This window comes from Liolophura sinensis, chromosome 8 (assembly GCF_032854445.1).
Source record: "Liolophura sinensis isolate JHLJ2023 chromosome 8, CUHK_Ljap_v2, whole genome shotgun sequence".
NCBI lineage: Eukaryota > Metazoa > Mollusca > Polyplacophora > Chitonida > Chitonidae > Liolophura > Liolophura sinensis.
The window spans coordinates 43932467-44050405 of record NC_088302.1 but is presented as its reverse complement, the minus strand read 5'-3'; the positions used below and the strand labels follow the sequence as shown (position 1 = coordinate 44050405).

Genomic DNA, 117939 nt, shown 5'->3' with positions numbered 1-117939 from the left:
CCGTTATCTTTTAGATCGATCACGGTCACGTGAATCCAATTCCTGGTTAAATAACCACTATCGATGTCGTCACTTCCTTTATCTCTTGGCTCGGGTATTTAACGATGCGCCATTTGTTCCTTGCATAAAATGCGGCCACCCAATCTAACCGGAGGTTAAATGGGATAAAGAACGTAAGGTGTCCTGTATCAAGTATGCTAATATTAGTACTAGAACGTATGGAAGCTATAGAGATAAATTCCTGACACATCATTGAAAACTATAACCCAGAAAGCACATGTAAGGGGGCGTTAATTTTGGAATCTGCCGTATTTGGTGGTTAACTTCTCAGGCGATAAACTCAACGCCCTTACTATGTATCTTTTTAACAAGCAAAAGAAGTAATACACAATTCGATCATATTTCCATGCACTGGTCACATACTTTGTTCTGAATTACCCATAATGTTTCCCTATTTTTTTCTGGAGATATGAATTCTAATTATTTGATGTTTACGTGTTAATGTGATAATTTATGGTATGGTGTATACCATTTATCATATATATATGGTGTATAAAATGTTCCACATAGTATTTCGTTGAGTTCAATATGGCTTCCATGCTTAGATTCTGTACAACTTATTTCTTATCACAACCGACAACAAAGCCGTAAACACCTTTTCTACCATATATATACTGATAGTGGACTTTATCTTCAGGCGATAAAATGGGGCAATGTGACGGATGAGAGAGATAAAACCGTTGAGATCATGAAGGCTATTCGACTCTTCCCTAGTCTTCAGATCATAGTAATGACATGCAACCTTTTCCGTTTATCCTGTCGACAGTTCCAAACCCCCCGTTGTTTTATTCCAAATAACAAAGAAAACTAATGCATTCGTCGGTGCAGTACTGTTTATAAGTCTTGCTGTATTAGTTCTTTTGCATTGTGTCTTCAGTCAAATTCATTGAGGACCGTTGAAAAAAAAGGGTATGCCTGTGAGACTATTTAACATTTGTGTCGCCTTTCTGCTGACAGACCAGTAATCCAACAGTATCCTCAGTGACGATTCCATTCGCATTAACTGGGGTTGAGTCGATTAACTGGCCCAAACGTTGCATGTTTTGGATACAAAATCTTCCTGAAGATTGAAAACTATAAAATTGCCAAAAATATATCCTAAGCTGAGCTAACGTCAGAAACGTTCTAACGTTTAGGCCTATTTCTATTTGCTGAAGGATAGATAAGAGCTGTAAATAACCTCACCACTCTGCAGTCTCGCTTTCGTGTGTCAAATATGAATATTCCGCACATTTAAGCCATCACTGTCAATGGATTATTTAATCTTCCCTAGTCTTTTTCGTTCTCACTGTCTTTTAAGTTATAATGCAGTACCTAAAGGCATCTATGAAACTGCAATGCGTAACAAATGTTGATGAAAATCGTTCATATTGGATTGGCGATGGTCATCGTGGAGTGGTGGAAGTGGCTGTGATGTTGATGGCGCTGATGTTAGAGGGTGGAGATTTCACAGAGGGCGATTTCAAATAGAACTTTAGCATAACGGAAGGTAACTCAGGCTGTAATGAAGGCAGTCCACCTCAACCTCTCGGACGCCTTCTGTAACAATAATTTTCGTGTCACCTTCGCCAAGACGACGGAAGAATCTGGCTTGTTTGGCGTGAAAAACGGTCAATCATTCTGTCCAATTACTGAAACAATTACACCAATTGATGACAATTACAGAAACAAAATCCTCTTCCACTGTGATCAATATATGCATGTGTGCGATAATGCATAACGCCGCTAGAGTGCGCCCTACACAGCAACAAACCCATGATACACTGGCTTCAACCGCCCGTGCATTTATAAGAGAAGTTATCACCGATGCGTTCATATGGTTGTTTCGTTGCCTATATTGCAAGCGGTACACTAAGTTGTTCCTCCCATGTAGGGTAAAACTTTAATTAAACCACCTCTATTGTCTTTAAATTTACTTACATCCGTGGAATTTAAATCTGAAGGAACAGTTTTTGATTACAAAAATCTTGATTCCAATCCTATTAGCAAGAGTTTAGATACTGACTTATGTTAAAAAAACGGATTAGGTCCAATGATTAGAAACCTTTGTGGAAAAGCATATCTTCCGATATTAAATCTAGAGGTGCACAGAAAACTAGCCATGCTACGCAAATAAATTCTGTCTACAGCTGGCTCTTGTTTCGCCTTATCGGTGAATCACTAGCAAGAATGAGGAGACACGAAGAGAAAGAGACAGAGAGAAGCCAAGCGAGGTGGTGTCAGAAGGTGATGTATCGCGTCACTGATGAGGCGTCCATCGCCATCTTACCATCGAGTGGGATCAAAGCCGGTGAGCCCCTAACGAGGGAGGGATAAATTGTTGTTCCGGGGATCAATCTGTCAAGTAAACCAGCTCTGATTGGTACATCCAAAGGCTTCTCGGCCTAAGCCGTTCATAATACCTTGTGTAACACGCGGCCAGGGACCATCCTGTTCGTCTTTATTGATCTGAGGTGTAGCGCCATCACGTGAACACAAACCCACTCTAGTGGAGAAAATGTGAATCTGATGTTTTATTATAGAAGTCTCTTTTAATATGAGGGGTTACAATATAACCAGAAAAGTCTTTTGATTAATTTGAGACGACGTTCCTGCGTTCCTTGTCTCTTGAAGAATCTTACTGGAGACCAAAGAAAGACGGACAAACATTCGATGTTTGAAACAAAATTGCCCTACTCCGTCAGGTGTGAGGAACATTAAACTGAGTATTACGGTTTTGTTTGGATACAATATGCACACAAAACCACTTGTGTTGTATGAACACAAACTTGTGTTCTTTCCACACAAACTCTTGTGTCATATTTGAACAACTCTATCTTGTGTTGAATTAACACAAGGTCTTGTTTATGTTTTATTATTTTGTAATACTCCACATTTATTTAACATTTGTTTGTCCAGGGATAACACATTTCTGTATTGAATGAAACAACACAAGTTGTTGTGTTAGATTTAAACACAAGTGTTTTTTGTGTGTGTGTGTGGCGATTTGCTTTACATAGAAGGATAGCGATCTGAACTTACAACATGTAAAAATATCCCTACATGAATATCTATTGAACAACATAGCAAATGCAAATCCCACGAGTATCGATTCTGTTGGATATTCACATAATGCAATATACGAAGAATCTGTGAATACGGCTCTGGCCAAAGGTGACTCAGGCTTAAGAAAATGGTTAAGAAGGTCTTGTCCTGGTTAAGTCACCCAGTATAACCTTAATCCCGCGTGAACAATAAAGATTGTCTTCTTTGTGAGAAGATTACCAGGAATCGATCTCTTCGGTCAGCAGGTCAGTCTTTCTGACCTAATTAACGCGCACAATACCTGTAATTAGACAAACAGGTGATTTTATACTTTCGCGCTGAGCAGTACAATGCGGTTTAAAACAGGTTGGCCAAGACAGAGAAAACATGGATATTTAACAGTTTCAGTACATTCTTTTGGCTTTAAAATACTGAGATTGAAAATTCCAGTATATCTGTGCTACCTACACAATGGATACAAACGTTTCATTTTTAGATTTTCCTAGTTACTGTGTTTGTAACCTTGCCTTGGAGCTAGCTTGTACATGTAGGTTTCGCTAATTTGTTTATTTGACTGATGTTAACGCCATACTCCTTCGTGAAAAACATAGATATAAAGGTCGTCAGCTATAACGGACATTGCAGATCAATAACCTCAAGACCAATACCTAAAACAACTTTCAGCACAAACCACCAAAGAACTGAAGAAGTAGCAATGACAACATTGATTATGCTACAGAGGTCGATTTTATCCGCTGAATGTCTCAGTTACACGGTTGTCAGATGCCATCCCACTCAAGGTCCGGGTTTCATAGTTCTCAGTAATAGATATCAAATCTCGACGTAGTTAGCCCCTAGTTTCCAACTGGTCCAACACAAGACGGTACCGCATGCATTTCCTTTGCCATGCATTTGCAAGATTTGCCGATCATTAATAGTGTCATTTTATTCGCAGCTTGTCATAGCTTGTCATGAATCGTGTGAGAGTGTGAGATTTGTAATCGGTATACTATGAGTGTGAGATGCCTGTGGAGATGAAATGCAGTGTGAGATAGTTGTCGATTTAACAAGCATTGTGATATAGTCGCCGATCGGACAAGGACTGTGAGATAGTTGACCATAAGAGTGAGACAGTCTTCGATTTGATCTTAGTTTTCGAGGAAATTTCTAAAAACCTGGTACATAGACGTCAATCGGCTTCATTTGTCCCAAATGACCTCACTAGAATCTTTCTAATCAAACAAGGTATTTTTGTGAATCACGTCCCCGCAGAACCTATTTGTGTTATTACATTGCATGAAACATTCAATTAAGGGACCATTCAGCACGAGCACGCGTAAGAACTATCTGTATTTCGGTTATATAATTGGGACGTGGACAAAAATCTCAGATCTGGGTGTAACTTTTGTTTGAACTGAAATTTAACCATGGTGTGGAACTCTTCTGTGTTCTCCCAGGCTGAATTCTTCGGGTTTCCAAAGGAGACTGTATCTATGACTCGTCGTGTAAAAAGCTTGTCCAGAGAGAAATGCCCTTACAAATGGTTGTCTCTGGACCACAAAAACACGATACTTTGGGCCACCGAGGGACACATTCCAGATCCATCGATTCCTGACTTGATTACAGGCTGTCCTCTAACACCATGGCCCCAGCAAAGATCCTGACATTGACGGCTTCTCCAGCCATTGAGACTTACGGCTCCGCGAAATTCGTTACCAGACCACTCTGGTGAACGCCTCTAAAACACGCCGTTGCAAAACTGCACGGTGTCGTCGGTTCTTTGTACTCAGGAATTACCGATGTTTTTTTTTGGCTAAAAAAGTACCACTATTGTGTAAAGTCGACAGAGTGCAAATCACTTCTGCAAATCACAGCTTATATACTCTTATATGCAAAATCATAATTAGTTTGTTGCTTTTATGGACTTTAAAGTTCCAAAGTGGATCAAACGGCTGATATAATAAATTCATAATAATGTAGTGACCATTCTTTGTCGCTTTCAACCGGAATGTCCAAAAAGTAATAATTCGGATGAAGCTTGCAAGCTTGCAAGGTTTGTGTATAGTACTCTACACTGTGGTCACAAAACTGCCCACATTGATTGTTAGAAGAGTGTTATTGTTACATATTATACTGTCCAAGTTCCCTTCCACCATAATGCTGGCCGCCGTCGTGTAAGTGAAATATTCCAGACTACGGCTTAAACACCAATCAAACAAATAAATAAACATACCGTCCAAAGTATCATTGCGTCAAGGTTTGCGTGGGCACGAGGAAAAGGTCGGCCCTTCGTATGCGATCGCATCAACTACAGATTCTGTCACGAACTGTAAACAATCCCTACCTGGGTGTAGTTATAAAATCCAATATCAGGTAACCAATCAATGAGGAAAACCTTTTGCCAGATAAAGAGACAATAAGCTTGTTTCACTAGAGATCTGGCACGTCCTTCATTTCCCCTGAATCGTTTGTCATTGGTTGATTGATTTACATAATCTTAAATACAGAAGTTTATCTCATTAGAAATTTGGTATTCACATGCATGCAAAGATCGTCCACGTTTCCAGGCTGAGGCTCCTACACGTAATAAATTTTGATTCGCAGAAATTTTCAACTTTTTCAAATGTTTATTTGTCTGGATTGTTCCTCTGGTTAAATTTTAAGTAACTTATAGCATTGCATGTAGGGACATCTGGTTGATGTTCTGTGCTTTCCATAACGTAATCTGCATAATTAGATCTGAATAGTTGTTAAAATGTTCTAATAGTGGGATTTATTTCTCACATGTACTATATTCTGGTATTTCAATGTGTAAAATCCCTTATTACAGCAGGCAGAAGTTTGTTCACTTGTTTTCTAAGTAATCAATTCCAGTGTTACTTTTTCTCGCACAAACAGCTTCGGTTAATTTCTGTCGGTATCAGATGAAATGTTGATGGATACATTTCGGCTTTTATCAGAAAAATGGCTCCATGTTTCTGTGAAGCTGAGGTTTGTCCAGGAAACCATAATTCTGAGCGCCATTCTGGACAGACGATGGCGACTGCGCGAAATGTGATCAGCATTAGCTCAGTAGGTTTATTCCAGCGACGGTCTGTGCACGATGCCTCGTCACATTAAATCCAGCTCTGATCTGGTGTAGCTATGAAAGGATTTTCTGGTTGCCCAAAGAACATTTGTCTTCACTGGAACACACCTGTCAAATCATGGGTGTTAGTGAGAGAATGAAAGGTTTTGCAGAGAAAACGCGAGCCATATTTTCGTCCAGTTTTATGACAGAGTTTTGGTTAATCAATCAACAGTTGTAAAAATATCGTCTGATTGATGACTTGTGAAATCATTAATCGATGAGAGTTATTCATTAAAACATTACATATGTAATTACATGTGATAATAAGGAGTGGTTTTTAATTTAATTGTAAGCTTGATAAAGAATAGTAGAAAAATGACCACCATCGTAGAACTGAAACATTCCTAAAAAAACAAAAACAAACAAAAATTAAAAAAAAATGATAATTAATAAAATGAATAAGAAATAAATAAACAATACATCCAAATGAACAAATGATGTGATTTATTGAATGTCTGGTACATGGTTCTTGGTTTTCTCACTTTTTTCTTGTAGCCAACCAATAAATTTTAATTACACTTTAGTATATATTTAGATCACCATTTAACCAACATTCCAACCAAGCAGCTAAACCGACTATAACCATCGAACAAGTCCTTTGGTTTGGATTCGATAATAGAAAATCAGACATTCTCATACAAGCACTCTAGCTTTGTTATCTTATATACCTTGATATATATTACAGGCTTCATTCGGTGTGTAGACGCACGCCAACAAACAGTCTATCAGTGCCTTTGTCATTTATCCGTATCACGAACCGAAAACGTCACTCTAGTCCTGTGTACCTAACTCTTCAAGCCTTGCTAACTTTCCTGTGGTTACCTTCAAATCGTCACGTTACCTGTCATACTCCCAGGTTTGATAACACTCAATCTTCACAGGTGTGAAAAAGTCAGTGTCAAAATAAGGAGGATGAGCAGGTGTTAAATGTGTTATCTCCAACTCCTTATGTTAGAATGTCAGCTTAAACAATGAGTATTTGGTTATTTTAGTTCGTCTTTTACGTCGTTCTCAAGAATATTTCAATAATACTTTTCAGGGCAAAGAAAACTCTATAATGAAATATATGTCAAACAAAAGACCTTTCAACAATATCGAGGAAAACTGAGATGATTATCATTAGAATTTTCACAGAGTAAAATACTATTAAAACATCAGATTCTACTGTGGCCTGTTGGGGCCCAGTAGGTATCAGTGACGTCACATTCGGTATTTTATTGCTTGAAATAGTTCCATAAGCCGTGATGTTTCTGCCTGGGTGGGTTAAGACGCAAGATTCTGACATGAAGTCACTGCTCACAATATTAGGTAAAAATACATTTATTTTGATTGCAATTTATTACGCGTCATTGATCTAGAATTACTCTAAAATAACACCTTTGACGAAAACATTACCTGACACACTGTGCTCACTTAAACTTGGCCAGCTTTAGGACCAAGAAAAGAGGAAAGCACCTGAAGTGGTGAAAGTATTTACAGACGTCAAGATTAGCCAATCCGATGTCGTGGCAAAAACCTGATGTGGTCACGATATGGTAAGGAAAGGCCATCGTAGAATTCAGTATTTCAGATATGTTTCACTCGGTTGAATAAAAAAAACTAATGCAAACTAATTTCTTAGATGTTATACGTACATGTCTTTCTTCTGACATATACTTCATGTAAGTGTTTTCTTCGCCTTCAAAACCTGTTTTTGAGCTAAAATGGGATGCATCTATCTTTGAACAAAATTGTTTAAAGAACAATGCAATAAAACATTTAGTGACAATGTTACGTGACAGTTTGCGTTTGCTTTAACATGGCCATCTGTTAGGAGGACCAATGAAAGGTGAAAACAAAAAACACCTGAAGTGGTGAAACTGATTGCACACGGCGAGACAAGTCAAACCCCTGCTGTGTCTGTGACAAAGCAAGTATCTATGGAGAGACTATTTATTTCCCTGTCTAATTAACAGGTTAACACATCTGTCTTTATAATTTTGTAAAACATTCCTTTGTTTCTTCAAGATAAAATTAAATATATATCATACAAAGTTCCATGGATTCCTGGCTTGATTAGAGGTTGTCCTCTAATATCGTAGCCTCAGCAAAAAACCTGACATTGACAGCCTCTCCCGCCATGCAGGCAAACATCCCTTCGCGAAAGTCGTTAACAGACAACACTCGTCAACGGCAGTAATACACGCCGCAGCATAATTGCACGGTGTCGACACTTTCTTTGTACTCAGCTAATCTGAGTAAATGTAAATGTTTTTTTTTTTTTAAATAAAACCACAGAATCCCGTGTAGATTAAAGCTACTATCACTGTCTATACTCTCTTTATATCTGCTAAGTAATAATAAATGTAGTTGTAATTTCACATTTGTTTTCACATGTGTTTAGCCTAAGACCCATCTCGACTGGGTCCTAAGAGAGCATGTATGTTGATTTGTACACCATAGTTGTTATGTGGATGAGGGTCTTAAAGTCGTATGGACATCATGGACTGGGACCAACTGAATCACATCTTAGGCTCTGTTGTATGCCGAGCCTAAATGAGATGAAAACATAAAAATGTTGACAAAATCAGATAAGATTGCATGAAATTTTATTTGCGAATAGGGTCTTCAATATATAATGTTTATAATTTATTATTTCAATATATCGAAGAAATATTGAAGACCACATTTACAACTAACTTTTTGCCCCCTTTCATCTGAGCTTTATGTCATTTTTATGTTTTCTCCACCTTTTATTTAGTGAAATGATAATACATCCGATGATTAACCTTAGTCACATTTAACATGAATGTTTATAAAGTAATAATTTTAATCAAGTTTCCAACACAGAGATTTGGAATTTGGCTAGGTCTTGAACTAACTCGAAGGAAATTTGGCTACAAAACTCCTGCATAAATGGCTACAAAACCGTCTTATGCTTTGTTATCTAAAGTATCATAAATGAGGAGTCCTCTGTACGTCGACACATCAACAGTAAATCTGCTCAACAGTAAAATCACGATCAGTATACAAGGCTTAGCTGGGTGTGGTTATAAAATCCAGTATAAGAGCTAATCAATCAATGAGAACCCTTGGCTACAGATAAAGAGACAATAACCTCATCTTACTCGAATGTCGTATGCCCCACATTTTCCGAGATCGATTGTTATTTGTTGATCAATTTTCATGATTTTAAATACCAACGTTCAACTCATTATCAATTTGGTGTTCGAATGCAAAAAACTGTCCATGGTTTTTAGACTTGGACGAATAGCTATTATAACCTTTGCTCCAACTTACCGTGCTGCTTGCTTATTTATTTGTCTAATCTATCGCGAAGATGTATTTAAATTTCTCCTGGGAATTCAATGAGTAAAATCCTTTATTACTGCAAGCAGAATCTTGTTAAGTTTTTTCTATTTAATCAATTGCAATGTTAATTTTTATGGCACAAACAGCTAATAGCTGTCAGTATAAGAGGAAACGTTCAAGGATACATTTCGGTTTGTATCAGAAAAGTGGCTCCATGTTTCTGTCTGGCTGACATTTATTCACGAAACCATAATTCTGAACACCATTTTGGACTGACAATGGCGACTGTGCGCAATCCTATCGGTATTAACTCAGCAGGTTTATGCCAGCGATGGTCTGTGCACGATATCTCGTTACTTTAAATTCAGCTCTGGATCGGTGTCGCTATTAAAGAATCTTCCAGCTGCCTGGAGAAAATAATTTGTGTTCTCTGGTACACATTTGTCAAGTCATGGGTGTTGGTGGGAGAATCAAAGGTTTTGCAGAGAAAACGCGCGCCATATTTTCGCCCAATTTTATGACGGAGTTCTGATGAATCAATCAACAGCTGTATATAATGACAGAATGTTGCCTTGTCTCCACCAATATGACGCTGGATCGTGACGTCATTGACTTATGTGAGTGATAAATTACAAGAGTTTTACTGATTAACTAAGATTTAGTCGAAGAACAATAATGCACGCTCTTGGCAATGGGGTTCCTTCCGCGCATGAAACCGACCGCCATCGTATAATTAACATACTCTTGAGTATTAATAAATAATTACATAATGCGTCCCCGTAAATAGCTGTTTTTGTTATTATCCTCTTATTTTCATAGGAAAATAATCAAGATCTTAGACCTTTTTACCAACAATCCAACTAACCAAGCAATCAATCACCTAACCAACCAACTAACCAACTAACCAACCAACCAACCAACCAACTAACCTACCAACAAACTAACCAACTAACCAACTAACTAACCAACCAACCAACCAACTAACCAATTAAACAACCAACCAGCCAACTAACCAGCCAGCTAAGCAACCAACCAATCAACCAACTAGCTAACCAACCAACCAACCAACCAACTAACCATCGAAACAACTAACCAACCAGCCAACGCGTTTTTCTTTCTGACTCAAAAACACGACTGTCCGGCCGTACGTGGAATGATCTCCCACCATAATGCTAGCCGCCGTCGTATAAGTGAAATATTCTTCAGTGCGGCCTAAAACACGAATCGAATTAATAAATAAATCCCAATGCGAAATCAGACATTCAGTTCAGACCAGTCTAGATCCGTTATGACAGATCGATATTACAGCATTCACTTTCTTGAGCATTCTTTGTCATTTTACCATATCACTAACCGAAAACGCCCCTCTAGTCCTGTGTACCTAACTCTTCAAGTCTTGCTAACTTTCCTGTGGTTAGCTTCAAATCGTCAGGCTGTCGCTCATATTCCCAGTGATAACACTCGATCTGCAGACGTCTGTTAAAGTCAGTGCAAAGTTTTCACAGTGAGGTTGGACAGGTGTTAAACGCCTGCATATGCTATCGCCAAGTCCTCCTGTTAGACTGTAAAGTGGAAAAGTAAGTCATCTATTTAAATATGTTATGAAGAAAAATTTGTACTCAAATACCAGAAAACTCTGCTTATGTGTTTTAAAAATCCATTAAGCTGGGTGCTGGAAAGAAATCGCATTCATACACATGCCCCCTTCTGAGCTCCCTTATGCCCGTCTGACATGCACCGTACTTGTGCCAAATGTGGACACACAGGCAAGCAGATTTATCTAATTAACGTTATGAAACATTCATTTTTCACCAAGATATGAAAATACAGAACATCAGTTTATATGACTTGGGATAAGAAGTAACAAACTTGAAGTAGGCAGAAGGGATCATCAAAAGAACATGAGAATGGCAACGCTGTCCTTCTGGGAAAATGTTGATGTCATGTTTTATATTTGATTATCAGTTTTCCAAGCTCGTCGAACCAAATGAGAGGTTGACACTTTCTGCTTTCCTGCCTACAGCCCAGGCCACCCTACCACCTGATGGAGGCGTTAGACGTCTCACCTGTAGCCGCTAAATGATATTTCATCTGACTAATGACAGATAAGTGTCAACAACTGCTGAATGATCGAAGCTATTTATCATTTTAAGACAGCCGATATTGTTCTCATTTGTCATTGAATGTTGCCCAGGTTATCAGACTGTCTTCTGTCATCAGCAAATACAAAGGCAGTTTATCGGTGACAGTTACAGGTATGCGCTAACCAGGTAACTAGCTCACCTGAGTCATCAACTGTTACCACGGATATGAACCAATTTGAATTTCTTTGAGGTGTTCATAATACACCTTCATATCAGGCTAGTTTTTCTTGGCTTAGCCTGAAAGCTTATTAACGCTTATAAGTAACACCATGCAGGATGACATCAGAAAATCCGTAATTCAGTTCGAATTAGTTTGTTTCCACAAATTATATCTCAGTCAGTGAAAAGTAAATATATAGTCTCGCAATGACGAGTGATAGGGAAATCCGATACCTGATGAAATAATAAACCTTTCAAGCCAAAATTGGAATACTCACTGGCATGGTGTATGGATGAAAATGAGTTATTAATGTATAGTTGCCCTGTTGCCCTTTTGCGCAGGGGTTTTCCGTTTCAGATCTTGCTGGCAAGAACGAGAAGTAGTAAAACTGAGGACATTTGGGTACTTGACAAGGGGCATAGATGAGTTTTCTCAGCCTTAGATACGTCTATTTAAACCAGGATAGTAGTACAGCACAGTTCATAACTATTTATTTCTTATATATTTGATTTTGGTTTAAATCCATATTCAGGATTATTTAACATGCATGCAACGGCTGTCAGATGTATGGATGGAGGAAACCGACCAGGGCAAGAAGAAAACCACCGCCTTTTCACAAATGAAATACATATTTTTATTCAAATTTCCAGGCCTCTGCAGGCGTTTTGCATTCAGTACGGTGCATGGACGTCTAATACATTGCAGTTAACATCACTGAATATATTTGAAGAAAAATAATTCTACTTTGAACGTTTGGAATAAGGTAAGTTGACAAGACGCCGAATGTCACCCGTTACGTGTGACCATTTGCCAACTATCTCACCTTCGTGGCTGCTCTGGTTTTACTCTGAATGCATAAGTCAGTACCTGTTTAGTTGTACAGTTGATAATACTTTCATATGTATGTATACGGCTGGTTGACTGGGGTTTACTGGTCATATGACGAGGAATTATTAGGTGTGTGTACATATTCTGTGCCTTGTTGTGGCCGGGCGAGTCTATGCCGCCAAAGTGTTGCATGAAGACATGCTGAAGACACCACATATGACACCCCACCAAGTTACATTATACTGACACCAGGCCAACCTCTAACCTCACAGTGCTGAACACGAAGGAAAGAAGCAGTAACTACCATTTTTAAAGTCTTTGGTGTGACCCGACCCGGGTTTGATCCCAGGTCACCCAAATTCAAGGCGGACGCTCTAACCATCAGGCCATCGAAGCGGTTCCGTTTCGTGTGATCATGCTGTTGAACTACCAATGACCAATAGACAAAAATTATAGCTCCAGTCTGTGTCGAAACTAAGTGACTCCGCTGTGTTATTCGCAAATTTGTTACGGTATTTGTTAGCCAAGTGCAGCCTTTGGGTATATTTACGTGCGTAAATATTTCTTTCATGTACGGCTTTGTTACCAACTGGAGCCAGGCTGATAAGTCTGATAAATTGCCGAATTCAATTCTGCTCTAGAGAATTGGCTGGCTGACAGGGTGGGCTGATTCTTCACAAGTTCAATCCGTGCTCGAAAGAAGATAGGAAAAAGACTACTGCGTGGAAACGACTCGCCTTTATCAGACACATCCACATGTTGCTCGCTCGACTTCCATTGGACGCCGGGGAAATATGGACTATCCGATAATCCGAACAAATCGTTAAGGGGTTCCGGATTGAAGCTCGAGGGGGTTCGACTTGTCCAATCATAAATGGATCGCAGGTATTTATTTTAGCCTTTGATTTTACGATGTTTACCAACTATCGGGATGAATTACTAAAAAGCCAGTAATGTTGTTATTTGTGTGAGCTGCACTATACTTATTTTCAGACAATTCATAGACACATTCTAATAATGGCTAACTCAGAAAGCTAATTACTGTGCTAAAAGCACACTCACTTCGCCCATTCCAAATGAACAGGAAATCAATATCATCGTTGTACGTGCATTTAGTAAAGGCCCACTGTTGTCAACATTTGCTCCGTTGAATGAATAGTGGATCGCAAAGCCAAAATATCCCATAATTCCTAGTTTTGTCCGCAAACTGAATTATTCATTGTCCCCATTATACCACCATACGACCACAGTTTGGCTAATTAGACAAGCATTAAATGTTAACGGTAAAATCCTACAATCCTACTTTCTGTATAAGAAGCTCGATTGCTGATTTCAATCCTCTTTATAGATTCGCACATATTCAATGGGCCTGCGGCCAAGTTTAGCACAGCTTTGCAGTCAGGGATTTATAGAATGTTCCAGTATTGGTCATGAGCCATTTCTGAATAGTCAGTGAGCAGAACGCGATGAGACAGCAATCTATTCTTATTAGGCCATCAATATCACAATATTTGACAGCCGCACCCATTTTACACTTAAAAGAAGAGTCTACGGGTGCTATGTTGTTTTTGCGACCACGGCTGTCGAAGAGAAACAGTTTACTGTATTTTAATTACAGTGGAAATAACTTTTAAAATTTTAACAGTATAAAATTTTAATGTTTATATCAAGTGATATGTCAATGAGATTGCGATATTACATAGTATAATATCATAAACGAACTTTTATTTTTTCATTATTTCATTAAGTCATATAACTTTTTAATCTTAGGAAAGCTTAAACCTGAATAAAGTTTTGGTTTTTGTATGGCTCTTAGTTGTTAGAATATACCCCCCAAAGTACTATAGTTATCATTTTCATTAGGGAATTGTGGACACAATCTCAATCTCATGGGGTTCATTTGGGTAGATTTTACACTTATACAAGACAATATTTTATGATACAACATGTCTGCAACCAGTAGAAACTAAGACGGAATAGCCGAATTAATATTTTTATTTAAGGCTCTCTTCCCGCCAGCGCATAATAATTGTATTTATACAGGCATCAAGGGCTATACGTGTGTTTCATCATTTAACAAAATATGGGTATTACCCGCGATCATACTAAATTGCTACGATCAGATTTACACACCAGGTGGCGCTACTGCTGGAAATCTTCAGCAATTCATACCGTCTCCACAGTTAGCCGCTCAGATTACAACTAAAGGCCTGAGGGGTAACACATAAAGCAGTTTCAATCAATATTCCGGGGATTGCTGTGGGTTAAGTATCGAACACCTGGGCACTGGCTCCGACCATTTGACGAGGATTTATTGGATTACGCTGGTTTTATTACTCATGTTAAGGGGCTCGCTTACTCAATGCGAGCCTCGGTCAATAGACAGGGTCATTAAAACAAAACATCCACTTAGTAGGATTCTGTTCCTGAAAGTGTTAGCTTTTATGCCATGTTTTTTTATACCCGGAATTTTCGCTATACTCCTGTTGTGGATTTTCTTCAATTATGTGCAAGATAGCCTTTCACAGTTTATGTAACTCGCCGCAACAATAACACTGTATACTAATCAGTATGTGACTTCCTCTGTTCGTGCTTTGTAAAGTTTTACTGATAAAACCCCACAGCACTCCATATATTTAAAAACTTATCACCTGCCATGGTTCATTCATTGGTACAACTCAGAGTTGAAAATTAACTACCAGTAAAATGAATGAAAATTATTTTTTTTTAGGTTTTTTTTGCAAAATATTTCTCATACATCTCCGTTTGCCTCATATCGATATGTTATCAAAGATGAAACATTTACATTCATCTCCACGCTGTACACAGTAACAGTGTATTTAACAGCTAATTATTTAGTACTTCCTATATCCAAAACAAATTAGCATAGGCACGCAGACGTTTACACTTAGCAACTCACTAAGAAAGTAAACACTACAAATAAAACAAATGACACTAATCGACACCCTCAAAATCAGCACCAAATTCAAAAAAATTGTTAAATTTAACAGAAATTCTGTTGTTTGGGTGATGCTAGAATGTATTCTGTTGTTATAACACAATATTCATTCACAGTTAACATAATTTATTTATTTACTTTAAGAATATTTCACTTATACGACGGCAACCAGCATTACGGTGGGAGGAAACCGGACAGAGCCCTGAGGAAATCCACGAACATCAGCAGCAGTTAACATAATATCATGCTAGTCTAATAGAATCGTTATGTGGAATTAATAGAATATATGTGTCATATTCAACAGAATAATCTGCTGCAATAACAGAATACATTCTACTAGACTTTTTGTTAAATTCAAAAGATTAATTTTTGAGTGTTTGCTCACACGTATTCCATACCCATAAAATCGGCCAGCTTTGTTTGTACGTGTTTCATATCTTCACAATCAGAACCAGGTTGGTTTATACGCTTTTTACACTCACGAAATCAGCACCAGCTTTGTTTATACGTGCTTCATACCCAAGAAATCAGCGCCAGGTTTGTTTATACGTATTTCATACCCACGAAATCAGAAACAGGTTGGTTTATACGTGTTTCATTTCCTCGAAATCAGCACCAGCTTTGTTTATACGTGTTTCATACCCACAAAATCAGCACCAGGTTTGTTTATACGTGATTCATACCCTAGAAATTTATTTATTTATTTATTTGATTGGTGTTTTACGCCGTTCTCAAAAATATTTCACTTATACTACAGCGGCCAGCATTATGGTGGGAGGAGACCGGACAGAGCCCGGAGGAAACCCACCATCACCCGCAGGTTGCTGGTTGACCCTCTCGAAATCAGCACCAGGTTTGTTTATAAATGTACGTGTTTCATACCCTCGAAATCAGCACCAGGTTTGTTTATACGTGTTTCATACCCACGAAATCAGCACCAGGTTTGTTTATACGTGTTTCATACCCACGAAATCAGAACCAGGTTTGTTTATACGTGTTTCATACCCACGAAATCAGCACCAGGTTTGTTTATACGTGTTTCATACCCACGAAATCAGCACCAGCTTTGTGCACACGTGTTTTATACCCACGAAATCAGCACCAGGTTTGTTTATACGTATTTCATACCCTCGAAATTTATTTATTTATTTGATTGGAATTTTATGCCACATTCAAGAATATTTCACTTATTCGACGACGGCCAGCTTTATCGTGGACGTAGTTGTCAACAATATTTATCTCATTTGTTGAACGTGTCTTCTTTTTAGCAGCCATGGAGTCCCAATGGTGGCATATTTGTACTGCACTCGAAACACGTCCGTGATTTTTCACACACTCCCTCGTAGAGGTTGAAGATGAAGATTAAACTGACCACAAAAGTGGTTAAAAGTGTTCCATTCCGAAAAATTTTGATAATACTGTAATAAATTATTAAAAAATTTTACTTGTCTGTTAACTAAGTTTAAGCTCCAAAAACTGTAAATAATAATACCTATCACAAATGCTTTAATGTTCAGCCTAAAATATCACAAAACGTGATATTTTCGACCCAGTTATATAGCCTCTACGAGGTTAGTTGTTGGCCGACCGGATCCCAGCGAAGAGTTCCGAGTGATTTGCGTCATCATCCCTCAGACGGTTTCTCTGCCATCTGCTTGGTCCCTTACCTCCGATACAGCAAATCCTCGTTTTCACGCGCCCAATGTACGTGTTTTCACACATACAATTCCATAGTTACCATGGGAGAGCGCGAACTTTGTCGTATGCCTCGTTTTGGAGCAGTACAAACAGTGGCAATCACTGGGTAAAAACTATTGTCCCCCGAATTACTATAGCGACAGCTTCAGGTTACCACCTAGTCAACGTAACTCGCCAATGCCTTGAACTAAGCTGTCCTAGCCTATTGCCTGCCCTGTACCAACTTCAAGTGCTTTTCTTGGGCCTGACTTTCACGTGTAATACTTGCTTAATGATTTGACTCGTTATCAACATGTAATTTCTTTGCTACGTCGTAGTTGTAAAATAGGTCCTGTCATCCTCATCATATTAGAAATGTGACAACTGGCGTTTCCATCGATGTAGTGATCAAACCCGTTAAACTCGGAGTTTTTTTCCTTGTAAATACTTGACACTTGTTTTGTACCATACTAACTACATGTGCTATTCATCTTTACTAACAAGTTTTCTGCTCTGCGTTTCTTAACCTCTCTCCCGTTTGGAGTGAACGATGTATATGCAAATGAGGATGCGTGTCATAGGCGGTCTCGTGGTCTTATGTCGCCCAGCAGGAAAGTTTCACAAACCTTCTCAACTCGAGTCCACACCAGTGATCTATATACACTGCGTCCACAACTTGCACCCGCCAAACATTTAAATCGAAAAGTCAAATTGACGTGCGCTGAGTTACTTGATCAAATCTCAGGTAAGAAAACTACTGTTGGCAAAGAAATCCTAAGAATTACTAAGAGCATCCTTATTTTTGAAGAAAAAAAAAGAATAAAACAGTCCTGTTGGAAGAAATTTTCAATCAGTCCGATTTGGCCACCTGTCATGGCGTGGTGTTGTGGCTCACTGGAGCTCAAGATAGATGCGATTAGTCATCGGAGAGGTATAGGAACGCCTAAAAAACTTTCGTTTCTTCATCAAGTCCACTAAACTTTAGAAGTCTTCGGGTTAATAAATTTGTCATAATGGTTAGTTGAGAGGCGATACGGTGGAAGAAGTTTCATATTGTTAGTGTGGAACTATTACTTTCCGCAATGTCAATTCTTAGAACCGCTCCTCAACCAATGACTGAGATGAACGCTATGGCGAAGACACCACGCATGCCCCATATAGTACGTATATAATGGCCCCTGACCAGTCCGCAGGTTGCCTCTATACTCTTTTGTTAAGTCTCATGCTAGTGAAGTACTACATTTGTCGATTTTACAGTCTTAAACATGGTCCTTTTCACTATTTGACCCCATCGGTGACAATCGCATTAAAATTTCATCTAATCACCAATAAAACTCGGCTGCGTTATTGTGTTAGACCATTCAGCCATTGTCGTAGCCTTCCTCACGCTAAATCGGCTTTTCAACTCAGCTAATGGTTCATAACGTCCAGGAATGTACACTAATTAGCAGGGCACACGACGCAATAATACAGGTATTAGGTTTTGATGCAGATGAGATAATGAGCTCTATTTTTCATTAACCAGGAAGACGAATTCAGGTGAAATCTTCAAAGTGTTAAATTATACTCTCAGATTATATGCGTATAAATTCCATGGTTAGCTATGAACTGTTAGTAGTTCTAAAATCCAAAACAACCCCGTAGATATTGCCTTTTGTAATTAGATTTTAAGTGAGACAAAGTAGGGAACGAAGCTACAGTCAACAAATTGGCCTTTTCAGTTCTCCTTTCTATTTTACTCGACCAGCAATACGAAAAGACGGATTAAACAAAAGGGCAAAGTCACTGGAAAACACGAATACCTTAGTGTATTAAGATTTTTAAAATAACTTTAAAATTACTTAGTGGGCAAAACAATCGCTCTAGTGATGCTATTCTCGACCTGCGCGTTCTATGAAGTGACCCTCGAGTCGCGCGGGACAAAATAATAATTTTGCTGTTCCCGAGTTCTAGCCATTTTTCGAGCGATGTTGTAAAATGGGGCTCCGAGAATGCAGGTGCGAAGCTGTCGATTAGGTTTATTTGTAAACTGTCGTGAACTAATCAAGGTGGCATGACATTTAATGTGGCATTTAGACCATACAGACCTTCAGCACAATGCAGACAAAGCTGTACTAGGCTGTAGACAGTTTGGAATGGGCGTTAAATATGCACGAGTTATCATTGGCTCGTATTCAATAGATCTACAATAAGTGGTGCGATTTTGGTTATGGCATTTTTTCGCTCTGTCCGTTGGATCAGTTATTCATGTGGTCAAGGATTAGCTTAGACATACAATTCTGTGGTTTACGGATATGAACAGTACAATTTTGTACAACAAGTTTTATGTACAATCAAAAACTTGGTTTGGAAGAAAGTTTCTTGAGGTTTGATTCTGGACACCCACCATATATATACATGACAATCGGTAAAACTCGAATTTCTTGGTAGCGTCATCATATCTGTCCATAGACGTGTAATTCTGAGGATCGCTTAAAAAATGGTCATCTTTTATATTCTGTTGTGCTCTACATTTTTCCGCAAAACACAGCCACAGGAGATCAACGTAGCCAAAGGGGCTATATGCTGTGCGTCAACAGAGTATTCTGGTGCGTTTAGATGTGAGAGAGCTGTGGATGGAATTCCCAGCACAGATTATGCGAGCAGGTATGAAGGTGTGGGCATGTGGTTATCGCTTCAATTTGATCAACTCTTTCTCATCAGAAGAATACGGGTGATGGACCGTGAAAACTATTTGGAAAAAAACAAAGAACTGCAGCTCTCATTTAATGAAGGTTCTTCTCGAACGGTAACCCTGAATAATGTTGGTTCTGGTCACCAATGGGCTGGTGATTTCACTTTCGATCCTGTCGTCGCAAACGGTGTGAAGATAACGGTTGTGTCTGTTTACACACGTAACAATAACGGGTTTTCTGAAATTGAGATATTTGGAATTCCTGTTTCCAAGCTTCTTCTACCGAGACAGAAGTGTCCTGCATGGCAGGCGACATCGAATCACGAAGGAGGTGATTGGTCGAGTTTGGTCACGGGACTTGTAGAGCCTGCCAATCGGATGACGTGGGACTTTTATTACATAAAGCGGAAGTGCTTTACTGAGTGTTTGCAAACCCCAGGATGCATTGGCGTGGCAATCCATGTAAATACACTGAAGTGTCTGAGCGTGTCAGCCAGTTGTATTCTAAACAAATTGTTGGAAGGTGATCATGTCATTTGGAGATTACCTCTGCCATGATGGATACTATTAGCTAAAAAATGGGGAATTCTGCGTTTTTCTTTTATTTCAAAATCTGAGTGAGTAATTTCAATTTTACTACTTCGTGTATTACATATACTAGTGTGAAAATGACTCAAAAACTGTCTTACTGAAGCATAATAAAATGAAAAGTAAAAGTGATCAGTGCCTGTGTGATCAGTTAGTGCTCTCAGAGTATTGAGATATACATCTGCAAAAGTGTGGACTTGGAATTTTCATCACTGACATACCTGTACCGCAGACTGATTGATCACGTGTTCTGTGTGCCCTACACACTGTGTTTCTGTTTAGCGATATCTGATAAATAATATTTTATACTGTATCACTTTTGTGCTGTCGTGGCATTAATCAAAAGTTGTTATCAGCCAAGTTTGGTCCAATGCTTTCAGAAGAATGAGTTTTTTTGTACTTATATGTATTTCGTTCCAGTGTGCTGTACAATACAAAGTTGTTGTAAGCTGTAGACAGCAAAGAGCTGGAGAAAGGACATTAAATATGCACGAGTTGTCACTAGCTTGTATTCAGTAGATATGGAAAAACTGATGTTTTGGTTGTGAAATTATTTCGCTCTGTCTGTGCTTAGCGAAAGTGATTCGGTTATTCATGTAGTTGAACTGAATATTATAAGTCTGTAAAACAAGCTTTTAGTACAAGCTTTTAAAACTTGGTTTGAATGAACGATTGTCGACAGAGAACTACGTGCGACACAAGTAAACAGCCGCTGTTATATGACTTCTGCCCTACATGTATGCGCAGCGAACTCTTTGAAAAGAACGAGAGTATCAGAGCATCGGATCAGTATATTTGGAATTAAAACTTAGTTCAGATGTCAGGCAACCCACCTGTGATTTTTGAAAGTATGATTTGTTATATTATTAAACAGCTAACGAAATGTAACCGACATAAATCGTTAAGTTTGGATGATTAATTTGGCACTGCTATTGTCAGAAATTTTCAAAAATGTGGATAAAGTGCCCTAGAGGGATGTACAAGGCTTGTTTTGTGCGATAATCTGCGTCATTAAGAGTAAAAGTTTTGCATGTTCTTGCCCATTTCATTGTCCTGCGAAAAAATGCCATTTAATTACAAATTGTTTTATCAGTGCATTGAAAGGATACCAATATCGGAGAGTAAAGATGAGAAACAAGTGGGTTGTTTAAGTCTCAGATCAGCGATAGGCCTAACACAAGATCAAAGAAAGAAACATGAAGACACTTGAATAAGTTTAATACACATATTTGAACAAAATTCACAAATAATACACAAAATAATATAATTTCGGGTTGACAGTAGCGTCTGTAATGCCGACGTCTCAAAACAACGTCTCAAAAAATAGCAAATGGCGAAACACGAGCTCAAAGAGTGCTCTGTACAGATAATAGAGTACAAATTACGAATTTCGAATGGCGTGAAATGCTGCTATCAAGTGGACTTGAGTAAAGGACACAACTCCGTCACTCATATTTAGAGACTACAGTAAAGAAAATTCTGGATGGTTTGATCGTAAACATCTTTACAACCTCGATACTTATTTCCAGAATGTATACCCTATGTACAATGACACTAACCTCATAAACCACCGAAGTCTTGGGAACGTTCGACTGAATTACAGTGCAAGCTATAACGTACGCAGAGGGAAAAATGTAGGTCAGACACTGACTCCATAAACTCAAGAGGAATAAAAAAAAATATATAACAATATTTCAATTTATTTATTTATTTGATTGGTGTTTTACGCCGTACTGAAGAATATTCCACTTATACGACGGCTTCCAGCATTATGGTGGGAGGATACCGGGCAGGGCCCGGCGGAAACCCACGACCATCCGCAGTTTACTAGCAGATCTTGGCTCTTACGGTACAATATTTAAAGACGGGGTTCTAACAAGATAGTCTGCATACTATGATATGATCTGCATACTCTATGTTCTGAGAATGGTTTTGATGTCTGGTTTGTTGTGCTGTGTGAAATAGGGACAAATATACAGTCAAATACACTATACAGACATTTGTGCACATTTCTGACAAATTCCACATTAGGAAACCCTTAAAAGAGAACCCCAACGACTTTATTTTCACACTAAATGTCCCCTAAACACAATATTTATGCTATGTTAGTCTGTAAACCGCATTTTAAAAACTACTGTGTTAACTAGTTCCATTTAATAAAAACTTAAAGTTGGACCTTCTGCTTATCTTGTCGACTGCTGAACCTTGGCCAGGTGACGTCATGCCGTGAACACCTGCACGGATTAGGAACTGAAAACCCTGCAAAGCATAGCCGAATCCATGCATTAGGCCACCGAATGTGTGCTTTTCCAGAAGCTAACGTGTGACTTAATCTATAACTACCCTAACATGTACACCTCCTTATTAGCACCATGAAAAATGATATGTTTAAAACAGTTTTACAACAAACGTTTTGAAAGATAGGCCACCGGAGTTGTATTAGTTTGGGGAATACGGGCAATACGATGACCGTTTTTTTTTTTTGCTCACATATCGGCCACTTAGATGACACAAAAGTGTTCCCGTCTGCTTTGTGTGACACAAATTGGACATCCACAGAATTATGGTAGTACCTGTGGAGAATTTGACGCGGTTTGGCAGTTAGCAGATTATAAATTTTTGTAGCCAACTTGAGCGATACCGGCTGTGACACGAGGATCCATGCAGTTGGGCCAGTCGATTGTGAGTTACACTGACTACAACAGTCTGTCGATAACTCAACGCCGGTAAAACTAACAATCGAGCTAATCTTTTATGTTTTAAAAAGGCATCACTGGAAAAAATAAATAAGACTTGAATTATATTGAATGGAAACGGCGATTGGTAACACATAGAAATGCCATTTTAAATTTTGTAAATCATTTGCTGCCTAAATTGCCTTTCCGCCACACTATAAGCAGGTTTTAGTAAGTTTTACCAGGATCTAAACAATGGTTGCACTGGCTATATAGACCTCTGTAAACCAGATTATTATGGGCCTTTAGGGGTCAATAATTCGCCAGTGCCTTGAACTAAGCTGTCCCAGCCTATTGCCTGCCCTGTACCAACTTCAAGTCGTTTTCTTGAACCTGACTTTCACGTGTAACAGTTGCTTGATGATTTGACGCGTTATCCACATGTAATTTCTTCGCGACGTAGTAGTTGTAAAATAAGCCCCGTCATTATCAACATCACCTAAGAAATGTTACAACTGGCGTTTCCATCGATGTAGTGATCAAACCCGTTAAACTCGGAGTTTTGTCCTTGTAAATAATTCATCTTGACTGTTAAATGACACTTGCTTTACACCATACTAACTACATGTACTATTCGTCTTTACTAACAAGTTTTCTGCTCTGCGTCTCTTAACTTCGATCCCGCTTGAAGTGAATGGTGCGTATGCAAATGAGGATGCATGTCATACAGCCGGTGTCGCCCAGCAGGAAAGTTTCACAAACCTTCACAGCTCCAGTCCATCCATCTATATACACTGCCTCTACGACTTGCACCGGTCAAAACATTTAAATCGCAAATTGATTTTCTTGATCAAATATCAGGTAAGAAAAGTACTGGATGTATGAAAGGTAATCTGTAGGCAAAGAAATCCATTTACTAAGAGCACCCTTATTTTTGAAGAAAAAAAAAAGAATAAAACAGTCCTGTTGGAAGAAATTTTCAAACAGTCCGATTTGGCCACCTGTCCATGGCGTGATGTTGTGGCTCACTGGAACTCAAAATAGATGCGATTAGTCATCGGAGAGGTATAGGAACACCCCCCAAAAAAACTCTCGTTTCTTCATCAAGTCATCGGGATAATAAATTTGTCATAATGGTTAGTTGAGAGGCGATACTATGGAAGAAGTTTCATATGGTGAGTGTGGAGCTATCACTTTCCACTCTCCTCATGTCAATTCTTAGAACCGCTCCTCAACTAACGACTATATGAACGCCATGGCGAAGACACACGCATGCCCCATACAGTCCCTGTAAAATATCCCTGCCTGACCAATCCACATGTTGACTCTATACCCTTTTATTAAGTCTCAGGCTGCTGAAGTACTAAATGTGTCGATTTTACAGTCTTAAACATGGTCCTATTCACTATTTGTCGCCCAAAGGCCTTGGTGACAATCGCATTATAATTTCATCTAATCATCCAATAAAACTCGGCTGCGTTATTGTGTTAGGACCATTCAGCCATTGTCGTAGCCTTCCTCAGGCTAAATAAGCTTTTCAACTTAGCTAATGGTTTATAAGGTCTAGGAATATACACTAATTAGCAGGGCACACGACGCAATAATACAGGTATTAGGTTTTGATGCAGATGAGATAATGAGCTCTATTTTTCATTAACCAGGAAAACAAATTCAGGTGAAATCTTCAAAGTGTTAAATTAAACACTCAGATAATATGCACATAAATTCCATGGTTAGCTATGAACTGTTAATAGTTTTAAATTCCAAAACAACGCCGTGGATATTGCCTTTTGTAATTAGACTTCAAGGGGGACAAAGTAGGGAACAAAGCTAAAGTCAACAAATTGTTCATTTTGGTTCTCCTTTCTATTTTATTCCATCCGCGATACGAAAAGATGGATTTCTATTCAAACCAAAGGGCAAAGTCACTTGGAAATTTAGAGTACATTTAAAATTACTTAGTGGGCAAACCAATCGCTCTAGTGATGCTATTCTCGACCCCCGCGGTTTATGAAGTGACCCTCGAGTCGCCGGACTAAACAATAATTTTGCTGTTCCCGAGTTCTAGCCATTTTTCGAGCGATGTTGTAAATGGGGCATCGAGAATGCAGGTGCGAAGCTGTCGATTAGGCTTATTTGTAAACTGTCGTAAACTAATCAAGCTGGCATGCCATTTAATGTGGTATTTAGACCATACAGACCTTCAGCATAATGCAGACAAAGCTGTACTAGGCTGTAGACAGTTTGGAATGGGCGTTAAATATGCACAGAGTTATTCAGTAGAGCTACAATAAGTGGTGCGATTTTTGTTATGGCATTTTTTATGTGGTCAAGGATTAGCTTAGATATACAATTCTGTGGTTTACGGATATGAACAGTACAATTTTGTACAACAAGTTTTATGTACAATCAAAAACTTGGTTTGGAAGAACGTTTCTTGAGGTTTGATTCTGGACACCCACCATATACATGTATGTACATGACAATCCGTCGGTAAAGTTGGAACTTCTTGGTAGAATCATCATATCTGTCCACAGATAGTGTAATTCTGAGGATCGCTGACAAAATGGCCATCTTTTATATTCTGTTGTGACTTATTTTTCCCCCCTGCAAAACAGAGACAGAAACGATCAACGTAGCCAAAGGAGCTTTATGCTGTACATCAACAGAGCATTCTGGCACATTTAAATGTGAGAGAGTTGTGGATGGAATCACTACCGCAGATTATGCGAGCCGGAATGAAGGTGTGGGCATGTGGTTATCGCCTCAGTTTGATCAACTCTTTCTCATCAGAAGAGTAGAGTTAATGGACCGTGAATATAGTGAGGATAAGAACAAAGAACTGCAGCTCTCATTTAGTGACAGTTCCACTCGAATGGTAACCCTGAATAATGTTGGTACTGCCCTCCATTTGGCTGGTGATTTCACTTTCGATCCTGTCGTTGCAAACGGTGTGAAGATAACGGTTGTGTCTGTTTACACACGTAACAATAACGGGTTTTCTGAAATTGAGATATTTGGAATTCCTGTTTCCAAGCTTCTTCTACCGAGACAGAAGTGTCCTGCATGGCGGGCGACATCGATTCACGAAGGAGGTGATTGGTCGAGTTTGGTCACGGGACTTGTAGAGTCAGCCAATCGGATGACGTGGGGACTTTTACTACATAAACCGAAAGTGTTTTACGGAGTGTATGCAGACGGCAGGATGCATTGGCGTGGCCATCTATGTCAATATACTGAAGTGTCTGAGCGTGTCAGCCAATTGTATTCTAAACAAGTTGTCGGATGGTGACCATGTCATTTGGAGATTACCTTTGCATTGAGCTACAGCATTAGCTGGAAACTATGGACTCTGCGTTTTTCTTTTATTTCAAAAATAATCTGAGCAAAACAGCCGCTCTAGTCATGTTATTCTCAACCCGCGCGTTCTATGAAGTGACCCTCGAGTCGCGCAAGACTAACAGTACTTTCGCGGTTCTAGCCATTTTTCGAGCGATGTTGTAAAATGGGGCTGCGAGAATGCAGGTGCGAAGCTGTCGATTAGGCTTATTTGTAAACTGTCGTGAACTAATCAAGGTGACATGACCTTTAATGTGCCATTTAGACCATACAGATCTTCAGCACAATGCAGACAAAGCTGTACTAGGCTGTAGACAGTTTGGAATGGGCGTTAAATATGCACGAGTTATCACTGGCTCGTATTCAGTAGATCTACAATGAGTGGTGCGATTTTGGTTATGGCATTATTTCGCTCTGGATTAGTTATTCATGCGGTCCAGGATTAACTTAGATATACAATTCTACGGTTTATGGATATGAACAGTACAATTTTGTACAACAAGTTTTATGTACAATCAAAAACTTGGTTTGGAAGAAAGTTTCTTGACACAGGAGAACCACACGCGACACATTTCTGCAGTCCCCCAGGTTTGATTCTGGACACCCACCATATATGTACATGACAATCCGTCGGTAAAACTCGAATTTCTTGGTAGCGTCTTCATATCTGTCCATAGAGGTGTAATTCTGAGGATCGCTGAAAAAATGGCCATCTTTTATATTCTGTTGAACTATACATTTTCCCGCAAAACACAGCCACAGGAGATCAACGTAGCCAAAGGAGCTATATGCTGTGCGTCAACAGGACATTCTGGTGCGTTTAGATGTGAGAGAGCTGTGGATGGAATTCTCAGCACAGATTATGCGAGCAGGTATGAAGGTGTGGGCATGTGGCTATCGCTTCAGTTTGATCAACTCTTTCTCATCAGAAGAATACGGGTGATGGACCGTGAAAACTATTGGGAAAAAAACAAAGAACTGCAGCTGCAGTGAAGGTTCGACTATAACGGTAACCCTGAATAATGTTGGTTCTGGTCACCAATGGGCTGGTGATTTCACTTTCGATCCTGTCGTCGCAAACTGTGTGAAGATAACGGTTGTGTCTGTTTACACACGTAAAAATAACGGGTTTTCTGAAATTGAAATATTTGGAATTCCTGTTGCGAAGTCTCTTCTGCCAGGACGGATGTGTTCTGCATGGCCGGCGACATCGATTCGCGAAGAAGGCGATTGGCTGAGTGTGGTCACGGGACTTGTAGAGCCAACAAATCGGATGACGTGGGACTTTTACTACATAAAGCGGAAGTGCTTTACTGAGTGTCTGCAAACCCCAAGATGCATTGGCGTGGCAATCCAAGTAAATACACTGAAGTGTCTGAGCGTGTCAGCCAGTTGTATTCTGAACAAATTGTTGGAAGGTGATTATGTCATTTGGAGATTACCTCTGCCATGAGGGATACTATTAGCTAAAAAATGGGGAATTCTGCGTTTTTCTTTTATTTCAAAATCTGAGTGAGTAATTTCAATTTTACTACTTCGTGTATTACATATACTAGTGTAAAAATAACTCAAAAACTGTCTTACTGAAGCATAATAAAATGAAAAGTAAAAGTGATCAGTGCCTGTGTTTAAAGCAGACACATGCAAATATTAAGCAGTATAATGTGGTGTTGGAAATTCTCGCAATATGAATTATTCTTGAGTAAGGCGTAAAACACCTGAAATAAATGGAATATGAAAATATGCAGAATTTGGAATTTTGGGGTCTACCATAAAACTGTCACATCTCTTGTACCGGGCCCCGCTAGTACAGTTGGTAGAGCATCCGCTTCGGGAGCGGTAGGTCTGGGTTAATTCTGAGACACCTAAGACTTTAAAAGAGAGAATTGCAGCTGCCTGGCTTGGCGTTCAGCGTAAGGGGATAGTGCAACTACTGGTTGACCCGTATCAGTATAATGCCTCGGGCGGGGCAGTTTACTTGCCTTCGGTAAGGCGTCTCAGTGAACCAGCACTGGATAAAAGAACAGTGGAAATCCGTCCTGCAACAAGGAGGCACATTGAATGCATTCTAAGGATTCCTTGTTAAGTACGACGTTAATCCCAAGCACTCACTCACTCACTCACTCTTATAAACGGTAGGGAATTGCACTAATCGGTTTTGATTTAAATCAGAAGGGATAAAAAATAAACTATCCGATACCTGTACATCAAAAGTGAAAAGTTTGATGAAAATGACAATTAACCAGTGATCAGGATACTTGATAGATGTACGACAAACAAATATTGTCATAAAATAACAGAACAGGTCGTGCATGCAGTTGCATTTCACACCAAATAACGAACTCTCTCTGATTTGTTTCATGAGTATTTGCGATATGATCAAGTATTCTCCCGAATACATGTAAATGCTGGAAGTCAGATTTATAGACAGAGAAAACCACAAAGATCGTGTTTCTGAATGGTGGAAACCACCGGGTACATACATTGTCAGCCGCCTTTCTTAGATCCACAATGAAAGTAGGGAGGCTTTTAATTCTAGAGCTAACATCTGAACTGACATAACGATATTATCGTTACTTGTAATGTACATTTTCTGATTAAATTAGAGACTGTCTCGTGCCTGACACCAATCCGGGTTTCAAACTAATGATGTCAGGCACCGAGCAGCAATTAATGTCAACCATTCGGCCAATAGGCCTCTCACGAAAACAAGTACATTTATGAGCACCTACCCCCCCTCCCAACCCTCAACGAACTTGGTCTAAATAACCATTTACCGCTTCGGTGGCTGATGGTAAGAGCGTCCACACCGAAATCAGGAGATCCCGTGATCAAATCCGGGTCAGGTCATACCAAAGACTTTAAAACTGCTATTTCTTTGCGGCTTCGCTTGACGCTTCATACTGACAAGGGAAAGCAAGGAAACCGGATTGGTTGGCCCGGTGTCCGTATAATGTGATTAGTTGGTGTCATGTCTAGTGTCTGATACACAGCCTGATACCTCAATGACGGCTTCACCTTGGCAGCATGGACTCCCCCTATCAAAAGAAGACACAGTATACATGCACACACACATATTCACTCCTTTGTGTTGTATGACTGAAAAATTGTTAATTAAAAAATTTCTAAGCACGACGAAAAAAGCAAAGCATACATACATGCAGACGTAAGGAACGAACGTAATCTTATTTAAACCGCTTCATAAAAGTTTTATATGCATGTTATAAATATACAAATTTTCTCAGTTAATTTTTGATGTGTTTCGGTCAACATTTATTGAAACTGGTATCAAAGAAACCCAAATGATTTATTTATTTCAAATTATGTTTTTACGTTGTACTCAAGAATATTTCACTTATACGACAGTGTAATACGATTATCGTCGGAGGAAACGAAACCCTAATAGATCGGGATCACGGATAAAGCATGCGACTGTCACAAAGCTCAGGCACTGATTCATATCAAAAGTTATTCACGTATTTTTACTTTTTTCATGTACAACAACAATAAAATTAATGCACTGTTTAACAGATAATGTGAATTGGAAAGACAAAGCTGACTAGCTGCGTAATTTTTGGCCAGTGAAAGGTGATTAGCATGGACGAAAGTCTCGAATGACACGGGTATATGTTGTAAAGAGTGTGGCATACTCATTACAGCGTGTACGCCGCTCTCGACGTTTCCTTTACATCATTAATAGCACTAGGCAAACTGACCTTTGGAGCCAGTGCGACTGAGTTGGCAAATTTAGACTTGGCCTCATCACTGACATTCTTTCGCGGACCTACATTTAGTATTCATCAATAAAATTGTATCAGGTGTTCATTGGAACCATTATGGGCACATTTCAAATAAAGATAATGCATCTATATTTAGTATTAATAGAAACAAAGGATGAAAGGTTTGTGTTTTCTGAGATCACTTTCTGCTCCATCACCTTAACCCCAGAGGTCGTTGTTCACGATTTCTGTATAAAATTTGCCAGTGGTGGTAGTGACGTAAAGCGATCGTCGCGAGCGACACATGCGCTGTAAGGAGTATGAAAGGATGGATAATTCCAGGAGAGGGTGTCAGGAGTAGACATGTGACCACTTTACGAATTCCCTGCTCAGCATGGTGGAAGTCTTTTGCCGCTTAGACCGAGGCAGTTTGGTGAACGGGTAACAAAACAAGTTATATTCCTTACACGAGGGCACAGTTTTCATTACTGTTTATGTAATAGATTTGTCAATTTAAATAAATAAATATATATCTCCAAACTTTCGCGCAGTGCCATTGAGATATAAGAATTTTTTCAACAGTACAGGCCTTAATTACAGTATCTATGGCGAGATGACGTTGTCCGTGCGAGGTATGTAGAACCAATTTAAGCACTCGTCGACATCAATGTCAAAGGGAGATCACTGAAGTCTTTCAGTGTTAAGCAATATCAAAGACTGTGCCTCCTTGGCCGAGGGCTTAGCACGCCAGCGCGGCGCAATGACCTGTGAGTTTGAGTCCAACTTCCTCGCCGGTAGTAAATGGGAAGATCTCTTAGCAGCCTGCGGTTGGTCGTGGGTTTCCCCCGGGCTCTGTTCGTTTTCCCCCCACCACAGTGCTGGGGGTGGTGGAATAAGTGAAATAGTCTTGAGTAAGGCGTGAATGCCCATCAAATAAACAAATAAAGAAATATCAAAGATGCCTTTTACACATATAATTCATTCCTTTACACTTCAACCACTCAGAGTGAAGGTACAATATCATATAACGGTATGTAAACAATGTGCTGAGACGCACAGCACAGAGAATAAAACGATATCAGCGATGACAGTGTGATGGGTGGAAAACGGTCATACGTAACCGGTGAAATGCGGCATCTTGTCAAATTACCTCAGTCAACGTTTTATTCTAACTCTTCATGTTAACGCATAAATAGCAGCAAATTACACGCCTCCTAGCACTATGACTTTAACGGAGTTAGATTAAAATGAAAATATAATGCAGTTATGTTAATTGCAATTTATTAGATGTCACTGGTCTAGAATCACTCAATTTATATATATATATATATATATATATATATATATATATATATATATATATATATATATATACTGCATATATGACATATATACTTGCTCTATATGACAGTCCTGCTGTGAAAACGCAATGTAGCACACACACCTTTCTGCAAAGAATGAACGCAACCCAATGAACTTGCATCGTGTGAAATTCTGCACTGGTATCCCGACATAGAGACTGACAGTCGTTAATTCAACCCTAGCCCCTAATCAGTTGGACTTTATGAGATTTATTGGAATAAAAAGGCTGTTTTTGAAGGACAAGGCAATCATGTTGTCAATGTGAACAAATGCTTGGCGCCAGGGTGACCAGAATTCGCCATGAATCTGGGCAGCGGTGAGACGCCCGTTTTCAATGATCACTGGAGATTTAGATGTTTACCCCTGCGACAAGGCCATCAAATGCTAGATTCTATCATGGTTTGATTTGTATCTTGCTCGATATAACAGCTGTCTTGAAACCTTCCGGTACTAAAAGTGAAAGCGTTTCCTGGAAACTCTCGGTATTCGCTTCACAGTGGATACCTGTCGGTGGAGAAGATTGATTGGAATCATGAATATACGGCTGTTATTACACCTCGCATAATAACCTTCTGTTTCAGGGGAAGAAGTAATTCAACAATTCCAGATACCAGCGTATAAGCGATGACTTGGTTTGTAGTCATAGGGTGGCGCCATATTGGGAACAGCGACGTGGGCTTTTTCCAGTGCCAAAGGGAAAATACTTGACGGGGGTTTCCCAAGCGCGTTATTCTCCAGTCAAACAAGAGTTGGTCTCATGATTAATAAGATGTTTGGAAATTGACAATATTTATATTTAAAGATTTCATGCTTAATACATCAAAGGTCTCTTTCCCTCTTCCTGAAATAGTTTTGGATGCTCCTCTTCCGCCTGACTACTGATTAATTTGATCGTACATAACACTGAGAAATGATGCAAGCTAATCACAGCATTCTATCATCCTGATGCCTTTCACTGAGATAACATTTTACATGGTCATCTTGTTCCCCAAATAATTAATCTGTGAACATTCACGTCATGTGCCCTATCATTTGAGATTTGAATGATCTTTTATTGGCCAGGGTTGGGTGATAGGACAACTGATCTAATGACATGGACATTCTACGTTTGTCTGGCTGCGTGCTGGCTTTGTCTCTGATTGTAAGTGGGAAGGTCACAACGCAACCTCGTATGATATTGGGCTTCGCCGAGCGCTCCCGCTTTCCTCCAACCATAATGCAGGCCGCCCTCGTATAGGTCAAATATTCTTGAGTAAGGCTTGAAAACGCACCTGTTCTAGAGTGATTTTCCCTAAGACGATGAGAGTACAAAAATGGTACGTTCCTAGGTGTCCATGCCATGTGAAGGAAAGCGGTGTGTTCAGATATCTGCTCAAATTGATGAGAGATTTGTACAGACTTGCGGTACCTGATCTGTTTGTCCTACCGCTCTCTGTCGAAGTGTGAAGGGCCTCCGTCCTCTCAATGCCGATTGGACATTATGAATTATTCATGTCCTTTTTATAAACGATGATATCGAACGTCATTTACCAAGGCACTATCAACCGTTCTCAAAGACACAAGAGGTACCGACTTCTCATAATTGGCGATATGAGTCAAACAATGGTTGATGGATGGCACGGAATAAGCATGAAGTGTTGTTCCCTGATAAAGGTCAACTCTACAAGGCAATAAGGCGCTATCATGGGAAATTGGAGAGAAATTAGTTTGCAGAGATAAGTTTCTAAGAGTATGGTAGGTATTTTAAAATATTCGTGAACAGGTTACAGACGTAAAACATAAGTCCTTTTTACATTTGGTTTTGTGTTATTTTGACGACCATTTTTCAAGATGCCATCCTATCATTTGCGAAGCATCAAGCATCCAAGGCTTCAGCCTGTTTAGTTGTCCGCTTATATGAATGTAGTTACCAAGGTCAAAAGGAAATATTACCACTACTTTCTATACCAAAGTTATTCACATTGGAAACTGCTCAAAAGAACGTTGTTACGATGTGGCATGTATTATAGCAATTAGAGTACACTGACTCTAAACTGAATTCATTGCCTGTAATTTGAAACCTGAATAATCGATACGTCAACCAGCAATCAACTTAAAAGCCTCGACTACATTCTCTGCTGTTTGACTTTATATTCCGGAAGCACGTAGCAGAAGGAATTGTAGAAGCCCTCTTTTGTTGTATGGCAGCCCGCACAAGAACTTCAGAAAGAAAGCATCCATATGGCTCACGTTCAGTTCGATATTATATTGTAAGGCGTAGAACAGAGCAACTCGGAATATATCATTTCTTATAGCTGTCACTTGTCCTCCAATGACACATAAACGACCGACTTATGTGATAAAACTTGCCACATATTTTGTACAGGTTAACATTATCAAAGGCCAACAGGGATATGTACAGCTAAGAACTGTGTTTAAATCAGGTCAAATCTGTTTACTTTGAATTCAAGTATCGGCTTCTGTTAAAGGTTATCGGGGGTTTTATAGCAAAAGTCCGATGCAAAGTTAATATATTGCATGTCCAATCATAGTGTATTGGGTACTTTAGAAGCGTTGGTGAGTATGGGATTTCTAGCAGCATACCAAAGTGCCTTTGGCGTATATATATATATATATATATATATATATATATATATATATATATATATATATATATATATAGTGTGCCAAGGGCACTCCGTCTAACGCCCTCAACCTAAGTTTTTTTGTAAAATTCTAACGTTTAGCTATCTGGTATGCAAATACGAACAAAGCATTCATGATCTGTCGCAATCTGTTTCATTATTGTCATATACATGTACCTGAATCTGTTTTCGCTTAACCCGGGGCTGTATAAGTATTCATGTTTATTCCATGAACAGGATGCTTTTATGAACAGCCACAATCAAAGCGTGAGCAAGAGGCCTGTATTTTTGTTCGACCTGGACAAATATTCACAAACGTTTGAAATTTGAGTTGGATGTCAATGTTTATTAGACCCTCATACCTGCATCAGTGATAACTGGCGACTGCTTCTTTGCAATGTTATCAGCTTTATGTAGTGTTTATATATTATTTCTAACATACAATCCTTTGGGCACTGGTGTTTTAGGTAGCTTTGGAAATGATCCGTGTGATTATCGACTCGGAACGTATCCTTATGGTTTTGCGAATGGTAAATGAATGATTACAAAAGAAGTAGAAAAAGCAACCTATCACATCGATCCTATATGCTTACTGGTATAAACCCATCAAAAAACCATTCCCGGTTTAGCCGTTTTTAGTTGCATGTCATCTGTGTTGTATAAAACTACCTGATAAACTGTGCTAGCATGAGCTATAACAACAGAACACATTTCTTTGGGCTGCCATCTTGGACACGAACTGCTTTATTGTATCACTGCGCGCATATACAGTGGTGTGTCAGCAGGGATTTAACCCAGAACATCACATCTCCTCACGCTTGGATTAGAACCACAATACAATGTGTTACATAACAATGTTGCCCAACGAACTCTCAACATAAAATAAACAAGGGATCGAAACTGTAGATCAACGAATCCGACTTGAAAGTCAAATGTTCATCAACTTTATTAGTAGTCAAGAAACAGTTCAACAAGTCATCATTACAGATGTACTGAAAAGCACAGGGGTGAAACCTACCCTGGCTTGGTGTTCACAGGGGATTATTCTGCCCCTAACACAGTGATCATAAATCTAACCTGTCTGGTGGTTTTCTCTGTCTCAATGGGTAGTGTCTCTCAGTTTCATGGCGAAACACATTAACTGGTATGGGATCAGAGATAGATTTATCTACATGGTTCGGTGCAGCCAGTTCGGATGGTATTGGTTTAGGAACACTGTCCTGCAACGAATCGCGATAGGTTGGCACAATTACTGGATCATGCGCTGGCAAACGCAGAGTAACAGGTAACTTGGTACTGCGTATCTGATCTACATTGCGTTTTCAAGTCATGTTATCTACTATAAAGGAATAGTTCACTGGCCCAAGTCTATCCTGAATCACACCAGTGACCCATTTCTGGTTTCCATGGTAATCACTAACAAGCACTGTCTCTCCCACAAGGACTGCTGGTACGCTTTATCATTCACACGTTTCCTTATGTCAGATTTTAATGCGTCCAGCCTACTACGGAGTTGTCTCCCCATGAAAATTCGCGCTGGACTCTCCGTAGTCCTAGTATGAGGCGTATTTCCATACGAAAGAAGGTTTTTTGACAACTTGACATTGGGATGGGATGGCCACTCCCATGAATGCAGTGGGACTGTCTGGGAAATTTCCTGATGGAATTGACATCCCGAACACTGCTTAACAGTTTTCTCAATGTCACAGTCAATACCAGGCCACCAAACATAACTACGGGCCAAGGCATTCATCTTAACTACACCCGGGTGACCAACACCCAGTTCCTGAAGAACACGGGAACGTACCGGCAACAGCACAATCACCCGGATACCCCATAACAAGCAGCCGTTATACACCGACAGTTCATCTCGCCGACTGTAGTAAGTTGAAATGTAAGCTACTACATCGTAACTGTGGCACGTCATGTGGGCGTGGCGCTTCTACCATGGCCCTTACTTTCTGGGTTGTCTTCCCTATACCGTCAGCAGAGATTTCGTGACCACAATAGGTTATTGTAGATTTCAAGAATTCACACTTACCTGAGTTAATGCGAAGGTTATTGTCTTTCAAACGTTGAAAAACCATTTCTACAATGGCCAAGTTCTGATGTTCAGATTCACCTGCCATGATAATGTCGTTCAAAATACAATGGGCATCATCCAAAGCGCTGGGGCAGATGATATGCCAAACACCAGTCTGTACTGGTATAAGCCTAAGTGTGCGTTAATAAGGTATTTCTTACACTCATTATCAATCTCCATATAGCGATATGCTTGGTGTAAGACTATCTTTGAAAAGACTTTTGACAGTTTAGTGAGAGTTTCTTCTGTTGTTGGAAGTGGATACTTATCAACTTTCAGTTGTGGATTGACTGACACCATCACCACAAATTCTTACAGAGCCATTGCGTTTAACAACAGGCACTATAGGAGAAACCTATTCACTCCACTGAACTTTACTAAGAATTCCAGAGTCTTCAAGACGTTTAAGTTCAGTCTCAGTTTCAGGTTTCAAATCAAATGGGGTTTGCCCAGCCTGAAAAAAACTGGTTTACTATTGTCCTTTAACACAATTTTAGTGTTAGGCAGACAAAATCTCATCAGTGAACAAATCTGAGATTGCTCTCAGCAGTCTCGGCCAAATAATGCTGGTCCACTAGTGTTTACCACATACAAGCCTAAGTTACGTGTTTCACCACCGCACTCTACAGATACACATAATTTCCCATCTAGCTGAATCTCTTCACCAGTGTATGTTCCGGAGATTGCTGAAGACGATTTTAGTTTCAGATGCTCATACAGTCTTTTGTAGTCAGCCAAAGATATAACTGAAACTGCAGTACCAGTATCTATCTCCATGTCCAGTTTAATTCCGGACACCTTTGGATACACCCAGATGACCTGATCAGCTTTGCCAAATATACTGAAACACAAACTGGCAATTTCACCTAGGTCACTGTCAGAATCTTTGTTAACAACTTCAACAGATCCCTTTGATTTTTTTTGTTCTTGCGCTTATTCGGACAGTATTTTGCCATGTGCCCATTTCTGTGGCACGCATGACATTCCTAATCTCGAAAGTAACACTTATCAGGGTCATGTTTTCGTCTACATGCGAAGCAATTTTCGCTGATCTGGCTGTTGAGGTAGCTGAACTTTTATCATGTTTCCTTTCTGACATCTCACGTTTAGGCTTGCGATTAAACTTGTCTACTTCACTGGCCTCATTTCGCATCTCTGAAACATCCTGGGCAGCGGCCTCCATAGTAATTACTATGTCGACAGCTTTTTGAAATGTTAGCTCACGTTCAGAAAATAGGCGTTTCTGAATGTTCTCAATACGGATTCTTGATACTAGCCTATCACGTAGCATCTCGCTTAGGCTATCACCGAACTCACAGTGTTGTTAAAGTTTACGTACTTCAGCAACATAATCAGAAATTGACACACGATCGAGCTGTTTGGCTTCTGAAGTCTGCAACGCTGCGAAATAGCACTAGGCTTTGGATTGAGATGGTTCCCTAAAAGTTACACCAGTTGTTGGAAGGATTTCGTGGCTGGTTTGTATGTTTTGCACACAAACTACTACAAACGTATATGTCTTGCTTTCAATCAAGCTTAGAAGAGCTGGGACTTTATTTCGTTAGAAATTTCATTTACAATGAAATACTGCTCCAGGCTCTCATTGTAGGATTCCCAGTCATCATCACTTTCATTAAACGGTCCAATGTGACCGATAAGACCTGCTATTCGGCAAAATATTACGATGAAAGTTCACAACTTACAGTAAGTTCGCAGAGCTCCGGTGTTGTTGTTGCGTGTAACGCACGTGGTTGCGCTGTCAAACACCGTTTCAGGCTGTTCCCAGTCGTGTCGCCCTGTCTGGTCTAGCGGAGCTCGAGTCCGTCCATTTCCTAGGCAGATCTCGTCCTCGTCGCCAATTTGCTGTATATAACTACTTCATAAACTGTGATAGCATAAGCTATAACATCAGAACACATTTTGTTGGGCTGGCATCTTGGACGCGAACTGCTATATTGTATCACTGCGCGCTTATACAGTGGTGTAAAGGGGTGATTTAACACAGAACATCACATTTTGGACAAAATCCGCAGGAGCACAAGCTTGGATCGACTAACAAGACCTTGTGCTCGTGTTTTGTTTGTTCTTTTTAACAATGCATTATTCTATTACAAAATGCGCAACTCCATCCTTCTACGATAGCATGGGCACATGAAGAAAAACGTTTGGACAGGGGAAAACCATCTACATTGACAATCTTTTCTGTGATTAGATTTTCAAGCTATATTGGTGGAAATCAAGTGCTGTTTATCAAGAGTTAGACTGCATAAAGATCCTATAGCTTATAGATCCTATAGCTGAGATACTTGTTTAATTGTTATTTGACCTGGAACTCATTCACGGACTACGAATTTGAACTTTGATATGGAATTCATGCCTGGAATATTCATTGTCTGCCCGGCATCATTGAAAACTGATGACGGCTTCTCTCTTGTGTCTTACCGGCTTTATTTCCTATTTGTATAATTTCTTACATATCTTTGTCTTTGGGGGCTACAGTTAAACGTTATTTTGGAAATGGATCTTGCGATTATCGACTTGGAACGCCTTTTGCGGACTACGAATGGTATATGAATGTCGGACATGACGCTTATATTTATAATCACAAAGGCCCAATGAACGATAGCACGTGAAAAACAATGAACGTAGTAAACAGGCAAGCTCAACGGCGCACACGCCAGATTTATTCAATTGGGGTGAGAGAAGCTCATGCAAATACCAATATTTCCAAGGTGCTAATCTTATCACTCGACGACTCCTTGTTGCTGTCATTTCAAACTGTCACAGTCAGATATTTAACTGGTTGATAACTGATGCCACTGGGCGAAAAGGACACATCTTTTCTCTTGCGAGATTTTAATTTTGTGTTTTGGGTAAAAAGTTTCATGTGACCCATTCCTATCAGGCCGAACGATGTTTCGACTGTCAGAAAAAACGAACTGATCCACGGGCTACATGACCAGTATGAGATAGGGAATTTAGAAATTCCTTGTCCCAGGACCTGCACCTCATGTGAAAGACTTTTATCATAACCTCTTGACGACGACTCCCTCTTCAAAAACATTGACAAGCGCTGAAATGCAACTTCTTGTCACATAACCTCAGTTCTCGGAATAACTTTGCTATGTTATACACTGAAAAAATTAATCTGTTAGTTTCAAAAGGCTGTCTCTCGTCTGAGCGACATAGAATGTATTCTGCTAATGCAGCAGAATATTCTGTTAGATGTAACACATATTCTGTTAATTCAACATAAAGATTCTGTTAGAATATCAGGATATTAGGTTGACTGTGATAGAACATTATGTTAAAATGACAGAATATATTCTAGCATCACTTAGAGAACAGACTTCTTTTAAAATTAACAGAATGATTTTTTGAATGTGTTAATCAGCGGATCTAATCGATTCTGGCACCATGGCTTAAGTAGAATTAGATAAAAACATGCAGAGATGTTACTTACAATTTATGAGACGTCACAAGTCACTTGAACACTCATGTAATGAATCCAGAAAGCCTTGTGGAATAAGGACGCTAGAAGCTAGATTCTGACACCATGGTGTCTGACATGGTGTCAGAGAGAATACATGTGAGCTCAATTTTATCCGCTTGATCAGCGGGGATCCGTCTTTTATTGGAAAACCCAAACGTCTTCTGAATGGAGACAACAAGGAACTGTCGTTCTACTTTTGGTCTTATATGCAATCGACCATATGCTAAGAATTCCATTTTATTTCCTCAAATCCTCTGATGTGCACTTAATATCTGGCATTTGCTTTCGTAAAGTAAGTCCTTCATGTGAAGTCACGACGACGACAGGGAATTTCCCAGCTAAAGGCCCGGATGATAATTAATGGCGAGTTCTATCCGGTCACGTGCGGGTCAGGCTAGCTGTACCACGATCTGATTCCACAACACGTGAGCTCGTCATTGACATTCCTCGACATCACACTTGAAACATCGAAGCAGCCAGGTCGAAATTACCTTTATGATTATGTTATTGGTTAGGGCAAATAAAAATCGTGGACATGTATGCTCGGCCACGAAACACAACGGCTTCGATATTGAGACATTATCGTCTCTGGTCACGCGGCCGCGCGGCGAGAGGCACATCAGGAAACGACGTGTGAAAGTGAGCAAGAATCCCTGCAGTAAATTGCTTATAATTTTAAACACTAGAGTGATTTTGTATAATTGAAAGTCTTTGAAAACAGAAGTGGTGCTGTTTTCAAGAGAGACAATGATTAACGTTTTGTCGATTACAATAGCCTGTGGATTCAACAGACTCATGCCAAACATGCCAAATGCATTTGTTTGAAGAAAAGGAAAAGCATACACTGTGTATACCGCAGTTTATCAGAGATCTGAACGATGGCGTGGGTTGGGGAACTGAGGAACAGACTAACACAACTAATATCGCTAGTTATTCCAAACATATATACCTCCGTTTGGAAATAATGACAAATAACAACAGTCTGTTAGCACGACAATTCATTAAAATTCTGCTCAGGCTCAGCTAGCACCAAATAGGTTGCAGATTAGAACCCAGTTCGCACTGGTTCGGTTGCGGGAAGTTTGTCATCCACAAGGGCAAGGTGTCGATGTTTCAACCCACTTTTCTTCACTCACAAATCTGACTATGGTCAAAATATCTTTTAATATTGGGGGAAACTCCAGTTTAATAAGTATGTAAATATATGATAACCATTGAATGCAGAAATTCGTGGCAATATTGTATATCTATCTATGAAAGATGAATCTAATGATACATTGTTGCAATGATTTGTTTCAACCAACGGTTAATATTTATTTATTTATTTATTTATTTATCTATTTATTTATTTAGTAGAATGAAGTGGTTCTATGCGGATAAGGTTTAAAACCCATCCAGCCCAATGTTCGCAACCACATCTTAACTCTTATTACGGTATCACATGGGTTTGAGACCATGGTCAAGCAATCTTTTCCACCTTATGTCTCTGCTTACAGGACCGGTGATCTTCCTTGCTTATGAACCGGCCCGGATAGCACAGTTGGTAGAGCGTCCGATTCGGGACCGGTAGATCCAGGATCAATCCTTGGTCGAGTCACACCTAAGACTTTAAAAGAGGAAGTTGTAACTTCCTCGCTTGGCGTTCAGCATAAAGGGGACAGTGCAACGACTGGTTGACCCGTATCAGTATAATGGCTCGGGCGGGGCGGCTTACTTGCCTTCGGTAAGTCGTCTCAGTGATGCAGCACTAAATAAAAGAGCGGTGGAAATCCGTCCTGCAACAAGGAGGCACATTATACGTGCATGCACCCTAATGATTCCTTCGTCGTCATATGACTGAAAAATTGTTGAGTACGACGTTAAACCCCAAGCACTCACTCACTCACTCCTTGCTTATGAGAGCCAACTTTGCTGAAAATGAAATTACTACAGAATGTTGGTCAAGGGGAAATAACTCCAAAGTTTCGATTTGTCCACGTGGTAAACCTCACGTGGATCTTACCGATAAAAACAAATAAATTAAACAAGTTACCCGCACCTCTTTTTCAATTAAAAAAAAGGTTTCAGTTGCCTGTAAGCAGCGCAGTGGATTCAGCTCAGTCGTTTAATACGGAAACTTGTTTATCACGGATAATCTATTGTAAGCTGTTTAAATTTTATTATGAGTAAAACGCGATGAGTAGATATGGACATACATTTGCAAGGCCTTTTATTACTAGTTGTACCTAATTCCCCTCAGTCTGGTGTCAGGATCTGTACACCCAACACAGCTTGTAGTGCTATATATAGTGTTGATAGGACTCATGGAGATAAGATAAACAGTGTTGGCATAACGGTAACTCCAGTCTGTTTTTATTTTTTTTTTTTTTTTTTTTTGATTGGTGTTTTACGCCGTACTCAAGAATATTTCACTTATACGACGGCGGCCAGCATTATGGTGGGTGGAAACCGGGCGAAGCCCGGGGGAAACCCACGACCATCCGCAGGTTGCTGGCAGACCTTCCCACGTACGGCCGGAGAGGAAGCCAGCATAAGCTGGTCTTGAACTCACAGCGACCGCATTGGTGAGAGGCTTCTGGGTCACTACGCTGCGCTAGCGCGCTAACCGACTGAGCCACGGAGGCCCCCAGTCTGTTTTTATGATCTAAATGTTGAAGAGAGTTGTCCCTTGGTCTAAAACGATCCCCTAAAGTAAAATGTTCTAAGCTAATTTAAATTACTCCAAAAAGTAAAATATAGTTTATTTGACATTTACCATTGAAAATTTCCACCTGCGGGCTGAAGGTTGAGGTGGGGGGTGGTGGAAATTTTGCATTGAAACTGTCACTTTCAGAGAGGGTTACATCCTTAGATGTTATATAATCAACATAGTGCGCTCCTGTGCTACTGTACTGTCAATGATGGCTCGTGACTTTGAGCGATTCTTCACGCAATATAACGTGGAAGTCATAGCAATAGGCTGTGCTTTCAGCAGTTGGCGAAGGGGGGGGGGGATAACTCCCGAGGCACAAGTTGGCATGCGAGATTGTCCTTGATAGCATCAGTTCAAACCAACCCATTTGCGTACGCTTTCTTCACACGTACAAATGTGACATGAACACATTATCAGCCAAGTGGGCCAAATTTAGGGCTTATTTTTTAAAAGCGATATTTTTTCCAGTTTCGCAAACAACTGTAATCTATTTTAAGAAGAGGTATTTATTCATTAGATTCTTGTTTAACGTGTAGCGAATTTTTCAGCTACACGATGGCGGTATGGTTATTGGGTGAAGGAAGCCGTAGTGTCCCGAGTGAACCACCGCCCTTCATCAACCGGACCGGACAACCCTCCTGACTTAAAGGTGCAGACCAACTAGCGAGCTGGCTTCGAACACACGACCTCATTAGTTAAAGGTCAAACGGCTGTAGTAAGACCAAAGCTTTTAAGGCAGGTCTGGGGCCAGGGGCCACTTTCACTTAGCCGCGTACGACATTTTCTTTATCGTGCATTTGTCGTACGATATTTTGTACGTCACTATTAAAGTACCATTGTCCTATGTGTGCGATATCGTACAAGTAAGACATCTTCGTGAAAGAGGAACTTTGCGAAACTAGAATAAATCCCGGTCCCTTCTTTGGAGAGCGGAAAAGACCTATTGATAACTGAGATGTTTTGTTGTCCCAACTAACACAGACGAGAACAGGCATATTGTAAAAGAACTCTTTATTGCCTTGTTCGAGCGGCTCGTTAAGACGTAGCTGGAATTATTGCTAGTTCCTGTGGAGACAAACACCGTGCCTTCATGTGCACAGAGGGAAGATCAATAATTGCCAATGAATGAATGAGTATGGCTTTACGCATATCGGCAATTTTGCAGCCATATCGCGGCGACAAAAACTGCCCATGCACACAAGACACAAAAATGGTGTCAGCGTTATACGTGGAGACAAACATCTTGCACATATGGTTACAAATTGATTTTTACATTCAGATGTCTTAACCGCACAACCCCATAGACACAAATACGGTTTTCAAGCGTGTACTTTACCACATGACGTTAACATCATTTATGTCTTCTCGCATATCCATGGGTATACAAACTAATGCCCATGCAGGCATATCAATGAGGATACAAACATAGTGCCCATGCAGGCATTTACAGCCTAATGTTAACATTACACGTTGTTATACGCCCATGTGGATATGAGCATATTGTTCAGGTGTTTAGAGCCTGATGTTAACATTACAAGTTGCTATATATCCATGTGGATACAAACATAGTGCCCATGCAGGCGTTTACAGTCTGATGTTAACATTACATGTTGTTATACATCCATGTGGATACGAACACCTTGTTTAGAGCCTGATGTCAAAATTACGTGTTGTTGTATATTTAACATCGTTCTCGGGCGTTTATAGCCTGATATTACACAATGCTGTGTACTCATTCGGATATTCAGGTGTTTACAACCTTATGTCAACACAGCATATAACCATGTTATAAAACTAAACGAACCTTGTGGATGTGGATAATACTCGTGCAGCGTATTGACATTTGGATGAAATTCCACGCACTGATATATCAGAATTCTATGTCTTTGAACCTGGCGGCACGCGCTTTGATATACGACTGATTACAGGTGTTGCTCGTTAATGAGGTACCATGAGGATCACCAGTTAAGAGCACCATCTTAACCGTGGCAGCATGTGCAGTGAGTTCAGTAAAAAAAAAGGAGTCGAAATATACGAAGACAGTGGCATATACATATAAAAAAAAACACAGCCAGTGAATGTAAATTATTACCAAGGCTGCAGAGTGCAGTATAAAACGTTCGATCACAGTACGAGTATACTCCGATGTAAAACGTAATGAAGAAAAATAAATAAGACAGCCTGATGTACGAGAGTGAATTCCCGCTACCTGCTCGGATGATCCGAGTCAATCTTGTTCGTTACCGGATCGTTGACAACATCCGGTCGCTGTGAGCAGTTTGTTTTGTTCCTCACTACATGTTCCAGATGTTCTAAACGTGTTAAGACATCCTCAAGCACAACAGCGATCGTCCGGCTAAGGTCGTGTTGTGTGAACTGACCCCCTGAATGAGGCCCACCGCCGACAGAACTTCCAGGGGTACCGTCCGACTCTTCTTGGATCAAGGCCAGCACATACTTCTCACTCAGCTCCAAGATCTCTCGCCTCAAATGCTGACTGGCCGTCTGTGATCGGAATCTGAGCAAAGAGAAGGTGCTGATCACGGTGAATATCACAGTCAAGATAAACACCCCTGCCCCGAACTCCCGAGGCCGGCTCAGTTTAAACATCACGTTACACTACTCCAACACTTAAATTCATTTCCCCACCCCCCGTAGGTTGATGTAGTCCGGGGCAAGTATCCCAGCTAGGCCAGCTGACATTCACAATCACGGAGTCCGTGTTGAATTCTGGGGGTGTTAATTACAGAAGGCCTTGGTGTAAGACGTCCTTTGTTTGCAGATCGTTGACTAGTTTAATTGAACCGTATTTGAGTAATCAACCCTGTTAAGCTATTGACTCCAGTTAAAATAATTCCGGAACTATCTTTGGCGGTGCTCTCACTAAATTTGCATATCAATTACAGGTCAGGTCAATACGGTGCCGTTCCCACAGGTGATATCGTACACAGCTATTTTCCTGCAAATGACAAAGAGAGAAAAAATGTTGTTAAGTAATCAGCTAATGAGCTTCATACATTATACTGTGTGTTATTCATGGGCGTGTATTGACTTCAAAGCGGTCCATCGAGAGTAAAACCAGAAAGACACGACAGTGTGATAGTTGCCGAACGGGTAACTGGCTTATTCTAACTGTTCCATCATGTAAATTGTTACAACATACACGACTCCTACAGCAAAATGGTTAATATACTAAGTATGAATAAGTTGTGTTATACATTATATTGTCTACTAGATAAGCTGCATGTGTATCAATACATATCGTAGAAAATGTCTTTGATCGACTTTACAATGACATCATGTTTAGTTGAGAACATCAGTTCACACCAAATAGGCCATGTGATTCATGCAATCTGAAAAACAAATAACCTTGCAAGACGTTTAGCTCTACAACAAATCAGATGAAATAAAGATATTATCAGGGCCCTTTTTAAAAACATTTTGTAATGCTACGTCAAGCGCATTTACCTCGGTGAAATATGTATCTGTTCAACATACAGTGCATATGTCGTAAAGGAAGTCACGCTAGGCGAACGTTGCGACAGCTTCAGCACTAAAGCGGGTCATAGAGACAGATGCGTGTTAATGCTTTACCAACATAGCCTTCATCCGGAAAAAGTCTCACCCGTGTACACCTTTCACCTTTCGAAAACTTCTCAAAGTATTTTGCAGTTTTCTCTCTAGGCCTGTGCATATACAGGTGTGGCTCTCTTTCTATATAAAGATCTCCATACGCTCCACACTAACACATTCATATCGTTTACAATAACACAGTACAAATACCCCTATTAATTCCTACCGTCGTCGTGATTTCTTTGTGACCTGTCTATGTTCTCTATTCATGTTAACTATAATAGCGACCCTACTTTTACGAAACGACTGCGTTTCACATTCAGCTGCTGGCTTTTACTGCGCTTGACGCAGGCAAGAGAGTTCTCATTTCTCTGTCGTACATAAATTTCACAAGTGCATCTGCTTTCTTCAAGCAAATTATTATACAAGGAAATATGAGCTGGTGAATACAGAAAATGAGATTCTCTGTTCGTATAAACAATCCGTTCGTACATGACACAATGATCTCAGCGTGTGACATATTTCGCTGTATAGCTCGACCTCTATGTAATCAAGAGACAATACCGGTAACTAAAATATACCTTTTACCAGATGAATAAATTCTAGGTATTTAAACTAAACACACATCTTAAAGATATTCTCAAGTGAATACAGAAATCATGTTACTTGCACAAATGTATATGGAACGATATGGCCCATTCATTTTATTTAGTTCACATGCAATTTGATCTGGAAAAAGACTTTCTCAATAGAGAGATACGCTCTTTCAATCGCAGTCAGGCTTTGTATAAACATCCGATTCGGATTCTGTGGAGAGTTGCTATCTTCGGCACTGGCCACTTTGGTCTAAAAACATTTGATAACTTCGGCACGGGGCACTTTAGTCTACACACAGTTACAAACTTCGGCACTGGGCACTTTGGTCTAAAAACATTTGATAACTTCGGCACTGGCCACTTTGGTCTAAAAACATTTGATAACTTCGGCACGGGGCACTTTAGTCTACACCCAGTTACAAACTTCGGCACTGCGCACTTTGGTTTAAAGAGGGTTGATAACTTCGGCACTGGGCACTTTAGTCTACAGACAGTTTCTAAATAAGGCAATGCAGACTTTGTTTCCTTTCAACTGCGAACTACAGTCATGTAAATTTTGGTCAACAGACAGTCTCTTCAAGGTCAGGCAAGTCGCACTTTAGTCTACAGCCAGTCGATAACCAAGACAATGTACACTGGCCTACAGCCAGTCGATAACCCAGACAATGTATACTGGTCTACAGCTAGTCGATAATCCAGACAATGCATACTTCCCTACAGCCAGTCGATAACCCAGACAATGTATACTGGTCTACAGATAGTCGATAATCCAGACAATCCAGACAATGCATACTTGCCTACAACCAGTCGATAATCCAAACAATGTATACTGGCCTACAGCCAGTCGATAACCCAGACAATGCATACTGGTCTACAGCCAGTCGATAATCCAGACAATGTATACTGGCCTACAGCCAGTCAAAAATCCAGACAATGCATACTGGTCTACAGCCAGTCGATAATCCAGACAATGCATACTGGCCTACAGCCAGTCAAGAATCCAGACAATGTATACTGGCCTACAGCCAGTCAAGAATCCAGACAATGTATACTGGCCTACAGCCAGTCGATAACCCCAGACAATGTATATTGGCCTACAGCCAGTCGATAACCCAGACAATGTATACTGGCCTACAGCCAGTCGATAACCCAGACAATGCGTACTGGCCTACAGCCAGTCGATAACCCAGACAATGTATACTGGCCTACAGCCTGTCGATAATCCAGACAATGTATACTGGCCTACAGCCAGTCGATAAGCCAGACAATGTGTACTGGTCTACAGCCAGTCGATAACCCACACAATGTATACTGGTCTACAGCCGGTCGATAATCCAATATGTACTGGCCTACAACGACTGGATAACCCAGACAATGTATACTGGCCTGCAGCCAGTCGCTAACCCAGACAATGTATACTGGCCTACAGCCAGTCAATAATCCAGACAATGTATGCTGGTCTACAGCCAGTCGATAACACCACACAATGTATACTGGCTTGCAGCCAGTCGCTAACCCAGACAATGTATACTGGGCTACAACCAGTCAATAATCCAGACAATGTATGCTGGTCTACAGCCAGTCGATAACACCACACAATGTATACTAGCCTACAGCCAGTCGATAATCCAGACAATGTACACTGGCCTACAGCCAGTCGATAACCCAGACAATGTATACTGGCCTACTGCCAGTCGATAATCCAATGTGCACTGCACTACAACCACTCGACAACCCAGACAATGTGTACTGGTCTGCAGCCAGTCTATAACCCAGACAATGTATACTGGTCTACAGCCAGTCGATAATCCAATGTGTACTGGACTACAGCCACTCGATAACCCAGACAATGTATACTGGCCTGCAGCCAGTCGATAACCCAGACAATGTATACTGGCCTGCAGCCAGTCGCTAACCCAGACAATGTATACTGGCCTACAGCCAGTCAATAATCCAGACAATGTATGCTGGTCTACAGCCAGTCGATAACACCACACAATGTATACTGGCCTGCAGCCAGTCGCTAACCCAGACAATGTATACTGGCTTACAGCCAGTCAATAATCCAGACAATGTATGCTGGTCTACAGCCAGTCGATAACACCACACAATGTATACTGGCCTACAGCCAGTCAATAATCCCGGCAATGTACACTGGCCTACAGCCGGTCGATAAGCCAGACAATGTATACTGGCCTACTGCCAGTCGATAATCCAATGTGTACTGGACTACAACCACTCGACAACCCAGACAATGTGTACTGGTCTGCAGCCAGTCGATAACCCAGACAATGTATACTGGTCTACAGCCAGTCGATAATCCAATGTGTACTGGACTACAGCCACTTGATAACCCAGACAATGTATACTGGCCTGCAGCCAGTCGATAACCCAGACAATGTATACTAGCCTACAGCCAGTCGATAACGCCAGACAATGTATACTGGCCTACAGCCAGTCAATAAACCAGACAATGTGTACTTATCTACAGCCAGTCGATAACCCAAAGAATGTGTACTGGTCTACAGCCAGTCAATAATCCAGACAATGTATACTGGCCCACAGCCAGTCGATAACCCATACTGGCCTACAGCCAGTTGATAACCCAGACAATGTATACTGGCCTACAGCAAGTCAATAATCCAATGTGTACTGGACTACAGCCACTCGATAACCCACACAATGTATACTGGCCTACAGCCAGTCGACAACCCAGACAATGTATACTGCCCTACAGCCAGTCGATAATCCAATGTGTACTGTACTATAACCACTCAATAACTCAGAAAATGTAAACTGGTCTACAGCCAGTCGATAATCCAGACAATGTATACTGGGCTACAGCCAGTCGATAACCCCAGACAATGTATACTGGCCTGCAGCCAGTTGATAATGCAGACAATATGCACTGGTCTACAGGCAGTCGATAATTCAGACAATGTATACTGGCCTACAGCCGGTCGATAACCCAGACAATATATACTAGCCTACAGCCAGTCAATAATCCAATGTGTACTGGACTACAACCACTCGATAACCCAGACAATGTATACTGGCCTACAGCCAGTCGATAACACCACACAATGTATACTGGCCTACAGCCAGTCAATAATCCAATGTGTACTGGCCTACAGCCAGTCGATAACCCCAGACAATGTATACTGGCCTACAGCCAGTCAATAACCCAGACAATGTATACTGGTCTACAGCCAGTCGATAATCCAATGTGTACTGGACTACAGCCACACAATGTCCCAGACAATATGTACTGGCCTGCAGCCAGTCGATAACCCAGACAATGCGTACTGGCCTACAACCGGTCGATAACCCAGACAATGTATACTGGCCTACGGCCAGTCGATAATCCAATGAGTACTGGACTACAACCACTTGATAACCCAGACAATGTGTACTGGTCTACAGCCAGTTGATAATCCAGACAATGTATACTGGCCTACAGCCAGTCGATAACCCAGACAATGTATACTGGCCTACAGCCAGTCGATAATCCAATGTGTACTGGACTACAAACACTCGATAACCCAGACAATGTGTACTGGTCTACAGCCAGTCGATATCCCAGACAATGTATACTGGTCTACAGCCAGTCGATAATTCAATGTGTACTGGACTACAGCCACTCGATAACCCAGACAATGTATACTGGCCTACAGCCAGTCGATAACCCAGACAATGTATACTGGTCTACAGCCAGTCGATAACCCAGACAATGTGTACTGGTCTACAGCCAGTCGATAATCCAGACAATGTATACTGGTCTACAGCCAGTCGATAATCCAATGTGTACTGGTCTACTGCCAGTCGATAATCCAGACAATGTGTACTGGTCTACAGCCAATCGATAACCCAGACAATGTATACTAGCCTACAGCCAGTCGATAATCCAATGTGTACTGGCTGTAGACCAGTACACATTGTCTGGATTATCGACTGGCAGTAGACCAGTACACATTGGATTATCGACTGGCTGTAGATAACTTAGACAAAGTGTACTGGTCTACAGCCAGTCGATAACCAAAACAATGTATACTGGTCTACAGCCAGTTGATAATCTAATGTGTACTGGACTACAGCCAGTAGATAACCCAGACAATGTATACTGGCCTACATTCAGTCGATAATCCAAATAATGTATACTGGCCTACAGCCAGTCGATAATCCAATGTGTACTGGACTACAACCACTCGATAACCCAGACAATGTGTACTGGCCTACAGCCAGTCGATAATCCAGACAATGTATACTGGCCCACAGCCAGTCGATAATCCAATGTGTACTGGACTACAACCACTCGATAACCCAGACAATGTGTACTGGTCTACAGCCAGTCGATAACCCAGACAATGTATACTAGTCTACAGCCAGTCGATAATCCAGAGAATGTATATTGGCCTACAGCCAGTCGATAATCCAATGTGTACTGGACTACAACCACTTGATAACCCAGACAATGTATACTGGTTTACAGCCAGTCGATAACCCAGACAATGTGTACTGATCTACAGCCAGTCGATAATCCAGACAATGTATACTGGCCCACAGCCAGTCGATAATCCTGACAATGTATACTGGTCTGCAACCAGTCGGTAATCCAGACATTGTATACTGGTCTACAGCGAGTCGATAATCCAGACAATGTATACTGGCCTACAGCCAGTCAATAACCCAGACAATGTATACTAGCCTACAGCCAGTCGATAATCCAATGTGTACTGGATTACAACCTCGATAACTTAGACAATGTGTACTGGTCTACAGCCAGTCGATAACCCAGACAATGTGTTCTGGTCTACAGCCAGTTGAATCCAATGTGTACTGGACTACAGCCAGTTGATAACCCAGACAATGTATACTGGCCTACATCCAGTCGATAATCCAGACAATGTATACTGGCCTACAGCCAGTCGATAACAACAGACAATGTATACTGGCCTACAGCCAGTCGATAACCCAAACAATGTGTACGAGTCTACAGCCAGTCGATAACCCAGACAATGTGTACTGGTCTACAGCCAGTCGATAATCCAGACAATGAATACTGGACTACAACCACTCTATAACCTAGACAATGTGTACAGGTCTACAGCCAGTCGGTAACTCAGACAATGTATACTGGTCTACAGCCAGTCGATAATCCAGACAATGTATGCTGGTCTACAGCCAGTCGATAACACCACACAATGTATACTGGCTTGCAGCCAGTCGCTAACCCAGACAATGTATACTGGGCTACAGCCAGTCGATAATCCAGAGAATGTATATTGGCCTACAGCCAGTCGATAATCCAATGTGTACTGGAATACAACCACTCGATAACCCAAACAATGTATACTGGTCTACAACCAGTCCATAACCCAAACAATATATACTGGTCTTCAGCTAGTCGATAATCCAGACAATGTATACTGGCCTACAGCCAGTCGATAATCCAGAGAATGTATACTGGTCTGCAACCAGTCGCTAATACAGACAATGTATACTGGCCTACAGCCAGTCGATAATCCAGAGAATGTATACTGGCCTACAGTCAGTGGATAATCCGGACAATGTATACTGGTCTACAGCCAGTCGATAACCCAGACAATGTATACTGGCCTACAGCCAGTCGATAATCCATTGTGTACTGAACTACAACCACTTGATAACCCATACAACATATACTGGACTACAGCCACTCGATAAACCAGACAATGTATACTGGTCTACAGCCAGTCGATAAACCAGACAATGTATACTGGTCTACAGCCAGTCGATAACCCAGGCAATGTATACTGGTCTACAGCCAGTCGATAACCCAGACAATGTATACTGGTCTACAGCCAGTCGATAACCCAGGCAATGTATACTGGTCTACAGCCAGTCGATAACCCAGACAATGTATACTGGTCTACAGCCAGTCGATAACCCAGGCAATGTATACTGGTCTACAGCCAGTCGATAACCCAGACAATGTATACTGGTCTACAGCCAGTCGATAACCCAGGCAATGTATACTGGTCTACAGCCAGTCGATAACCCAGACAATGTATACTGGTCTACTGCCAGTCGATAACCCAGGCAATGTATACTGGCCTACAGTAAGTTCTTGCACAAGCGATGCACTTTTTCTTCTGTGAGCGGACTTAGTCAACCTCGTAAACAATTGTCAGCAGACAATCTTGGTCATACAGGAATGTATAAACTTGTATACCTCATGGTCACTGCAGGTATATATTTACCTGTTAGTTGTTTGAACCAATACAATCTGCCTCACAGCCTAGGCCGATAATCAGCTTATGGTTGCTTCACTTGTACATAACGACATACCATGTTATTTTCAACACCTTCCTCCTTTTAGATGTCTCACATGTCTGAACCACACGTAAAGGCCTTCGCCAATATATCTGAATCTCCCCTTCCTTCTGCCCGTCAGCGCACAACAACATTCACACCTTCGGCTATAGTTCCATGAACACAAATGAGTGACATTTCGTTGGAATAACCGACATACTTATGGAACTCCCAAACCTAACAATTGTCTGTCTCATTCCTTCTCCAGGTAGAGGTGTTTAATGTGGTGAACACTCCGGTGAGAAGCGAAAGAACTAACCTGGATGATCAGTGGAAAATAAGACAAGAAGATCAGTGCTCCGCGCCACATGAATGACCGAGTACAATGAACATTAATGGGTTTGTCAGTTTACAGCGAGTTCATTTGGTATTCTCTGCTTAATATAACATACAAAATAAATAGCAAAAACAGAATAATGACAACATTGTGATATTTGGCAAATGGCCAAACATGGCGTATTGTCGATGCCGTTGCCTGGGTGTGGGTCTGATGTATTACACGGCGGTCAGCCAATGGCTACACAGCATTGTACACTCCAGCGTAATGTCGATGTCGTTGCCTGGGCGTGGGTCTGGTGTATTACACGGTGCTCAGCCAATGGCTACACAACATTGTACACTCCAGCGTAATGTCGATGTCGTTATATACGCGCAGGTCTAATGGCTTTGGTAGTACTTACAGTTATTTATGAGGACAATAAATGTTCCGTTTGCTGTCAACTTAATATGTTGGTGCCTTTTCTGGTCTAGAGCGTAGTGTCAAGGTAGGACAACAGAAGCAGATAGTGCACCAAACTGATACACCGGGGACTATCAACACTTTCGTGGGCTTACAGACTCAATCTACATGCCTCCAAAATGAGAGCAATAAACTCATCGTGCATGGGCAATTAATCTGTGCTTACTATTAAAGACAAAGTCTACACTCTACACTTTCTATATGCATACAAATGTACGTAAGCCTAGATCTCACCCGGATATATCTGCGCCCATACCATGATCCCGCTTACATTGGGTCTGAGTACAGCCTATACCGCCAGTAAGCTATCTGTAATCTGTGCTTTTACAGGCGGAAATCCATTAACTCTTGCTTAACCCTTGCATTGTTACAGACTTGCAGGTCATGTCTGGGGCACACCATGCATGTAAGAAAAAGTGCGTAACTGTCTGTCAGAACGCTGCTTTGTACATGGTAGTATTCCATGTATACCATCTTAAGGATACATGAAATGCTCGGTTTCTAATTTTAATTTTTTAATTTTAAGCACATGATGTGGTCTAACATTTAAACCTACAAAAAAGTTTATCAGCTCTCTCTTGGGGCGTAAAATGACTTTAAAGTACAGTGTTTGTATGGCCCCCAGAAGTCAGTCCGCAAATTAAGCAGATTGCTGTGGTGACGTCAACGGTGATAGCTAAAGATAAAGATAGATAAAGTGCGTGTGTGAGTTTGTGAGCGGGGATTTGGGGGGTGGGGGTGGGGGTGGGGTGAGTCCAAATAGGGGGGGAGGGGCTCCAATAAGCTGAGTCCAAATTGAGGGGGGCTCCAATAAGCTGGTCCCGCTATCCCAGTATGTACATCGATGACGTCATTTCCGACAACTGACGGAAAAAATGCATAAATATTTTCTATTTTTCATTTTTTTATCTTTCTTCATGTTCATTAAACCATTCTCTTCGTCCTTTTTTATGTCTCCTTTAACTTCACACAATTTAAACATCTTTAAAGCTTAAACCTGCAAACCTTATATTGCGCTATCCTCAGAATTAGAACAAATATATTTTTGAGAGAATAATGAGTGGTTCCTGCAAGTATCACTTTCACCAGCAGAATTCCTTTCCCTATTTCATAGTCCACAGTATAGAGTCGATGTCATGTCAATTTACAGTTATTTAATTATGATTGATTGATTGCTTTTTAACGCTATGTTCAACAATTTTACACACATACGATGATGGTCACTTAGATGTGAAACCGCGGAATGCTCGAGATAAATAATCGACCTTTTCGGCAAATTACTGACGCACTTTCTCACGTTTAGCGCATAGACAGGAAAACCGTCTTGGTGGAAGACAACTGGACAACGAACGCTGGACTGCACATGCTAATGGCACCACCAGCATCATCGACCGTTTATTTATTGTCACCAAGGCCCCTCAAACATCGAGAGCGCGGAAACCCATACAAATTTCCTGTACACGTTAAATGGATTTGAACCCTTCACTCGTATATGTCTCAGCGATTGAAGGTACCTAAAACACTTGACCACAACCCGATCCACAGCCATATTTTGGATAAACCTGAATAACCCCAGCAATATGATATCCGACAATGACTGTACTAAATTTGATGTATAAATATGCAATTTACTGTACGTAAATCACTATAGAAGTACGGTGCCAAGCTTCACTTCACATTATCTTCAAAACGCAGTCGAAGCAATACAAGTATCAACACGCACAGGTTTAACATACGCACACACAGCGCAGATTTTAATCTACAGTCCGATGCAAAACTTCTACTATAATCCCCTCCGCTAGCTCATTTAACTAAGGAGATGTCCTCGCCTCATATTTCAGGTCGGATCGAACTGCCTGTGAATAAATCAGTGAATAAAGACGTACTGCAGGGCATTAACAGTGATGTGGGATTATAAACCTTCTATGTACAAATATTATATGTGGTTACGGAATAATGGTCGATTTTCTTTAAGTGGAATAAGTCTGGTATTTAGCAACACAGTGCTTAGTAAATTACAGCTTTATGGCTGTGACTATTCACTGTTTTACGTATGTGACTATAAATGTATACTTGACTGTAATACGCGGAAAAACCATAAAACATAAAGTAAGTTGAAAATCTCCTACGAAATAGTTGTTAAAACAGCAGAAGTTACACGTTATAATGATAATCACGCAATGTTTACAGAAATCTACTTGTATGTACAGAAACTCCGATAACATGTAAGACTATTTAAAACAGCAGGCAATGACAGTAACAAAAACGCCGTATCAGGTTTGTCGTAACTGCATAATATCGATAACAAGTTGTGTACAGATATGTTTTATTTCTTCCTTTCGTCCTTTCTTTCACCTGCATTTAACACTCGTTTGTTTTCCAAATTACCTAAATTTTGCATTCTTGAGATAATGAAATCAATGAAGAGTCCCTGGCAGCAGGGTTAGAACTTATGACTCGCTGGTATGAGGATACGTAATACCTGTATGCATAATGGCCCAAAAATATACAATTTAATACCAATCGGTACTTCAAACAAGAATATTACCCAAACCGTTACTAAACAGAGTATCTCCCCTTGACCATGCACCAGTTTTCCTGCTATATATAAATGCTGCTATTTGTCCTGGTAGAAAGTTAGGTTTCGAACAGTAACCAAGAAAGTGTCTCACTTTGCAGCTTCTGTTTCAGTGTAAGACTACCACTGCACCTTAACATTTTCGTAATAGCAAATACTAAGCAAGGCGGTGTTTTATACCTTTACTATACAGCATACCGAAGTTAACCAAAGTTCAACCTTTTAGTATTTTCAATTTTATTAACGCAAATAGCACATCAGTATCCCTTTCAGCTCACTAGTTTTCAGCTTTACGGCTGCCACAGTAACTGTTTTCCGTCACGTGACTCAAAACTTCATTTTTCTCGCACTTCGAACGCATTTTTCAGCAAAACTGCGCAAGGCAGGCCAGATTCATTACAAAGAGCTCTAACTAAACAAGATAGTTCTCTTTCAATGTTAACTAACAAAAGTTTTTAGCTATGTGAATTTCATGTACATCGTGAAATTTCTCTAGTTTCAAGATATGAATATAGATTCTTAAAACTATTTTTCGCCTCCCCATTTTCTGTCTGCTATAAAAAATCCAGTTCAGAATGACTGAAGAAAAACGTTTTTAAATTGATTGGCTCCGACCAAAATTTGAGTCCTAATAGCGCCGGCCGTATTAGTGTCTCGTCAATTTAAAAACAGCTTCTTAACAGATAATATGGAACTTTCACTCTACTTAAATTTTAGTTTCTTCAACGCCAGAAGTATTCGTGAACAAATATTTACATTATTTCGGATTTTCGCTTAATCACAAATTGTCTCAAAACAATAAAAGGTAGTAAAGTATTAACATATTCGTGAGCAGACGCTCAAAGTAAACCATGCAGCCAGTAGCCAGCTTCTACAGATTTATGCACCATTTTCTGAAACTTTATTCGTCGTTGCGCCTTCTATCTGCAAATTAAATTTCAGCGTAATCAAATTAGCCGTTCTTGAGAAGGCGTTTTTAACGATTTCTGGATGACAAAATGGCGGCAAAGAATAGGTCATGCTGAAAAATAAATCTTCTGCATAAAATGTTTCCCACACATTTTGTCTATAGACCACGATTCGCTAGTTCTATAGCATTCACGCTTTTCATAGTTGCAAAAAAGAATATTGAAAGCAGAGTGTCCTGGTACGTGCATGACTGTGGTAAGTCGGTAATTCATCCATTCTTTTCCAAGCTACCAGAGATTTTCCATGCGATGAGATACAATGGCTAGAACGTGGCAAGAAACATCTAATAAGAATATATAGCTTAGCCATTCGCAGCTCTGAGTATAATGTAGACAAAGTACAGAGTAGGCGATAGTTTTTCATCTAGACGCCTAACCCGTCATATGAATGTAAACACACGAGTATATTGGCGTCGTTCTTTAGCACAGGACAAAGTATGTAAGTGAATAAATATGTACCTGTAACAAATATGGAAGAGATTCAGAAATATGAACTATAACCTAACAAAGCTTTGGTTCAGAGATGTTGCCAAACGTAAAGTAAATAATGGTCTATACGCCCAGGGTCAACGGGCACGTCGTACATGTTTACATCGAACATATAATCCCCAGCAGATAAAACATAAAGCTACAGCAAGCGGATTAATAACTGAAATATAAAGGTACCTAATACAACAGAGACTACAACACAATAAAGTGCGTTAATACGCACGTTGAGACCGGACCGTGAGTTGAACGCAAACATTACTCACGTGTCTGTCAGTCGTCTGTATAATGAATATTGTGAGCCAAAGATAAGAGCTTGTGTGTTCAACGTCCGGATGATGAGATAATGTTACATAGTGGTTATTCGTAGCCACCTAATGTTACCGCTATGAGAAGGCAGTTCCACTATGGAGGGAATCAACAGAAAACAATTCATGATAAACCTGACCCAAACAAAAAATGATGTCAATATGTAACAGTGCATGCTATCGGCAGAAAACCGGTTAGTCCACAGGCTGATTACCATACTTTTTCAGTTTTCAATCCATGTGTCAGGGATGAATGGGAGTATTATCTCAACCATAGCGTAGCACATAAGTTCCACGCAAGAACTCAGCTTCACATAGGAGTCCCACGCACATCAGTATCACGCACATCCTCAGCCTCTCACATCAGTCCCACGCACAAGCTCCGCCTCACACATCAGTCCCACGCACACACTCAGCCTCACACATCAGTCCCATGAAATAAGCTCAGTCTCACACATCAGTCCCATGAAATAAGCTCAGCCTCTCATATCAGTCCCACGCACAAACTCAGTCTCACGCACAAACTCAGTTTCACGCACAAACTCAGTCTCACACATCAGTCCAACGCACAAACTTAGTCTCAAGTTTGATATCATCTACGTACATATCCAGGAAACTCTCAAGTGTTTTGTTTACACGATTAAGCGGTGATGCAAAGAAGTCGACTAAACGAATGAGAAAATGACAAGCCCTATTTCATGCGATTGTGACACTCGACAGATCGCATCGCCTAAACGTAGCTCATGAAAGCTTTTTTATTTATTTTATAAATAAAGCTTTGTTTTGTTTTTTTTCCACTACAAATCACATCGTGTGAATGCTGCTTTCAGGCTATCAAAGATCGTTCAACTTCTGTTGACTCAACAGCAAGTTGAATGCTGTTAAGATAAGTTCAGTGTCCCATCCACACTTCAAATCAGATAGGTCAACATTGCCCAACACTGTTGTCGTGTGTTGAGTTGTGTTATTTACCGAATTTTCGATAATTTGGAGGGAAATTTCAATCTTTCTCTATAATGCATAAGACACAATGATTTTCTTTTGGCCCTGTCTTTGTAATCTTCAGACAACGTTTTACAGGCAAGGGTATTGTTCATACCCCTGTATAATCGAAACCTCTGTCTCATCGTGAGACGAGTTTCTCTTTCGATTTTGGTACCGCCCTTGGTGCCACAAGACGGTCGCGTTATTTCTACACGCCCGCTGATTGGTTACTTTCACTCAACTTCATTCAACGTGTTGACAAAAAAACACACATGCACATTTCCCATTCAACCCTGCTGGATGGCGTTGAGTGTTATTGAACGAAGTTGAAGAACCCATCCAGACTACTCAGCTGACAGCTATTGGCAAAGAAAGGTCCAGATTTTGACGGTCAACCTATGTCAAGATTTTTATGGCTTCTTTCTCACAGGCTGGGCCAAGGTATGCACCAAAACTTATGTACATTAGGGTCGTAGCGATTTAGAGTACTCCCAAAAAGATATCGACTTTGATGTTCGTGTTGTTTGAAAGACGCGAAACTGTTTTTTTCTTTCTGTTTTCATTAGACTTTTGTCGATGCAATAAAACTGAGCGCATTTTAACGAATGATGGGCACGATTTGAATATCTTATTTCGCGCTGACAATTGCATCTGTATGATAATCCTCTCTCGTGACAAACACTATATTAACAGTAAACACACACTTAATTATGCACGCGTACCTTTATCAGCTCACAAATAATAGACCTATACTTCCCGCATCTTCGTACATATATGTCACAACAAGGCCTTGTCGGTTTATGAGCATGTTTGCAGCCATTACTAACTGTCCCTCACATCTTCCTATAGATTAGGTCGGTATAGATGCACCTTACCTCTCATGCTTAAGGCGTACTGTTCACCAATACCTGCACATGGACGCTTCATACATGACGTATTTTCATTAACCAGTTTTATTATTCAAATAAACCTGTAGGCCTGATGAATATAATTACCTGATAAAAACCGGACACGGATATAATTAATGTGACAGACTTTATAAATATATATGTATAAATAGGCTAGATGAATATACGTTTTTCATTTCATTATACACATATACATATACCTGATGAATACACCCAACGGTATAGGTTCATATACAACAAATTATACGTGTGTATATAGAGTGCTTATTATACATGCATACATCACTGTCATACACATGTATACTATATATGTTCCTAACCGAGGGCTAATTACTGCTTTTATAAACAAGCTTGCTGTAGGCCTACATGTGATCCTCAGGCAGGCCTCAAAGTTCACCATACATGCCCGGTCCGTCAGTGTATAATCGAATACATTAACTATATACATGCCGAATCAGGCTCCTTGGTTTAAGTAACGTACCGTGGGTCGCGTCGATCAGCTGTTAGGCTCCAGTCGTCGGGCTGTACATGTCGAGTACTGGGCTACAACGGAAGCGGGCAGGCACTTGCGAGGGTGGCTGTCAACCCTGGACTCGAGCGTTTGGCCACGCAGGTAAACATGGCCTCTTTCTTTATACATATAACATCATTTTCTAACAGACGTATCTGGCCATGTGACCGAGGGCTTAACGTCGTCGGTGTGCGTTTCTCTTATGCACATGGCAGATGTTTGTATCTGACCCAGATTGCTCACTCCAATCTGTCCGCAGGCCTATCTAGCAGTCCACAGCACATCGGGTGGCTGTAGATTTCTAAGCGCGGACATTCATCGGTATTTGCCGCTCAGAGAGAATTTCCGCCTTTCACTATTGGCCGGAGCCGCGGTCATTCCGCCACAGCCTTTTGATCTAACAAGGGACCACGGGGAATCGATCTTCGGCTCAGCCTGTGGAGCGTGCAGGTGTGTCTGTCACCCAGAATACCGCCATCCCTCTCCCCCTCCCTTAAGACCCATACCCACGCTTCAGTTTCAGCTAGACATCAAAGAGTCGTCTATAAAATAGCGATCGTTCCGGTGTCTGATTTTTCTCACAAATACTATTGGGTATTGTAATACAACTCTTAAAAATGACTTCCCAAGGTGACAAAAAAAAAAAATTACTTGATTGGTGTTTTACGCCATGCTCAAAATTGTATCCTGTATACGCCGGGGGTTTTCGTCATGGAGGAAGGTATAACAACCTTGAGGGTGGATACTTTTTCTTTTAAAATACAATCGAACGCGTGTACGGATATACAAGATACAAGAGCTTCCGGTGCTTTGGTGCCCTCTTTTCCTGGTTGAGATAATGCCCACCAATTAACTGTTAAATTACTCTCGGCTTTCAGCAATCAATAAGACAGCTCAAGTAGGCCTACATTCATATACCTTTACCTAGAAAAATTATCACAATGACTATAAGGTCGAGCATATTGGCTCACATCGGAGATACGGCATCGTGTGTACCAGTCGTGTTAAATCTCATTATCGTCTACCAAACCCATCGTTTCATTTTCGCATCGCATCGCGCCATCGTCAAATCATTAATTTATATAGCGTCCTGCCATTGATCGCGGTTTTCCACTGGACTGAGCCCAATTTCCGCTCACCACAACTCTGGTCACAATCGTATAAGTGGAATGTTCTTGAACACAAATCGCGTAAAATGCTAATCAAGTAAATAAATATATCTTTAGCACTACCGTTGCACTAAGATATGTCATCTAATAATATGACTGCTTTTTTTTCTCCACCAGCTTAGCCACCTTGAAAAGCCTTTCTCGTGAGCTGTAAGATAATAACCAATACTATGAATGTGGTAGAAATCAGACACGAGAACTCTCGTTATTTTATCGACGACCTCGTGATGTCTCACTGCGGCAGATGGGTGTGCTTGTAGGTATTCTGTGGTGTGGAGGAGGTGTATGGTATGGGTGTGTGGGGCGGGTTACTATCCTTGACAAAAAACACATGCGCGCTATAAACAACAAACTCCAAAAGAAATCAGACCAGACAACTAACATTTGGCCTTTGGTACGAAGGCTCATTTCTTCACGCATATGCACTGACAGCGAATACTTAAGACTCAGTGGACTACTTTTGAAAATTCATCACATTTTTGCACCTCCATAACGAACCTCGGTCCATAGACCAATGAAAATAAGTAAAAGTATTCTGAAATATAGTTTTATCTGGTCTTAAGATACTAACGCTTAGTTCATCTGTTGTTTCCATTCAATGTATTAAAATCTCTAGCACTGCGGTATCACTTCAACTGACATGAGATCAGAAAGATTCCTATTTGTTTTATAATCATATCATAACTTGATTCTGTAAGACGGATCGGAAGCTAGAGACCACGTCATCTGCTTAGTAACAAACGGCGTGGGTGAAGAAAACGGTCCTCTCAACGTCATTGCATAGGAAAATGCCTATTTTTGAACCGCTGCCAGCGGTCTTGTATCCGTTGGATTTGTATACTTTTCAGCTTTCCAGATAGTCTGCAGAGCTTTCGTGACGTTATTTTGTACAACTGGGCCTTACTGGCCGCTAGCGAAGTGGCAAAAAGTGACCTTTTCCCCAACGCTTTAACATTGGGAGGCTATTTTAGGCACGAAAGGGTGGTCACGTGACCACCAACTTCCGACCCGTCTAACAGAATTGGGTTCATTAAATTGTCAGCACCAAAAGCCAGACAACGCAAGTGTAAACCCAAAATAACAATAGTGTGTGATACAACAGTTCAATATAGACACCGAATGAGAAAAGAAAGTAGCAAGGCCTGTCCTGTGGGACACTCATGAACGCATAACTTCAGCTCTATACATAAAGCACTGAAGTTCTGAATTTGGTTATGTACGTTAGTTACTAGTAATATGTACCGAGCATCAGCTATCCACCACCACCAACAACACCCCCCCCCCACCGGCTCATTTGTATCATTGTGCTCTAGATGCATGTAAAACTTCAAATCAAAACATGCAGTACTTTATCAGACACTTCCCTTTACAATTACTTTATTAAACACTGATTATGCGCCGGCGTGGTGCAAGGACCCAGGAGCCTGTCACCAATGCGGTGGCTACGAGTTCAACTTGACATGCTGGCTTCCTCTCTGGCCTAACGTGGGGAGGTCTGCCAGCAACCTGTCGTGTGTTTCTCCCGAGTTCTGTCCAGTTTCTTCCCACCATAATGCTTGCTGCCGTCATATAAGTGAAGTATTCTTGTATACTGCGTAAAACACCAATCAAATAAATAAAGAAATTAAACACTAATTTTAATACACAATACTGCAAGTTAGGAATTTTGTAACTGACAGTAATTCTGTGCACACAGTGAATCAATGATGAAATATCCACCTCGTATTATTGTGATCTACATGTGAGCAAAACCTGAGCTCAATACATGCAGTACTTTGTAAGGTACCACCCATAACATTTTGTTTAACATTGCTTTCCCTTTTATTGGCTGCCACTCGCACTGCTATGGCATAAGCTGTGCTCCAGGAACTACAAATGAATAAACAATACCCAAACAATAAATATATTTAATAGCAATGAAAGAAATGAACATATACATGTGTTGATGATAATGGCGACTGGTATGTACATGAATACTCTCTATTAGACCACTGTGTGGGTGAGCTCCAGGTGTCCTCTCACAGGTGTGATACCCATGAGCCTTTTTAAAACTTGCCTGTCTTCATTTCATCACTTTCATATTCATTCAACAGACGTCATCTGGTTTTCTTTCCCATGAAAAACTGAAAACAACAGAGAAACAACTGATGAAAAGGTAATCAAAGTTATAACCACAGTTAAATACATATACTTGTCCGATGCTATCAGAAAACATGAATTTGAACTAAAATCAGTTCAACAAGTAATAAAATATTTAATCAGGCTACATCCTTGATTGTGAGGAAAATGTCAGTAGCTTATTACATCAAATTTTAAAATGTTTTCCAGCATAGCCCAAACTGTAACTTGCCAATGTCAAATGTATGGTATAAAGTTTGTAACTGATGTTAGACACTGGCTCCGTTGTTTGCCACAGGACATTCATCCTACGTACCCACTCGTCTGCTTGCGGATCACAGGCGTTCAAATGACATACCCATTGTTCAAGTGACGTACTGAGTTTTCCAATGGCGTGTGCCGGGTATTCAAGTGATGCGTACCGGGTGTTCAAGTGAGGTAAACCAGGTGTTGAAGTGATGTACTAATTTTGCTGATTCCATTAAAAAATTGTCTGTTTGACTTTTCGGGATTTGAAATCGGATCTATGTGCCCATAGTCCAGCTCTCTACCATGTAAGCTATTGGGCATTCCTCGTTTGCTACTGCCAGGATAAGCGCCAGAAAGCAGGTCCAGTTACGCCCTTCTGTGGGAGCTGGGTGAGGCCATCATCGAACTATCTTTTCACGGTACTGACACTTTTCAACAACAACACGTTGAGCCCTTTGTTCCAACTATTTAGGACAACCAATGACAAACAGGTTTCTATTTCCAATATACCGAGAATCTGGATTGATTTTTTTCAAACAAACTCGTTATTTGCAATAATCACAAAATATCTTTCAAAAATTTTAAATGAGTTGTGATGTGTATCTGCACAAAATTATACACTTAAAGCAGTACATTGCTGGTGATTTTTTTGGCCTGTGGTATTTGTTCAGAGAAACTGCCGTACTGAGAAATATCAGTTTCCTTGAGTCACTCAACAGGTCAAGCTCTGCTGGTAAAAAGTGTCTGAAGCCTATATAAACATAGAACTTTGCAGCATTCCTTCAGGCTAATGTAAGTTAACTTATTGCATACCTTTAAACTTTGTTCGAAAAACCTACTGTATTCCTTCTACAATTACCTGTATATTGGCTAAAACGAGCCCACCAAATTAAGAGAATTACGGTATTGGACTTTCATGAAACTGTTTCCATGACTGTGACCAATATTCTCCGGTATGGCGTCTTATTTTATTTATTACATATTGAGGACTATATAGCACATTTTCCAGTGTGTACCAGTCTTTCTAAAGTTCACAACATGTAACAAATCTATTCCAGATAAATATTTCACTGTGTTAACACATGAAAACAGTTTAAAATTCCAAGAACAGCTATATCAACAAAACATCTGGAAAAGGCAAGCACCTTGCTTAATGCTCCAAAGGCTGGTCCAAACCTCTCCATTTTCACCAGGTGGTCAGAGATCCAGGTTGGCAGTTTACTAACCACATTCCCTCGGCTGTAGCGATGATCTAACAGTAAGATGCTGGCATAGTCGTTCTTGTGTCGTATGGCCCTTCCTGCACGAACAGACAAGACAACCTTGAATAAGATTACTGGAATACTTCATCTTAAAGTGAGTGCAAGCCATGTATCATATTTGTTAAGAAAATGCACATGTATTAGTGTGTAAATGTAAGACAGATTTTCAACACGTCAGTCAGAGAATATTGGTAGCTTGCCTCATTGAGCAGTTTGTAAAACTGCATAATGTTCAAGTCATGTAGTACGTTCAAATATTGACCTTTAAACCAAAAGAAAGTAGAACGACTGATATTATCCTCTAATTATATCATGCTAAGATCTTGCCATTTAATAAACAAGAAAAACCAAAATTATTACACTGTTTCAACTATGAATGTTTACTGTATGCGTAAGAATTGCAGAGCAGTGACTTCATATGTTATGGGGTTGTAAATCATTGTGGTGGTAAAACACACTGTGAGGGGAGTTAGTGCACAACTGTACCACAGGGGTCTTTGATATGCAAATTGCGAACTGCATTTGGCAATCCATGTAGTATGGGAGGCAACTGTAACCCTGTGAATAGCTGAGTAAAATGTTGACCTATAAGGTAAAACACTCCTCCGACTCTACCACCGTCACGCGGTGGCGGCAGTAGTGCCACTGTTCTCAGTGGCCAATGGAACGACACATCAGTGGCTACAATCTCCTCCAGTGGCCAATGGAACGACACATCAGTGGCTACTACCTCCTCCAGTGGCCAATGGAACAACACATCAGTGGCTACAATCTCCTCCAGTGGCCAATGGAACGACACATCAGTGGCTACTACCTCCTCCAGTGGCCAATGGAACAACACATCAGTGGCTACAATCTCTTCCAGTGGCCAATGGAACGACACATCAGTGGCTACTACCTCCTCCAGTGGCCAATGGAACGACACATCAGTGGCTACTACCTCCTCCAGTGGCCAATGGAACAACACATCAGTGGCTACAATCTCTTCCAGTGGCCAATGGAACGACACATCAGTGGCTACTACCTCCTCCAGTGGTCAATGGAACGACACATCAGTGGCTACTACCTCCTCCAGTGGCCACCAGGGAGCGAATGGAAAGGGCCCCAGACTTACACTGGGAGCCAGAGTAATCTGGATTCAAAACACACTAAGGGTGTCAAAAGTAAACTGTTCTCAGGATTACAATAGGCTCGTTGTATACAGAATGTAAGAAAATCTAACTTCACTGGAGACAAAAAAAACAACATACCAATAGACTGGTTGACAGCCTTCATACACAGATTCTCATAGTGGACTTGTCCAGGCAGGCGGCCATCTTTTGACTTGGGCTTGAAAAAATTGACACTCAAAACAGAATTAAACTACATGACGTAAAATTTTATGGAATTTTCCATCAACTAACCACCATTTTGCAAGCTGATGAAAAATCATGAGAAAATCATGTGGAATTGTAGTGATTAAGAGTAAATTACATGACTTGATTTTTCATTAACATATCACCATTTGCACTCACAATTATACAGGAAAAGTCAGTGAAAGAAATCCATGAAAATTATAAATGCATTCAACTGGTGTGATTTCCTTCAATGACCAGGCCACACTAAAGGATTTGGTCAAACACGTTCATCACATTGATTAACTCTGGGCCCATGAATGGGCCTCCCTGAATTCCTATGAAATTGGCCTCACCCGAGTTACGACTACCTACGGACCTCTGTGATTTGATGCAATCTTTCAATCAAGGTCAATCGCAGTTACCACAATTTAAGCCAAAGAAATTCTTGTAGTCACACTTAAGTTGACAAGTCAACTCTTGTACGACTCCAATTCGTCCACGGTAGCGACATTATAGAAAGAAATCGAAGCGCTTTGTGACGAAAATGATGGTTACAATTCATGAAAATCATGTGTGATGCTCCTACACTATACAATGTACGTAGCTCATAAGACAAAGTTTGACAGATGAAGATTTATAGTCTGAATTTATGTGCTGCTGATTTTTGTGAATGCACAATGAAAGTTGTACACTTATCCTGCTCTATCCATTGTGTCATATTTTAGAATATTTTATATTTACCAAATTAATGAGAAAATATTTAAGTTAAAGGGATACCGAATCGATTCTGGTTGTCTGATGTGAGAAACAGGCAAGTCCAGGCTGAATATTAGGATGGTACATTTATTCGAGCATGATCTAGGCTGCAAGATTTAACCTAGGAAATCCTATTTCCACCGTCAGCCAATCAGCATCAATTCTCTATCCCTTTAAGAAGCTCATTTGACAACTTACAAAGTTGGTATTGAGGTAGGTCATTTTTTCTTTCAGCTCCGGAGAGTATAAGTTAGGGTAAGGTAAACCCACCATGATCACGCACCTAGATGTGAAGGGAGGAAAGAAACACAAAACAATGAATGGGATTTATCATGCACTGATGTTGTAATATTATTTAATCGATAGTTAGTTACAAACGTCACGCTCAAAAATGGTTCACACATAGAATGGATGTCAGTTTTATGTGCCCACAGTAAACTGACTTTCAGCAACTTACTGATGAACATTCACCCATGTGATGTACAGATATGCACACGTGTTGGCTGAAGACAAATGGCGTTTGAACAACATTAGACTTCACAAAGGGTCACAAGAGCAATGTGGATCACTTATTGTCACCAAGGCCCCATAAACAGAGACACACACATTAACATTCCCTGTCAAAAGCCAATTTTGAACATCTGTCTCCTGAATGTTCAAAAAATTAAGTTTGGCCACAAGAGATATTATACTATTACAAAATGGTATTATGACAGTCATGAGTGTCGTGGTCAGGTCATCTAATTCTGCCTTACAAGTTACAACAAATCTCAGCAAACTTGATCTTGTAATGCTGTAATTCTTCAATTTTTCGCATGTTTGCAAGGTGTTTTTCAAGCATATTCTGAAGGCATCAACCTGTGTAGACTGATAAAACGATACTTTTTGGGCAGCCCTGTAATTGGTCAATCCATCTGATGTTGTTTTTTTCTCCAAAATCACACTTTAAAAGTGCTTATAATGCACTGAAAGTTGCTTCTTTATATGCGAAAAGGTTGGGGAACTAGGGTGGACAAGGTCTGCGATCCATTCTATCTGTACTTAACATGTATCATCCATTTAAACGGCACCAGGGCCACAGTTACATGCATCTGTTTGAACAGGTATCTGCATTTCATCATTGATGCCACACAGATTTGTTTGCACTTTGTTACAAAACTGATGAAATCTTAAGTACACAAGAAAAGAGCTAACCTGCCCATCTCATCTGCGAAGTTGATACCTTCACTCATTTTGCCTCCCACCACACAGAAAAGTACAGCCCCAGGGACCTCTGAACTGGCATTACCCTACAACAATCAGGGGGGATAACTCAATGAGACTCAATACAAAACAGGAAAGGCTGCCGCCATAATCTACCGGAATCAGGGGGGAATAACTCCATTAAACTTAATACAAAATAGATAGAATGGGACAGAGCAAGCTCCATGGAACTTGATTCCCGCCAGTATATTTCTGTATGTTTATATGAATCTTATGTTTTGTATATTATAATGGTGAATAAACAAACAACAACAAAACTGAACAGCCCTCCAGAACTGCATGTATTGTACGTGAGTACAGCTTCACTCCAACCTTTGTCGCTTCCACAAATCTCGTAGTTTTGGCATGTGGTATCACTTAAGAAGCAACATTTTAACCACCCAAAATGAAGTCAATGAAATATGGTACTGATTTATAACTTGGGCTGCCCTAACTTCCACTACTTTTGGCTGTCTGTTTTTGCTTTCAACAGCTGATGATTACAACAAGCTTAATGAAAGTTAATAATCACATTTATTCTAAAACAGCTGCTTTAAACAGAAATAATTGTGTTTTAGTCTCCCCGTTTTGCCTGAAACAGGGGGAGTAACTCTATCACACATTAGTACGATCAGATGGTGGTGGTCTCTACCACACATCAGAGGGCAATGTAGATCTGTCTCTAGTACCTGATCTAAAACCTCAATGAGTGAGGGACTTTTGGGGCGCATGGTATCATCTTGTTACACTATGGCTGATGGGGTTACACCTGTTCCTTCATCCTTTGCCTACCTGAATGCACCCTGCATACTGGGACAAAACCACGTCCACCTGGCCTGCTAACTTAGGCTCCTGGTACACCTGACAGAGAGATAACAACAACAACAACAAAGTGGATTATTCAAGTCATACTATGTTGCATATTCAATATTGATCATTCAGTCAATATTTTTTTAATACTGCTAATAAAAGAGATCACAAGGGAAACCCTAACGGATATCTCATTCCTCATTAATGCAAAATGATATGACTGTTACCATGACTACTTACACATATGTAAGTAGTCATGGTAACAGAACGTACATGTACACATTATTTGTATGCGTATGTGCAGGCAAAGTATAAAAGAGAAACACAAAATATGCATATGAAAATGGTGACAGCAGTGTAAAATGTGTTTGCAAACATCAATTATTATACATGTATACTGGAACACCAGATTATAACAGAAAAACCAGTGGAACTGCAAAATGTTATTCAAGGAAAAGTGGATTATGAGTCCACAAACCACAGAAGGATATTTTCCTGACCACAATATGTTATTTCTCATGATCATATTTTGGACAGAATTATATAAAAATTGCTCCAACTTCAAAGATATGTGTTTTTAAAGTGTGTCATTTTGTGAAAATATTATAACAACAATAATATCCAGTATATGTACGTAGACATATATATTTTTATATATACACATATATACATATTGATCACCATTCAGAAACAATTCTATTGATCTGATTGGTTCAAATGCTAAACACACAAGACCAGTTATGACGTAACTATGGCAGTACATCAGTTTCCATATAACCCCAGAATAAAGGCCTCACACACTAATATATCCAAAGAGTCAAGGCGAGACACACAGATGAAAAAAGTAAACAAAAAGGGAGACAGCTTTGCTTGACAACTTTTTGTCGTCTGCTTTGATCATTACGACACCGCAAAAATAAGGAAATGTTTTTTGTCTTGCACTAATAAAAAGAATGTGGCAAAATGGGCAAGTATTATTCCAGAAATACGACATAATCCAATGAGCATGCTGCAATAATTTTTGTTCCTACCAAAACTCAATCAGTTTCGTCACTGCATGTTGACCATATCACCCTATGTGTTGGTCATGATGAAATTTGGGCAAAAACTGAGTGTTAAGCATTGAAATTTCCACTACTGAGTACTGTACCATCCCCATCGTACATTATCCACATCGACATCTTCTCTTCCGAAATAACAATCGCCAGAATCACATCAGTCACAACATTCTGTCGTCTCATCTTCTGAGCACGCTTCATTTGATTAGCACTAATGCTTACCCTGGCTGGCCTAAATCAGCTGATTAGCACTTATGCTTACCCTGACTGGCCTAAATCAGCTGATTAGCACTTATGCTTACCCTGACTGGCCTAAATCAGCTGATTAGCACTAATGCTTACCCTGACTGGCCTAAATCAGCTGATTAGCGACTATGACGACGTAGCTCCGCTGCCACCACCAGAAACATATGAGAACTCTGACGCAAAGGGAGACAACTCCAGTTAGTACCAGCTTTCCTCAGTTTTCCGTTTCCAAAATGCTTTTATGGTGATAAATTTTTAATATGATGACCTTTCGGGGGTATGCGGGTAGATATTTGGCTTCGTCCGTTAATATTTTTCCAGGGCGAAGCTGACTTCAGCCAAATATCTACCCGTATACCCTCGGAAGGTCGTCATATAACTAATAGCATACACATGTAGTCATGAAGGCATACGTCATGGCGTGTAGTCATAAAGGCACACGTCATGGCGTGTAGTCATAAAGGCACACGTCATGGCATGTAGTCATAAAGGCATATGTCATGGCGTGTAGTCATAAAGGCACATATCATGGTGTGTAGTCATAAAGGCGTATGTCATGGCATGTAGTCATAAAGGCATATGTCATGGCATGTAGTCATAAAGGCACACCTCATCGCATGTAGTCATAAAGGAACATATCATGGTGTGTAGTCATAAAGGCATATGTCATGTGTGCGCATACACATAATCCATAAAGTCACACATAAATACAGATTTTAACAGCCAAATGTTCAGAGTTATCCTTTACCTTTTTCTTCAGGTTGATTTTGCGTAGGAACCCTGTGCTCAGCCAGTGTGTGTGAACCAGCCTCTGGTACTCATATGAGGGGAAGAACACCACCACGCCCCCTGGGACCACATTACACACATTCACCATCAGCCGTCCCAAGTCATCCAACTGTCAACACACACAGCAAGAAGTATGTCATATACTGTCAGGTGTTAGGGAGAAAAAGGAAGCCTCTCACCAATGCAGTTGTTGTGAGTTCAAGTCCAACTCATGATGGTTTTCTCCACTAGAAATATTCTTGAGCACAGTGTAAAACAAACAAACAAACAAACAAATAAATAAATAAGGGTGAAACATCCTGGCTGAATACACTGTGTATAAGAGTTTCACCAAGACATAGAAGTCATGGCAGAGTTACTAACTGACAATGACATAAGGTTTGGTGTTGATGAATGGTATACATAGGATCATCCTATTTCAAACCATTCTGTCAGTTGTGCAAAATGTGCTGACAGGAAACACCCATTCATCTCATAAAGGAGCATAACCATGTAAATTTTAAAGCCATGTGATTTATTTTCAACAGTTTTGTTCTCTGGTGGCTGAAATGTGAACAAATTTTATAACTCTAAGTGAAGCAGGTCTGTAGGTACAGCCAAAATGTTTACTGACAGGCACAACCAAATCATATAATATCAGCCTTAATATGGATGTATAAAATCAATTTTAACTTTTCTAGCTAGTAGAAGCTAGCCCATGGTACACCTGAAACCTAACAAGGCTGAAAACATTTTTTTTGCTATTAATTTAAGTGGTGTTTAATGCCCTATTTACAAACTTTTCACTCATAAAACAAAGGACAAAATAGACTACAATCAGCTAAAAGACTGGTTCACTGTTGTTTGATGCCAAGTACAGTGCAAAAGTTTGGCAGTTCAGTACCTGGATATTTAAGGGTGGAGTCAATCAGTGCCCTTTAGAAGATACCTTGCAAATCTGTAGACAAACCAGTCACAGCCAGATTTGAACTTGCGACTTCTGTCATTTGTCAGGGTTCGAATGGTTGAGACAAAGCTATGTTTTCATGAGCCACCAGTTATCGGAAATTAGGGAAGTATACTGTAATTCTTCCACCTTTTCACACGTTTGCACAGTGTTTATTCAAGAATATTCTGAAGGCATTATTTTAAGCTGACTGAAAAAAATGATACTTTTTATTTGAATCCCTTAAATCAGCCAACCCAACCAATGTGGGTTTGCCTCCAGAATCAAATGAAAAATGTGTAACAATTGCACTGAAAGTTGCTCTTCCATGTGCGAAAAGGTTAAAAGAAAAACCTTTAAAAAATGACACTATAGGCTGAAAAGAGCACATTTTTTTTCTATCTGGTGGTGCCAGATAATTTTGCGATTTTTCCTCGCCATACACATAAAGCCTGCAAATGGCAAAGCTGGCATAAATCACTGAGTGCATCACATCCTCCATCTTTACTGTGGGTGTGTTGCCTCACAACCAATGAGAGTCGTTAAAACTGCCGGCTTGTTCGTGTAAACTTGGAACCTACGACACACATTTCGGTTTCCTGATCCTCCAGCAGAAAACGAACTGTACTGTTCGCTAACTTCTGGGAAGTAGAGTTCTATAGGAAATGTATGAACTGCACTTCAGCGGTTTTCGACGGAAATTCTCCTCCTAACACAGAAGACTTCAGGACTAGTTCTCTGGCAAAATGGAGTCGCCCACAGCAGATTTTGGCTCTGACTTTATTTATAATTTATCCACTTGAGGTACATATTAGAATTTTTTATGGCATGCACCTGCGAGGAAATGCATACTCTTTTCAATGGTATTTGTTTGATATTTAAATTTTCTTCTCCTTTAAGGAATTAGGGTAATAAGAGGCTGTGTGTACAGTGCCATGAGCCCTATTCCACACTACAAGTATAATTATAGTAAAACATTCATCTGACTTTATAGCCCAAGTGAACAGGTAAGAGGAGAGGTCAGTGGACTGAACCATTTTGGCATGGGTGTGTCAAAGTTCACATGGGCTCTCCCACTCTGTGGCTGTGACAGATGTAGGGCAATACGTCTGACACGACTGCAGTCATCAGAGACACAGGAGTACTGTGTTGACATATTTCTGCACCAAGACGGAAGCAGGTTGACACGAGGTGCACTCCAGGTGCAGAGTTCACTGCACCGATACACTGAGAGCAGTACTAAGCCACCCATGAACTGCGGTCAGCCGTGAGCGCCTGTTAGGTGCTGCATGTGTCACCTGATGCATATAGCGGAGTGTCATCAACTCGCTAACTGATGTCACAATGACATAATAAAATGTTGGATAACCCCTCTGCTGTCTACTCTTTTTTCCCTAATTCTCTGAATGCCTGGATTTTAAACAGGTGTCTCAATCACTCTCCACTATAAGTCTTTAGCAAACAGACAGGATGATACTAAATAACAACACGGTATCTCGGTTCAAGACAAAAGGTGCAAGATCGCTGAAAATAAGATCTATCTATTTCAACCATGGCTTCGAAATTTCAAAATTTTATAAGCTTAACAGTTAATTTATATATTATTTTTATATTTATATGTTAATTTCATTCAGGATTTTATACAATGAGGTTTATATTTCTGTCAGGAGAGAATCACAATAACAAACTTAGCAGAGAATCCAGTTACTAGTACTTGAACTGCCACACTTTTGCATTCCAGATAGTACTTGTCAGTGAACTCCAATCTACACTGGTATTAAAGATCAATACCTAAGAACAAAATTTAGACCGAATTAAATTTTCTAACTGCAAAGAATATACCCCACCCTCCACCCCTACAAAAAAACACCAACAATTGTAAGATGCCTTTAGATGGAGTCGAACTTAGTAATGAGGTCTGTACTAATTAGCCAGCTACCTGATCTGATCATACCTGTGCCTCTTAGGTCACACCTCACTTGTGCTCCTGTAGGAGACTTGTAATCAGAGCAGATGAACTCAAACTAATTTCACATGCATGCCTGCCATGATATATATTCTATAAGACAAACAACGTAAGAGAAACAATGCTGAATGACTTGGACTCGTCCATATCTGGGTCAAGCTGCTGTTGGAAGAGCCTACTTGTCCCCCTCCAACCAACTCCTCGACTTACTTTTCCGATCTCCAGAGTATGATTCCAGTTCAAACACCTATATCGAAATCAATATGCTATTAAAGGCCTACATACCGGAGCATCAATTACAGATAGGTGAAGGTCATCTGTAAAGCTCAGGGGATGTGCACTTATTATGTTGTGTTTGACTGGGGTCGGAGAATTGGAGTAAGTTGTAAGCGATGCTGTGTCAGCAAAATTTGTGCTACCACCTTGAGTTGGAGTCAGAGGAATTAACTATTAATTGCGAGCTAAATTGGACGAGGCTATTTTACTTGTCAGGAAGGTCCGTAGATGTAAACTAGTACAAGAGACCTGAGCAGCGGACAATAGCCTTTGAAGCCATGTACTGATGTCTTATCAGATGTTTGCGATCAATAAAATCTACGCTTGCTTGCAGTCCATCAATTGGGAATCAGACATCTATTTGTGGGTATTTCCCCTGGTTACTAGCTTTTGTGAGAGTCCTCCTGTTGGCAGAACTGGTGGACTGAGACACTCTGATGCTCACACACATAACCTGAACTCTGTGGGTGAAGACTTGGTTACATAGGTAGACCCCACCCCCTAGATCCCTTGGCACTGACCCATGGTGGATGCAGGAAATCCCCTCACTGACTTCTGGGCATCAGGAGGCCAGCCCAGCTCACTTCAAGGTGCCTACCATCATAGGCACCAGAAACCTTCCTTTCCAGAAACATTTAACGACTTAGCCGAACCAGACATTATCTGCTAAGGTTATTATGCCAGCCAATGCATACATTGACACTGTTTTTACTGTGGGGTGATGGTGGCAGCAGCGGGCGCAGGTGGAATGGCCTAGATAGGAATGGCTTTAATGGGAGGATTTCTGCTGCTGTAGTTTGGCTGTCAGCAGGACATACGGCCTGGTCCACATCACATGGTGTGCTGCCTAAAGAGGCTGGCCAAGGGCACACTGCTGACCTCATGTCCCCTGTAACCAGTGCAGATGAACTCAGGTGCCCCAGCCAGGACGTCTGACACACATCACCTTTCATCTGGCTACCCTGCCCCCATGTAACCCCAATGTTAGGTAACATGACCTCCTGAACTCCACATGGTACAGACAAGGGATAAGGTGGATCTGTATTTCTGCTGGGATGTATACCCCTGACGCAGACATAAAGCAGTCCTAAATGGTACAAACAAAACTCCATGTAGCCATAATAGACAAAATGCTTCAGTGATATCTGGTACTGACAATGACAACTGTCTTTGATCCATGATACTGGTACGGACACAGTACTCTTTGTGTACCAACATAATACACCTGATCCCTGAAAATGGTACTGAATAATTATAGTCTTGTGTGCCAACATAATGCACCTTATCCATGAACTGGTACTGACACAGCACTTTTTATGTGCCAACATAATGTGCCTGATCCATGAAACTGTTACTGACACTGTACATTTTATGTGCCAACATAATACACCTTATCCATGAACTGGTACTGACACAGCACTTTTTATGTGCCAACATAATGTGCCTGATCCATGAAACTGTTACTGACACAGTACTTTTTATGTGCCAACATAATACACCTTTTCCATGAACTGGTACTGAAACAGTACTTTTTATGTGCCAACATAATGTGCCTGATCCATGAACTGTTACTGACACGGTACTTTTTATGTGCCAACATAATACACCTTTTCCATGAACTGGTACTGACACAGCACTTTTTATGTGCCAACATAATGTGCCTGATCCATGAACTGTTACTGACACTGTACATTTTATGTGCCAACATAATACACCTTTTCCATGAACTGGTACTGACACAGCACTTTTTATGTGCCAACATAATGTGCCTGATCCATAAAACGGATACTGTTTCAATGTTGTATGTGGGCACAATACGCTGGACTCATATCATATGTGGCTGTGACATAACATTTCAATGTGCACAATAACCATGGCTTGCATAACACTGGTGCTCAGGGTTAACAGTACACTTTAAAGATTTCAAATTTCCTTGTCATCAAGGCTTTTGCAGGCCCAAAGTTCAGGCTACTAGGAATAAATATTCCACACTTAGTATACTTTTACATGCTTAAATCAACATGAAATGATTTAAATTACTTCAACTTTCAGATAGATACACTGTGGCTCAATTTTGTTCTGTATTTTCAATCTCATTATAGTTTTACTGCTTTTCCAATCTTTTCACAGGTAAAAATAAGCTGGACTCGCATATATGTACCTGGTAACGATACACTCGTTATTTGGACTTACATATCAGCTAGCACAGACACACTGCTTATGGGATAACAGTTTATATGGGTAATTGCCAGCTGACACAATAAGTCTGATTCACATGTTCGGTATTGACACAATCACCTTCACCTGCACATGTGGTGATGATATCAGCTTAACTCACATGTGAAAAAGAACTAAACTAATTCCTTAACCTTTTCACATTCCAAAGAGAAACCTTAAGTGAGACTTCTGCACCGTTTTAATTTGCTTTCAGAGACAAAACTACATTGGTTGGACTGGCCAATTTCAGGATTTCACAAAGGTATAAATCTATCAGTCTACGCAGAATAATGTTCTCAGCGTATGTTTGAATGAACACCTTGCAAACATGTGAAAAGGTCCAAGAATTACAGTACATGTATCTGCCATATTTTTTTATTGGGTCTCTATCCATGAAAGAAATCGTTTCCATGGGCTTTTCAGGACCTAGTATCCCATGTTTTCCAGCACATTTAAGGACAAATCCGTTCAGGGACAAATCAGTTCAAGGACAAATCAAGTACAAATGTCCATGTGTATCAGAATAATCGATAAGTATAACATATTGTAAATGACCTACAATTTCATCCCCCAAAATTAATTTTTAGATTCAAATAAATGACCTAATATATTACTTTTGGTGCTGAAATTGACATTCTCTCACTAGGATATCATCCTACCTTCCAAACAAACCTCAAACCAACTTTCTCATATCAACAACAATCTGGGAATCAGGTAAAATGTGCAAGTTAGTCATGGGCGAAATTTCTGAACATTTACTGTAGTACTTATTTAACATCGAAAAATCAAAGATTTATCCCAAAATAAAGTCTTTCTTATGGGCTTTCAAGATCCTGAACACCTGTCAACCAAATTCAAGTACGATATTTATCAGGATTTTACGTACCATTGGGAACTGAGTTCATTTAAAAGGATTCTTGTGTCATGCTTGTATTATTGAAGACAAATTGCATGCATTATAGAGGAGATCATCCCAATGGATGAAAGAAACATGGCCTCCTTATCACCTTAAAGCTATGTAGGAACCTTTCAGCACGGTGTGAAGTGTATTACATCTACACCATTATCTGACGAAATCCATGATAAAGAATATTTATTTATTTATTTATTTACTTGATTGATGTTTTACACGGTTCTCAAAAATATTTCACTTATATTACAGAGGTGGCCAGGGAAGAAGGAGGGCAGAACCTGGGGGGGAAACTCATGACCATCCGCAGGTTGCTGGAAGACCTTCTCACATACGGCCTGAGAGAAACCCAGCTTTCTTGAGCTGGACTTGAACTCACAGTGATCACATTGGTGGAAGGCGTGCTAATCCCTCGTCCACAGATGCCACCATTATAAAGAATACACAGACAGCAGATGTGGAGGCAGAACTGAATGTCAGTTCCATGGTGAGAGTATTCTTCACGGACAACTATATAAAAGTAGCAAGCATGTGTCAAACACATATCCGTGATATTTCTAGCCATCATCATGAAGGCCACAGTACATGCTGAAAATAAACTTGAATAACAACATATGTTCTGTACTGAGTAAACCAGATCCTTCAACCCGGCAAAACTAGTTTAATGATAGCTTTGGCAAAGTTGTGACTATTTTTTCTCTCCTTTACCCATTTCCGCTGGCATTCCATCGACCATTATCTGTGCTAATCAGGTGACCTATCTATTTAACCTGATACAGTTAGGAAGTGGAGTCCAGCTTCCCTGTCCTCAACAGTCCTCTATGGGAAAGCCTATTATACAAAAGAGGGGAGGACAGGGAGACGACAAATTTTTTTCCTGGAAACCCTCAGCTTCCTCAACAGGATATTATGGAACACAATTAGCAATTTTTAAAATCAAGTATGAAGTGATACAGAAATTTTAATAGATGAAAGTTAAAACATTGAGCTACATATAGTTGGTGTTTATTGAACAAACATATTTCATTATTCTGTCACAGTCTTGGGACCCTGTTTCCATATATGAAGCTGGCAATAGAGACAGGTGTCAAATGTACCTTCACCCGATCAGGCTCTCTGTTTTACACCATAATGAGAGGTCTATGAAAGCTATCATTCAACAAGTGTAGCACTATGTACAAACCTCAGCTACGAAATCTGTCCAAAAGTACATGTAGAAATCCAGATGTAATTTTAATCTGAGCTCAGTCTGATTATTTAAGCATTTTTTCCTCTACTCTATTACAGAAAAAAAGGGAAAGTTAACTTCAGATACTTACTGGATTCAGTTTATTCACCAACCTTTCGAAAAGTACACATAGATTTATTTCCTATGAATACTTATTTAGCACATTTTTTTTCATTATATTAAAAGAAGGATAAAAAAAAATATCTGATGTAAGTCAACTGTTCCTATCACAACGTAAATAGATGATGCTATTTGAAAGTATTTGGGACAGATGCACAGTTTAATGTGGTTATGTAACTTGTTAGAGTGTCGAGGAGCTGTGAGAAATGACGTCAGACGGGCGTCTGGGGCTGTAGCCTCAGTCAGGCTGCCTGGCCCACATACAGTGTGCTGCCTGACTGAGGCTGCATAGTTAGGTAATCTTCGGAGCAGGTGGGTAAACACGCTCTGGCTGGCGCAGTGGATACGCAGTCTGGTTGTCACACTACAGCGCCCTCCTTTCCACGCAAATCCCACACAAATGACGGCGGTTTCTGCTGTCTGGGATTATTGGGTCACCTCCAGATACATGGGGAGAGTACAGACTGGCACTTTTTAGCAGAAAAACTGATTTGATATAGGTGCATAGCCTCAGTCTGGTTGTGATCTGACCCAATTGTGAACTTTAAAACATACATTAACCGCAACGTCCTCCAAAAATACCCAGTCGCTGTCCCAAAATAATGCTAGTAACCTGAAATGAACTGGCAGTCAACCTAAGTTGACCCACATCCTGAGCTGGGAGCCCTGTTACAGAGGAGGTCATGACCGGAATCACCCCTGCCACAGATCAATCACCACAGACCCCAGGCTCCCTCTGCTCTCAGACCCAGGTCAATGGCTGGCTGGCTGGCTGGCTGCTGGGCAGGGAGGGATGCTGAGCACAGAGGGTGACCAGGGAGGCTTAGGGGAGGGGAGGGGAGGGTTACAGACAGTCTAGCAGGGGGAGGAACTCTGTCAGCCCCAAATATGTAATGTTTGACACAACCAGCTAACTCAACAGGCCTGACACAGGTACTTTTAGATTGAGTCTTACATTATGTATCAATCTGTTCTGAGCCGGGTGTATAACAAATGGGTGTTAGGACACAGTAGATAAGTTGATGACATCTAGGCTTAGGGAGATGATCATGCAGAGTCAGCAAATTCAGACAGTTGTTGGTGGCAATAAATGCCCAAAATGTCAAAGTTTTACATTTGAAAATACACAGGTCAAATTAAAGTAAGGCAAACAGTGACAAATAAAAGCAGAGAAAATTTTTGGATCAGGGAAAACCGAAGCTTGACCTCTTTTGCAAATATGGGTCCTTGGAGAGGGGGTCAGATACTGCCCTAAAATAAGCTGGTCTCTTTATAGATTTCCCCTATTTTAGTGAGGATGTAGGACAAGGCAGATCCTGGCCTAATCCTTGCTGACCTCAGTGTGTTTCATTCATGACTGCACAAACACCCAGTCTCCCATACAGACAACTAGGCCAAGATTGGCCACACATATCTATCACCAGACTAGTTCATTATGGCTATGAAGGGGGTGGCAGGCAGGCCAAGCTACCTGGGTCATCTGAGGACAACTCTGTCTCCTTTTATAATGGGATCTACCGGACATGTTTTTCCCCCCACAGAAACAATGCCATTAGATATTGAAAATCAATTAAGGCATTGGTAAATATAATGCTGGTCTAGTTTACTGTCCTTCAGGACAAGCACACTGCCTACTTCACCTTTATTTTGACACAGAATAGCCGAGGGATATTATTCCTACCCATTGGTCCCACAACCCTAAGTTAATTTGTGAACTAAATATATACTTTCATACTGAAAAATGAAACAATGTTGACCTCAATATCTTTATTTACGCCTTACATTCTTCCTACATTTATGTTATTGTCTCCTATTTATAATCACATACTTTACCTCATTTCTGTTTTTAAGATTTAATGTGGCATGCTTATACTGTATGCTCATTTTCTCCTTACTCTCACCATTTGCATGTCTTTTTTTTTCAATTTTTTAATGACCTAATTCTTCAAAGTTTTAGGACAGATATTAGCAATGCTAAAAGCAAAGAATTACATTTCTCTCTCAGTTTTGGGTAAGAGTAAAGATATGAATATGTTGTTCATTAGATGGACTAACTAGGTAAAAAAAAAAAACAGAAACTAAATACTCCCACTACAATTACATACACACTGGCTAAAAGGTGTCCCAAACCTCAGAAGAATTAGGGCACTCACCTGATTATACTTTCATGACTACATGCACATATAATATTTCTAATTATTTTGTGAATTTGGACATTTCATTGTCATACACCAAAAGCTGAACAAATAAACAAATAAATACATAACAAAGAACAACCATAAGCAGGTAGCTGATTTTTTAAAACTTCTGAAGAGTATGCTTCACTTCAATTACACGCAGCTTATACGGACATGAACTTCCCCCAGTGCAAAAAGATCTCCCAAATACATTTATCTACACATTTGTGTGGGTTAATAAGTCTAGAAAATGAGCTGGTCCAGGTAAGGCCAGTCAGGTTTGAGAAGGGAGGTGTAATACTGAGGTCACACATTCCCAGAAAAAGGGGACTGGGTCAGCCTGACACACATTTCTGCCCTCTAACTGTGTCTTCCTTCTAGCTCTGGGTAAATACCATGTCAATTAGCACGGCCCAAAATATACAGCCTTTTACCCTACCTACGTCACACCTAAACTAAAAGTGTATGCTAACACCCCCTACACAAACCAGGTCATAAACAAAGACAATTTGGATCAAGTATTAAAACACATACATATATAGGCCATGACAGTACGCGCAGCAAGCTATACAGGGTAAATGCAGAGTGACAACTCCACATGCTATACAGGGCACGTGCAGAGTGACAACTCCACGTGACACCTCCACGTGACAACTGTCATACAGGATATCTTCAATATACGTTATTCTACAACACGGTCAATATATCCAATGCTTAACACACCTGCATTTTGTCAAAGAGCCAATTATTAAAGGTACATGTGATATACAATTCAGTGGATCCTTTCTCTGAAGCAAAGTAAAAGTATCCAGTTTACTCAGGGGATAATATTCATTAAACCTAAATTTTGCCATTGCTGTAAAGGTAATATTCGCCACACCTGGATTTTGTCATTGTAGTCTAGGCAATATTCACCACACCTGGATTCTGTCATTGTGGTCAAGGCAATATTGACCACACCTGGATTCTGTCATTGTGGTCAAGGCAATATTGACCACACCCTGATTCTGTCATTGTGGTCAAGGCAATATTGACCACACCTGGATTCTGCCATTGTGGTCAAGGCAATATTCACCACACCTGGACTCTGTCATTGTGGTCAAGGCAATATTCTGGACCACAACTGGACTTTGCTACTGTTGTAAAGGAAATGTTCACCACACCTGGATTTGGCCACTGTTGTCAAGGATATATTCACCACACCTGGATTTTGTCATTGTTGTCAAGGTAGTGTTCAACACACCTGGAATTAGACATTGTCACAATGGCAATACACAGCTGGATTTTGTTATTGTTATCAAGACAATATTCAATACCAAAGGCTTTGGTTACCATCCATACCTGGGGAAAAAATGTCTCTGATCTTAAACTTCAAAGGTGACCGTTCATAAAGAAATGTAAAAAATACAATTCCAAATAATGCTTTCTGAGAGCTTTTAAGAAATTTGTAGGAGAAGCTGTAACACATACAGCTTGATCACTTTGGGCTCCCAACAATTTGGAAGTCCAAATGTTTTCTGGAAGTAAAATGGAATCCGTAGGGTGTATGTAATGAGCATCTTTGTCACAGGATGGATTTCCACCGCTCTTTTATCTAGTGCTGCTTCACTGAGACGGCTTACCAAAGGCAAGTAAGTAGCCCCGCCCGAGCCATTATACTGATATGGGTCAACCAGTCGATGCATTATCATCTTTATGCTGAACGCCTAGCGAGGAACTTATAACTTACAACTTACATTTGGCTACTGAGATACAATGTTATGGAGGAGAATGGTCGCACAGTTAGGTTTGCAGCTGTGGTAAATATAAGGGTCAGTATGTCAATAAATATGTCAGAAAACTAAGAAAAAAAAAAACAAAAATAAATAAATCTAATAAATCACACAAATCTTGGCTTCCTTAATCATGGTTTTTTTTTTCCCCTTAACACCAAAACCTAATGCTGAAGAGAAGAATCCGAGAAAGAAATGTGTGCAGGCATCTACAGATAAATCCTATTATCAGACATGATTGTGGCGAACCAAGAAAATAGCTGAAATTTACTATCATAGCCCAAAAAGGCCGGGGTCCAGGGGCCGCCTAGGCCCCTTAAGCTAGAAAAATCTGCGGAAAACAGGTAAATTAATCGAAACTGAACAAAGAAAAAGCGGAATTCCGCTAAAAAGCGGAAAAAAATCATGTCTGTATTATAGCTACATGTATCCTGGCAGATTGGATTATCCTGAGCCACATGCCACACATGCTTAACTCCACTTCACATCAATGGTAACCACCCAATCTTCGTAAAATAACAGCCACATCATTTTTATTCTTGAATATTACACTACAATTGTCAAAACATGCTGAGCTGTCTGGATGTGATGAGTGCATGATCACATTACAAACAGCAGAAATAACAGGGTCATTCATTGTATGATACAGAGTATAAGTCAAAATGATTACTTAGGGTAGCAAGTGTCTAATATACAGAAAACTATCAAAATGAGAGACATTTAATTTTTCCATTACTGGCACATGAATGCTTAAAGACCGCTTAGGACTGAAGGGAGGTAACTCAACATGTTGTTATGCTGAAAGGCTAGGATAGGCTTTTCTCTATGATCTTGTCACCGGGCTTGATTTTCATCATCAAAATGTCTAAGCTGTTTACCCTGCAGTGCCTCCATTTTTTTGTTGTAGGAGCAAAGCTATGGAGAAATAGTGACACATGTAGTACAAAAAGAACAAAAGAATATGCTTGACAGACCTGTTTACAACTGGCTACGCATAATTTGGGTTATTGTGTGAAAGGAACATCTACGATGTATGTTTTGACACTAACTGACCAACTCTGGATTTTTTGTGTAACTGGTATACAGCCTAACTGACCAGCTCTGGATTTTTTGTGTAACTGGTATACAGCCTAACCGACCAACTCTGGTTTTTTTGTGACTGGTATACAGCCTAACCGACCAACTCTGGTTTTTTTGTGACTGGTATACAGCCTAACTGACCAACTCTGGATTTTTTGTGTAACTAGTATACAGCCTAAATGACCAACTATGGATTTTTTTTGTGACTGGTAAACAGCCTAACTGACCAACTCTGGGATATTACATAGTTGGTATGTATTGGAAAAAGCTTAACCCACCAAATCTAGGTTGTTACATGACTGGTAGGTATCACATGTAGAACAAACCTAATTCACCAACTCTGGTATATTACTTGAGTGGTATGTATTGGAGCAAGCCTAACTCATCACATGAGAGTTGTTACATGACCGGTAGGTATCACATGTAGAACAAGCCTAATTCACCAACTCTGGTATATTACTTGAGTGGTATGTATTGGAGCAAGCCTAGCTCACCATATGAGGGTTGTTACATAACTGGTAGGTATCACATGTAGAACAAGCCTAACTCACCAATTCCAGTATATAACTTGAGTGGTATGTATTGAAGTAAGCGTGACTCACCACATGAGGGCTGTTACATGACTGGTAGGTATCACATGTAGAACAAGCCTAACTCACCAATTCCAGTATATAACTTGAGTGGTATGTATTGGAGCAAGCGTGACTCATCACATGAGAATTGTTACATGACCGGTAGGTAGCACATGTAGAACAAGCCTAACTCACCAACTCCGGTGTATTACTTGAGTGGTATGTATTGGAGCAAGCCTAACTCACCATATGAGGGTTGTTACATAACTGGTAGGTATCACATGTAGAACAAGCATAACTCACCAATTCCAGTATATAACTTGAGTGGTATGTATTGAAGCAAGCGTGACTCACCATATGAGGGTTGTTACATGATCGGTAGGTATCACATGTAGAACAAGCCTAACTCACCAATTCCAGTATATAACTTTAGTGGTATGTATTGGAGCAAGCCTAACTCACCATATGATGGTTGATACATAACTGGTAGGTATCACATGTAGAACAAGCCTAACTCACCAACTCTGGTATATTACTTGAGTGGTATGTATTGAAGTAAGCGTGACTCACCACATGAGGGTTGTTACATGACCGGTAGGTATCACATGTAGAACAAGCCTAACTCACCACATGAGGGTTGTTACATGACTGGTAGGAATCACATGTAGAACAAGCCTAATTCACCAACTCCGGTATATTACTTGAGTGGTATGTATTGGAGCAAGCCTAACTCACCATATGATGGTTGTTACATAACTGGTAGGTATCACATGCGGAACAAGCCTAATTCACCAATTCCAGTATATAACTAGAGTGGTATGTATTGAAGCAAGCGTGACTCATCACATGAGAGTTGTTACATGACTGGTAGGTAGCACATGTAGAACAAGCCTAACTCACCAACTCCGGTATATTACTTGAGTGGTATGTATTGGAGCAAGCGTAACTCACCATATGAGGGTTGTTACCTAACTGGTAGGTATCACATGTAGAACAAGCCTAACTCACCAACTCCAGTATATTACTTGAGTGGTATGTATTGGAGCAAGCCTAACTCACCATATGATGGTTGTTATATAACTGGTAGGTATCACATGTAGAACAAACCTAACTCACCAATTCCAGTATATAACTTGAGTGGTATGTATTGAAGCAAGCGTGACTCACCACATGAGGGTTGTTACATGATCGGTAGGTATCACATGTAGAACAAGCCTAACTCACCAACTCCGGTATATTACTTGAGTGGTATGTATTGGAGCAAGCGTAACTCACCATATGAGGGTTGTTACATGACTGATTTTAACATTTTTAACTCCGCAACTCTAGTATATTACACAAGAGGTATGTACTGGAACAAGACTATTAACCTCGCCATTTCTGGATTATATTTGTGACTGGTGCATATTAAAAAAACCCTAACTCACCAACTCTGGGTTGTTACGTGACTGGTAGGTGAAATCCAATGCCACACCTGTAGGTCCTCTAGCTAGGGCCACAGGTAAGATCTGGTCACCTGGGATGACATGACCTAGAGGAAATAATGACAAAACAGACTTTCTCAGCAAAACACTCCAAAAAGTTTTTTCTGGTAAAGAAACATAGTGATGCAAAGTTTGTACAGGATTTAGAATGAATTTTGGTTTGGTAAGCTCACAATGCTTTGAACGGAAAACAAAATATGTTATGTCAGATGAAAGGCCATAAAACACTGTTTTTTTTTTAATCCTACAAAATTCATATGAAACTCTAGATTAAACGGTAGCCTTTTCCGATAATATTAATACTAGTGACAACACATCCGGTTTTTTGGGGGGTTGAAAATGCTGCCATACTCAAGAGTTATTCCTTTATACAGATGTATGCGGTCAGCTTTTATAGGCCAGCTGAAGGAAAGTCTGTGAGTGAACCCACAATTGGCAAAATCTCCCACACATGGCATGTGATATTAGCGGAAGGCAACAGTTGCCATTAAAAGTCAAGCAAGACTGCACAAGACAGCAGCACTGCCCACTCACTCCCATCAAGGCCCCAAGAACAGAGAAAAGAGGAGAATCTAAACATTTTCTGTATGTGAATCACACCTACGTCTCGTGTGATTTTGTGACTGAGAGGCAAGAGGCACTCTGCCACAGCCTGAGCGAAGACTTAAGAAAATTTGAAATATATGTACTACAAATATGTGGAAATGATCTTCATACATTTATTTATTTCTTTGATTGAGTTTTACACCATACTCAAACATATTTCACAGAAATAATTTTTAAGTTCGCAGAGAGCATAACTTAAAAATTTTTATCGACCCACTTTATTAAAGTGAAAGACAGCACCTGACAAATGTTTATGTCCATTCAAAGCATCCTAAACTGGCATTAAATGTATTTGGGGAGATGAATGCAGTTTGGACCTAGACGGTTTGCTAAGGTCTGGCATAATTTGTGATACCATCGCTGAATATTACATGGTTTGTAAATCAACTGATTTTACATCTATGGTGGTCCGTAAATGATACAGACTTGCCCCACAACACTTTCTGAAATGTCCCTTCGGCTACACTTAACTAAATTGTTGTAAGCTGTCTTAAAATGATGTCTTATTCAGTAGTTCTGTGTAACAGGATGCCACTTCATGGAGTGAATAGGTAAAGACTATGTTGCAGCTAAGGCCACACAATCTGATAGCAACGTGTTTGACTGGATAAAATTCTCAAGATGGCTGCCTCGACTCTTACCAGCCAATTGTGAGATATTGTCATTTTGTTCTATAGGTTATTTGGTTAAATGTAATTAAAACAATAAAGCATGATACTTCATTGAAAGCTTGACCAATTAGTTGATACCTATTTGACATAGGCCATTGTTCTTGTCCTGCTGCTCATTATCAAGCTTGTACTGGTAGAAAGCAAAGAGCTTTTCATAAATAAGGACAACCTTTTTATTCACTTTTATTATAGCACTATAAAAGAACTCCCACACTCATATACCATGGTGGTCAGATTTATGGGTGGAGGAAACCAGAGGGGGTGGAGGAAACTAGAGGGAATGTAGGAAACCAGAGGGCATAGAGGAAACCACTGTGACATCCCTCTCGACATAAGCCGTGGCTGAAGCAGTGTGAGCTGGAATCGAGACAGAACAATGTCTTTAGCTGAAGGAACAGCAATGACCACTGATACACCTAAGTAAAGCTACATTGTACATGTATGACATTGCATGATAAGGGAGCTAACTCACCACAAGAGTACTCCAGGATTCTGTCAGGCTTCACACCCACAGCATGGAACAACTGGTCTTTGAACTCTGACACCTGGACAAACAGAATCAGAGCGTGGTCTTGGTGCAGTCATAATTAGCGCATGTCAACACACAAAACCAATACCGTAATTTCTCAACCTTTTCGCAGATGACAGGGCAATTTTCAGTGTAATTTAGGCACACATTTAAGTTGAGTTTGAAGATAAAACTGTATTGGTTGGATTATGCATTCGTTCATGCATAATCTGAGCCCTGGAGGGGCAGAATTCGCAAAACGTAGCAGAGGAGACGGCAGTTGTTGCACCAGACGATAAATCCTGAAAAAAAAGCATAACAAACTGTAACCATAGCTACTCACAGGTTGCATGGTGCCTCCCGCCACAATCACGGCCCTGCACTGCTCCACCACACTCACAAAGTGTACTGCGGGGTTCAACAACAGGAACTTCACACTGCTCTTACTCAATACATCTGAAATATAGACAGATTTGTTTAAATCATGAAGACATTTTCAACCTGGCAAATACAGGGACAGTTAAACTTATTTTAATTTTTATATTAAATTCAAGAATATCATACTATTATTATATCAAGTCAGGCTTTACAGGTGGTCTGGTCTTCCCAGGCCACAATGCTGCAAAAATGTATGGTGTGAATCGAAGCAGCCATTTTGAGAATTTTATCCAATCAAACACGTTGCAATCAGATTGCACGGCCTAAACTGTGACAAAGTCTTTACCCATTCACTCCATGAAGTCACATATGATAACACAGAACTACTGCATAAGACATCATTTTGAGATCGTTTACAATGATTTATTTACGCGTAGCTAAAGGGCCATTTCACACAGTGTTGTGGGGCAGGTCTGTATCATTTACAGACCACCACACATGATATCAGTTGATTTACAAGCCATGTAGTATTCCAAGACGGTATCACAAATTATGTCAGACAGTAGCATACTGTCTCGGCCAAAACCGCATTCTCCAGTAGACCTTAGGCCTGCTTAGACACGCTGTTCAAATTATACAAACATATTTTTTGTCATTCATGTTAGCAATTAGTCAGCATGCTGTTTCTAAATAACAAATGTCAGTCAGTGAAAATTTAATTAGGGATGCCGAAGGTTTATGGGAATGAGAAGACGTCATCTCACTGGATAAGGCTTAAAATTAATTAAATCTTAATATATAATTTTTTTTCTCTGAATTTATTACAAGTGAAGAATTTAATGTCAACATAAAGTCTTCCAATATATGCACACAGAAAAAATGATACAGAACACAGTTATCACAAAAAAAAAAGTAAAAAATTCTTTAAAAGTATTGAAAGCTGAAAAAATGAAGTTCGGCACCGAGGATATGGCAATGATGGACAAATCACTCCGAGTTGTGGAAATCCTAATTAAATTGGCCAATCACCAGAGCTGAAAGCATCATGTGATAATTAGCTATCATGTCAAAAAACCTATTAGACCTCGATTGTCAGTGTGGTTCTTACAGTGGATAGACAGATATCGATGCAATGAATTGGACTTTGCGGGTTTAAGTGTTAAACTGATTCATATTGAAGCACACATTTATGAGTAAAGAGCTGAGAACAGCTACCTATGTCACAGTGTACATGTTGGGCAGGATACTGCAGTAACTTGTCAGGGTGAGCTGGCAAGAAAATCACCTCAGGATAGTCATTGCTTGAAAAAAAAAAAAAAAAAAAAAACACTGTGACTTTGCATTATTTTTCCTTAGCAAAGTCAGGTTTATTACTTAAATATCTCCCAGAAATCTGAATGGCAGAGTCTGTTATCAATCAGAACGTCCTGCTCTGATGGTAAATCTCCTGAAGTCGGTATAGCAAGCTAGGCCAAATGCTTACACCCATGCAGGATGAGCATGAGCAGGATCGCTAAAACACGACGCTTGTGTTCACGAACATCGCCCTGACTGAGCACCAAACTAAAAGAAACATCGGCTCTTCAAACACGGAACAGAGCTGATTCTCTCTGGTTAGGTATCAAGTGTTTATGTTTAAATTTTCTCATTGTCAAATTGCTTAACACTGATGATACGGGAGAGCTCCTTGGTCTTGCGATGTCACTCTTTCTAGCTATAACCTGGTAAATGGCATCACCAAATGAGTGGCTAGGCACTGACGATTGCTTGCTATTTATTTTGTTGATAAGCAGTGTAGAATTTTTAAAATATTTTTTAAACATTTATGGACTACTACTTTATTAATTAATTCAGCTTTAGTTGCTGACTATGATCACTTTAAATTTTGCCTTCCTTGCATACAACAGATGTTTTTTTCAGTTTTGTTTCATAAAATATATTAAAATTATTGAAACGCTGCGTGTAGGCCAAGGTGCTTTCTCTGACATCCGCGTCATCGATTGCTTTGCTCTCATCTCAGAAGCCACCACTACAAAACTGAAGCCAAAAAAAACAAAAAAAAAAACAAAACAGTGACAGTTGAATGGCTAGATAAGCCTCTGTGGTGCTTAGATTTGTTTATATTTCTTTGATTTGAGCATGAATCCAGCTCTACAACGATCCTTTTATAATTTTGTAAACATTTACTAGGGGTCAGAATTACTGGTACCAGTGCAACCCCTCCGTAGGCTGCGACCTGAACCAGGAATACCCCAGCCGTGCACTTGCAGGCTACTCGTTAACTGTAGAAAGGACATAGTGGGTTTACTGTATGAGCAGTTCAAGCAGTGGAAGAAATATCCTTCCAGTATGTCCAATTTCTGAGAAAGCTATCACTTGGTCCTTCATTGTTGAAGTCCACAACTTAAGTTTGCCATAGGCCACTGCTTACACTATCTAATACCATCGACATTAGAGTAAACGCTAGAGTAAACGTGACATCACCCTGATGTTGATAATGGAGATGTGCTCAAGTTGTGACAAGACAAAGTTCACTAAACTCTGAATGGGTTGAAAATATCTTAGGAAATTATTTAATGCAGGCTTAAGATACTTTGAATGGTAGTCTTTCAGTGGACATAAACATTAGTCAGGTGCTGTCTTTCACTTTAATACCAAACCTTAGCAATGCAAAGTGGTATCATTATGAGGAATAATCTGCCTTTTTGTGAGATGAGACAACAAGAGATAATGTTTTCAGTTTTATTAACACCTGACTTACTCTGTTTGCTGACCATCAGTCTGCCATCTTTATTCCCATTGGGCAGTTTTCAGTTTTATGAACACCACACTTGCTTGTTGACATCCATTCTGCCCTTTTAATCAGCATTGGTCAGTTTTCAGTTTTATCAACATCTGACTTACTCTACTTGCTTACAACCATGCTGTCATCTTTATCAGCATTGGTCGTTTTTCAGCCTTATTAACACCTGACTCACTTTGCTTGCTGACAACCACTCTGCCGTCTTTATCAGCATTGGTCAGAGCCTCAAGGAATCCCTCTATGTGCATGAGCGGTGACCTCATACTGCTGTATGTATCCTTCCTCTCCTCTACAGCAGGAACACAGGCATCTGTAACACACAGCGGGGTCACCTAAAATATCTTACTTAGAAGAAAAGACAACAAATAATTTTACCTCAATTATTTCAGAAGAGAGGTGGAAACTGACCTAAACGGCCACAACAAGTTTGTTCTGACAAACTTGGTAACTCTGAAAACCAACTTGTAATCTGGAATTCTTATGAAATCGTGAGAGTTGCCATGTTAGAGAACCTGGAAATATGAGGTCCTGTCACATGTACCTCAGTCTCGTGTCTTAAAGATAAAATGTTCAGGTGATGTCAGCAGAAATTGGTGGGTTCTGGGACTAAAGGAATAATTGCTGCCTGATTGGTTAAAATTGATAACATGGCTGCATTTTTTATTTTCTCACTGCGCTCAACTTTGCTCACTTTGAACTAAGATATCTTGGTTATGCAACGTCACAAATATAAAAAAAATAACATAAAAATATGTATATTTGGTCTCGTGCTGTCTTCTCTTTTAACCGAACATTTTATACTGCAAACCACAAATACTGACAACAGCACAACGCAAGGATTGAAATTAAGTTCGTGTGTCAATCAAAGAGGTAGCCAGCTACCAGTCCACCCTTTGAAGTGGACGGGTAAAATAGAAGACTTGTGCCACTTGAACACCCAGATTTCAGCACTTTTAACATGAGGGAGATAAAGGAAAATGAAATCTGGACATCTGTTGTGACAAAATGGTCTCAAAAAGGGATATTTGAACACATTTCCATTTCTGGCTAACCTTCACCCTCCTGTTGTCAATATATTTTAGCTGTGGACTCTTGTCATGTTGAACTATGAATGTCTTGTGGATTAAATTACCAGAGCTTAATGCTAATGCTCGTAATGGCAGTTTCACCAACTAACTGGAAATGGTATATAATCACCTTCTTGCTGTATGGCCGAACCTTTGCTTGCCTTCTGATCAATCATCTCCTTCAAAAATCTACTCACTCCGGACGTGGCAGAGACATCTTCCTTCTTTGGTTCTTATAGAGGATAAATAAAAGAAAAGACGCCACATAACATAAACAAGTTATTCAGGAAGAGGGTGGAGGCAGACCTACGCAGCCATGGACTGTGTCATGTTAAAGCAACCGGAAAACATGATGTTTAAATAAGATTTAAAAGGCAAACAAGGGTTCTCGTGACATAAATGGAAGTCGCCGCATTCTCGGGTTATAGTAATAACTATGGATGAAAACTGAAACACAAGTTTTCACTTTTGATGTGAGCAATTTTGCTTACCTTCAACTGTGATATCTCAATCACAAAACAAAGACAAAAAGTTATGTTATTAAACTTCATGTGAGATACTTTAATGATGCATATGTACATTTTATTTAATAAGGGTTAAAAATTACCTCAGACTTTCCCCATACATTCAGATTGGTTGAAAGTTTCTCAACATTTTAGTTTCCACGCAGCTATTATAATGTTCAAATGTAGAACTTATGTCAGTCAAAAGCATTTGCCTCATTTAATATTGCCACACTGAAGCATCCACCCTAAGAGAGCAATATACTGCCATGCAGCTGACCAATCAGAACGCGCTTTTGCCTGAACACCTCGGCATATCACAACAAGACGTCAAAACTGCGACCTACAGAGACTCTGGTAATATCTGATTTGGGATTACACTTGTGATCACAAACACAAGCCAGTGGCTGTTAACATCAGGGCACAGCTCTAAGGTATGTACATGTATGTATGCTTGGTTTTTGTGTTGTACTTCATGTACAGGTACACATGTATGTATGCTTGGTTTTTGTGTTGTACTTCATGTACATGTATGTATGCTTGGTTTTTGTGTTGTACTTCATGTTCAGGTACACATGTATGTATGCTTGGTCCTTGTGTTGTACTTAATGTACAGGTACATGTATGTATGCTTGGTTTTTGTGTTGTACTTCAAAACAAAATTTCAGTCACATGATGATGAGTTATTAGGTGTGTGTGTGCACATATTGTGTCTTCTTGTGTCAGGGCGAGCCCATGCCGCCGACGTGCTGCTGCCAATAAAGTATCATGCCAGAGATACCAGACAAGACACTCTACCACCAGTCACATTATACTGACACCAGGCCAACCAGTCCTGTTTCATGCTCTAATCTTTCAGTGCTGAGAGCTACGCGAGGCATCAACAAGCACCATTTTTAAAGTGTTTGGTGCCGTCTGACTCGACCTGGCATTACAAAGAATTTAGGCTGGGTTTTCATTTATAATTAAGCATGTTGGACATTAATATGGATGTACCTGCAGCGCAATGTGTTCATTTTCAGACAGAATTTTCGAGATTCTCCAGCTACAATTGTTCTTGGGACCAAGAGGAGCACACTAATTTATTTATTTATTTGATTGGTGTTATATGCCATATTCAAGAATATTTCACTTATACGAAACCAGGCAGAACCCGGGGGAAATCCATGATCATCCATAGGTTGCTTCCCATGTACGGCCAGAGAGGAAGCCAGCATGAGCTGGACTTGAACTTCATGGTGAGAGGCTCCTGCGTCATTGCGCCACCCTGGCATGCTAGCCACCTCGGCAAAGGAGCCCCCCCCCCCCCCCACACCCACCCATGAGTTTTGAATGAGAGCACTTGTCTTTCACTAATCTGATGTGCTGTTATGTCAAACACAGAAAAAAAAATCCCATGGAACTAGAAAATGATGGGACTACTATGGGTAATCCTGTGTCTTTACCAAGAAACTTTGAGCCATTGTGTAAATGAACAATTCTTAAGTATGGAATTAAGAAACAATCAAATACTGTTAAATAATTCAGCATGTACCTTGAGTGACCACTAGTGGCTGATACTTCTCAACAAACCCATTAAGCTGCAATGAAAGAGATTAAAATGATATTATGCAGGCTAACAAAAACTTTTATTTTGTACATTAGTAGCATTTCAAATACAAGGCAACATCTCTGCAACTATCATATTTTTCACAAGAAGCAAATCTAATGTGATGTCACACAAATTAACACTTACTGGTAGCAATTAGATATTACAAGGAACTTGTAAGTAATATGGAAGGTGTTTTGTACCAAAATGCTTTCAAAACCATAATTAGACTTTTCCAGTTTACCTTTTTGGATATCTGGCTTCTCTCACAATACTTCTTCACCTTGAACAGGTTTACATTATCTAGATTTGACTCAAACAAAAAATTGTTGATCGTCTGTAGCTTTACATCTAAATCAAAGAAAGAAACAGAATAGATGCACATGTATACAGCTCTGAAACACTACCACCAATAGGAGATAATGCTGCTAAAGGGACATAACTCTTCCAGAAGGAGCATGGCAATGTAACAGTGCTACATGAGCATTCTCCTTACAGCGCATGGGTCCTTCTCTACATTCCCTTTAGTTTACACAACTGCCACCACACCACAAACCCTTTGTCGCTACCTTTAAACTTCATGCTAATGCAATCTCTTTCTCTAAAGAATGCACAACATGATTAAAATGTACACCTATAACAAATTTGTTGATGAAGTTCCTCGAGGAGATTATGAGACTGCTACATTAAATCGAAACAAGCCCACGTTCGTTGCACAGGGTCCAAAGGTAAAACTTTTCTGGTGGCTGTGATGTAAAGCGAGCACTGAGAATGGTACATGCGCTGCAAGAGTATAAAATGTTAAATTTGTGATAGATGAATAATAAAAATACCACATCTGTACTACCAGAGGAAGCTGATGCAGCTACATGACTGATGTGCTTTTGTCTAATGCTTAGGTGTTTTCTTCAAAAAGATCATGGGCATCTTACTTCTTTAATTAACATGCATCTAAAACATACATCCATACTGACTGTAGGACTATTGGGGAAAAAAATATTCTGCAAAAAAGCTTGGCAAAATGCAGAAATCTTTGAAGGTTTGTAATACCCTTATCTGTCCTAGTCTGCTGATCTGCTGCAACCCCAGGTTTTCCTGTAACAGAAACCAAAATATACAACAGTAGTGATTTAACATATAATGGATGTCTCACTCATTATTTATTTATTTATTCATTTGTTTTCTTGGATCGTTTTTCAATAGAAGTGCTTCAAGTGGAAAATGTCAAAAACGTGTATTTAAGGCCTAAGGTAGAATTATTTGAATCAGTAAAATTGATGGAATCTGTAATTGCCTCTTCATGAGTATAATTATTTTCAAGACATATTTTAGAATGTTTATCAAAGGGAATGTAGAAATGCTCTATATAACAGCTAAAAGCATTGCAGATTACATGTAGGTAAACTGAGCAGATAAAAAATGTCAAAAACAACTGTGAGAAGTGTCTATGTGAATTCCTGTCCCAAAGTGTACCTGACAAATTGCCTTACCTCCTAAACACCTGAGGAAGCCCTGCAGGACAAATAACAGCTGTTTGATGTAGAGAAGATTCTTGGCCTTAAGTCGTGACTGATACCTCTGGAAGTACTGGCTGAGCTGGGAGAGTGCTTGTGTAAGCTGAAAACAGAAAAAGGATTGAGTTGTGACATAGGTCAGATAGTTTAAAGTCATACTACTAGAGTTTCCAGAATTAAGAAATATTATTATCCAAAGAATGTACATATCTTGTTTTTGCTTTAAATGGGTTTCTTATTTCCATCATAAAATCACCCCTTCCGTTTTCTATGTGTATGTAATTCTGTGTATATTATGGTGCACAGTCTTTTTCTGCTGCCAGTCGGACATTTTTGGTGAGAAAATATTACAAATTGTCTCCCCTTTGGGTAGGTAAAAGCTTCATTTATGAAAGCTAGAAACTGCTGGTGGGAGGACACCAGGTGTCAGGTAGTGATGACGCTGATGACGTCAACCTATGACAAGATTTTTATCGCTGCTTTCCCACTGGCTTGGCACGATAGGCACTAATGCTTATTGGCCATGGAATGTTTGCGGCTGAGTTGAATGTTTGCAGCTAACTACATGTTAACATTGTCGATCATGGAAAATTAATAAGGGTCTAAGACCTTTATGGAATGTTGAGGTATCTGGTGAAGCAGCATACCTTGACATCTGATTTCATGATTCTTATCTTCCCACTTCCCTGTACTTTGATTTATTTATTTATTTATTTGTTTGTTGTTTAATGCCGTACTCAAGAATATTTCACTTATACGACGGCGGCCAGCATTATGGTGGGAGGAAACCGCGCAAAGCCAGGGGGAAACCCACGACCATCCACGACCGTTGCTGGTAGACCTTCCCACTTATGACCCCAGTACTTTGAGTCCATGATTCTTATCTTCCCACTTCCCAGTACTTTGAGTCCATGATTCTTATCTTCCCATTCCCCTGTACTTTGAGGCCATGAGTCAGTCATTCCCAACCTGTCAGTAATGTATATACATTCACCTACATGCAGCACCCTCGGATAATAACAAATAACATTTGTAATGATACAATATTTGTGAAGTATCTCCCCAATGTTTTCTCCAGAACCTACATGTGTAGCCCCACTTCCCATCTACATGTTTCTGTAATTCTTCTAAATTTAGGACAGATATTAGAAGTGCTGAAAGGAGCAGACCAGATGTCCCCCAAACTAGAATTACTGTAACAACACCGACATCTGTCTATTAAAAGTACCTACCTGAGAGCCCCAGACCTCAACACTGTGAATATTGTTGATGGTTTCCAGTAAGTTATGAGCCTCGTCTATGATGACGATGTTACCCTCAAGCTTGATCCCACAGGCCTCCCGTGTAGAGCGGTGCAGGATGGTGTTATAGGGGAGGGCTACCACCTGAATGTACAAAACAGAGTGGGTGAAAAGCTGTGTAGCACGAGCAGGATGGTGTTATAGGGGGGGAGAGCTACCACCTGAATGTACAGAACACAGAGGGAGAAAACCCGTGTTGAGTGGTGTAGGATGGTGTTATAGGGGTGCTCTACCACCTGAATGTACAGAACACAGTGGGAGAAAACCCACGTAGAGCAGTGCAGGATGGTGTTATAGGGGAGGGCTACCACCTGAATGTACAGAACACAGAGGGAGAAAACCCTTGTCGAGTGCTGTAGGATGGTGTTATGGGGGTGCGCTACCACCTGAATGTACAGAACACAGTGGGAGAAAACCCTTGTCAAGTGGTGTAGGATGGTGTTATAGGGGTGCTCTACCACCTGAATGTACAGAACACAGTGGGAGAAAACCCATGTAGAGCAGTGCAGGATGGTGTTATAGGGGAGGGCTACCACCTGAATGTACACAACACAGTGGGGAAAAACCCCTGTCGAGTGCTGTAGGATGGTGTTATAGGGGAGGGCTACCTCCTAAATGTACAGAACACAGTGGGAGAAAACCAACATTTTCCACAGCACATGCTCTGTACTGAAGAACCACAACTACAGGATACAGTCTGAATTACATTAATAGAAAAGACTAGAAAATAATATAGCCTATAGACTAGAAAATAATATAGCCTATAGACTAGAAAACAATATAGCCCATAGACTAGAAAACAATATAGCCCATAGACTAGAAAATAATATAGCTTATAGACTAGAAAATAATATAGCCTATATACTAAACAATATAGCCCAAAGACTGGAAAACAACACAGCCAACAGACTAGAAAATAATATAGCCTGTAGACTAGAAAACAATACAGCCCACAGACTAGAAAACATTATAGCCTATGGACAAGAAAATAATATAGCCTATAGACTAGAAAATAATACAGCCTATAGACTAGGAATATAATATAGCCCACAGGTTAGAAAATAATATGGCCTATAGACTAAAAAATAATATAGCCCATAGGCTAGAAAATAATACAGCCTATAGACTAGAAAATAATATGGCCCATAGATTAATAGATAATATAGCCTATTGACAAGAAAATCATATAACCTTTAGACTAGAAAATAATATAGCCCATAGACTAAACAATAATATAGCCCAGACTAGAAAATAATATAGCCTATAGACTAGAAAATAATATAGCCTACAGACTAGAAAATAATATAGCCCGTAGACCAGAAAATAATATAGCCTATAGACTACAAAACAATATAGCCCACAGACTAGAAAATAACAAAGCCTGTAGACTAGAAATAATACAGCCTATAGACCAGAAATATAATATAGCCCACAGATTAGAAAATAATATGGCCTATAGACTAGAAAATAATATAGCCCATAGACTAGAAAATAATATAGCCTATAGACTAGAAAATAATATGGCCCAAAGACTAATAAATAGTATAGCCTATAGACAAGAAAATAATATAGCCCACAGACTAGAAAATAATATAGCCTATAGACAAAAAATAACACAGCCTATAGACCAGAAAATAATACAGCCTATAGACTAGAAAATAATGTAGCCTATTTACAAACAGACCCAACGGTCACAGATACTTTTTCTCTGATGTGCTTGAGAACTCAACATTTATTAAGGAATTTCTACAAGGTGTGTATGATAGACATCTTTAATTATGTTTACTAAGGAGTTGAATTTTTGGCAATGTCACATCTCTAAAGCTGAAGTGCATACAAACCAGATCTCTTACAATCTCTATGATCCACTTACCTGAGCTGATGGAACGGCGAACCTGGAGCCATAATAGGGGCATGCCTTCATCTGCCGACCCATTGTTACCATCTGTTCTATATCATTCACATCCATCTGATGACAAAATTCAATTTCTTTTCACCTGATAAACGCTTCCAAAGTAATAATTAACAATGAACAGACATCTAAACACTGATATCATCATTTATGTTTTTACTACTACTTCCTTACTAATACAAATTAAGTTTACAGGTTTAGGAGAAAAATACTACACTTTGGTTACCCGTTACAACACTACTTGTAATTACTTATTTTATTGGGTAAATCATTTTTATGAAAGTTGTCAGCTTTATGGATGGAGGAACCAATAAACCACCACTCTTGCCAGGTACCTTAAGAACATCCTGCCTTAAAGCATGGAGTGGATTCAAGCCTGAGACTTCAATGGTCAGGAACTGACTGATGTGGGAACAACAGCACTTTAGGTAATTGAGCCATTAAAGGCCCCATGGCAGTCTTTCACACATAACCTAATGATCAGAGAGAACCAGCTTATGGCACAGAATTAAACACTCTTAGCAAGACAGCATTTCAGCAGGTTCTGAAATCCTATCCCTCTAATCATGTATTAGATGCATGTTAATCATTTTGGCCCTGGCGACTTGGGCTGTTTGCCACGAGTTACCTCCCCTATCACATAAACTGAACAAGTTAACCTCTGCTTTGTAAGGCATTTTTAAGTTGCAAAACTAACATTTTTGGGCATTTTTTCATGTACCGTCCCTGTTAAGAATGGTCAAAATAATCCTGTATCATACGCTACAGAGTTAGAAGAAGATTTAGTCAAGATTGCAACACATGCGGTTATACTATAAGTATCTATGATCCAGGGCCGCAATCTTGAGTTATGTATGATAAAACGTTTTCAAGGCCCTGTGCAAACCCTGCCTATCCCTGTAATCCTCTAGGTGATCCTGTTTATAGAACGGACAGGTGTCCCCGGACTTACCAGAATTCTATCTCTTCATCCCTGTAGGTGATCCTGTTTATAGAATGAACAGGTGTCCCCAGACTTACCAGAATTCTATCCCTTTATCCCTGTAGGTGACATGTTTATAGAATGGACAGGAGTCAGCAGACTTACTGGAATTCTATCCCTTTATCCCTGTAGGGGATCCTGTTCATAGAATGGACAGGTGTCCCCAGACTTACCAGAATTCTATCCCTGTGATCCTGTTTATAGAAAGGACAGGTGTCCCCAGACTTACCGGAATTCTATCCCTTTATCCCTGTAGGTGATCCTGTTCATAGAATGGACAGGTGTCCCCAGACTTACCAGAATCCTATCCCTGTAATCCTGTAGGTGATCCTGTTTATAGAACGGACAGGTGCCCATGGACTTTCGCTTCTTTACTCGAACACCTTCCTCATTTTTCTCTCCACCTGCAACAATTATTTGTTATCATTGTCCATAAAACTTTTTACATATTAGAAAATCTTTGCCCATAATGTAAAATGGCATTAGACAAGCATTATTTACACACTTTCCAACCTCTGTGACACAATTTAAGCATTGGGTTTGAGAAAGTTTACACAAGTACAATATTTCTTTTTAACGCAGTTATGAACAATAGTCAAAAGGTTTACATCTTCAACCAGTAGATTGAGCCGTCTGAAACCAAGACTAAATATGACACTAGAGTGAGTGCTTGGGGTTTAACGTCGTAAACAAATCTTCAGTCATATGACAACGAAGGAGTGAATGTAATGTGCCTCCTTGTTGCAGGACAGATTTCCACTGCTCTTTTATCTAGTTCTGCTTTACTGAGACAGCTTACCGAGGGCATTAGCCATTATACTGATACCAGTCAACCACTATCCACTTAATGCTGAACCCCAAGCGAGGAAGTTACAACTTCCTCTTTTCCGGTCTTAGGTGTGACCCAGCCAAGGATTGACCCTGGAACTACTGCCTGGGGGACGCTCTACCAATTGTGCTATCAAGTCTGGTCAATATGACACAAGTTGGCAAGTCAGAAAAATCATGTGTAAGAAACACAGCAGAGTGAATGTTTACTGACCAAAGCTACATTCAGCCCAGAAATGAGTCCAGATACCAACCTATTTTTGGGGATGATAATAGTAGGTTGTATTCATAGTCAAATCCCACATGTATTACATGAGTAGGCTTACATATATGGAATGACATACCAGCTGATTAGAAACACAGCACTTCACCTCCAGTTGAATATAACCTTTAAGCTACACAAATGATTTCATAATTCAGCATTACATTAAGAACATTTCATTTCTATCCATTTTTTTTCAACGCAGTTTTACCTATTAAATGTCATAAGGTAGCCAGTTTTCCATACCACCTGAAAGTGCTAATGATAGCTTGCCAAAACAAAAATCAAGTTACCACCTTCAAATCTCACATGCTGAGCAAAATTTTTTCCCCGAATATCACCTTTTCATACAGGTTGTACAGTATTTTATTCTTATTCTTTTTTTCTTCTCAACTTCAGCAATCAGCAGTTCAACTCACTGGCTGCCTGCTGCCATGTCTCAAGCGAAGTTATTTTGTAGGTCAACACTGTTGAAGCTGACTGGTCAGAAGTAAAGATCTGTCATGATTTTCTTTCCTAGTCAAAACAAAAAAATGGGACTGGAAGCCATCTGCCCGAATTCGCTACTGGCCACGAACTCGGTAATGGTGCATCTGAATGGTTATACGTTTCAGCACTTAATCCATTTTCCATGCCACTCATACAAAATTTGGTTCAGACACCGGACTGAGTTTAGGGCATAGTGTGAAAGTAGCTTAAACAGCAAACGTCAAACAATTCTCTCGACTTACTCTTCTTATTTTTCTGCATCTCCAAACATCTATCATTTATCAAGCTCAGCGACTTCAATTTCTTCACAGAGTCATTGATGCACATGTTCTGAAAGAAAATCAAATAATTCATTAGACCAATTTACTTTTAATGCTGCATATTTTTGAAAATCAGTGTCACACAATTCATACACGGTTCACTTTTCAATTTTTTTTTTTTTTACCTTTTCAGTAAATAATGCATTGAAAACCATTTTCTGTCCCCAGGTTTAACCATGCTTATGCTAGGATATTACTCCAAACGGCCTAAGCTGCATTCAGCTATAATCATTCCTTCATTCATTACTTACCTTTCCCCATGGTTCTGCATTGTTTACTCCTACCATAATTTTGGGTATAACTGAAATATTCTTAAGTGTTATGTCAAACAACAATCTGGTAAATAAATAAATTCCTTACCTGACGAGAGCCAAGGGAAACCACTCTGGTATTCTCTCCAAAAGGGCTTTTCATGATTTCTTTGACAAACTGAGAGAGCTGAGAGTGTGTCCTGCTGCAGTAGTAAATCTGGAAACAAAATAAACCAACAATACAACATATATACCGTATCATAGAAATCTAGTCGTTCCATTGAGTGATAATACGCCAAAATGTTTCACTGAATAGTTCATGATGAGTACTATGCATACAAACACATACACTACAATTAATTGTTATTTTTTTATTTATCTGATTGGTGTTTTACGCCATACTCAAGAACATTTCACTTAGAATGTGGCAATGAGGTGGGAGGAAACTGAGTAGAGCCCGGGGAACCCACAACCATCCGCTGGTTGCTACCAGACCTTCCCACGATCGCATTAGTGAGCGGCTTGTGGGTCATTACGCTAGCACGCTAACCAAGTGAAAGAAGGCCCCTTACAATTAATAAATACTGTAAATCTTCAACATTTTCAACCACCAAAGCACTTCTTTCAGTGGAATTTCTGCACACAATTTTTATGAAAAAGATCCTAAAAATGATTTGCTTGTGTTGCTAAAGATGCAAGCTACATAAAATTGTGCAGATTATTTTTCTACACCTCATAGTTGGTTGAAGAATTAGGGTAGCACATTTCCAAATCTTGCATTCCTGTGAAATTCGGATTTAGAAACACACTGTAACAATCCACGAACATAAGTCAACTAACCTAACAAGATTATATATGGCAATAATTTTACATGTAAGCGATAGACAATCTTGTGTGATTCTTTGTGGGTGAAAGTGAAAAATTTAACAATCAAACATATAAATTCTGTGACACATGAATAGTAACCTTGGTAACATGCTCCTCCTCTCCCTCATCCTCTGACTCGCTGCCTCTGTTCTCCTTCCCATCATCACTGTGATAGTCCACAACAATCAGCTCTTCATCCACAGCTCCCTCCTCAGTTATCTCCATTTGGTCTCCATCTGCCTTCACACTTGCAGCATATTCCTCTCGTAGCCCCTCAGGAGCGCTCTTCATTAACTCCTCAAAATCATGGTCCAGTTTCTCACGCTGTCGAAAAAACAAATTACTGACACTGCAAATTACTGACAAATAAACGTATGATTCGTACATAATGTCAGCTGAATGTAGTGGGTTACTTACATGTGGTAAGTGTTCCTTATACCGGCTCATTACAAACTACATCTATAACTGGAAATATCTGATCTCAGCCTGGCCACTGTTGGTTCAATCAACTTCTTGTTTCTGTATTTTCGTATCAAGTGAAGTTGGGTCATTTTATCATTATCATACCTCTATTTCATTACAACGTTGTTGATCGGGGACAAATGTGCCCACCTAGTCATATTTTTTCATTTGATCAAAGTTTCATAACGCATACACCTTTAGTTAAAAGCAGATTACCATCCGCTTGTATTTCCATACAAAGTTATATTCAAACTGTTGATTTTAATAAAACAGTAACAAAAGGTAACAAAGCAATAACTTTGTGGTACTGCATTTGAAACAGATTCTGGTAGGCTTCCGTGAAGCAAATCTGCAGAAACACATTCAAATTTTGGAAAAAAATGAAAATAAAAATGCTAGGTATAACAATCCGCAGCCAAAGTATTAACATGTAGTATTTTCTGTAATTTAAACTTAATGATGAAAAGACAATGGCTAACTCTCTCGTGACAATTTTAAGGCCATTTTAATGGGCTAAGACAAGTGGAAACATCAAAACTTATTCTGTATTAATTATATTAAGTTGACAGGAATGATAACATTTCACCAAAAGCAGACCTTTCTCTTCCCTCTGCGATGTCCAAAGTCTTTCTTCAGCGCCTCCATTTTCTTTTCATTCCTCAGTCTAGCTTCTTGTTCTTTCTGAGAAGGAAAAAACATGTGAAATCTCCCTTTTATTTACATAAATGTCATATACTATTTGTACATTTGTATCACAATCATCCATATTTTTAAAATATTAAACATATGCAAATTGTATAGACTGATGTGTAATCTTTAATACTTGTCTCTGAGGCTGAAGAGCCCAGTGGAAACCCAGGTAGCATAATATAAATCTAACAATGGTGATGGACAAGACAACATGCGATAGGGGAATGTGGTCATAACAGCATGATTTAGCACAAACTTGGTAACATACAACCAACTTCACAAACCACAACAAGCTTTATACATTGTAATTCCACATCAGTTTGTTTGTCTGGATGTAATACACCAGCCTTCTCGTTCACAAAGAGTAATTTATTTGATTGGTGCATATTTCACACATACAAAGAGTTTTCAATATGAATGATAAATCTGTGCAAGGTGACCCACATGTACCACATGTTACCTGTAGACCTTCACAGGATGATTATCATGTTCAGGTATCAAAAACGTCATCTAACCTGTATAACAGTTAATATCTCCCAAAACATAAACCCTTTCTGACCTGGCATATCTACCAATTTCAGCCTGTCCCACCACTGCTTAGATTTTCACCAAAAATGTATTAATTTTATTGGATGATCACTTGAATCATTTCCCTGGGTTTTAATGCTCACTAAAATCAAGGACTGCTAAGAGGTCTAGAATAAATGATTATGGCTTAATGCCACTTCGGCAATTTTCCAGCTACATTTTGCTGAAAGTGATGGAGACGACAGTATGTAGTTCGAGCTTGTCTGAAGACATCGTGACTCTTTGATTGCCTTGCATCACATACTTCCTCAAATCAAATGGTATGGTACAGGTAGCCACAAAGAGCTAGATTCCACTGAAGTACCTTGATTCATTAAACCAGTAAAGGCTCTTCTGAGTTCATCACCAAGCTACCCTACAGAACTACATGTGTAGTTGATTTCCTCCCACGATATATGTAAATGTCGTAAAGTATAGTATGGCGTAAAACACCAATCATATAAATAAATAAATAAATAAATATGAAATTCACAATTACCCTTAACTTTTCTGCTTCTTCCTCCATTGCTTTCTTCTCTGAAAACTGCTGAATCCAGTCCAGCTCTGAAACAGCAAAATACTGTACGCTATCAATCACAAAAAACAAAAAACAAAACAGAACACTCCACTGTACAACAAAATGTACAAAACTCATGATTACCGTTCAACAATCTTCAGCAACATGGATGGTTAAAAAAAAATTCCAACGCAAACTGGATTAATCAACTATATGATCACTGATGCCGTTCTAGGCTCTAACAGGGAGTTCCCTTGGCTCTCAAAGGATAGCAAGAAACTAGGTGGAATCTTGTACTTGACCTAATGTTGTCTTGTACTTGACCTAATGTTGTCTTGTACTTGACCTAATGTTGTCTTGTACTTGACCTAAAGCTGTCTTGTACTTCACCTAATGTTGTCTTGTACATCACCCAATGTTGTCTTGTACTTCACCTAATGTTTGGTGTGTAAAAATGCACCTGCAGAAGCTCATGAAGGCTTTAAAATGATACTTCTGACCACAACATTTATTTTTTTTCTGATAAGAAATTAATCGAACTTTCAAGTGGCCTAATAGGGTGGGTGAATCACAGGGTGGGTGAATCCTGGGGTGTGTCAATCCTAGGGTGAGTGAATCACAGGGTGTGTCAAACCTAGGGTGGGTGAATCCTGGGGTGTGTCAATCCTAGGGTGGGTGAATCACAGGGGGTGTCAATCCTAGGGTGGGTGAATCACAGGGTGGGTGAATCCTGGGGTGTGTCAATCCTAGGGTGGGTGAATCACAGGGTGTGTCAATCCTAGGGTGGGTGAATCACAGGGTGGGTGAATCCTAGGGTGAGTCAATCATAGGGTGAGTGAATCACAGGGTGGGTAAATCATAGGGTAAGTGAATCACGGGGTGGGTGAATCCTGGGGTGTGTCAATCCTAGGGTGGGTGAATCACAGGGGGTGTCAATCCTAGGGTGGGTGAATCACAGGGTGGGTGAATCCTGGGGTGTGTCAATCCTAGGGTGTGTCAATCCTAGGGTGAGTGAATCATAGGGTGGGTGAATCACAGGGTGGGTAAATCATAGGGTGGGTGAATCACAGGGTGGGTGAATCATGGGGTGGGTGAATCCTAGGGTGAGTCAATCATAGGGTGAGTCAATCACAGGGTGGGTGAATCATAGGGTGAGTGAATCATAGGGTGAGTGAATCACAGGGTGAGTGAATCATAGGGTGAGCGAATCACAGGGTGGGTAAATCATAGGGTGGGTGAATCACAGGGTGGGTGAATCATGGGGTGGGTGAATCCTAGGGTGAGTCAATCATAGGGTGAGTGAATCACTGGGTGGGTAAATCATGGGGTGAGTGAATCATAGGATGAGCAAATCACAGGGTGAGCGAATCACAGGGTGGGTAAATCAGTTGGAATCAAGCAAAGTGTGTCACTTGAACCAGGAGTGCAGGTTTACTACCATTGTCAGCATCAATTTTAAATTTGACAAATAAAGTCACATGGAAAATATCTTTGTTTTTGTGTTTACATGACTGCAAATGTTTTTTTTTTGTTTTGCTTTCCAATTTTTTAGTAAGGGCAGATAATACTATAACAGATGTACTGCACATTTATCTCCTCTAATGAATGTATGAATGAATGGTTAGGGCTTAACATCATAATTTTTCAGACATATGATGAAGAGTCATATGGTGTGTATACACATACAGTGTCTTCTTGTGGCAGGGTGAATCCATGTGCTGCCTCCACTGAAGTATCATGCTGAAGACACCAGACATGACACACTACCCAGTAACATTATACTGACAAATGGCCAACCAGACCTGTCTCCTTGCTCTAAACTCTCAGTGCTGAGCGCCAAGTGGGGCAGCTATAAGTACTATTTTCAAAGTCTTTGGATAGACCTGAACTGGGATTGATCCTGGGTTTCCCACTGAAGCTGTACTGCTTATAAAAATGCATGTATAAATGTATGTATGTATGTATGCTTGGGGCTTAACGTCGTACTTAACAATTTTTCACTCATATGACAACGATGAGTCATTTGGTCAGTGTACATTTTAATATATGGTGTCTTCATGTGGCAGGTCCATGTCGCAAAAGTGCTGCTGCCGCTGAAGTAGCAAGCCAAAGACACCAGACATGACACCCCACCCAGTCACATTTTTAGTCTTTGGTATGACCCGATCCCGAGGTCTCCTGATTCTGAGGCTAATGCTCTAACCATTAGGCCACCGAAGCACTTTAATGAAAATGTAACATCGCCTCAAATCAAAATAACACATTCACTGTTGCTTGTGTTTTGAAACATGTGCAAGAAAGCAACTATAAAAATGAAGGATGACAGATTTATCTCTTGTTCTACAAGCAAAACTTCAGACACTTTCTAAATCTGAAAAAAAAACTGTTAAAAAAGATTCCAGATAACCCATCCTTTACTTAATAATTTGCGTAAAAAGGTTATGTCAAAAAAGCAAACAAGTATGCATCTGACCAATATCACTAAAAAGTAACCACGGCTTAAAACTTGTATCCCATTGCATCTGTTCAGATTATTCTTACTCTCACCGATGTTATACCTTTTATGCTAAAATCACGAACGGTACATAACTGAAACGTCAGTATGTTTTAGGAAAGGATCTGAAATTGTGCTTTTTATGTTTTGGAAACATTTGGTCGTGTGACTTGGTGGCCATATTGGATTTTGTGCCAAACCTGAAAACATCTTCTTCCCCAGAATGGCTAATGCAACTGAGCTGAAGTTTTAATTGAAGTTGCACAAAGCCTAGGCACATTCAGGATGTGATTGCATACTTTCTCCATTGAAAACTGTGCAATCTCGCTATTGGGTGAAAATGTCATGTATATTTTGCAAATAATTTCTACACTTTCACAGACAATGTCAGGTAAATAGTCCTATCTGATGCAGTTTTGGATGTTGAGCCCGAAAATGCAAATTTTTCAAAATCAGAAGTGACGTCATCAAAACCAGAAGTGGGTATATCTAGAGTATAGCTAGAGACGCCATCTTACGGCCTTACATCATCCCCAGACAAGGAGACAAATTTTGCATAACCAGAGGTGACATCAGCAAACCGGAAGTAGCAAATGCAAAAAATAATCACCATTTTCACATTTTTTTTTTTTTTTTTTTTCAGACCGGCCCGGATAGCACAGTTGTAGAGCGTCCGCTTCGGGACCGGTAGATCCAGGATCAATCCTTGATCGAGTCACACCTAAGACTTTAAAAGAGGAAGTTGTAACTTCCTCGCTTGGCGTTCAGCATGAAGGGGATAGTGCAACGACTGATTGACCCGTATCAGTATAATGGCTCGGGCGGGGCTGCTTACTTGCCTTCGGTAAGTCGTCTCAGTGAAGCAGCACTAAATAAAAGAGCGGTGGAAATCCGTCCTGCAACAAGGAGGCACATTATACGTACATGCACCCTAATGATTCCTTCGTCGTCATATGACTGAAAAATTGTTGAGTACGACGTTAAACCCCAAGCACTCACTCACTCACTCACATTTTTTTCTAAATTGAAAAACTACACCTAAAAAGCCCCAACAGAATGCATGAAAGTCACGTATGGGGTAGACCCTGAGATGAACTTTGATGAGTGACCTGGCAGCCATTTTGTGTTAAGCGAAAATATTTCACAGTCATTTTCTCCAAAACCCAATGTCCGACTGACTTAAAATTTAGCACACATAACAAGCGCTCCCTGCAACCTATTTGGACAGAAAAAGGATGCAATATGTATGTAAATTAGGTTTAAGCTGATACTTATGAAGTAACGTCATGTGAAAATAAAAAATTTGATTCTGAAGATTCTTAGGAATCGTCCTAATAAATCGCTTGCATTTGTTTATCTTTTTTTCTCTCTGAAGAACCGAACTCGATCTACACCCTTCACTTGCCCGTTTGGTTTAAACGATTTAAGCGAATCAAAGGAATCCCCATTCCGGTTGGTCACTGCGCAGTGACACGTTTAAACATTGTTGTGTAAACCAGTGTTCAGTAAAAAGGCTTTTAGCACGAGTTTACATAAGAAACAAATCCAAAGTAACACAACAACAGTGGTCCGCTCATGAACCCTTTCCAAAAGTGCTCACGTTTCGCACTTGCATATTTTCACGATGTTCCAGAGTCTACTGATACCCATTATGTAGGCCTAAACACGTGGTCAAACATATATATGCCAGAAACCCACACAGGCCTACAACAGACAAGTACAAGTGCACTGAGTCCTACCAGGTCCTGCAGAAGCACAGCAGGTTTCGTACCATCTGATGTCGATTGCTGACAACTATATTGTGCGATGGGTGTTTGAGATCTAATAAAACAATATTTAAAGCATTTCATGTGAATTATACCTTACATCCAGTCTTGTGGTGTGCTGAGGGCCATCATGCAGATGTTAAAGATTCCTCTGGATCAAGCCCTGCTTCCCACTAATAAAAAGTTTTAATTGTCACATAGGTGTCAGCATCTACTCACACCGAGTCTTGGTGAAACAAAATGCGCGTATTTCTTTATTTCACAATAGGTAAACCTTCATAAAACATGAGTAGGTCTACCAGTGGGCTTACAGATGATTACGGAAAGCTGCTTAAATATCTCTGCAGAATACACACAAGCTGTCAACTTCAGCTGTCATATAATTATATAACTTCAGCAGCAAATAATATCTTAATCATACGTTTTGTTTTGTGGATTATGCAATTTTTCGCATTTCTAAATTTACTGCAGACATTATTAGGATAGGCAGTTATGCTATATTGGAAATTGAGGGATACCTTCCAGAACCTCACATTTACTAGGGATCCAGGTGCCAAATAAAATGTACATGGTTTGTGTGCGATGGATGACAGATATGTTCACATTTTCCCTCTAAATATTTTAAGCGAGTTCTGATGTGGAGTCTGGGAATCAGAAAATGAGGCCTTTAATGTTTTCTATCACACTGCCTAATGCCTTTCCCAGCATGACACACCCCGCCACACTACCTAGAGATTGATAAATTCTCGGCATATTTGAGACATGCCCTTTGGAGAGCTCCCTGTAAATCATGCTACATAACAATCGACTCATTGAATACTTAACATTTTGTTCAAACAAGTGCTAAAAATGAAAAAGCTAAATTTAAAAAAACAGAAAAATGATTCTTATACTAATTTGGTATTTAATTTACTGCGTTGTCAACATGTCGTGTAGAAAAGACTTAAATGGTTAATACAGCTTGGCAGTATCCTGACAGTTGTGATCAGTGAAGGGTGTCGTTGTTGTAGTTGACATTCCCTGCTGTGCTAGATGGACTACTTTTGCCAGGGCTGCTCCCTCTTCAGCAGTTTCCATTTATGAGCTCCAAGGAAAAAAACAAACTACACCCATGAATTGAGTGTTCATTCATTTCATTCGTTTTAACTGAACCTGAAGCTAACATAGTTTGACGTCCAGATAACGAATCTGGTGTATTTTTGTTCTGAGATGTATATTTTTGTCCCAATTGCAATCAAAATGTGAAAAAAATGCAATTTCCCCCATTTTTGCAGGTGACGTGAGAAAAAATGTTACAGCTGTAAAGTTGAAAATCCCCATGTACAAAGGGCTATACATGTACTGAACATGTATGAATGGTGAAAATCTTTGACCTGTGTCAAAATACACAGGACATGCATGCTTCCAAATAATGTCCAAAGGCTGATTTACATTTAGCACATTTACACGTACATGCTATACAGTGCAATACAATGCATGGATGGCGACAAAGAATATATGCTTTCTTATTAAGTTGGTTATATATCAACCTATAAAGACACAATTCAATCCACCAGAAGTGACGCTGCACAGGCTAGAAATACAGGCTTGAACCCTGAGCATTGCTGCTTTAGCAGCCATATTTTTTAGAAATTTTTAAACTGACAATCACATTGTTGACAAGCATACTGCTATTTCCGTAAAGCTGCCAACAGTTTAGTGTTCATTCTCGTGGCCCAGTAATACAGGTGAGCTGTTATAAAGATTCTCAATGGTAACAGTGAGTTCTAATTGGAACATGGAAAAGGCTGAATTATTCCTCATTGAAATGTTGTTCCTTAGACATAAATTAATTCTTTTTTGAAAAGGTCAATAAATCACGAATTCATTGGCCTTGGCCTAACAGATCTGGAACATCAATCATACCTTTTGAATCCTGATGGTTACTGCCCAAAGAAGCTTCAGTTCTGAAATCAAACAATCATATGTTTAATGAGTAACATCAAAAAAATTTATTTATTTATTTATTTATTTGATTGGTGTTTTACGCCGTACTCAAAAATATTTCACTTATACTACGGCGGCCAGCATTATGGTGGGTGGAAACTGGGCAGAGCCCGGGGGAAACCCACGACCATCCGCAGGTTGCTGCCAGACCTTCCCACTTACGGCCGGAGAGGAAGCCAGCATGAGCTGGACTTGAACTCACAGCGATCGCATTGGTGAGAGGCTCCTGGGTCCTTACGCTGCGCTAGCGTGCTAACCGATTGAACCACGGAGGCCCCTCATCAAAAAAAAAAAAAAAATAGAGCTTGAGTAGGCTTCTCCCAAAGCATTCATTGGTCAAAACGTATATATCGGTCACCCAAGGATAGTCACTAATTATAAAATCTGTTTAATATTATCACCATACTGAAGAGGGGTTCAATTTTATGATGGCAGTCCTCATTTACTCTCCTGATATAAAAACATAATAAAAATTAAATTTAAAATTTCATATTTCCTTTTGGCCAGTGTAAAAACTTACCAGAAAACACAACCAAACAGGTTACATGATGATATGGATATTAGTCCAAACATTAACACATGGAACTAATAACATATTTTGACAATCATAGCTCTACAAAGATATTTAACAACCATAATTAACTGCATCTGTTATTTCATTAAGTTATGGAGAAGAATAAATGTGAACAAATCAAACCATTGTCAACAAAGGTTGTAATAACAAAAATACTCATAATTACACATCAAATACAGATCTTGAATTATGATCCTTCAAAAATATATCCAGAATAATCAATACCGGTAGCCCTATTTAAAAAAAAATATATATATATTATAAAACGAAAAATAGAATAGAACCTGAATAGAAGATCAAATTCTTGTCTCTGTTTCTCCTCGTAATGCTGCAGCCAGGTGAGAGCTCCACAAATCAGGCTCAAGGATTTGCCCTACACAAAAAAAACATATAAGATAAGTGTATGTTTAAATATCACATGTATTAACACATCCCTAGCCAGGATTTATGAAAGGCATGGGGGATGAGTGTCTTGGCCATAATAGCCGGCTGTCTATGGTCCCCCCTGGCTGCCAAGAACTTGCCATGGCTGGAGATGGCTATGTTGTAATTCAAGACGTGGTTAGATCTAGTTTTAGTCATAGTTTATGTCCATGTCACCAATGGAGGTCCTCCAAAAACAATAGAAAATGGATATTTTCACATACATGTAAGCCTTACCTGCAGATACTGCATTAGTATCGCATTAAATTTATTTCTTAAAGGGAAAAAAACTTTTTCTAAAGTTGTCCTTAGCACACAGTCTATTAACTAAATACCTAAAAAATAAGAAATTGTTTTATTTATGTTTATTTCATATATATTTTTAATTTATTTTACACCATGGAAATGAATGTTATTTGTTCAGGAAACATTCAGTCAATCAATTAAGTCACTTGTGAAAATCATACCATTAGAATGCAATGTTTTTTTTTTGTAAATTACAAAAAAATAAACGCCATTTTCTTGGATAGTTTTGACTGGTCTGCTTGAGGAGAACTCTGTATGATGATTTTCTTATCCTATAAGACTGACTCATAAGTAGAGGCTGCACGTTGTCATTGTTGTTGCTTCGACTGCTGCGTTCCTTCGGTTCGTAAAAAAAGATCAAATAGACTTGTTTTGTGCAGTTAGTGTTTCATGGGTGGACTGACACTTCCTCTCTACCTGACCCAAACTGGTCATGCTGCTGGCAATAGTGTAACGTTCAAGTTTAATTGTTTTGCAAACTTGTTGATTACAACTTGTCAATTCAAGGCTGCGCATTATATATGCGCAGTTGGCTGCATGTTGGAACCTCAGAAATCTGTTTTCGGGGCAAAGAATTATGAGATGAATAAAGGTTTCCAATTTTGTAGTTACTCTTCAATATTTGATGGGAAAAAGTCGTCCTGCAACAAGAAGCATTGCTCAGAGAACATGATACGACAAGCCGATAAAAGTATTTACAGTGTTGTTTTGGAGAAAAGGACAGCAAATCGAATAAAGTGTTTGTTTAGAGGCAGGGCGCACTGCATTGGGTTCACAGAGGCATGGCGGACCTACCGATAGGCATGGCACAGCGCCACGCAATAAACTGCTAATTAGGGGTCTATATTAACAAAATCAAACTATTTAAAGGGAAATTCAGGCTTAGGTTGGCTTAATTTTGGCAAGACCTGTGTTAATTTAGAGTGGGCATGCAACACCAAATTAGTATCTAAAAGTATTATTTATTACTAAAAGGTGAAATTTTGAGCAGGTATCCATGACCTTGACTCCTGTTTTACTACATTTACTTCTCTACAGAGACAACTTTCCCAGTGTAGCCTTACACTCAAAACATATAGTGAAAACCCTTATACGTGCGCATTTGTGACTAATACAGACAGCAGAATTAACCCATGATCACCTTTCTTAAATATTCCGAACCAAATATTAACAATTTCTGTCTAAATGCTTTAACATTTACCGTTCCAGTAGGACTTTCAAAGATTCCAATCTTGCCCATTTCCAGGCTTTGATAAAGAGCTTTCATGAAGCCCACTTGTATACCATATGGTTCAAAAGGGAAGGCAAACTTCTCTGGTACCTGTACAGCGTTCTCCACTTCCTTATTATTTTTAGTGATGTTTCCTGTCACCAGAATAAAATGAATTAGATGAAAAGATATGATCATAAAGCAAAATAAATGTACATTTTAATTGACACAAATACTGGGCTATGCAAAATAATTTCTACTGTTTTTACTGATAAAAACCTTTTGAAACACAAGTTTATACTTGAAGTTGGATTTTACACAAAAGACAATCTTATTGCTATTCAGTCTCACAGCTGTCGTACAAGTGAAATATTCTTGAGTATGGCATAAAATACCAATCAAATAAATAAATCAAATAAATGGTATCTTAGAAAGAATGTATACTGTTTGGTATCCAAATTAAGCAGGTGTCTCTCCTCAATGCAGTCGCTCTGAGTTCAAGACCACCTCATGCTGGTTTCCTCTCCAGGTGCACATGATAAAGTCTGCTAGCCACCTGCTGATGTTTTAAGGTGTCCCCTGGGTTTCCTAGGTTTCCTCCCACCATAATGCTGGCCAACATCGTATAAGTGAAATATTCTTGAGTACGGCATAAAACACCAATCAAATAAATAAATAAATAAAGGTTACCCAAAGCTTTATCATCTGACTGAGCCGGACATCCCTCATCAGCTGGATCCAATGCAACTGAAAGCAGCAGATCATCGTCACCATCATCAAAAAGGTCGGCACTGTCACATGACACAGTCAGCTGTGGGACAGTGGTCATGGCATCGGTACCCGGCCAATCATTCTGAAACCACAAATAAGTACATGGCACACTAGGAGGAAGTCCTGGGTCAATTCAAATTCAGCTTACTGGTCTAGTATATTTCTGCATATGTGGAGATTCTTATGATACTTGTTACAAAGAAATAGATCTTGTTTCAGTAAATCCATGTTTTGTGTATGACTGTACATCCTGATCGAGGCACCACCTGATAATGGTTATCTCAGGTTTTGTTCAACATGGGGATACAGAATAAAAGGCGGGTCCACCGAAATCATTGCGTGTATATTTGTACAAGTTTGTACTTTCACAGGAGACACACATAAGTGTGTAAGGTGTCCGAGCTATGGCACTACTCGAAGAGAAGTAAATATAAGGATGTACGACTGTACTGTAGTGACATAAGAATATCGTAGCCATGATGCCGTCAAGTATTCTACAAAATGGACAAAAAACAAAAGTATTCATCCGAAGTAAGGGAAAATGTCAGTCTGAGAGCGGGGTTATAAAAAAATCAAACATCAACTGATGCAAAATGGCCAGATGAATGAAACGCAAGTCACTCTGGCAACAGCATCAACTTTGAAAATGTACTCGTATGCATGCAAGTGGGCCTTCGGTCAGTAACTATTCGTACCCTACGTAACATGTGAAAATATTCACCTAGCTGTCAAAGAACCCCAGAAGAGAATGACCCAGAACAAAGCATCTGTCTATCGGTGTGACATCAGTCCGACAGATTGGACAAAATCTCCCTGCTCGGCCAAACTGGATCTCCCGCCATTTCCCCAAACAACTTGTCCGACTTTCGGCAGTCGTTCCAAGCCGGAAGCCAAAGGCGAAAGCGGCAGGTTTGAAACTCTGTTGATGCTTTGATGTCAGAAATGGTTGTAAGTATAAAATCCAAGATCTCTTATGGTCCATTTTATTTTCGGAAGCCTTCTTCTTGACGTGAACATATAGGGTCTTCATGTAACCAAAAATAACCAGCGAGTCGCACCAGATTACTGATGTGGCGAAAATTAAACCTCAAATAATGGTACCAATAGATAACTAGGAAAATGAAAATGAGAAGAAATGAAGAAATTTTCAACGACGTCTTGCGTAGTCGCGGTCCGCTCAGACTCTGACCTACGACCGTTCCTTTATCATTCCACTCACACCATAAAGTAATTTCTATACACGATTACGAAATCCATTGGTTCTGGTATTAATCACAGCATCTTGTATACTAGTGATAGTACACTTATATGTGTGGAGAGAGAAGATTGTACTACGGGTAGATAAAAGTTCCAGTTGTAGCAATATGCCGAAACAACATTTCATCAGTCTTACGAATTCACGCAGGGTTAGACAAGATAAAGTGGGGGCTCTCGCAACCTACCGCGGAGCTTCTGACCAATGCAAGTTTAAGTTGATTGCAGGCAGAATGTTGACTGGCTATTTCTTGAGCAGCGTGGGCCCAATATCGTTTGGTAATGCTCAAAGCCACCTGCTGTACGTACTGACAGCCTTGACATATGAGAACAAGGGCACGAAATTGCATCAGTTTTTTTTAATGGTGTTCGCTCTTACATTGGTTTGAGGCCATCTGTAGCCGTACAAAATTTGGACAATCCAAACCGAACATCAGAGTGAACCATGCCAGTGTTTCTTTAATGCCTTGGCTCTGCTGTGTAGCTGCATAATAAATGGTGATAACCCTTGCATACAGGCGAATGACGCAAGTGTATTTGTGTTGTCGCTCATAACATATGTACCCCCAAAAATAAGTAAAAAGATGTTACTTATTGACAGCAATTTTAATGATTTTAATATGAACCTTGCAGAGGATATCCACTGATTCACTTCCCTTATTTCGAACTCTTTTTTTTTTTTTTTTTTCCATTTGCAGGTGATGATGACAGTTTAACAGGTGAGTCATAGCTGACTCTGACCATGGTTGGCTTTGATCATGGCGACAGGGCGTTGTCTGCTGCTGGCCACTGTTACTGCAGTGAAGGATACTTCAGTGTGTTATCAATGCTGTACACAGTGTTACAGTAAGCTGTTACTGGACACAGCTGATGGCAGGTAATACTACCTGCAGTATATTTTGTTCATGTTGAAATTAACTGACAAAACAATAAAATTCCTGATGTGCTTGAGATCCTAGTGTTTGACTCCTGTTGTACATGCTGTAAGGCCATTTTGGCTTTGAATTTAGTTTAATTTACAAAAAATCTCACATATAATTTAAAATAACTCAAGCTCTGGGTTTGTTTTTGTGTTTTATCTGATCTTTTTTTACTCAATAGACACGAGTCATGAGGTCATTTTTCACTTGTCCAAAGAATGTTCAGTAACCCATGAAGAATGATATGTGAGAATTTGTTTTTTATGCATGTCCGCTGAGCAACACTAAAATAAAGATGAGAAAACTTGGCAAAATGGGGTAAATACAGCATCATGATATTTATGGAGAATTAATTTTGATCTAATAACCTGTTTGCTGTGATCTTTGCAGTTTCTGGTGTGGCAAATGTCACTCTGGTTATGATGAACAGGAAGTGCCACAAAGGTACCGTCTATCCTTGGTGATAGCAGACTCCTCAAACTTGGCACATGTCACTGTCTTTGGAGGAGCTCTTCAGCCATTTTTTGGGACAACAGCTTTCTCCTTCAAAAGGCAAGTACTGGTAGTAGTTCCTTAAAATTATGCATGATGAAGGTTGTTAACAAGTTTGCTCACAGGAGAAGAAAGAAGTAAAAGCATCAGTTGGTAATACCTTAACAAAATGAAAAGATACATGTATTGTACATTGAATTGTAAGCCTTTTTTTGGTTTTGGCATTTATGTCTTGCATTGAAAAAGAAATTGACTTCAGTAAAATCACTTGTTTTTAGCCATATGCTTTCTTGGTTATAGTGAACAAAACTATGAGTTGAAGTCATTACCCTCTGAAGTTCCTAACTCTTCCTAAAACTGTATTTTCATA

The 117939-nt window shown here is 39.9% G+C and overlaps 2 protein-coding genes across 2 annotated transcripts; both read right to left on the bottom strand.

Moving 5' to 3' along the window:
• Positions 1-44727: 44727 nt before the first annotated feature.
• Positions 44728-45132, bottom strand: LOC135473573 (coiled-coil domain-containing protein 126-like). The gene has a single exon (XM_064753429.1). It carries the CDS (start codon positions 45130-45132, stop codon positions 44728-44730), a length of 405 nt encoding a protein of 134 aa, XP_064609499.1.
• Positions 45133-62089: 16957 nt separating this feature from the next.
• Positions 62090-115750, bottom strand: LOC135473572 (ATP-dependent DNA helicase DDX11-like). Its single transcript, XM_064753428.1, has 30 exons — positions 115625-115750; positions 114823-114985; positions 114124-114287; positions 112478-112566; positions 111517-111579; positions 109607-109688; positions 105356-105484; positions 104197-104280; positions 103237-103461; positions 102380-102487; positions 101942-102029; positions 100418-100524; positions 99100-99195; positions 97158-97310; positions 95845-96028; positions 95462-95506; positions 94656-94762; positions 94358-94403; positions 92451-92552; positions 91429-91563; positions 88416-88528; positions 88037-88109; positions 86231-86334; positions 71520-71669; positions 69450-69518; positions 68610-68704; positions 67614-67698; positions 66573-66651; positions 65206-65360; positions 62090-63816 (listed from the first exon to the last, which is right to left on the bottom strand). The coding sequence occupies exons 2-30, from the start codon at positions 114959-114961 to the stop codon at positions 63790-63792; spliced, it is 3096 nt and encodes a 1031-aa protein (XP_064609498.1). The 5' UTR covers positions 114962-114985; positions 115625-115750; the 3' UTR covers positions 62090-63789.
• Between the last annotated feature and the right edge of the window lie 2189 nt (positions 115751-117939).

Excerpts from the sequence above, each read along its gene's own strand:
- LOC135473572 (XM_064753428.1), bottom strand. The coding sequence starts at position 114,961 with ATGACCACTGTCCCACAGCTGACTGTGTCATGTGACAGTGCCGACCTT. Across the intron at positions 105,485-109,606 it reads CTGTGCTTCTGCAGGACCTG|TGGAGTGTTCTGTTTTGTTT; the intron begins GTAGGACTCAGT and ends TTTGTTGTACAG. Across the intron at positions 67,699-68,609 it reads TTCGCAGATGAGATGGGCAG|GTGCGTGATCATGGTGGGTT; the intron begins GTTAGCTCTTTT and ends CTTCACATCTAG.
- LOC135473573 (XM_064753429.1), bottom strand. The coding sequence starts at position 45,132 with ATGTTTAAACTGAGCCGGCCTCGGGAGTTCGGGGCAGGGGTGTTTATC.